The following is a 137,750-nucleotide window of genomic DNA, read 5'->3' as shown; positions in this document are numbered from 1 at the left end:
CCATGACTTCGGGAAAGATAAACCCAGAAGCTTAAATATTAATAGATGATCTGTTAATTAAAATTGCAAATTTTAAAGAAATCTTAAGTAATCCCGGGGTGGGAGAGGGCGGGATGAGCATCGGCTTCCTCCGCAGTTCTGTCTTCAAGGCGGCCTGAGCCACGCCTGCACTGTGCTCCAGTCTCTCTTATCTACGTGGAGTGTTGACCTGTCCCTTGGGTAACACAGCAGCTCTGGAAACGTAATGAGGTGACAGTGGCTTTACCGCAGCTCCTCCGGGAGCGCACAGGGGGACACTGCTGTCAGCAGACACGTCACTGAAGCTCTCCCACAGAGGTTGTGCTGTTGCCGGGGGCTGTGGTTTCGTTGAGGGGAAACTGAGGCCAGCACCAGGTCACTGTGGTAGATTCCTGGAGCTGCGGTGACACAGCACCCCCTCTCTGTGTCCTCCTCTCCCCCTCCTCTGGGCAGGGCAGTCGGTCTCCAATCTCCCTTTATAAGAACCCCGGTCACGCTGCCCCATGACTTCGCTTTAATTTTATCACCCCCCTAAGGACCCTAATTCCAAATAAGGTCCCCTTCTAAGGTACCTGGGATCAGGACTCCATATCCCTTTTGGTGGGCACAGGGCTTACACTGCAAGACCCCCCATTGGGTGCCTGAAGTGGGGGTCATGCCAAGCGCTGGTGACACGCGGCTTTCTGTGTGTACACGACCAAATATAATTTGCATGTTAGGCTGGACGAGATTAGCGAAGGCTGACAAGATCGGGTGGCCCTGAAATGTACTGCAATGACACTGGCGTGAAAGTGGTCTCTCTCAGATAAGGCAGATATGAATCCTCTCCACCTAAGGCTTCCCACGGATAACAGGAACTTCCCGGAGCAAAACAGTGGAACAGGAGGCTCCCAAGTGTGGCTCGACCTCGACAGCGTCCCTGTCCCCACCTCCCTGTCCCTGTCCCCTCTCCTCTACCTCGGGTGAGCAATAAAGCAGCGTCCCATAAAAGCAAGCCCTTCCCAGCCCTTGAGGCTCCATCCAGTCCTGGTGCCAAGGGGACGCAGCCTGGCCCAGAGACAACCGCCTCCCGTCCTCCTCACTGTGCAGAGGCTGTGGGAGGAGGCAGGATGGGAAACACGGTTCTTGGTGTCAGACTGTGCGTTCAATCCCCGCTCTGCCCTTTCCTGCCTCTGCAGCCCTGGGCCTGCTACTCGGCTCCTTCCCCACCTAAGCCCCTGCTCCTTCCCCATCTCCTTGCTTAGTTACTGTGAGAATAAAGGAGATAAAGCCACAGGTGCCTTGCACATAGTAGATGATCAGGAAACATTAGTCCCTTCTCCCACTCTACGTTTCCCACACTTCTTGCATTGTCCTGGGAGCTGCAGGGTGGCCTGGCCTTGTTGTGTGGGCTGTTCTGCAACAAGTCTATGGGCTTCAGCTCATGGACCAGAGGAAGCCTTTCCAGTGTCTGGGTTTTCAGGATCCACCGAGGAGAACCAAGCCAACTGATGCGCTGCCTTCTTTGAAAAGGACGCAGACCGAATGCCACGCCTGGAATGATCGCCTGGCACAGTGTCTCTCCAGGCCCCATGTCGCGCGGGACTTTTTGTCTGCCACACAGAAATCAATTGCCTGTTCCCAGGAGCCCGTGCCCTGAGGGGCAGCATCGTCGGCAGACAGCTCTCCCGGGCGGGCGGGCCTCTGTCTGCCTGCTCCTGTGTCCCTGCCTCCATGCAGTGAGGCTGCAGCCTGCTTCAAAATGACACTTGTGCAAGGGCTGCCCCTCGTGGGGTACCCGCCACCCCAATTTTGTGGCTCTGAAACACTGGCTTTATGAGCAATTCCAGAGGTGCTCAAGCCCCCGGGAGGGGACCGTAAGCCCAAATCGAAGAGGTTGTTCCACAGCCAGAGTTTGTCTTGGCACCAGCTTGCAAGCGTCCATCCGCATCAGACACCCACAGAGGACCCGGCAGCCCCCACTTTGCCAGGTCAACTCAGTCCTAGAGACAATCCTGGATCTGCCATTACCCCCACTCCTGCAGGTAGGGAAGCCGAGGTGGGAAGGATGAGCGATTTTCCCAGCTGCCTCTGCTGCGGGAGGCACAGGCCAGAGGCAGGGACCCAGAGGGAAAAGGGATGCGGCTGAAGGGAGGGGCTGGCCAGTGCTGGGAACTGTGCCAGGGCCGCGCAGGCCTGGCACGAGCTGTCCCCCGCTGAGCGGCACCCAGCACCACAGGGCTCTCAAACTGGCAGTGGTTGCTTCCATCCTATTTCCATGGTCAAAGGGAACCACGTGGCTGAGCCAGCTGTCACTGGAGCAGGGTCCCAGGGACTCCTTCAAGTCAAGACAGCCAATAATTGGCAATAATAATACGATCGACTACCACAGATGTCTCCATTTCTGGTGTCCACTTTGTATGTAACAATATGGAAAAAAAAACTGCAGTCCCCTCTTAATGTATCTCATTTAAAGATCACGTGGTGGGCTGGGAATGTAGCTCAGGGGCAGAGTGAATGCTTGGTGTGCTCATGGTGCTGAGCTTGATCCCCAGCTCCCCAAAAAGATTAAATGAGAGGCCACCTTCAGCACAGCGCTCTGTCAATCGGCTGCCGATTCTGTGATCGTGGCTCACAGCAGCTGCTCGGTCGATGTGTGCAGAACTTTATTCTTCGGTAAACATTTACTGAGCACCTACTCTGTGCCAGCCTCGACTCCAGGTGACTCTAGGGGAAAACAAGATGGGTAAGATCTCTGTTCCCAGGACCTTCCATTCCAGTTACTCGAGCACAGACAGCAAACAATCAAATAGAAATTTCCAAGAGTAGAAAGGGTTAGAAGGAAATAAGAGAGAACCGATAGAAACAGGATAGTGAGTTCGACTAATCAAAGGAGACCCCTCTACAGAGGCGGCTGAGCCAAGATCATATGCTGGGATGGAGACAGTCGTGAAAAGATATAAGGAAATATCATCCTGGGCCTAAAGGGTAGCACGTACAAAGGCCCTGAGGCAGGGGCAAGCTAAGAAGGCTGGTCAGATGTGGTGCCCTGTGTACAGGGAATACCAAGCAGAAGGGGGTCAGAGAGATAGGCAGAACCCATCCCTGTTCTAGCCTCTTGCTTTTGAAGAAGGTAAGTCCCTGAGGCCAGGGTCCGAAGAACCTAGTGCAATGCTGGGACACTGCAGAAGCCTAGGGGACATCTGTTGAGACAGAAAGAACCACAGGGAAGGAACACTGAGACAACTCCTGTCCCACTGGAGGTGGCTTCAGCAGCTCTGACCTGGTCTCTTAGATTTTCTTTCTTGATTCCTCATTGACTTCTAGAAACTTCTCTCAGTGCAGCATCACTCCATGACACGTACAATTTCCAAAATTACAGCTGATTTTATATTACATTTCACGGTGGCTGCTTTCCCACGACCTAGAGATGTACTTCATTCGTATAAATAAGCTCTCTCCAAATTGCTGCGTGGGGGGGCTCCGATGAGCCCCAGCCTCCTTGCAATGCTGTCCGCTCAGCTCCGCGCTGCGGCAGCCATCGACCTTGGCCAGGGTTTCAGGGTGACTTTCACCTTGGAGACCTGTGTCTCGCTCCCTACAAACACTGGAGCCCCTAATGCACACGTCTGGCTCCATGTGCACTCCTGACCTGCTGGCAGGGAGAGGGGAGGCCTCTAACAACTCCAGGAGGCCGAGCCTCGGCAGGACCCCAGCTGGGAGGGGGACCCAGAGCTGCGCAGGGCCCTGGTGCTCGCGGGCCAGCGTCTCCTGCTGTGCTCACCCTTGTTCTGAGGTTAGCTTTACTGACTCCTGCTCCCGCCCGTTGTGGTATGAAGGGTGGCTGCAGAGGCGGGCATGGGGGTGGCCTGTTGTGGGGACAGGTGAGCTGCAGGAGAGCGCTCTGGGGACTGCACAGTGGGGAGGCCACCTCTGGGTCCAAGGAGCCCCTCTCCACAGACCAGGGAGAACAGGGCCACCAGGAAGGAGCGGGCCTGCCCCAGCTGCCTTCAGGGGCTGCGCCTGAGCCTCCCCAGGGACCTCCCCGGGCTGGCCAGGCCGCGGCAGCCCCCCTCTAGGCCCTGGGGCTTCTGCTCAGTCCCGTCCTAGAGACTGAGCGGGAGGGCCTGGGCAGCCCTGGGACCGCAGGCAGGGCCAGGCCCCGTGGCATTGATCGGAAAGTGTCTCAAGGGGGATGGCGGGGGGGGGCCTCTGCCAGCCTCAGGGGAGGCCAGGGAGGCAGAGCAGGTCGGAGTGCACCCTGCAGAGGTGTGAGGTGGCCAGGGACTGTCCAGAAGCTCCCGCAGGGCTCAGGGAAAGCCGCCCCGGAGACGCTGCGAAGGCCGGAGCCTGGAGGGCGGCAGGGCCCAGGGCGCTCGGGGCCCAGGGAAGGGACTTGGCCGACGTGACTGCGATGCCCAGCAGACAGGGCCCTTGGGAGGGGAGTGGCGCTCCTGAGCGCCCAGCGGACGGCGCGGACTGGACTCCAGGCGGTTGAGTGGGAGCAGAGGGGCGCGGCCCTCCTCGCCGCTGCTCCGCCCCGACCCCAGCTCCTCACCCACCTGGACTCCAGCCCATCCTCTTGCTCCCTTTGCACTGAGCAGAGGTACCTGGCACCCCAAAGAGGGAGACTGCGGGGCAAAGTCATCTGTGCCATCGCCACAGCAGCTCCTGGGCAGGGGATGCAAGGGGACTGGGGGAGCCCAGAGGAGGGGGCACCGGCTGGAGCCAGGGCTGCCGCTGGAGAAGGGGGCAGAGTGCAGAGTTGAAGCAGTCACACACCAGGCCCTTGCAAACTGTCCCCGGGGAGCTGCCTTCCCATGCTATGATGAGGAAAGCAGGCTCAGAGAGGTTAAGGAATGACCCCAGAGCACACAGCCAGCAAGAGTCAGGAGCTGAACTCGGGGCTGCCTGAGACCAAAGGTGTGTTCCTAGAATTACGCGGCACCTCCTGTCAGAGGAGAGGTGCAGAAAGAAGCTAGGGTGTGGGAGAGAGACAGAGAGAGACAGAGTCAGACAGAGACAGACAGAGAGAGCTGGGGCTGGGAGAGCAATGAGGAATATTAGAAGATATCAGAAAGCAAGGAAAAAAGGTGCCAAGGGAAGGGGAAACGGCTGGGAGACACTTTGGGAAGTATAAACTCAGTGACAGCCATTTGGAGACTTTCAGAGGTTGTAACAATCTTATAGGATGAATTTTCCTTTTTTCTTTTTTTTTTTTTAAAGAAGTCCTGGTATCCAAGCTCTGACAACCTTGGGACAGGCCCAGGGACAGCAAAATGGAACCAAGTAGGTGGGCACCCATGGCTGCGTGTTTTCCCAAGTCACCTAGTCACCTAGTCACCTCAGCAGGGTTCTAGGTCCCACAGAACAGTTTCAAAATTTCAGTGTTCATGTTCCAGCTTAAAGACCCAGAACTTTCCATCTGTAGCTGTGCATCATAATGTGTTGATAGCAGGCTCTGGGGCCCAAATCTATTAAAATTCTGATGCTTCTGTGGCTTCGGGGTTGGATAATGATAGAAGCTTCAGCAGAGGGAGGGAAAAATCTAATGGCCGTCGGCACACAGAAATCAAAAGCAAAGAGGGTGGCCGCAGGGAGGGGTCAGCCCTGAGTCCTCTATCCTGGCAGGAAGGGGACACCACCCAGGACTTTGGGCTGACGGAGGGCCACAGCTGACTCTTGGAGTGATGTGAGAGACAGGAAGGATTATTAGTCTCAGTAGCAACAATGATAATGCATCAGGGTTTTGCGGTTGTGTCTTACATGTGTAATTTACATCTGTACAGGGCTTGATGTTTTTCAAAGGCGCCATCCACAGTTCACTCTGCATCCTGACGACAACCTAGAGGCAAGCAGAGACACTCCCAGGTGGGCGGGAGAACTCTTACCAAATACACCTGGATACCCTCCTCCCAGGACCACAGCAAAGCAGCGCTTCCCACCCTTGGACTCTAGCTGTGGCCAAGCCACTCAATACATATGAATAAAGCCTCTCCAGTATAAGTCACTGCCCCCTGCCCTGGGTCCCCAAAGGAGGAGACATGAATCAGGGTCCCCAGTTAGCCAGCACTGAATGTAGCATGAATGCTTATTTGTTACTGCAGCAAAACCCAGCCATACTGACTGAAATTATACCCATTTTCACAAGACCCAAGGCCTCCTAGATATAAACTTGGAATAGAATCCAAGCTTTGGCTCCCTAGACAAGGGGCAGGCGCCATTATATAGGAATCAGGCAGAGCAAGCACCGAATCCATCCAGGCTTTTCCTGTTACCGCCGAAGAGCTTGAGTGCACTTCTTCAGCCTCCCAAGCCCTGTGTTGCTCATGTGGATGGTACCAACCCCCAGAGGGGTTGGGAGAGCGTCGTCAGATGACAGCACACTGAGCTCTACCAGGGCTCCGAGCTGGGGCTCCATCCTGCCTTCCTCCCCGCCTGTGCGCTGTCAGCTGACGCTCATCTCCATATCTCCATACAGCTCGGGAAGTTCGAAGGTGATTGTGGACTTGTGGACCGGGTGGGGGTGGGGGGTGAGGCTCCCTTCCTGGAAGCTCTTCCCCTGCCCTCAGCTAAGCAGCGCCTTGATTCCCCTCTGGGCTTAGAATCAGAAAGGTGTCTCCTTTGTGTCCAGCTGGAACATTTTTCATTTCAAAGCCCATTGTTGTCTGGGACAATGGCACAAAGCAGCACTTAGCCAGCTCCTGAGAATAGAAGGGACAGTGAAAGACCTTCTGAGAACAGTGGCACCTTTGAGCATGACTGGCCCTCCCGGCTCTGCACCAACGAGCTGGCACCCGGGTGTCATAGGAGAGACCTTGTAATTAATTTTTAAATTGCCATTATCATGCATTTAGGCTGCGGGCTGAACTTCCCGTTGGTTTTGACCTTTCAAAATGTTACAAGCAATATCGGCTCTTCGTGAAGGACACTGACCCAGAGGCTGGAGCCTCCCTTGAAACTTCTCCCTCCCCTTGATTTTACTTGTCACCTATACAGAGGACACACGCACCCTTTTATATGTGTCCATCCCTTGTTTTCCCTTCCCAAATGGCCATCACACATTTTTTAATTGTGATAAAATGTACATAACAGAAATTTACCATCTCAACCATTTTATTTATTTATTGTGTGGGGGGGTACTGAGGATTGAACTCAGGGGCACTCGACCACTAAGCCACATCCCCAGCCCTATTTTGTTTTTATTTATTTATTTATTTAGAGACAGAATCTCACTGAGCTGCTTAGGGCCTCACCGTTGCTCAGGCTGGCTTTGAACTCGCGATCCTCCTGCCTCAGCCTCCCAAGCTGCTGGGCTTACAGGTGCGCACCACTGCACCTGGCTCATCTCAACCACTTTTTAAGCATCCAGGTCAGTGGTGTTGGGTACATTCCCAGTGTGGGCCAACCAAGCCCACCATCCACCTACTAGAACTTTCTCAGCCTCCCATATTAGCTGTTAGTCCCTGTCCTGGCCCCTGGCTGGCTCAGTGATTCTGACTCCTCCAGCACCTCCCGAAGCAGAGCCACATGGTATGTGTCATCACCTGCCAATTTCACTCAGCACAGTGTCTTCAGGCGGCCACATTCCCAGCTCCCTTCCCCTACGGCCCAGGGGGGCTGGGCCGCTGTTGGTGCAGTGCCTCTGGTTGCTGTGTGGAAGATGCCGCTGGCCTGGTCTCCACGTAGACAGTGTTTTCTCCACACGTTGTTTCACGGGGTCCCCCAGGAAGTCTCCACCAGGAACTGAGTCTCTGAGAAGCTTCCCGATGGCCCCCAACTGGCCTTGCCTGGAGCCCAGCTCTCGCCAGCACCCCCACGACACCCCAACCTCCTGTGGCTGCCCTCTGTTGGTGGACGTGGGGCGTCCTAGGAGTCCTGAACCCCGGATGTCATCCCACCCATCTCTGCCAAAAAGACGTTAGTGACGGTGGCTGTCTCTCCAACGGATCTCGGTGACCTGTGCCCAGCTCTCAGTCCCCTCTGCCGCAGGCCAGGCTCAAGTAGGCATCAAGACAGCAAGATGCAGCAGAACTTCCTGTGGCCTTGAGGAGCTGACTGCGGACAAGGCCACACTGCTGCCCCACAGAGACTGTTCCAGGGACAGCCACCCGAACCAGGGACTTGTCCTGCAGGCAGGCGGGAGGCAGCAGCCCTGGGCAGCCTCTGCCAGAGGCTGATTGGCAGGCGCAGTGGCGAGTTGAAGAGACGCTGTTGGAGCGGGTCCTCAGGGAGCTCTCCAGGCAGGGAGACAGGGCCGTGCCACCGTCACACACGGATGAGCACGTGCAGGGAAGGGCCAGCAGGCAGCTGGCGGGAGGGTTCTGGGGAGCGGGCAGGTGCAGGACCCTAGAGGAGACAAACTTGGATTTTCTCCTGAGGCCACGAGAGCAAGGGCATCTGCAAGAGGGCAGGAGGGCACGTCCACACCCTGGCAGCCCTGGGAAGCTGGGGAGGTAGAGCCACGGGCAGCAGCTGTGAAGCCCTGGGGACCCTAAGTTCCCCCGCAGGGGCAGAGGGAAACTGGCGGGAACTGCTTCTTGGGAACAGATGTGTCCTGGGGGCTTCCGATTTGTGACCCATCACAGCAGGAGGGACAGACAGTGTTAAGCTCGAATTCAGGACCCCCAAAAGACCACCAGAGACCAAGATCGATGTAAGCAGCAAAGAGGTGTTTATTGCGAGCTAGCTTGGTCCTCCACACGCACACACAGCAACTGGTGACGCTGAGAGGCCCCGAACCCAGGGTTTGCAGCATTTTTATACATTTTTTGGAGAAGGCAGGGACTTCACATACATCACAGCATCTCTTAGCAAATCATCACACACCGCGGGAAAATCAAATAACAACTCTAAATCATGATTAGCACATTCACTGGCCGGAACAAGTTGTCTAGGGGTGATTGGTCAGTACAAAGGGGGTATTCTTTTGAACTGATTGGTTTAAGCCAAGAGGGGTGTACGTGCTGAACTACATGGTTTCCCAACATCATAAACTACCGGGAGGATCATCTGGCATCCCAGGTATTTCCCTGTCTCATGCTGATTGGTGGCTGCTAGGGGGCTGCTATGGGTCCCCACCTAGCCAGACTGAGTCAGGGACACCTGGCACAGCAGATCTCTCCTGTAGATAAACAACTTAGCAGGGTGGGAATGTGCCTAGCTCTGTGGGTTTTTCCAAGGACAAAGGTGATGTCCCTTCCTTGGACAGGCTTTGCTCTGAGGTAGAGGCTGGTTTTTCAACAGGAGGCCCCACAGTACACAGCTCCTCACAGAGGGGCTGGCCGCTCGCTGCCCATAGAATCCCAGGGTGGAGACCCAGGGCACTTGTGAATGAAGCAGAGAGGCCTGGTGGCTGGCCTGGCTCTGCTGAGCAAGGTCTGGGGTGTCACTTTTCCTCCCCACCATCAATAGAGGCCCAGGCCTCTGACATTAGGTGTCTCTTTTCTGAGCGCCACAGGCTAAGGTAGCGTTTACCTTGGCCTCCTCTCGTTGGCTGAGTGATCTAAGGCAGGCCCTTAAGCTCCCTGAGCCTGGGTTTCCATAGAGAAATTACTAATTTCCTCAACGATGGGAAGGCCTGAATCCAAGGTTGGCAGAAGAGGGACACTTCCGGCGGGGTGGGGCAGCTCCACTCCACGCTCACCCTGGGGGTCTCCCTATCCCTACTGCCCTGGCCACGCTGCCTCAGAAGTACATGTCCCCTTTCAATGCCCTTTGGCCCAAAGACGGCTGTGGTGACAACAGGAAAGTAAATATAAAGTGTGCCATGAAAAAAATAAGCCCTGGTACAGCGCACGCCTTACCTGTGGGATCAAGGGACATAGACCCATAGCCATCTTCCGGTGCTCCCCCGGGCACATACTGACTGTGTGTGTCTGGGCTCAGTGGCAGCCATGGTGGCATTATCTGTGCCATGGACCATGCCACCCAGAGACCTGGCAGCCCCACCCCAGTACATACCCCAGAGGGGAGTCCCCAGGTGCCCCCAAGACGATCACAAAGCTGACTGAAGCAGCTGTCCTGGGAACAATGAGCAGAAAGAGCCAATGGCCTTGGCCGAGGGGCTGGGTAGGGACAGGACACTCCGGGGTAAGGGGCTGATACCACCTGGGGCTGTTGCTCCTGGTGAGTTGGGAGGAGGTGGCACGAGTGGGTAATGGAGGCATCCACGGAGACGAGCTCACTCTGCACTCGGCATTCCAGGCTACGGACGTCACCCACTCAGTTAAAGAGTGAAGACGTGTCCCTGTGGGGTCCCTCTGCCTGTCCCCGGGAAGTTCTTTCCTCCCTCCCAGCTCCCGGCTGACCCAGCACCATCTCCAGCAGCCACACCTCCCTCCCCTTTCCCAAGGAAGACAAGTCCTGAGCTCTGGCTCTCAGAGGCCACATCCTGCCCCGGGCAGCGTCCCCTCTCCACTTCAGGAAGCCGGTTCTCCCTGCCCTCTGCCCCAGGGGAATGCTGGAGGGGATCCCTCAGGAGGAGAGGCCTGTGGGAACAAAGGGCCCCGGTGGAAGGGCGGGCAGGGCTGGCCCCTGGAGGAAGCCCATAGATGTTCCTCCACAGCCGAGCCCCACCTCAGGTTGGGAAGGGCAGGAAGGGCCAGCGCTGGGGGGCGAGCCCAGGGGTCCTGCTCTTCGTCACAGGCACAGAAGACGACGTTGTGGAAATGGGCCATAAAGGATTGTGAGAAGGCCTGGGTTGGGTGGGCAGGAGCTCCCCGAACCAGTGGCCCGCTGTGACAGGGAGCTGTCCCCACTGTGGCACAGAGTGGCCCACTGGGACTTGCCCCCAGTGAGCCTTGGAGCCCGCAAGGCAGCCACGGTGGCCTCTGCAGCAGGAGCCAGGCCTGGGAGCCAGGACAGCTGCAGCCACAGAGGGAGCGGGAGAAGGGCCCCCTGAGCCTCGGGTTCAAGTCCCAGTGCGCTCTGCCCCAGAGGCAGGGGAGGCGGGGGAGGGGTCTCCAGGGTTTTCAGCCTCCTTCGAGGAAACACTCCCCCTGCACAACCTATCCAGAGTCACACGACAGAGACCCCAGCCGGGGAGGGGGTCCAACCCCTTTCCAAAGGCCAAAATGAATGAGCGTCCACCACACTGTCCCTGCTTCTGAACCTGAGGGGGCAGAGCTGAGGTGCCCGGCTGTGAGTAGGTAGGTGCTGTCCGCTTCCAACAGGAAGGTCTCACCTTGTGCTCACAGCCCCCCAGCTTTGGCTTGGTCAGTGGAACAAGGACATGCTGTCCAATCAGAGAGCTGCCACTGACTGATTCCGAACCCTGAAGCCGGTCCCCCCGACCCATGCAAGGGTCCCCAGCATGACCGACAGCCAGGCTGGTTCACAGTGGGCCAGTGGGAGGGGCACAGCTTCCAAAGCCACAGGATACAGAACCAGGGGCTGGTGGGGGTGGGGATGGCAGCATCCTGGTGTGGCACCCTGAGGGCTTGGCACTGGGTAGAATAGGGAAGGAGGCTGTGGGGACTAGGGCTGGGTCTAAGAGGTTGGTCCCGTGTCACCACACATCCTGGGGTCAGGAGCAGGCGATGCCCGTCCTCTCTGCCTCCTGGGGACCTGGTTCACAGGCTGCCCAGCTCCCTAGCTCCAGCCCAGGGAAGAGGCCTAGAGGAGTCGGGCGGCAACAAGGCCGTCTGGTCACTAAGCACTTCCAGGGTGCTGGGCACCCCGCCAGGCTCTTTAACTGCATCGTTTCATTCTTTCAGTGATCGTCTTGCCCACATTTGACAGGTGAGGAAACTGAGGCTCAGAGGAGAGAAGCCACTTTCCCCAGGTTCCTGCGGCCAGGAAGCCCAGACTCAGGATTGGAGCTCATTTCTCCCTCCCTGGAGCTGGGAGGCTCTGGGAAGGCAGGTCTGGGGCTGTAGCAGAGATCTGCGTGACCCTGGGAGAGCAGCAGTGCTGGGGCACAAGGAGAGGAGCTCCAGGAGAAGGACTGGCCTCAGACTTCCCCGGGGCATTCTTGTCTAGATTGGTCACAGAGAAGTCATAACTTGGGACAGACGTGACACATGGCAGAAGAAGGGAGGTCTAACAGCGTGCTCTTGTCCCTGGCTCCTCGTGAGCTGTGGCTGAGATGGCTTCTGGGCTGGGAGAACCAGACTGGGCAGCATCCCAGCCGGGCAGTACCCTAGATGAGACCTTGCCTGGTCACCTCCATGTCCTCATTGTCAGGTGGGGATAATGACCTCCCAGGCTTCATGGTGGGCCTCAGAGAAGTGATATATACAAAACTCTAGGCATTTTAGGATATATGAGATTGCAATAGCTACTCAAGCAATGTTCATTAAATATGTTAAATCCAACCAAATCCATCAAAAAAAACCAAAACTGAATACTAAGCATTCTGCTTGCCCTACTTGAGCATCTCTGGGGGGGCACCTGAACAGAGGAAGGGGGGCACTGTCCCCGAGTGCTGGCAGAGGAGCTTGCTGACACCCTGAAGAATGAGACAAACCCAGGCTTGTCTTGCTTTTCAGTTACTGTTATTAAAAACCACGAATTCACCCGATTCTTCAAAATCCACCCCCGCCCTGCCAGCCCAGCCCTGAACCCATCCCAGCGAAGGCCCAGCTACAGAGAGTGGTGCCCAGCTCTGCCTCCAACCAGCCTTTGCAAGCCCTGCTCGGTGATCTCAGCTGCTGCACAGGAAGGGAAACATCTGCAGTCACCGCCAGAGAGAACAGCAGCCCCCTCCTTTGCTTCCTCAGACCCCTCTGTTCTCCAACACAGAGGTCAAGTTCACCAGAACCCTTTAGAGGAAACAGCAAATCTTTCTACAGAGCCCACCCTCCAGGCCACTGTGCAGGCAGGACCTTCTCTTAGAGCTCAGGCCAGCGGGCCTCGGCGGGGAGTCACCATGGCCATCTCCAGCCAGAGCCGGTGTCCGGGCTCAGTCCTGCTCTGGGTTCCCAGGGATGAGGCAGGCGCAAGCTCTTTGTGGCAGCCCCCTTCCCTCGCCAAGCCCTGTGCCACCCGCCCAGGCCCAGAACCAGGGAGAGGCCCTGCTGTTTCCTGATCCTGGTGCTCCCCACCAGCCCGGAGAGCAGCGTGGACAGAACTACCCCACAGCCCCCCTCTTCTACGTGCCAGGCGTGACACTGGGACAAGCCACTCCACGTGCCTGAACTCGGCTTCAGTCAGATGGGATCCTGCAGTGCTGCTGGCACCGTCTTCAGAGGGAAGGTTCAGTGAGATGAGGCAGGAGGGGCCTGGCCAGGAGGAGCGCCACGGACGCCTGCGTCCTTACATTATTAACATTATTAACCTCTGGCTGTTGGTGCTGCTGCAGGTCTTTCCGTTGCCGTATGGGGTCTGGGCGCCCCGCATCCCAGTGAGCTCACCGTGGCCCTGACCCTGCCTGGCCCTCCCTCCCGCTCTCAGCCTGGGCCTGTGTCACCCTGGCTGGGCCTGCTGCCCCTGGTGCTGGAGGCCAAGCCCCAGGCCTGCCAGTGTAGCCAACCCCCGCCTGAGCCTCAGCCTGGGCCCTGATCTACACCAAGGTCACCTGCCTCTGTGTTTGGGGACAATGGGTTTGCGATTAAGACTTCTCACGTCACTCACAAGCAGCCTGTTCCTTCCTGCCAGGAAGGTGCGGATCACTCCTTGTTGTTGTTAGTTTCCGTTTTTAAGACCTGCTTCTTAAACAGAGGAATACAGAGGTCAAAACAAAAGGCTTACAAGCCGGCTTTCCTGCCTTGCCCCCCAGCTCGGCCCTGCAGGGTGTTCTTGCCCCCCCCCCCCGGCTTTTTTGGCACACACACGGCCTCTCAGACTTTTCCCACCAGGCCCCGTAGACAGCCTCTGCTCTCTACCGCTTCCTGGCCTCACTGGGGAAATGCCCCCTGGTTATAATGCTTTAATCCCACTTACTCCCCGCTGGACTAAATATCTTTGTGTGTTTGGGCAGGTCATTTCTTGGAAGAAATTCCCAGAAGTGGAATTGCTGATCAAAGGGCCCAAGGTCTCCCTGGTTGCCTGCCCCAGGCCCTGTCCACCCCACCTTCCCACCGAGTCCAGCGCAGGCCTCACAACCAAGCCATCATTCACACGCTGGTTCACTCCATCTGTCCTAACCTCCCCGGGCCAGGTCCTGGGCCAGGTGCTCAGGATTCATACAAGTCCTCGCCAGGCTTCAGAAGCCCATGACCTTGGGCTGAATCCTCTTCGTGAAATTTCCTGGGACCCACAAAGGGCCTCCGCCCCTTGTGGGCTTCTGCAGCTGCAGTCAACAAATAGTTGGCGCATCTTCTCTTCTGTGGTGGAGACGCACACAGGCACCGTCCAGAGCGGCCTTGTTCTGTAGCCAGTGACACAAGGTCTCCTCCCTTCTCCCATCCCAGAGACCACCACAGATCAGACCAGGGCTACTGGGATTCCTGTCCTGGGAATTTGGAAAGGCTGAGGTGTCAGGTGGACAGTGCTGAGCTTGGGAAGTTGGAGGCCCAACTGAGGGACAACCTAAGGCACACACAGGACAAGGCCATGGGACAAAGGAACAGCACTGCTCAGGAAGTCAGCCTGCAGTGTGGAGAGCGAGGCTGCACACAGGGAAGGACAGGCCTGCAGGCACCACCCCGCAGAAAGGCCCAGAGATGCCTCCCCTGCAGCGAAGTCCTGGGAGGCCCCTGGGGTCTACCACAACCTCCTCTCATGTGAACTGACTGATCAAAAACCCTGGCCTCCTCATCAGCCGGAGTCCTCTGATCCTCTCTGCCACCTCTACACCCAAACTGGGCTCCAGAGGGAAGGGGCGGGAAGCTGCAGAGAGCAGCTGCCCAGCACCTGTCCACCAGGCCAGATGCGGTGCTGCGTGTGTCACCCAGGCTGAGCCACGAAGTCCCCACCAGGCCACAGGGAAGCACCACAACACTGCAACAGCCTCCTGTGTCACCTCTGCTTCTAGCAAGTGTCCTGTGGCCCAGGTCCCCCTGATCTTAAATCCCTGTTTCTCAAGTCTGTGGAGAGGGTTGGATTTGCGCAGGTAGCATGTCTGAGAACTGGAGGGGACACGGCGACAGGCAACTGCACCGGCTCTGCCACTGGCAGAGGACCAGGCTGCACGGCCCAGTGGCACCCCAGGACGGCTGAGCACCGACTCTGCAGAGCCCCCAGGGCTGTGAGCACCCCCAGGGCTGTGAGCGCCCCCGCTGCCGGGCCTTGAGGCCAAGGGTAACGAGGAGACGCCACAGAGCAGCCTCACTCCAGAAGGAGCACGTGTCCTGCCTTCCCCGCTCCTGCCGCGTGGGAACAGGGAACGCGGTGTCTCCAAGGAACACATGGCTGAGGCTTATGTAAGGTAAGAAGTAGAAAAGTTTCCCCAGCATGACATTTCATAACCAGCCCACTCCCCGCCCTGCCCGTCATCATGAGGAGAAGGGACACCGTCAGGGAAGAGGGTAGTGTTCAGGGCATGGGTGACCCTTGTCCTCACCCTGACGAGAGCCAGCTGGTCTCTGTCATCTCCACCTCACAGACTCTGGGGTTCACTTGCCCAAGCACTTGAGAGGATTCCAGAGGGATCCTCACCCTGGCCCTGTGGGGTCCTCCCTGGGCTCCGGAGGACACACACCACAGAACCCACGTGATAGGCCTTTCCGGCAGGTGAACAGTGTGGGAGAAAGGGCTGCCAGCTGCACAGTTAGGCCTCAGCCCTCACTGCCCTGAGCAGACAGCCCAGCGTGGCTCTTTCATGACCTCCAGGCAGGACAGCTGGTCCCTGAGGAGGGAGACAGCAGATCAGGTCCCAGGAGCCAAGGGGCATAGCATCTGAGAGGCCCCCAGGCTGGCCACCTGGCTTCAGGGCCCCAGCTGGCACCAGCATGGCCACACCAGTCATTTCTGGACGGATGTCTGATGTTTGGGGGACTCCATACAGATAGAGTCAGCTTCTGTCCTGCAACAAGGGCCGCAGGGAGGACAGGGTCGGCCAGTTCCATGGGCCAGGATTTGGGGCAGTGCTTGTTGCATTCCAGGGAAACAGGACATTAGGAGCAGACGGTCCCAAACAAGCAAAGACATTATGGGGGGGGGGACAATTTGCTGCTCAGGGAGGGCTTCCTGGAGGAGGAAATGCCATGGTGCCTCTTAGAAAATGAGTAGGGGTCATCTGAGAAGGCTCAGGGAACGTGGAAGGGTGAGGGCATCCATTTTCTTTCTTCCTCCAGGTGGGGGACAGGGGACAACAGCCCCCACCCCAGGTACTGTGGCAGCCTAGCATTTGTAGAGAAGCCTGGCAGAGTGGGCCGAGGGCTGGAGGGGTCCAGTCTTGCCCTGGCACTTGCCGTAGAGCCTGGGGTGTCGACTTGGGGCATTGGGGCCAGGAGAGGTGCTGTCCAACTTACAGTGACAGAAACAGTTAACAGGCAAAGTTCTCAGGTCCTGAGCACTCAGCAGAGCCCAGGTGGGCTTCTGCCTGCAGGTGGCACTGAGTGGCATTGAAAGTCAAGAGAAAGAGGCCCAGGGCCACAGGCGACTGGGAGCGCAGGACAGGGAGAGGCCTCGTGTCACTAATTTAGGAGCCCGTAGGCCTTTCCTAATGACAGCCTCGGTGGTCCCCAGGGGACCCACATCTGGAAGGCAGGTGCTCCTGCCAGCCAGGTGATGGAAATGCCACTAGCACGTTGTACCTCAGCTCAGGAATCTTCTGTTATGTTCAGAAGACAGGGACAACTGGCCCCTTTAGTCCCGTGCGGCCGCTGAGGCTGCATGTGAAGGATCTGAGCAACTTCAGTGCCTTGTGTCTTCTGTGTTTCAGGGTCTTAATCCAGGAAGAAGTTCCCAAGCTGAGCAATTGCTCCGCCCACCTCAGAGCTGGATGGCACCCTCTGGGAAAGCTAGTGGTCATGCTCCCTCCTCCAGGAGATGACCATCCTGGGCTCAGATGGCCAGGACTGCCTCTCTCATCAGATGACCAGGTCAGGCACTGCAGGAGCAGGGGTCCCAGGGCCTGCCAGGAGAGCCCCCCCAGCTCACACTGAGCATCCTGGGAGTTGCTCTATGCAGGATGATGATGGCCACCTAAAATCAGGACCCAAGGTCCCCAGAAACAAAGACACCAACCAGTTCAAGGCCGCTGCCACCACAGGAGCAGACCCAAGCCCCTCCAACCAGGGTCCCCGCTCTCACTGTCCTTCGGCCCAGCCGGGGCATGGAGGGGTGTGGAGGCCCAAAGGCTGACTGGGCAGCCCTGGCCTTGCTGGGGGAGGCTGGCCGGGAATTCTAAAGTGGCCCAGACTGGGCAGAACCTCTGTGAAGGTCAGAACGGAGGCCGGCAGCAGGCCTCTGAGTCCGACTACTTAATCAGGACTCAATCCATTTCCTTCCTTCAGTCCAGGCTCCTAGGCCATCTTTCAAACTAATGAGAAACTTGTTTGGCGGCAGGCCACTGCCGCCCTCCCCTGGTTTTTTATTACTTCACCCAAAGCCTCCTTCCCTGAATAGGAACCGAGAGGCTGAGCTGTGCTCCCCGCTCTGCGGCCAAGGGCTTCAGCCCAGGTCTGCTCAGAGCCCTGGGGAGCCGAGGTTGCCCCAGGACTCTAGGGCCAGGACCGGGGGCTGCTCACACAGGTGAGCAGGGGCTGGCCAGGGGGGTTGGTACTTGTGCCTCATCTCCTGCTGCTCCCTCCTGACCATCAGGCACCAAGCTCAAGAGAAATAAAACCCCCACAAGTGGATAGCTGACGTTTCTGAGGCTGCCCTCTGCCAGGGAAAGATACCAACAGCCCAGCGAGGCCCAGGCAAAGTGGGGAAGACGGGGAGGGACAGGCCCAGGGGCAGGGCCTCCTGGACATCAAGCCCAGGGCGACCACAGCACAGCGGCCCAGGAGACAGAGACCAGAGCAGCTGCTGCGAGCTTGTCCCCAACTACTTAATCAGGATGATGATGATTCTGGGCCATTCTGTGGCCCACGCTCCCAGGGTCCCCCATCCTCCAGGGAGGCAGCCCCACCCCCACAGCCGGTGCCCGTGGGCTGGGCGCTGACTCAGAGCCTGAGTCACAGGTGGCTTCCTCCGGCAGAAGCTTGCCCAGGCAATTGTCCTCTGATCACTCAGCAGGTGGACAGGCCCCAAGGGGGTGGCATCTGCAGCCTGGGGGAAAGAAACTGCACGCTGAGCAGCTGGTCATTAGTTGAGGAAAGTTCAAGCTCCCACTCAGGTGGCTGTGAGCAGGTTCCACGGTGCAGCTCGCCCCCTGAGAGCCGCATGACTGGCCAGCTCTGGAGTGCGTCTCGGGAATCTCACGAAATGTCTTCCCAACATAGGGAGGTGGCCAGGGCAGCCCTCCCGGGCCTCAATACTTCTCTAAGTTGTTCAGCACAGGACGCAGAGCCCCCCATCATAATTTGCTTTGGGGTTCTCCAAAGAAATGGAATTTGCTTCAGCAATCCTAAGCAGAAAGCTGGGCCCTGGAACCTGCCCGCTTGGTGGCCACACCCCTGCCCCGCCAGGGACCTGTGGCCTGGGGGCCCTGTCAAGTGGGCATTGGTATCTTTTGGTTCCTGCCCACCACACACAGCCTAAGGACAGTCACTGGGCAGAGCCGGGGCCCTCTCCACAGATGGCTTTCCTCTTCAGACCACTGTCACTCCCAGCTGGCCTGGCCCTCGGGCAGCCTGCAGATGCTCCTGCAGGTTGGGGCCACAGGCTGGGCCTCACCTGCCTCTGGACCAGGTGGCCCCGAGAGAAGGGGAAGATTGTTCAGTCAGTGTGGTGCGGACTAATGGTCTTGGGCTGAGTCCCACCCCACCTCCCACGTGGGCCTCCCACACCTGTCCGTCAGACTCCATGATTCAGGGGAGCAGGCCCCAGCTCCCCCAGCTGGGCCAGCTTCCAGCACCGGCAGGTTGACAGTCAGGAGCTCTCTCCTGGCATCCGGCCCTGTTTCACCCCCCGATTCCTCATTGCTCTCCTGGGCCACTCTTCACCGAGCTTCTCTCCTCTGCCTTCGTGCCCTTCAAAGGTTTGTAGCAGAACTCGTTTCTTGGCTGAAGGACGGGCCATCAGTCTCCTTAATCTGACTTCATAAATCAGCCACCTGAGTCCCCCCAGGTGCCCCCTGAACTCCTGAGCCCTCTAGCTACTCTTGGGCAGTCCCAGGCCCCAGCTCCCTCCTGGAAGGGCGGGTGTCCCCCCAACACACCCAGCAGTGTCCCCTACCCCTCCCAAGGCCCCCATGTGGTGGGGGCTCGGCAGCAGCGCCTGCGGGAATCTCGCCAGGGGCCGCGCAGCTGCCTCTCCTGTCAGCGGGGCCTTCTCCTGGAACGGATGTCTTAAGCTTGCTGGGATCAATTGCCCGTGGTGTCCCACTTAATTCCCCTGCCAGGAGGCTGACAGCTTCAGCAGAGCAGGGTACAAGAAGGACTTTGTCAGGACGCTGAATCAATCCCTAAGGGACGTGGCCTTTGGGGCAGAGAGTGGAGGAGGGCAGGCTGGGGTCTGGAGAGGGTCTCCAGGACCCATGATCCCACCTTTAGAAAAAACCAGGGGAGCCCTGCTTACCCAGGACAAAGGGCGGAGCACAGCCCGAGTCCTGCACCCAGCCTGGACCCAGCCGGCACTCAAGCCCTCTCGCTAAAAGGCCAGGTGAAGTTTCCACCAAAGCCGAGGAAAGGAAGGTGAGAGGAAGAGGGCATGCGTGTGCGCTATGTACGACTTCTTGTTGGGGAGAAGACCCCAAGGTGTCTTTAACCTCCCCTCCCCCAAGATCCTTTAAGATTATTGGAGTCAGCCCCTCCCTGCTGGAGCGGCTGCTCTGCTCTGGGCAGGAACTGGTGAAATGCAGAGGGGAGGGGGACACAGCCCTGGTGGGGAGGGCTGCCAGCTTCCTGGAGGAGGGCAGTCACCTCGCAGCCGAGGGCAGGGCCTGGCGTGGCCTGCTGCAGCACTGACTCTCACACTGTGGTCCAAGACCAGCCACCGCCGCAGAGTCTCAGGTGAATCAGACGCTCTGGTGGGGGGAGCCCACCTGTAGGTGATCCAGGTGAGAACCACTGGGCTGGGGCGTGGGAAGACCTGGCCGAGGGAACCCATCCTGGGAATTCTCCCCTGCGGCAGAGTTCAGGGCCTGGTGGTGTGTTCAGGGCTCCAGGGGCAGAGCCTGATGGTCCCGTAGGCAAAGCAGAAAGCATTTCTGAAAGAACCCGTGATTTAGGGTTTCCCTAAATAGCATTAAAGTGACCACCAAGGGGACACAGCATCCTGGAGGCTTGCTCTATTTTGTCCCCAATCAGGCATTAGTATAATTGCTGTATAAAGTAAACGTGAGCTTAGAGCTTCCCATACCTGGAGCCCTTTCCTTGCTCTCCTGGACTGGCCTCTTGGACCTTCCTTCCAGAATCATTTTCCTATAGAAATGGCCCCAGTGAGGGTCTCCACTCCCTGAGCTCTGTCTGAAGATGTCTTCATCTTCTTGAAAGGTAGAGACCTTGGGTGGACAGTTACTGACTGTATATTTTCATACCCGATGCTGTTGCACTTCTAAGCTTCTGGCCTGTGTTCTCACTGCTGAGACATTTGCCTTCAGTCTAATATGCGTGCATTTGTAGTAGATTTGTCTCTTCTCTCTGGCTTCTTTTAAAACCTTCCTTTTCCTATTCTACATCACCATAATGGGTCCAATTATGGCTTTTTAAAATAAATAAATAAATAAAGTTTCTTGTTTGTGCTGTCTGAACTGAAATTCATGTCTTCTAGCAATTCTAGAAATTTCTCAGCCATCATCTCTTTGAATAACGACTCTCACCCCATGCTCTCTTCCAGCTTCAGGAACTCCAAGTGGATTTGTGTTCTTTCTTCTCACGCCAACCTCCTCCTCTCTCTCACCTCCACTCCATATTTTTCTTCTGTCCTGTGTTATATATCCCAGGAATAGCTTCAGCTTCATTATTCAGTCTGCCAATTGCCCTCCAAAATGAATCTCTGGCTGTCTAACACATCCATTGAATTTCCCATTTCGGTTCGTATATTTTTCATTTCTAGGAGTTGAACTGGACTTTTTTTCCTATCTCTCTGTCCACTTTCAGAATATATTTTTCTGTGTCTACATTCTCATTTTTAAAATTTAACAATTGTTTAACTTCTTTTTATTTCTGACCATTCAGACATCTGAAATCATTTGATCCAGTTTTGTGTGTGAGGTTTCTGCAGATGCTGACTCACCATGGATGACCTCCCATACCCCGCCCCCCAGAAGATCTGGCCACGGCCCAGCACAGCAGGTCTCTCTTCCGCCCAACCCAGTTCTTCCCTCATGAGGCTCACGGTTGAATCACGTTCCCAGTTTCCCATGCAGCTGAATGTGGCCGTGTGCCTGCATCCAATCCAATAGGACCCAGTGGAAATGGTAGGTACCATTTCCAGATCTGAACCATACAACACTCCATGCTCTTCCCCTTCCTCAGTGACCTTGAAAGCTTCAAGGTGGAGATGGCAGAGCCATAAGAAAGATGCACCTGGGTCACTACTTAACAGAGAATTGCCACCACATCTGTTGTCACTCAAGCAGGAAACACTGCAGGAACTCAAGGCTGTACCTGCCACAGCAGCCAGCGCACCTTAGCTACTTCCCAGTCCACGTGCTGCTGAATTAACCTCTCATTACAGTGATACTATGAATTAGGTCTTCGCAGAACCTTGGCCGGGCTTAGCTAAGTCAAGGGTGTTTACCTGGGTCACAGAGCCCGAGTGACCCACTGTAAAAGGTCCCCTCCCTGCCATGTGTCTCTTAGCTCTGGACCAGGTCCTATTCTGGCCACTGAGATTCCAGACAGCGCTGACAGCTCTCGAGGAGTTCGCAGGTAACTGGGGACTCGGATGCACACAGGTAACCCTGAGACAAAAGAATCATGGCCACTGTGCATCTGAGGGTGGGGACTGTCACTCAGGAGGTGATGCTACAGGCTGAGGTTCCAGGGCCGGGGTGGGTCTCTGCCTGGAGGGGGATCCTGTGGTCCAGAGCATTGGAGACCAAAGAATCGGCAGGACTCGCCCCAGGTTGGAGCAGGCCGGGTCCCAAGGACAGCCCAGGGAGTGTTCTGGAGGAGCTGGTGGACATCACGGTTCGTCCCTGCTAGCAAGCCTCACCTTAGAGCTCTTAGTGACACCCTGCCTGGCACGCTTGGCACCCTCTGTGCAGACAGGTCAAGAGGCCACGATCCTCTCCTGGCTGCAGAGGTCCCTCTAGGCTGGAGGACCTCTTTCTTACAGTGGTGACATTCCCAAGACAGGTCTGCAGAGACGCGGCAGGCTGGAGGACCCAGCCAAGACCCTGACGCTCACCCGCTCCTCTAACCTTCTCAGCAGCCTCAGGGGAAGTCACGGCCCCCGCTGATGAGACCAAGCGCAGGAACAGGCTCTGCTGGGACGCGACGGTGTGTCCTGTGTCCGCCTGGCTGGGCTGCGGCACGTGTTCAAACACTGGTCTAGATGTTCTTAACCCTCAGCAAGTTGATGGTCGGCAAAGGGACTGAGCTGGATAACATGGGGGCCCATCCATGGCTTGAAGGCCCTGTCTGCGAAGACTGGAGCTCTCTGGAGAATCGGGATTCTGCCTCAAGCCTGGGACGTGCAGTCCGGCCTGCCCCACCCTCCCCGCCCACCTAATACCCTCGCTCCCTCCCTCTCTCTAATGTTTCTGTAAAATCATTGTTGCTCAATGATAAGGATACATTCTGATAAGGCTTCATTTAGGCAACTTTGTCATGGTGCAAACATCATGGCGTGCCCTGATGCAAACCTACACATTCAGGCTGTATCGTCCAGTCACTGACATACTTGTTGCTATGTGGCTCGCGGCCCTATGTGCCCTGTCTCTGTGGTGACCCCCTCAGTGATGCATCAGCCAAACCAGGCTTCTGAGAGGCCCCCGAGCAGACCCTGGGCCCGTCTTCAGGAGCCCCTGTGGGTCTCTGCTTGGCTGGGTGTGTCCCCAGCCCCCCGTCCTGTGCCAAGAATAGGAAGAGACCAGAGCTCATTCTCTCTCTTCTTGGGCTCAAAAAAGAAGGCCTGTGAGGACACAGAGAGAAGGCACCACCTCGGGCAGGAAGAGAACTTACCAAGAACCCCATCAAGAGCCAAAGCTGCTGGACGTCCCTCCTCCAGGACCCTGGGTAGCCGTGGCATTCTGTCATGGCAGCTGGAGCTGATGGACATAGCCGGGGGCTTCCAACTCAGGCCCACTCTGGGGGTCCCAGAGGAGGGTGGAGGGACAGCGTGAGGTCAGGAGAAGGGACAGCCGACTCCACCTGGGGCTCAGGGAAGGCTCCCAGGAGCTGGGTCTCCAGGACAGTAAGGTGCTGGGGGTCATGCAGGCTGGGAGCATGGCCAGGGCCCAGGCCTGGAGGTGTGACAGTCCAGGGCACAGCTTCCTGCAACAGAGAGGAGCAGGGGCCATGTCACTGAGGGAGGTTCAGCCAGCTTAGGACTATCCTTGAATGACAGGCTACGACATCTGTGCTTTCTTCTGCAATGGTGCCTCCCCCACCCACCCCAAGCCTGTCACCGCCCACCCCCAGAATGAAATGCCCAAGCCGATAGGAGCTGCAGGAATAGGGGGTGTGGGTACGCAGTGGCCACCTGGCCCAACCTGAGCCTCTCTCCAGGAAGCACTCAGTAAGAGAAGAGCCCGGAAACTGCACCTCGGTGGGCACTGCCCCAAAGCTGCCAGTGGAGGGGGAGAGTCGCTGTGTTCTGCCTGCTTCACATTCAGGCCACAGCTGCCCGGAGGCCAGGCCTCGGGAAAAAAGTCCACGTAGGAGCCCATCATCTCCTGCTCCTTCCTGCCCCACACTCCTCAGGACATACATCCCAGGGCAAAGAGAAGGCCTGGTGGGTCCTGAGGCTTCTCCCACCCAGGAGGGCTCTGTTATGGTTTGGGCATGGTGTCCCCCAAAAGCTCTCATGTGAGCAAGAAGGTTTAGAGGAGAAATGATGGGTTACAGCCCTAACCTAGTCAGTGAATGGATCCCTGATGGCAGTAACTGAACGGTAACTGGGGCAGGTGGGGTGTGGCTGGAGGAGGGGGGCATTGGGGGTGCGGCTTTGGGGGACATATCTTTCCTGGTGAGCGGAGTCTCTCTGCTTCCTGATCATCCTGTGAGCTGCTTCCCTCCACCACACTCTCCCACCATGAGGAATGGAGCCAGCCTTCTATGGACCAAGATCTCTGAAGCCATGAGCCCTCAAATAAACTTTCCCTCCTCTGCAGTTGTCTTAGGCGGGTCCTTCAGTCACAGCAGTGAAGAGAGCTGACTAAACAGCCCCAGGCCGTCCAGAGCCGGGCAGTGAGCCCCCAGAAACAGGCCAATGGCGCCCATTCCACCCACCTGGCCGTCTGCATCCTGCTCCAGAGATGAGGAAGTAAGGCCCAGGCAGAGACGGCCCCCAGGCCGAGGCAGCTCCACCCTGGGCCCTGAGGAGGCAGAAACCCCAGCTCTGCCCTTGACCGACTGATTCCCCCAGCCTCAGTTTCCCCAAATGCAAATGGAAACCATCACTGCTTCCCTCCAGGGAGGAAGGAAATGAAGTCACACACCGAAAGAAACAGCCTCGGCCTTGACCAGTTACTATCCAGCAGGGTTCCGACTTCTCCCCCTTAAATATGCTGTGAGTATTTGGGAGGGAGAATTTCTACAAGATCTTATTATGAAATCTCCAGCCTGCCCCCAGCTGGCGGCCACTCGCGGGGCGCTCCAGGGTCTCAGCGCAGACCTGGTGGCCCTCCAGCCCTCTGTCCCCGGGGGGCTACAGCCTATTTCTCGGTGCATTTCACAGCAAATTGAAGACATCGCGCACCTTCTCCGAATGCTTCAGCACTCGCTGTTTCTGACGTAAAAGTCACAGACAGTGAGAGGCACGGGCCTTGAAAGCTCTGGCTGCGTTTTGACAAAAGCTTACACCTGAGAACTATCAGAATAAAAGTGCTACCCGAGTCAAAGCGCTATCAGAATAAAAGGCATTACTAGCCAGGGGCGCACGCCTGTGATCCTAGCAGCTTGGGAGACTGAGGCAGGAGGATTGCGAGTTCAAAGCCAGCCTCAGCAACTTAGGCCCTAAGCAACTCAGCAAGACCCTGACTCAAAATAAAAAATTTTTAAAAGGGGCTGGGGATGTGGCTCGGTGGTTAAGTGCCCCGTGGGTTCAATCCCCAGTACCCAAAGAAGAGGAGGAAGAGGGGGGTGGGCATTTCTTACCAAACCTCTTCCCAGACAACTCTGCCCGGACACCAGGAGCCAACCACTGTTCTGAGGGGGCTTTTGTGTTACAGGTTAATTTTGCCCTTTCTAGATTGTCACGTGATACATAGGACATGATTTCAGAGAACAGAACAAAATGTCCTTGTATTAGTTCCCAGCTGTGTAGAAAATTGCCCCAAGTTCAGCAGCTAAAAATGACCACATTTGTAACTGCACAGTTCTGTGGGCCAGGAACCAGGGGAGGGTGAGCAGACCCTCCGGCTGCAGTTTCATCCGAGGCTCGACTGGGGGATCCGCTTCACAGCCGCTCAGGGAGCAAGGGCAGGATTCAGCATCTCGGGGACACTGGACTGGGGGCCTCAGGGCCCCTGGAGGTTGGCTGGAGGGAGGCATTTTTCAAGTCCCCCCTGCGTGGGCTTCTCCAGGGCAGCTGACTGCGCAGCCGCTGCTTCCACAGAGCAGGAGTGGGCGAGCAAGAAGGAAGCCGTCTCTGTCACCCACCATGACACCCATCACTTTGACATACTCTATGCTTTGGAAGGAAGTCAGCGGATCCAGCTGGCAGGCTGGGGGGTGGGACACAGGCAGGACACAGGTTCCCGGAGGTGGTGTCACGGTGAGCCAACTGAGAAGCCACCAAGGACCCTTGGGTGGGGCATCTCGGACCCCCTATTCATCACCAGCTGGGAACACCACCCTAGAGCCCCCTTTCTGCACCCATCTGGACAGATGGAAGGGACCACTGTGACAGGTATTGGGCCATGTCCCTCATGTGGCCTGGTGGAAAGATGCAGCCTGGACCCTCACCCAAAGCTGACTGAGACCCCGAGGGCCAACGTAGCCCCTCCCACCCCCAGGAAGTCCTGTGCCCCTCAGCAGCACGTGGAGGGAGGCACATGGGGGGGCAAGAAGCCCCAGCCTGGCGCTCTCTAGATCTGGGAGGGCCCCCCTGTTCTCAGCACCAGCACAGCACATGGTTCCCGACTGTCCCAGCGAGGGCCACCCTGGGCTGTGAACACCCAAGGGCCAGATGGCAGGAACCCAAGGAGCGTGTGAGAGATGGGGAGCCCCTTCCAGCCAGGTGAGGGCACCCTGCTGAGGTGCTAGCTGCCCGGCACCGGCACCGTGAGAAGGAGGTCAAGGAGCCTGGACAGACAGAAAGAGACAGACAGACCCCGGGCCTGGATGCAGAAGGATGCGAATAGACGCGCAAGGCTGCAGGGGGCCAAGAGGCTCCCACGAAGTGCACTGAACCCCCGGCCCCCAGGACTCCACGGCTGCAGGAGAAGCAACCGACCGGGGAGCAGAAAGGCCTCAGCCCCGCCTCAGGGCGCTCAGGTCTGGGCCCAAGGTAAGGAGACCTGCCCAGGGAGCAGGCCCAGGAGCTGACTGCAGCCAGCCAGACCCAGCCTGCCCGGAAGAGGGCACAGCCCGGAGCTGGAGCCATCTGCCCGGCCACAGGGAGGCCGGTGCCCCACTTCTGTGCCCCGTCAGTCAGCTGGGTGGTTCCCCAGGGCTGTCCCCCGCCCCAGGGTTTGCCTCATGCTGTGACCGGGCATCAGAAGCAGGGCCCTGCCCCGCCCAGCCCATGCCCTGGGGACTGTGGCTCCAGCTTCTTCCAGGCCTTGTGTGGCCCTGAGGACTTCGGCAGGCCCTCCCCCTCCCTGCTTCTCCCCTCCTTCCTCTGCAAGCCCTCCCAGTCCTCCTTTGGGCTTCTGGAAGTAAGTCAGGGAGGCCAGACGCAGTCTCCCCCCGCCCCCACAGGCAAGCAGACTAGAGCAAGCTAAAGAGAGGAGGGGAAGAAAAGAGAGAAACACAAAGTACAGGAGGCCAGGAATTTACACCTAATCCATCCCAGCACCTGAGGTGGGAGCGTGGGACAGTCAGTGGAAAGCGGCATGGTGTCCCTCAGGAAATGAACCTAGCACCTGCCCTTAGCCCAGCAGTGCCACTTGGGGAATGCACACTAAGGAAGAGAAAGCAGGGACGTGAGCAGATTTGCACACCCAAGTGCACAGCAGCACTGCTCACAACAGCCAAAAGGTGGAAGCAAGCCAGGTGCCCATCAACAAACAGAAAAACAATATGGCACACATCATGGAATGTTACTCAGCCTTAAAAACGAAGGACGAACCTCAAGGACATTGTGCAGAGTGAAACTCTCCCATCACAAAAGGACAAATACTCAGATTCCACTCTATGAAGTACTTGGAATTGACAGAGAAAGAAGAATGGCAACTGCCAGGGGCTGGGAGGCAGATGGGGGATGAGGGTGCTGGTGTTTAGAGGCTGCAATTTCAGTCCAGGGAGAGGAAGAGGTTTTGCACACGGGTGGTGGCGATGGCATCATTACACTGTGAATATACTCAATGCAGCAGAACTTAAAAATGGTTAAGAGGAGAAACTCTGTTATGTATACTTTATATAATAAAATTTATAGCCAGTGCAATGGTGCTCATCTGTAACCCCAGCCATTCAGGAAGCTGAGGCAGGAGGGTTGCAAGTTCAAGATCAGTCTCAGCAACTTAGGAGGTTCTCGGCAACCTAGCAAGACCCTGTCTCAAAATAAAAAATAAAAACAAAAGAACTGGAAACATAGTTCAGTGGCTAAAGTCCCCCTGGGTTAAATCCCAAGTACCATAAATTAATTAATTAAAAATTTTAAATATGCATGGCTAATTTTCAGACAGTGAAGTGCCGAGCGTCTGCACAGGCTGGGACCAAGCGGAAGGTGCACAGAAGTTTCTCTGGACAGTAAGCCGGGTAGGGGCCTTGAAGGGTGGCGCAGGAGGGTGGGGATGAAGAAGCAGGCAGGAGCGGTGAAGTCACTGGACAGCAGATGAGGACCCGTGCCCCAGGGCCCTGCAGACCTCACGCAGCCCCAGAGCTTGCGGGGGAAACAGGCTGGGGACCTGTGAGCCACCCTCCAGGGGGACAGCGCAGGGTGTGGGGTGAGTGGGCGGCAGCTCTGCTCTCTGTCGGGCTGGCTGAATGTAGCAAAGACCAATACAGGAGGCCAGGTACCTGTGGATTTCAGATGGCAACAAACGACCTGTTAGGGTTAGCCTGTCTGGGTGATGCCTGGCGCAGGCTCGCACTAGGAATCATTGGTGATTCATCAGAAATTCAATTCTGTGTCCCGTGTCTCCTCGGCCTACCCCGCTCTCTTCTCTGAAAGGGTCACCACTGCCTTTGCCAGATTCTCTTCTTGCTGTCCTGCGGGCCTCCCCAGCTAGGCCTCCCCTGGCCTCGCGGGCAGAAGGACCCCTTCCAGGCACTCCCGGTCACTTCAGCTTCCGTGCCTTCTTGGCCCTTTGCAGGCAGAGATGACCCGGCTCCTATATCTGTCTGCTTTCTCTTCTGTCCCCCCCCCCCCCCCAGCTGTGGGCTCAGCACATCCAGGGACCTGCCACTGCTCTATCCCCCGTACCTAGCAGGTGCCCAACTAATATTTACCGAAAGACGACAGCACTGTGTCCCACAGGGCCGGCCCATTGCCTGGTAAGGGATGAGGTCAGCAGGGGCCCCTGGGCACTGGCCATTTCTGCCACCCCAGCCTCTTGCTCTGACTAAGGCTCGGGGCTGAGGAGGGACCTCTGTCCTGCACCTCCCCACAAGACCAGCCTCCTGTCCACAGATTCCCACGCAGCCCCGCTGCCATGGCAACGGCAATCCGAGGTCACAGCGCTGGAAACCAGAGGAGTCCTCCCTCCTGGAAGCCACCGCCGAGCCGGAATCTAATTGTCATTACAGCCATAATAGTGGTCGTGCATAATCGCAGGCATTAGAGCTCCGCGCCTGTGATTATTTGGTTAACATTCATGAGTTCGGGTCTAGGTAAAAAGTGCTGATGGCCGACGGTTTTCACTCTTACAATGTGCTTGAGCTGTTTCTTAAGAGCCAGTCTCTCTCCTTGGCAGGAACTTGCTTTAATCCCATCATTAATGGGTGACGGAGAGGAAAACACCACGGGCTCTGCCCCCGGGGCCCTGGCGGCCATGGGAGGGCTGGACACAGGCTCTCCACCTAGAGGTCTCCCCTGGCCTCCGCCTCACGGTGTGACCCAGAGCAACCGGGTGTCCACTGCTGTGACCCAAACACCCGACAACTGAAAGGAGGAAGCGCTCTGTGCTGGCTCCCGGGTCCAGAGACTTCGGTGCTCGCTCGGTCAACTGCACAACTCGGGCCTGAGGTGAGGCTCAGCACCTGGCAGAGGGGCCCGGGAGGAAGCAGGTCAGCTCATGGCAGCCGGGAAGCAGGCCAGGGCCCGGCCGGGCCTCCCCACATCACGCCACCCACCGCAGTCCACTCAGATCACACGCCCTCGGGGTGAGTCCGCTGCTGGGGACAGAACCTCGGGATCCGATCACTTCCCCAAGTCCCCACCTCGGTACCTGGCCGCACCGAGGACCAAGTCCTCGACACATCAGGCTTCGGGGAACCTTCCAGATCCAACCAGGTGCCTCCCTGGGCCTGTTTCCTCAGGTGGAGAAGTGACAGGGTTTTAAAGCAGCCACCGGCTGACATTCCTGAGGCTTTGGTCCTTGGCCGGACGGCCAGTGGGGACACAGACGCATCCCTGGGGAAGGGGGTGGGGAGAAAGGGGAGCCGGGGCAGAGGGGCAGCACCCACCCAAGCACAGTGGGGGCACCGGGCTGAGCCCGGGGAAGGCGGGCTGGGGTAGAGGTGGGTGGGCAGCAGCACCCACGAGGCCCTCTAGCCCGAGGGAGCCACCCAAGAAGGGCCGCCCGGGAGGGGCCTGGCCTCAGGTCTGCAGAGCAAGGCGGGAGGGAGGAGAGGCTGGAAGGAAGGCGCCGTCCTCCCGACAGTCATCTCCGTGGGCTGGGGGGGTGGGACAGCGTGGGGTGCAGCGGGGGTCAGCAGGAGGTGGGGAGGAGCCCAGGGAGTGACGGGCAGGAGGGTGGCTGCCTGCCTAGGCCCTGGGGAAGCCACCAGTCCCAGTGTCCCCTGCCCAGGGGAGCCTGCAGTCGGCCAGTCAGAGGTAGGGCAGAGCGGGCCGGGGCTGTGCCACCCTCCACGGGGCACTCTCCCCTCTGCTCCCCCCATCACGCCCCTGGACCTCTCAGGCTGGCCAGTCACATGCCTCTGGTCCAGCCACACGGTCACCTTGGCCTGGAGCACCCGACCTGAGCTGGGTGGTCATGGTGGGCAGTGCTGGGGCCATTTTCCAGAAGAGCCTGCAGCCTCCTCAGCCCAGAGAGCAGCAGGCCCGGCCCCGTGGTCCTCGACGGTCCTGCGTCCGGGCCTCCTCCGTCCAGGGTTGTGGGCTGTGCCCAGCCCGGCCCACAGAGGGCCAGGAAGTCTGTGCTCGGGAGAGCGCCGGGAACAGGGCCTGGCCCTGGCAGGACACATGGGAGGTGGCATGACAACCCAGGGCCGCACAGGGTGATAGGGTCTGAGGGGACAGTAGCAAGAAGAGAGCAGGGAGGGGCCCATGTCCAAGGAGGCAAGGGGCAGTCAAGGCCAGACCAGGTCTCCAGGGACATGCCTTCTGAAGCCCGGGGCCCAGGAGGGACAGGGGATTAGCAGAAGTGATAACTGGATTGGACACTGAGCCCGAGACCCCTCGCCTGTAGAACACCCCAGAGGAGGAGTCCAGCAGGCCTGCCTCAGGGGACCGGAGAGAGGCCACTGGAGGTGTGGGCTTGCCAGGCACCTGTCAGCCTGGGCACTCAGCTCCGCAGGCAGCGGGCTCAGGACACAGAGCTGCTGGCCCGAATGCCACGCCAGGGGCCTGCTCTCACACTCAGGGCCGCGGCCTGCTCTGCAGAGGGGCCTGCTTGGCCATCTGAGGGTAAGATGCCCCTCTGGACCCAGCCAGGCCGCCAGGGCTGGGCCAGGCCTGTTCTCAGACCCACAGCAGAGCCGCCGTTGGTGTCTGCACACACACGAGCATGCAGACCCTCACACAGGAAGCACATCCGTGTTCAGGCCCCTGGACTGCGCCCACAGTGAGGCAGGTGCCCGAGGTGGACAAGGCCAGGCCAGGAGCACAGGTATCTGCACTCCGGCATCGAAGTTGCCGGGTCTCTTGGCCTCTTGCTGAAGGGCAGGGAAGAGACCCACATCATCCAGGGGACGTGACCGGAGGAAAGGAATTCTGGGTCTTGCTGCCCGGTGCACACCCCCATTTCCTTGGCCTTTTCTCCCTTCCCTGCTCTCAGGCTGTGGCACAGAGGTCACCCATCCCTGGATCCCAGAGTAGCCTGGTGACTTGGGACTGGCCAATCTGAGCAATATCCCCACAGCCTGGAGCCCAGTGAAGCTGAGTGAGAGGCCTCCCCAAGGACATGCCAGGCTGTCTGGACAGACTCATATTCACCTGGCGTGGGTGGACAGGCCCAGGCCGCTGGTGGCCTCATGGAGACAAGGGAAGCAAATGTAGAAGCCAAGCAACAGAGAGGGACTGCATCCTAGTGGCACATTAGAATCCTTGATCCAGCCGAACCTGAAGCCAGTCCTATCTCTGTGCTTTTTCATAACTCGAGCCACTATTTTTTTCCTTTTTCTTTCCCCCCTTCCTTTCCCCTTCTCTTCCTCCTTTTGTGTGTCCCTTTTCATTCTTAAGCCTGTATGAGTTGGGTTTCCATCTTTTGCAGCCAAGAAAGTCTAATGCTAATATGAATTCAGAAAACAGAGCCAAAGGTGACGAGATTGTCTTCCCATGTGACCCCCTCGCCCTTGATCTCAGCCACACCACCAGAGAGTGAAAGCCACTCCGACTCCTCCCCTGCCCCGTGGTCCCCACTCACACCCCAGCCAGGAGAGGAACCTGCCTTAGGGCGTCTCTAGGTCCCCACCCCCCAGGCCACACACCTTTCCCTGGGAAACACCCAGCTTGACGCACACCCGTCTGAGGAAAGAAGAGCCAAGACCCTGGAGAAAGTCCTAAACAGGTATCTGGGTTTTATTCAAAACAACACTGGTGGGGTGGCCACTTGGTCTCTCTACGCCTGGGCCAACTGGGCCCGCAGGGACCAGCGCCATCAGCAACTAGGAGGTAAGTTCATTCACACCATAGAAACTGTACAGTGATGGGGTGGGGGTGTGCTGCAGCCACAGCGGCCGAGCCAGCCGAGGGCTTCCTGGAGGTGACCTCTGCCTCCTCCGCAGGCCCCAGCTTGGCTCTGGCTCTGCCAGAAACATTGATTATTGCACAAAGACAGAAATATTTATGTGTGTATGGGCTAAACAGTGGCTTCTAAGACCCCAAGCCCTTACACAGCGCAGCAAAGGGAGCTGGAGCGGCAGGCTCCCAGGGAGGGATAGGGACAGGGACAGGCAGACAGGCTGATACTGTGCGCTTTGTCCTCCTTCAACGGGCTGCCTGGGGCAGAGGACATTGCAGGGAAAGGAGGGAGCGTGGCCAGGGGCAGGACGCGGCCCGTCTTGTCCCGAGGCCCTCTCTGCAGATGCCAAGGTGCCCACCAGTCTCCACTCCACAGAGCCTGGCAAACAAACAGCCTTAGGGGAGTTGGCGCGGGATCCCCATCCTCCCCACAGCCAGGCCCAAGTGGATTAGGGTAAGTTTGTGCTTTTGTGATGGACACAGCCCAGGCCACAGAGTTGGAGGGGGAGGAGGGACCGTTTGCCCAACCCACATTCATCTCATCGTTCAGGCCGGTGCCTCTCGGCTTCCTGGTCCCTGACACCCACAGGAACAAGGGCAAATGCCTGGAATCAGCATTTGGCACTTTGCAGGAGCCAGCCGCGGGGGCCCAGCTTCTCTGCTTCCAGGTCCAGCTGTTCCCACCTCCTCGCGTGCCCTGCTCGGCTGGTCCCTTTGCCTAGAATGTCCTCCTCACGTGCCTGCTTATTGCAGGGTCACACAGTTCAGGGTGAAGGGACGTAATGCCTGCCAGCCACTGAGGATCAAGTGACACTGGAAAGTCGGCTTGGAGCAGCACCCCCACCCCCCACAGGGCCGCCCTGCAGATTAAACAAGATGGCAGAGGCTGGGCCCAGAAAAACAGAGGCTGTCAGACAGTGTCAGTACTTGTCCCTGTGAGGGTGACGGGCACACCAGCCCTACGCCAGTCTGGACGCTCCAAATCGCCCACCTTTAAGATCCGGGATGCTCTTACACTGTCCAGGTGTGAGGTCCTGGCCCTCCACTGGCTATTCACAGGTGCCCCAGCTTTTTCGCTGCCAGGCCCTGCAGGACCCCAGGGCCACTTCCCCTCTGAGCCTGGGTCTCCTCAGGTGCACAGTGGGCCTGAGGACACTTCCCCCGCCACCCCTCAGCTCTGAGAAGGGCCTCCAGGCAGTGAAGCCCATCACCCCCCTCCTCTCCACTCTGCTACAGCACCCAGGCCCCAAGGGTCCCCGGGGCAGCCTAGAATTCCCCCAGAGCCTGTCCACACAGCCCTCTGGAAGCCAAGGTCTTTGAAGTCAGGGTTTGGGAGCAAGGACTTCCCCCACAGCTGGGCAGGCGTCAGCAGAGGCCAAGGCCCCCAACGGCCAAAGCATGGCATTTGCCAACCCTGCTGCATTTCTGCTGAATCTGCAGACACTGCTGTCAACGCATTCCAAGCTCCTTCCTTAGACTGACTTTAGATCGACTTGCTTTTTAGAACTCAGCCTTGACCTAAGCACTACGCCTGTGAAATCACAGGTTCAACACGTTATGTTTTTTCTAATAAATAATGGAAAAATGCATAACTATCCAAATAAAAACACCCGTCCAGAACCCGTTTGAAAAGCACTCCTACAGAGAGATCTGACCTTAGGGACAGTGAGACAGAGACCCAGGGATGGGCCACCAGGGGGTCGGAGGACCTGGGTCTCCAGGTGACCCCCTAGAGGGTGAAGGAGCTGAGGAGAGGGAGGGGGCTGGTCCCTAGGCCTGGGCAGGTGGCCCCCTGCTTAGAACCCCGTGGGACCTGCTGTACCCTGAACTCCACTAGGGAAGGAGAGGAGCTGCTGTGGGGGGTGAGCACAAGCCCAGAAACAGCTGCAGCCTGGGCTTATGCCGCAGCCACAGCAGTAAGTCCCACACAACTGACTGCCGAGTCCAGGGGCACCTGCACGGACTAGGTGGGTACCCTTGACCCTTGAAATCTGCCCAGTCCCCTTCATGTGTCCTCTATCCTATATAAGCAGCTATCCCAGCTCATGGCCTTCCAGGGGGCAGAAACCCACCCAGCAGAGTGCTCACTGAGGACAGGACTTCATTTGGCACTAGGGCCCCCTGCCAGCCTTGGAGCTGCCCGCTCCCTGACCCCTGCCCTTAGAAAATAGGACTACTCGCCCCTGATTTTCTAAAGAAAACATCTAACCGGTTGACTAAGGGAGTTTGTGTGCTCTGAGGTGTCTACAAAAGACTTCACAACAAGACAGAGGACAAGACAGACACCCCGACACTTGGGTGGAGGGGGATCTTAGCAGCGTCTCTCTTTAAAGGGAAAAAAAAGTGCACCCTGAATTGCACCTCTTCGGGGCCTGTCTCGGGGCTGCGGGCCTCTGAGCCCTGAGAATCCCTCCAGCTGCTCCCAACCCGGGAGCCACCCAAAATGCGGCTGCCCCGCGCGGGCAGGGCCATCCACCCTGGGAGGCCTGGCCCTAAGCAGCAGAGCGAGCCCCTGTCCAGGGCTCGGCCTTGCCCCCAACTCTAGCACTTTCTAGAAGTCATAAGCTCTCAGTAGAAAAAATAAATATATGCGTCTGTCTACGTGGATCTATGCTGCGTACAGATGCGTCTATGCGCCGAGGGGCCGGCCGCGCGAGCCCCGCTGGCCGACCCTCCTCAATCCCGGGCGCCAGGGCCCGGGCGGCCCCGCTCCGGGGTGGGGACCGAGTATTGCTGTCTGCTCCCTGGCTCCTGAGGTAAAAGAAGGTGAGACGGGGCGGGCGGGCGACAGTGGCGTCCGGCGCGGCCCCTGCGGCCCTCATCTCTTCCTCTTGCTCGCGGCGTCCGCCGCCTCCAGATCCCCGGGCGGCGGCTGCGGTTCGGGCGCCGCGGGGCCCAGGCCCGGGGCGGGCTGCGCCCGGCGCGGCGGGTCCTTGCTGCGGTCCGCGGCCCACGAGGGGCTGCGCGCCAGGCCGCGGGCGAGCGCGGCGCGGGGCGCGGGGCGCGCGGCCAGGCTGCTGGTGCTGCTGAACTTGCGCGCGGGCGTGAGGCCGGGCGGCGGCGGCGCGGGCGGCGGGCAGAAGAGCGACGTGAGCGACAGGCTGCTGAGCGTCTCCGAGTGCTCGCTGCCCGCGCCGCCGCCGCCCGCGCCGCCGCGGCCCTCCTCGTCCGACGGGTCCATGGAGTCGTGCAGGGTGCAGCCCGGGCTGGTGGACCCGCCGCTGCTGTGGCTGCGCTGGTGCGCGCGCAGCCCGCGCAGGCTGAACAGGCCGCGGCCCCGCAGGCTCAGCCGGCGGCGCGTGGCCGGCGACAGGCCAGCCCGCGGCCCGGCGGCCGGAACGGGCGGCCCCAGGGCGCGCCGCGGACTGTCGCTCAGGGTCAGGCTGTCCTCCAGCGTGGTCTGCAGGCTGCCCGCAGAGCTGCTGGGGCTGGCGTCCAGCGACGTGTCACTCACGGTGGCCTGCAGGAGGGAGGAGGGGCTGGGGCCTTCGGAGTCCCTAAGCTGGAAGGGGCCATCCTTCTGGGGTGGGCGCAGCCCCTCCAACCCTTCAGGAACTCCCAGGTCTCACAGCTTTGCCCTCTACCACACCTGAGCTTATGGGGGCTCGTGGCAGTCACTGCATGGGGCACCCGGTCCCTCTGCTCACTCAGTGGGCAGCCAGAGTCATCTTCTCAGACCCAAGTCAGAACCCAGCCCTGCCTTTCACAGGGGGCCCAGCCCAGTCCAGACATCTGATGTTGGGCCGAGGAGGTGGAGGCCCGCAGCAGGAGCTCACACCCACAGGGCCCCTGTCCTCCAGGCCCACCCTTCCACCAGCACCTCCCCACCTTCCTCAGGAAGGCCTCCAGCCCCCCACGCCCAGCCCCTCCTGTGCCCACTCTCCCAGCAGGCATCACTTCCCAATACACTGCACTGTGTAGACAGTTGTCTTCTCTGCGCCCACCGGGCTGCACACACTCCAAACAGGAGCTATCAGCCCTGGGGCAGGGAAACTGTGCCTGCTGCCTGCTGGGGCACACCACCTGGCACCCCAGGCACCCCAGGACACAGCCAGGGTCAGCCATCCCTGAATGGATAAATGAGGCAGGAGTGCCTGCCAGCCCCACCTCCACCACCACAAATGGTCTGCTGGCCTCTGCACTATGTGCTGTGGTCCTTCTGCACTATGTGCTGTGGTCCTTCTGTGTGCATGAAGACATGGGGGCTCTAGCTCCAGGCAGTCCAATACCCAGCAGCCCCACCTTCCACCTTTGCTCCCATCAAGCCCCTGCCACACCCACCCAGAGCCCCACCCCCCACAAAACCCCCTTCTGATGAACTCAGGGGGTGCCCATACCTGCCGGAGGAGCGTGCAGTTGACACTCGGGGACCGCAGGGATGCCCAGGAGCCCTGCAGGGCGATCTTGGGGAGGGTCCCAGGGCCAGCGCCCTTATCCTGCGCTTTCTGGCTGGCAGACACAGCCGGGTGGAAGAACTCGGCAGGCATGGTCAGCAGTGGGCTGGAGGCATCTGGGGAATAGGGGGTGGGGGGCGCTGCCGAGGAGAAAAGAGACAGAGCTGGGGCAGGCTCGGGCTGCAGGTGGCCCTGAAGGCTGGGCGCTGAGCAGGCTCTGACGGGGTTGCCAGGGAAGGGCCACAGAGAGTCCTGCTCTCTGAGCCTCAGTCAGCCAACTGTGACAGCAGGAAGCACTGAGCCAGCCAGAGTGACTCCTGGAGGACAGGTACTGAGCAGAGCCACAGCTTTAGGAGCCAAGCAGACCAGGTTTAAAGCCTGACCATGTCTCTTCCTGTGAAAACCAGACCAGATGCTACCTGGAGGCATCCAGCAGGCCCTGAATAAGCAGCAGCGGCAGAGTCTCCACCCAGAACCAAGTATTCTTAAGTGCTGACTCCCTAGCAATAGCTACCCTCAGGCCTGACACCCCAGGGGCCTGGCCCTCTAGGACAACAGTCAGGGCTGACCTTCCCAGCTCTGGGCAGGGGCCTGCACTGGCTGAGCCCAGCAGACAGAAGCTGCAGGGTCTGGCAGTCGGCTGTGCTGGGGATGGACAGAGAGGCACAGGTTGGTGAGCCTGAGGCCAGGGCAGGGCTTGGGTGTGCTGGGGAGGACAAGCAGCAGCAGCCTCCCCACAGTCCCCTCCACACCTTTCAGGATGGGGTGGGCACAGGATTTGGAAATATATAAGTAGGCACCCCAGATGGCCACACAGCCTGAATGTCCCCAGGTGGGATCCCTAGTCTACACGGCTTTATTGTTTAAGGAAAAAGGCAACAGAAACGGTTCACTAAGGGGATGAGATTCCATTCAATCAAAAAGGCTCTTGGGTCCGACCCTATGCCCAGATTTTTACTTCAAGAAGTCTGGTGGGGGCTGGGGCTCAGGGGTAGAGCGCTTGCCTAGCAAACCCAAGGCACTGGGTTCGATCCTCAGCACCATGTAAAAATAAAATAAAGATATGGTGTCCACCTACAACTAAAAAGTAAGTATTAAAAAAAGAAGTCTGGTGGTCTCGGCACCTCAGCCACCATGTCCAGCAGAGATGCTATTAGCTTTAGTGAGGGTCCTTGGAGAAGCACCTACCTACCCCAGTACCTCAGAGGCACCCAGGGCAGACATTTCAAAAGAGGCCTTGGGGTGGGCTCAGAGTCTGGGGTCTCTCTTCTGCTGGATTTCTTTTCTCTGCTCTGTTCCCCAGAAAGTGTTGTGAACCTGTCACCCTCCAAGACGACTACAGGCAAAGGTGAGCCCAAGGGACAGGCAAGCTCAGTCCCCTACCTCTACAAAACAACTCAATAATCAGGCAGCTTTCCTTCTGCTTAACAAAGAGAGCTGTGTGAACAACCTGCTTCCCTTTTCACCACAGCTCCCAGGAACCTCAGCATTAGCTTAGCCCAGCTTCTATTATAATTATTATCTCATCTCTGGAGCATTTGGCTCTTGATATTTTATCATAATTATATCAAACCTCAGAGTCTATCTCATTGTCAGATATCCATCTGGTTCTTTCTGGAATAAATATAACAGTCTGGGCAAAAATACCAAGGAAAAACTCAACCACCTCGGTCTGAAGCAGATGCCCAAGATCAGGCTCGGGGGGCTGGGGGCCCCATCCCTCACCTTGGCTGCTCTCGTGTTTCAGCCAGGACCGGACAGGGTTGAACGGGATTGCCTCCATCTCACACAGGAAGTTCTCTGCACCCGTGGACATGGCCATGTTGGACAAGGGGAAGAAACACTCGCCCAGGTCCCCCACCCGTGTGAGCTCAGGCGGGTCCAGCTCACCCTGCAGGAAAGGAGGTGGACAGGTCAGGAAGGTGGAGGGGGGACAGAGGCTGGGCCTGCCGCAGCCACCTCATGGCCCTGCTGCTCTGTCCCTGGTTCCGTCTGCCCTGGATGCCTGGAAGGCCCACCTCCCCTCCCTCACCCTCAATACCGCCACCTTCCCATCTCTCAGCGGAAGGGCCCCTCCTCCAGGCAGCCCCCTCCAACACCCCAACCAGTGGTTCCCCATTTTCTCTCCTCTTGACTCTTAGATCCTTGAGGGCAGCAGATCCCCCTCATCCTCTGGAACCAAGAGCCTGTGCAGACCCTGGCCCAGGGCAGAAGCCAAGCCAAGGGCAGTGGAGGCAAGGGCACAGGAGGAGAGGCCACAGCAGCCTCCCTGTCGCATGCCGTGGGTGGCCCTTCCCTCTGCTGAGCCTCTGTCTGTACATCTGTAAATGGGGGCATGACCCTCTCTGGCCACAGCACTGAGCTCTGGCATTCCTCAGCCCCGCAGCCCAAGGTGGCCCTGCCTAGCAGTTCCTCCAGAGCTACCTGGATGCCCCTCAAGACAGGTGGACTCGGACCCCCAGATTTCCACGACTTGTTCTCAGAGTCAAGGGCGACTAACTAGGCTGCACCCTGCCTGAGCCCAGCCACTGCGCACCCCAAATCCTGCCGGAGGGCAGCAGAGGGTGCAGGGGCCCTGGGGGCTGCTCACCTTGCTGTCCTTGGGGCCAGGCGGGCAGACCGCGGGCTCCTCGAGGCTCAGGTCGTCACCTAGCAGGATGGACGAGGACCTGTCCGAGTTCAGGGAGAAGGCCTCCGTCTCGGCCAGCTGCACCTGGGAGAGAGACGGCGCCTGGTCACCTGTGGCGGGGGCAGCAGGCCTGGGAAGCAGAGCACCCGGTGACGGGACTCAGGGAGGACAGAGGGCAGTGTTCAGAGAGGTCGAGGGGCCTGTTGGGCACAGTGACCACGATGTGACACGGGGTCACCTCTGAGGGGAACCAGGCCTGGCAGCCCACCTCCAAGTGCCCGTGGAGGCTGGGCCAGGTCGGCTCCTGTCGCCTGGGTGGACTTCCTGCTCAGTGTGTCACAGGCAGGGCCCAGAGACCCTGGGAACTTGTGGCCACTGATCTCACCTGATCTGATCTCTGAGGCTGGGGCTCCCCAGCGAGAGCCCTGTGCCCCCCACCCCAGAGAGACAGGGAGCTGTGGGGACGGGGGCAGAGGCCACCTGCCCAGCCTCCAGGACCACGTGGCTCTGGGGCCCAGAGCAGGACCCCTACAGGCCTCACGGCACCCACACGAGGACCAGCCTCCTCCCTGGCTGCTGCTACCTCCTGTTGGTCATGGTGACACTTCTCGCAGCCGGCAGGCGAGGCGTAGTGGTGGAAGATGGAGCCAGACAGGTTGTCGATGATGGTCAGCTCCCCCTCCAAGGAGTCCTTGATGATTAAAGAGACGCTGTCCAGCCACAGGTTCTCCTAGGCGGACGGGGACGGGGTGGGGACAGGTGGGATTATCGACCGGGTCCCGGGACTGCGGGTGGGTGGGGCAGAGCTGCCCTCCCGGTCTCTGCGCCCGTGGCCTGGACCCTGTCCCCTCGTCACAGGGTCACCCCTTTTGGAGCTGAGCATGATGGGGCCCCAAAAGACAGAGGTCTCTGTAGGAGGCCTCCCCAGCCCCACTGTCCCCCAGCCCACAGTGCCCGCCTCCTGGGGACCCTGGCGCCCTCGGAGGCGGCCACCCACCTGGGCTGGGGAGTAGCAGCGCCGGCACAGGCGGCCCTCGGCGTCACCCCCGCCGCCCGCCCCCCCTGGCCCTCGGCCCGGGGCCCCCGGGGAGCTGGGGGGCGGCCGAGGGCTGGGGCCCAGGCCATGTGCCATCTCCAGCTCGATCTCGGCGTCCATCTCGGCGTCCTCCTGCGCCTCCTTGTTGCTGTCGTCCAGGTGTTTCATGAGCACGGCCACCACCACGTTGATGAGCACGAACTGCGCAGTGAGCACGAAGCTGACGAAGTACAGCGGCGACACGAACTGCAGGCTGCTCAGGCAGCTGTGCTCCTCCTGCGTGCAGTCCCGCAGCGTGTCCTGCGGGCGGGAGCCGTGAGGTGACAGCCCGGGGTCCGACCCCCCCAGGTCCTCACGGCCCCCACCCCACCTGGCTTGTGGTGGCATCTGCCTGCCTCGGCTTCAGCTGGGTCCCTGGTGGCCCTGCCACCTCCCGGCTCACTCCACCCACTTCACCCCCTGCTTCCCAGGGCCACCATCAGGCCCAACCAGGACATCCAGGGGTCTTCTAAGGGGTCTGTCCCTGCCGTCTGGCTCTTAGGTCACCTCAACCCCCAACCAACAAAGCAGGGGAGGTCTCGCCACCTGCCGGCGCCCCTGTGAGGGGGCTGCTCCTCCCGCCTCCTCCCAGCCGCCCTGATGTCCCCTCACTTGCTGGGGTCATTCTAGAGAGGCCCATGTGGGATGTGGAAAGGGACACTCGGCTGCCAGTCTCCACCCAAGGAGGCCAGCGGGTGACAAATGGTGCCTCCCCATGTTCCACCCTCCCGCCCCCCTCTTGCAGAGGCCCTAGAGGACGGCACTCCCTATCCTGGCCTCAGAGCCACCTTGCTGGGCCGCAGGGCCCCAGGCAGGTTCCTCTGCTCCTCTCCTGTGTGCAAGAGGATGCTGGGTGTGCAAGAGGGCGCGGCGACCAGCAGGAGTGGCACCTGCACTCAGTTCAGAACACCCCCCCAGCCTCCCTCCCCAGCCCGCCCACAAGCACCTTCATGATCCCGTTCCAGTTGTCGCCTGTGGAGACCTGGAAGAGCGTGAGGAAGGCCATGCCGAAGTTCTCAAAGGTGGCGTGCCGGCTCATGCCCTCGCAAGGGTTCTCGTCATTGCAGACTGAAAGCAGAGAGGGGCTCAGCCCGTCCCGCAGACAGAGCCCCCTGCACGGCCCAACCTGAGGGGGCCCCCAGCTTCCTCCCAGATTCCCCACCGTGACCCCCAGTGCGTGCAGACTGCCCACAGCTAGAGACACCAGGCTAGGGAGGTGCTACGCAGGCTGGGGCTCAGGTTCAGGAGCATCCAGCTTCTCCTCCAACCCGAGAATCAGGGGCTGAAAGAGGATGGGGTGGGGTAGGGGCCAGCCCCTCAGGGAACCCACTTTCTGGAGCTAACCTTGGGGCTGATCCAAGGGCTGAGCTCAGTGCCACGCTGCCCTCTGCCCTGCCTGGGCCCCTCTGCCTGCTGGGGAGGTCCTGGCTGAAGTTGGACACTGGCCCAGGAGCAGGGGATGACAGGGTCCCTGGGGACCAGACAGCTGGGGCCTAGGGGACCACCACCGGCCAGGAGCACAGGTGGGCCAGGGGCCACCCATAGAAGCTCAGGCTCCGCCCACCGGGGCATCTCCCAGTACAGTGACAGAGTGGAGGGGTGGTTCAGGCTCCCCCAGGCTGCCAGGGCCTCAGGGGTCACTCACCCAGCTTCCCAAAGAGCTCCACCCCCAGGGCGGCGTAGATGAAGAAGAGCAGCATAAAGAGGAGGCCCAGGTTGCCCACCTGCAGGGAGAGGCAGGCGGGGCCAGTGGTCAGCGGCAGAGGGGCTGGGGGGGCAGAGGGCAGGGGAGGGCAGGGGCGGCGGCCCTGGCCAGGGAGGGCCCAGCTGTGTGCCCATGGCTGCCCCCGCGACCTCCTGGAGGGTGGGCAGGACAGCAAGGGCACAGAATAATGAAACGCTAGCCAAGTCTTCACCTGTTTCCACACCCGGCTGGCTCATTCCATCCCTGAACCATCCTCCCAGGCCACGCCCACCCACGCCCCTCGGCCACGGGGAGTCTGCAGCAGTGCCACCTTTTTGCGAAGCCCGCCTGGATTCCCCTGGTGGAATGAACACACCCCGACAGCACCACTGTAACAGGTGTGCCCTGGCACTGTCCTCTGCAGGTCTGGGAAGACCCTGCTCCTAAGGACTGGGTGAAGTCCGCTGTGGCTCCTCAGGCCAGCGCGGGGCCGCAGTGAGGAACAGACAACCCTCACGGCCCGCAGCCCGTGGGCACAGAACACTAGAGACAGACGCAGCCAGCGTGGCGACCCACGGCTCCCGCGGGAGGACAAGCCCCAGATTCCAAACCCAGTTCCATCCGCCCGCCTGAGACCGCCTAAGGCCCATCTGTCCCTGCCCTGGAAATGCCATCCCTCCCGGGCCCTCCGAAGGCGCTGTGAGTGGGATCAGGCGCGTTCCTGCTAATTGCTGAAAGCGAGCCCCTGATCACGAAGGCTCCAGAGCAGCTTCCTTCCCAGCCGCTCTCCAAGCCGGTGTCTGGCTCATTAAATCACGTTCAGTTCACTAATGAGACAAGCACTCAGTGAGCACCTCCGAGGCCAAGCTGGAGGCCCAGCTGGAGGCCCTGGGAGCTGAGAAGGATCCGGCTTGGCAGAGGCCCTCGCAGCTCAGCTTGTCGCCCTGCTCAGGCCCAGGGTTGGGGGCTCCTTAACCAGGGTCCCTTCACCTTCCCATCAGTCTTCTCCCTCCACCCCAGCACCCCAAGGCCTGGATGGCCCGGGCAGCCTCCTCCCTAGCCTCCCTGCCTCCACTCTCCCCTCCATTCTCCTCACAGTCATCAGGGCAACTTTCTAAAAGGCCTCCCTTGCCCAGACCCTCCTGTGGCACCCCGTCCCTGCAGGATAACGTCCAAGTTTACTGCCTCAGAACCCAGGTCTTCTGTCCTGGCCTGGGGTTCCCCTCCCAGCCTGATCTTGAACCTGGGACTTCAGTCCTGTGGAAAAGGACCCCGTGGTACCTTTGTACACCCTGTTCCCTCTGTCTTTGCTCAATGACTCGTCCTCGCGCCTCAAAGCCCAACTCCTGGGTCACCTCCTCTGAGGAGCCTTCCCTGAGGCCTCCTCCCTCTGCACGGAAAGGGTCAAGGTCTCCTTTCCACCAGGCTTCACGTACCACTGAGGAAATGTCCACTGTCCACACGGCAGATGTCGTGGGCAAGCTCTGCCCCCGACCCTTGGACACACTATACTTGTCATGTGCTCTCCTAAAGTGCTGACGTGACTGTGATGACCACCGTCTGCCTCCTACGGAAAGCTGGATCCTCCTGGACCTCCACGTGCCCCGCGCCAGCACAGCACTGGGGGCCAGGACAGGGTGCTCAGGGTCAGAGCTCAGGAGAGGGGCGCAGCAGGGAGCCAGGAGGCTGGGCACCCACCACCACACCGGCTCCCACCTCCGGCTGCTCAGCCGGCACCGCGTGGAGCAGGCTCTGCTCGTGCAAAGCTGCCCCGGCCTCACTGCCAGCACCCCGCTCCACGGGCAAGGAGACCGAGACAGGAGGTCAGACGCATGCCTTGATCCCAGGCCTGGAGGCTCCAGCTCACTTCCTGCTGCACACCCCCAAGCTCTGCACCCCACCCCTGCCATCTCCCATGGGTGAGGGGGAAGCCCATCTCTGAGCGAATGCCCTTCCTCTCCCACCAGACAGGAGGAGAGCCCGTCACCCTCCCTCTGTAGCCGGGCTGCCAGGAAGCTCACACTAAACTTGAGAAGAGAACCCACAGGCGTCTCCAGCAAGGCCCCCACCTCCCTGGGCCGTCTTCATTCTTATTCTGAGTGTGCTGTGTCTACACCGCTGGTCTTAAGACCCCAAAGGCCCTTGAGACTGGGTAAGTCCTAATGAATCAGTGAGTGCCCAGGGGGCTCAGCGCCCAGGCCACCTAAACGGAGCCCCGGGCACTGGGGAGAGGGTGGCAGTGGGGCCTGGCACAGATCAAGGGACTTTTCTGACTGCTCAAGGTCCCCCTCCCAGGCCAGGGTCTCATTCTGACCCCTCCCTCCACACCACGGGCCATGCCTTCCAGGTGAGCCTCAGAGTCCCCTCCCCTGCGTGGCCTCCCACAGGTTCCTCCTGGAGCAACTCTTACCTGGGGCAGAGCCTGCACCACGGTGTCCAGCAGGGCCCGCATCCCCGTGGCCATCTTCAACAGCTTCAGCACTGTGGGTGACACGCAGCCCGCTGGCTCAGCCCAGCCCCAAGGGACCGACTGTGCACAGCACGTGCAGGTGTGTGCGCCGGGGACGGGTGGGACGTGGGGGAGCGTGCAAGCTGAGGCTTCCCTGCCCGTGGCTGCCCCTGGATGCCATGTCTGGGGTGTGCACAGCCCGAGGTGGGGACGTGGGTGTGAAGAAGCCATAGGGAGTGGGTCCACGCAGGTGGGAAGGAGCGTGTCATTATCCCCGAGGAGGCAAAGGCAGCCATCGTGAGCACCCAGGTCCCCTCATCCCCTCCGGCGGAGGAGGACTCCAGTCTCTCCTGAGTCTCTGCGCGCCCTCCCCACCTCTGGGGTCAGAGGAAGTGCTGAGGACTGAGTGTCCCCAGCCCAGCTTGGCAGAAATGCCAGGCAGCCACCAGAGCTCTGTCAGTCTGAGGCTAGACACAGGGACCATGGTGTGACGAGGTGGCAGAGGGTGGGCACAGGTGCGAGGGGGTGGGCGCTTCCCGACTCCTGCTCTGCTCGAAAGGGATCCCTCATGTCACCCCGCCGTGTAGACTCCCCCTGGGAATGGGGTGTCTCATCCTGCCCCTACTTGCCCCCCCCCCCGCCGTTCCCTGCCCTGGCAGCCCCTGCCCCTCACCCCGGGCAATGCGCAGAACCCGCATGATGCGGATGATGGTGGGGTTGATGGGCAGGGCGGCGTTGATCTCAATCTCCTCCAGCGTGATGCCCATGACGGACAGCAGCACGATGGCCAGGTCCAGCTGGTTCCACCTGCTCGACAGGCAGGGGGCAGGAGTGGGTGTCAGGGGAGGAGCGCTCTGGTCCAGACTCACGGTAGCTGGGGAGCCTCCAGGGTTCTACCCTCCTATTGTGGCCCTCTGGGATCTGTGGCCACCTTCCCAATTAGCCTCCAAATGCACTGAGTCCAGTCCCCTCTCTATGCCCCCATGACCTCTGCTCCCCAAGCAAGGGGTCAACCAAGCTAAATAAACATCTCTGGCCTCCTTCAGGGTAAGAGGCATAGAGCTCCAACTTCTAAATCTCAATCTTATTTTATTTTTTTGGTCCTGGGGATTGAACTCAGGGGCACTCGACCACTGAGCCCCATCCCCAGGCCTACTCTGTATTTTATTTAGAGACAGAGGCCTCACTGAGCTGCTTAGTGCCTCACCATTGCTGATGCTGGCTTTGAACTCGAGATTCCCCTGTCTCTGCCTTCGGAGCCGCTGGGATTACAGGTGTGTGTCACCGCGCCCCGCCTAAATCTCAATCTTGAGCCCACCTTTTCCCTTGGACCCACTAATCATCTCTCTGAGCCTCACTTGTTCCCTCTGGAAAGGAAGACTAGCATGCGGGCTTGGAGGCTGAGGGGAGCCTGGTGGAATGCCCTGCACCCTAAGGTGAGACCTAAGCACTTCCTACTCAGGGATATAGGCAGCCACTGGGAGCCCCTGGCCATCAATGTCTAGGTGCTTATTGGTTCCCCTCTGGCTTCTCCAGGTCTCTCAAAAGGCCAGGACTGCTTCCCCACCCTGCTGCACCCACCCAGCCCAGTCACTCACCGGTCCTTAAAGAAACGTCTCAGGCCAAATGCCACCAGCTTCAGCACAGCCTCCAGTACAAAGACTGTGGTAAACATGTAGTTGCAGTACTTGAGGGCTGTCTCCAGGGACTACCAGGGAACAAAGAGAAGCATGATCCAGAGCCCAAACCTTGCCCCAACAACCTTTTGCCAGTCAGAAAATCTCTGCCTTTTAGGAAAGAATTTAGCCCATTCATGTTTAGTACAAATATATGCATATATACATGGGCACCTTTCCAATGGGCGCACACACACACACAATCTGTATGTGTGTGTGTGTGTATATATATGTTTATATGTATGACTACATATATTTGCTTTATTCCTTCCATCTTCTTTAATGTAGATTATTCATTTTTTTCATTGTTGTTCCCTATTCCTTACTGTGTTGGCCTGGTGCAGCTGGTCCTCTTTGGAGGCAGTCTGGGTAAGCAGTTAAGGACTTCCTAACTGGACTGCATAGATTTGAATCCTGGCTTAACATTTACTCCTTATTCACTGTGTGACCTTAGGTGAGTTCTTGGTCCCTATGACAATTTCTTAACCTGATTGTGGAAAATAACAGCACCTGTCTTGGGAAATTACTGTGAAAATTAAATGAGCTAATGTTCAGTGCTGGGTACAGCATGAATCCCTGGTGAATGTGAGCTGTGGTTATTCCGTTTCTTCGTGTCAGTTTGGAAGTTCTCCGTGTCTGTTCTGTCCTACAGGGTCTCCTTCCTTTCCCTTCATCCATAACAGTGCTACCACTCGGAATTCCTCCCCTGGAGGCTCTTCCCCCTTTTCCTCCCAACTCATTAAGTTGAGGTTTTCAGAATGCACTTGCTCCTCACATTCTCCTCATGCACCCTGTCTGCAATTCTAGGAACCGGTCACGCTGTCCCAAATGTCACCTCCCCCACCCACCAGGCACACGTGGCCTTTCCCTCTGACAATTCCATTGCAGGCATCTGCCCTACCAAGCTGTGAGCTCCCTGGGGCGAGGCTGTCTGGAGCCTCCTCCCCCTGCAGTGCCCAGCACAGGGCCCCACATGGAGGGGTGACTCAGATCCTGCTATCAGCTGACCCCATGTCCACACTGTCCCTGTGGTGGGGTCCTGCTAAGGCCCCATTCTCACCCTGTGACTGTGAGCTGGGAGCAACCCTGGGCTCACCGTGGGCTGGTTGTAGTGCTCCAGGGACATGGTGACCACATTGAGGCAGATGATGAAGGTGATGAAGATGTCCAGGTAGTGGCTGGTGCACATGGAGTGGATGAGCAGCCGCGTGTGACAGTAGGTGGCGTAGTAGGGCAACCTCTGGGCCTCTGCAGTGGGGAGAATGGCCCCAGACCACAGTTGGAACCAAGGGGAAGGGGACAGAGCACAGAGGGGCCGGTGCTGGGGGTGGGAAACCCCCTGGTCACCCAGGCCCTGGAGCAGAGTGAGGCCCCCCAGCCAAGGTGCCAGGAGGGGAAGAGTGAGAAGTGGTGGAGGGCGGCCAAGGGGGCAGGACACAGATTCTCACCAAACACCCCAAACATGGCCTCAGCAGGGACTCTGGCTCTGCTGCCAGATGTGGGTGGACAGGGGGCCCATGGCTCAGGGCCAGGCATCCAGGTGTTGGGTTTTTTGTTTTTGTTTTTGCTGTTGTTGTTGTTGTTGTTGTTGTTGTTTGTCACTGGGGATTGAACTCAGGGGCACTGGACCACTGAGCCACATTCCCAGCCCTAGTTTGTATTTTATTTAGAGACAGGGTCTCGCTGAGTTGCTTAGCTCCTTGCTTTTGCTGAGGCTGGCTTTGAACTCTGGAACCTCCTGCCTCAGCCTCCGGAGCCACTGGGATTACAGGCGTGCACCACCAGGCCTGGCCAGATTTTTTTGGTTTTGCCCTCTGCCTGGACTGAACCACCTCCAGCCCTGTCCTTGTTGATGGTGGGATCACCCATCCAACCCTAGTGGACTCGAGCCACCTGGTCAGGCAGAAGCAGGGACAAAGGGCCGCGTCCCACCACCGGGATCACATTCTTTGTTCCTTCCAGCTCCATGGAGGCTGGAGTTAGGCCCAAGCCTCGGTTCCAGAGGAGCATCAGCTGGGGTCATGGGGCCTGGTTGGGCGACAGCACACACCCCGGCCCTCGCGCTGCCCACTCACTGCGCCGCTTCTTCTCCAGGCGCCGCAGCCGCTTCTCCTCGCGCCGCCGCGCCTCCTCCGCCTCCTGGTGCTGTCGGCACTTGTGGAAGTTCTCCACCACCACGCCCACGAACATGTTGAGCACGAAGAAGCTGACGATGAGCAGGAAGGAGATGAAGTACAGCAGCATCCAGGGGTTGTGGTTGGTCACAGGCTGCGGGGAGCAGAGCCAGGGCTGAGAGCTGAACGCACACCACGGGGCCACGCGGGCACCGACCTCGCCCGGCCTGGGCGTAAAGGGGGACTGAAGCAGCGGCTTCCAGGGCAGCTGTGAGGTTTGAGCGAGGCTGTGGGCAGAGCGTGCGCACCCCTGGCCCAGGAAGGGACTCAGCACAGAGAACCCTTCTCCTTCCCGAATCTAAATGCTGGCTCCTGGGCACATCCACCTGCCCTCTCACTCACCTAGCCATCCACTTACCTCGGCAAGCATCCAGCCTCCACCCACCCACTTATCCATCCATCCATTCACCCATTCATTCATCCACTTATCTATCACCCACCCCTTCACTTATCCATCCATCCATCCACCCATCCACTTATCTGTCCGTCCATCTATCTATCTGTCCATACACCCACCCACTTATCCATCCATATACCTATCAACTGATCCATCATTCATCCACCCACCCTTCAGTTATCCAACTATCCAACTATCCATTCATCCACTTATCCATCCACCCATCCATCCATCCATCCACTCACCCATCTGTCCATCCACTTATCTGTACGTCCATCCATGCACTTGTCCATCCACCCACCCACCCTTCACTTATCCAACCATCCAGTTATCCACCCCTCCCCAGCCCCACTCCACTCACACATACGCACACATATAAACACACCTATACACACATTTACCCATTCAACCAGAAACAAGGCAGCCAGCAGAGGGGCGGGCACTGCCTGGCAGTCTGCTCGTGCCCATGTACTGCTGGGGTGGGGGACAGAGCACACAGCAGGTGCAGGAAGGTGCCTCCAAGTGTCCTCCCCCCCCCAGGTAGGACATAAGGATAAGAGCCAGAGGCCACTTACAGGCCTGGAATCCCTGCAGCCCGACTCCTCCAGAGTGGGCCTGTCCTGACCTAGACGCTGGCCCTGCTCCCCCCAGCCAGCCCCTCAAGCTCCCTAGGTCTGGACACAGCCAACCCTGGTCAGCGTGTGTCTTGCCTGAAGTCACTACCTAGACGCAGAGGGGACCTCTGGAGCCAAGGCCCAGGCTTTCTCTCAGGCCCAGACTTCTCCCCGACCCTTTCCACCCTGTCCCTATCCCCAGGCCCACCCTCACCCCACAGCCCAGGAGGGGCCCCCGGCATCCTGAGCAGCAGGACACGCCACTCTCCATGGCTCCCTGTGCCCTCAGGACGAACTCCTGCCCCTTGCCATGGCCAGGGGGTCTCATGGACACTCAGCTCTCCTGGCCTCCTGCCTCCCCGTGACTCTTGCCTGGGACCTGCTCTCCCTCAGCAGGCTGGTCAGCCCTCCCTTCTGCACTTGGCCTCCTCCCCCAGAGTCTGTGCCCCTCTGGGCAGGAGCCAGCTGGGATTCCTCTGTGCAGAGCAGGGGGTTCTAGAAGGGAAGGGAACCATGGCGTACACTAACACTGGGTGAGGATCAGCCAGGACCTGAGGGTGTGCTGGGGCTGACCACGGGGAGACACCAGAGCCACTGGCACAGGCTGCAGACCACTCAGACCCCAACAGTGACCTGCCCCTCCCTGCTGTTCAGCCCCACCCTGCCCCACAATGCCCACCTGCTGGTCCACAGCCACGGCATCCAGTCCGTTGTACATGATGTTCACCCAGCCGTCCTTGGAGGCCAGGACAAAGAGGGACATCAGAGCCTGGAAGACAGGGGAGGGAGGGCACGGGGTGAGGGACAAGGGGGCTCAGGCCACACCTGCATCTCCAGCTCTCCATTGTTATGCCTTTGGGAGACGGAGGGACAAAGAGGGCTTCCCTGTGTGGCAGAGCTATGCTCTCAATCCACAAACCTTCCTGAGGACCTACTGTGTGCTCGCCATGTGCCCTATAGCTACTGTTGCAGGAAGAAGAGCCCAGGGTCTGAGTTCCAGCTGCAGTCCTGAGATTAACCAGTCATGTGATCACAAACACAAAAACTTGTGTGCTCCTGTTCCTCACCCACCAATGGGAACCAGTAAATGCCGCTGGGAGGAGCCACTGAGATTTTAAATGAGAAGCTTTCTGACAACTCCGGGGGTGCTCCCTAGGCCGCCCTCGGCATCTTGAAGTCAGGATCTCATGAGAGAGAAGCCAGGATCCCTGGCTTACCGCCCGGCCTTTGCCACTCACTGGCTGGGCGACCTGGGGCAAATTCCTTAAGGTCTCTGGGTCTGTAAAATATGAAAAGGGGATGGTCCACGGGAGACAGCCAGCCAGGGCTCCCACATGGATGTCAGGCCAGAGTCCTCGTGTCCTTCAACTGGGTCACAGGCTGGTCCCAAAGCACCCAGCACACAACCTTGCACACAGCAGGTGCTTAACCAAGGTTTTCTGCACTGAACTGGAGTGAGGGCTCCTGTGCTGTCCTTGGAGAGCAGAGCACAGGGGGGTTAGGGGCCACAAGGCCCCCACATAACCAGGGCTGCCCGGGAAGCCCCCTCCCCAGGGCAGAGGGTCACACCTTCCCTTGTGCTCCAGCCACCCTGGGCCACGAAGCCAGGCCCTGCCCGGCCCACCCTTCCACCCTCTAGGGCACAGCTCCCATCCTCTTCCCTGCCAGGTGGGGAGTGGTGCCCCCAAAGTGCTCAGGCCGAGTGGCAGGCAGGCAGGGGACAGCGAGGAAGTACAGGAGGCCCCTAGATGCCAAGGCCCCCACCGCTGTGCCCACTGAGAGTTGAGGATGCAGGACAGACAGGATCTAGAACTTCCTGAGGGAACACAGGAAGTGCCCCCCAGGGAGTCAACCAAGACTCAGCGCTGAGCACACCCGCTCAGGGCTCCGGGGAGTCAGCCTGGGGTCAAGTGCAACCAGATTGGAAAGACCAGGTCCTTCCAAAGGAGGCAGGAGCCGGCGCTAGGTGGGGACCTGGGACCAGGAGCAAGCTCACAAAGCCCCCCACCACCCCCACCCCCCACCCCCGGCTTCCTTCAGCGCCCTTCCCTGTTCACCAAACACTGAGTTATTAAACACTCCATGGCTGCTCCTGGAGAAGGGGTGGGGCGAGCTGACGGCAGTCAGTTTCTGACATGGTCTCCTGGCCACCACAGCCCCTCAAGGTCCATTGGCTCCCCCGATAGCTGGTGTGGGGGTGCCCAGTCCTGTGAATGAGAGCTCGGGCGACCCAGCCAGGGGCTGCCCAGAGACGGTGTGGGAGAGGGCAGCCCAGATCCTGCTCCGTCCTTGGGAGCCCCAGGGCCAGGCACTCTCTGCCTGGGCCGCTGGACCTGGCTCCTGAAGGGCCCTCAGAGGGACTGGTTGTGGGGAGGGGCCCTTTGGAGGCAGCTAGCTGAGGACTCTCCTCTGGGGCACTGCCCCTGGGTCAGGCCTGGCAGGTCTCCAGGAGAAGAGACCAGGGGCACAGGGGCTCTGGGTGAGGCCTGCCAGCCTGGATGGGGTACAGACAGGATGGGTGATGGTAAGGGCACCCACCCTGATAGCTCCCACAGCTGCTGCCCCTTTCTACAGATGAGAAACCAAGTTTCAAAGAGGTCACGCCCCACTCCACAGCAGAGCTGGAATGCACAACCAGGTGTGGCTGACTCTACAACTCGGGTCAGGACCCCCTGGGTGGGGCCAAAGGCCAGGACCAAAGTTCAGTGAAGAACTTATTGCGGGCCAGGCACGGAGGGGGGGACCTGCATTGGGAATCTCAGCCTCAGACTACCTGTGAGGGCCAGTTCCTCTACCCGTTTTGCAGAGTAGGAAACCTGGGCTTGGAGAGAAGTCACAGTCCTGGCAGGGCAGGACTGGAGCCAGCTCTGAGATCTCAGGGCCATAGGCATTGAAGAGCTGTCACCCCCAGGGGGCAGGACAGCACGCCCCAGGGGGCGTGGCCAGCACGCACCTGGCCCAGGTTATCGAAGTTGTACTTGTGATGGACCCAGCGGTAGTTGGCAGCCACGCAGTCAGAGCGGTTGGTGATGTTGCGGGTGTCCACACCCAGGCAGTGGTAGAACTTGCCCTTGAAGAGCTGGGGATAAGGAGGGCAAGGTCAGTGCTCCCAGGAGGAGGGGGCATTGCAAATCACAAGAGGAACCCAGGCCTCAGAAGCCCACCCTGTACTCAGGCAAGGACCACGGCCCCTCCACCGGGTTCCCCTGAGCCCCAAGGTCAGCCAGCACAGGTGGGGCCTCTGCCCTGGCTGTGCCCTTACACAGCCTCAGAACCCTCCCACCCCCCTCACCTGCACCCCCAAGATGCCAAAGATGATGAAGAAGGCACAGCAGATCAGGACGATGTTCCCAATGGGCTTGAGGGAGGAGATGAGCGTCTCCACCACCAGCTTCAGGCCAGGGGCCCGGCTGATGACCCTGCGGGCAAGGAGGGCGGGGAGCTGTGAGCCCATGGCTGTGGGGAGGCAGCCAGTGCTGAGTCCCAGGACTGAGCCCACCAGGGCATGAGGAAGACAGCATGGAACCAAGAGAAAGTAGGTGCCCAGATGTCAGCAGACCAGGGGGTGAGCCAGGCTGCAGCCCAGATCTACAGGGAGAAGGGCACCTGCCCTCCCGTCACTGTGTCTAGTCCCAGAGATAGCAGAGAGCCACCCAGAGACGGAAACAGGTAACCAGGCGGTGGCGGCGGGGGGTGGTACTGAGGAAGGATGATAGGAGTACCAAGCCAGCCTCACATCAACTCAGCCAGGCCTGTCTCTAAATAAATACATACACATTTTATGTGTATATTAAACGTATATTATATATTCACATAAATGCACACGTGTGTGTGTATGGGGGGGGGCTGGGGGGCTGGGGATGTGGCCCGATGTTTCATTGCCCCTGGGTTCAATCCCTAGTACCAAGAAACAAAGAAAGACGTGCGATATCGGAGGACAAAATGAGTCACATGTCACAAGGGCAGGAGTAAGGGGCCCGCTTAGACCTGGGTGATTTGCACCGGGGAAGGGTCCTCACCGCAAAGGGCGTAGGGTGCGCAGGAGCCGCAGGACCCGGAGGACCCCCAAGATCTTGGCTCCCCCAGCCGAGGCCAAGGACACCACGATGTCGATGATGGACACGAAGACGAGGAAGCCGTCCAGCACGTTCCAGCTGCTGCGCAGATACGCCTGCTCCCCGAAGTACAGGCCCAGCGATACCACCTGGGGGCGGGGCGGGGTCAGGCCCAAGGCGCCGTACGAGGGGAGGGCGAGGGGAGGACGAGGTCAGGGGGCGTCTTCGGGAAAGGGGACACGGGGACAGATGGGCTGGGCAGACAGGTGGCGAGGACGAGTGGGCAGGGGACGGCTCCACGCAGACCCTGGGATGGGCGGGCAGTAGGCGGGGACGGGGCGGAGTCAGGACCCCGGGCGCCTCCCGCTAAGGTTCTCCTAGGACTTCTGCAAACCCAAGGCGAAGCCACCGCGCTGGGAAGCGTCCTAGAGGAAACCTTTCCCTGCTCCCCGCAGCTCTAGCAGCTCCCCCGTTACATGGTCACTGTTTCTCCCTGCATTCGCCTTTCTGGCGAGGTTGTGACTCCCGGAGAGGGGGCATGCCTCTGACCCACTTCAGGTCCCAGGAGCCCAACCCAGGGGCGGGCGCTGACAGGCCAGTGACAATCTGCGGGAGGGGTGGGGCCTGGGCCAGGGGCCCCGAGCTGGGAGTGGTCCAGGTGAAGGCCAGAGCAACCTTCAGTGTCATTTCGCCCACGAAGATGGCCGTGAAGATGTAGTTGGACACCGTGAGGAAGATGCGTTCCTGAAAGAGCGGGGAGATGCGGTGGGCCCAGGGGCTCAAACCTCCCAGCCACCGGCTCACGCTCTCCATCAGCCAAGAGGCAGCCAGAGAGGCCAACACTTCTCAGTTCAAGGTGGCCTGTCCCTCCAGAGGCAAGCTCCCTGCCACATCTCCCTCCCTCCACGTGCCAGGAGTCGGGCCCTGCTGAGCTCTCCCTTGGTCTGGCTCACTGTCCCAGGGCAGGCCTGGTGCTGCATCTCTCTGCCTGGCCTCTCTGAGGGCTGTGGCTACTCACAGTGCTGCCGGCCTCTATCTGGGGCCTCTCCAGGGCGATGGTGATGCAGTTAAGGAAGATGAAGGCCAGGACCACATAGTCAAAGAGCTTGTGGGCGATGATGGTCTGACACAGGACCCGGAACCTAGGCAGAGGCAGGGCACCACGCGTGTCAGTTTGCTTCCCATCCTGACCAGAGGGGAGGCAGAGGATGCAGACACACACACACAAGGGGCAGGATGGCCTAGAGGAAGTGATCCCTCTCCTCCTCTGGACACACAACAGGTGCCGACCACACACCCACACAGCAAAGGGTACCCACCTTGCCTGGCACTTAAGGCTCTCTGAACACCGGCCCAAATCCCAGACTCCAGTCCTCCGGAGACAAGGACACCACATTGCCTAACACCCAGGTGGTCCCTCAGGCTGCTCCCTCCTCCTGGACCAGCTTCCTCTTTCCAAAATCCTCCTCCCCCTCCCCCTCCCTCCTGCACCCACTGGACTGTTATCTGCCTACAAAGCCCAGCCTCCTCCTCCAGGAAGCCTTCTGATGCTCCCTTCATGTGTGTACCCCGGACCTTTAGAGAATCTGCCCAACTGGGTGCCAACACAGAACTGGCCTGGGCTACAGGAAATGCCCAGGAAACCCCCTGTCCTGCCGCCCCGGCCTCTGGGGTATGGCCTTGCCCGGCTTGGCAGAGAGCTTTCCCCCCACACCTTACCCCTACTCTAACTCCCACCCCAGGCCGGGCCCGCCCACCTGTTCTCCGGGGAGAAGAGGTAGACCGACCAGTCCTCGCGGACCTCGCACCAGTCAGGCTTGTAGACATCGATCATCTTACGGACGCGGAAACACAGAGTCTGGAAACGGGAGGACCAGGCGCGGGAAGGTCAGCACCGCGCAGAGCGACCTATCTCGGCCCACCCGGTCATCGGGCCAACTGAGCACTGGGCGATCTCCGATCTCGGAACGCCGCCCCACCCCAGGCAGCGGGGGGGGGGGCGCCTCCCCGGGGGAGCCCCCCCAGCCCCCCTCATTTCTGGCCCCGCCCCTCGGGCCACAGTTTTAAGCCCCACCGCTCTGGCCACGCCTCGACGCCACGCCCCCGGGCCCGCCCCCTCGAGCCCCACCTCTGCTTGCACAGCGCTCTCCCTGGTTCCCGGAGGGATCCCCACTTACGTAGTCGATCTCCTCCTCGTCCTCCCCGCGATCCCGGCGGTCGTCCATCTTGGTGAAGACGTCCTTGGCGATATTGGGCATCCTGCCGTTGCAGTCCTCGTGCCCGGGGGCCATGCCCGCCGCCCTCCAGGCGGCCCTGGGGTGGACGCCCATGGCGGGCACGAGCTCCGTCAGGTCCACCGAGTCCCGGGTGTCGAGAGACAGCGTCCGGCGGTGGTGGCGATGACGGTGCGCCAGATGGGGCCCATGGTGCACGTGGTGGGCGTGTGGGGCATGCAGCGGCGCAGCGCGCGGAGGCCCCTCCTCCCGGACGCCCTCGCAGGCCCGAGCGCCGCTGCGCTCCGCCGAGAGCAGGGACTCGTGCTCAGCCGAGGGCGGCTTGTGCTTGAGGCTGTTCCAGCTGGAGCGACGGCTGGCCCAGGCCCCGCTGCGGCCCCAAGGTCCATAGTAGGAGCTCCGGGTGCTGGACTGCGGGGGAGCCAGGGCTCGGGTCAGCGTCCTCGCGCACACCCGTGGTGTGAGGCCTCCTGCAAGCCCTGCTGTGGCTCTAAGAGGGTCCCGGCCTGGCTAGCAGGCGACCAATGTGTTAGGGGTTCCTCTCCCTGCTCTGCCTCTCATCTCACCCACGTGGACAAGTCCCCCTGGAGGTCTAATCCCTCCCTGCTACCTCGTTTCCCTTGAGGAACTAGAGCAAGTTAGGGCGACCTTCCTATTTTACAGGAAAGGAAACCAGGGCTGAGAAGAGGGGTAATTTGCTCAAGGTCACACAGCTCAGAGGTGACAGAGGCCAGATTCCAGCTCTAGTCTGCCTGACCCCAAATTCTTGACCCTACACATTTGCTACCAAGATGAAACCCAGTTCTGTGTGCCTGACCCCAGTCATTCCTGTTGCCAAGTCCTGCTCTGGCACTGGGCACCCAGGAATGTGACAGACATGGTCCTGCCTGGCTTGGGGAAATCCCTGTCCTAAGCCTGTGCACCCGAGTATGAGGCTGAGGTTGCAGGCACCCGGCTCTGGGGTCCTTCAAACCACATCCCAGTCGGGGAGGCCCTCTGGACAGAGCCCCCACCCACAGGACTCACCAGGGAACGCTGGTCATAGCTCATCCGCCCCAGGGACATGACGCTGCTCTTGCGGGAGTCCAGGGCCACCAGCATGGGGTCTGGCTGCAGCGAGAGGCGGGACGCAGGGCCCACAGCCCCAGCAGGACCTAGGTGTCCGCCCAGTGGGAGACTAGGGTCCAGGTGCCCATTGGGGGTCAAGGGGATTGGGCAGAGCTTGGGATCTGGAGAAGCAAGAGGGCGACAGAGAGAGGGACAAGTGGAAGACAGAACAGAACAAGAGCAAAGGCAACAAGACAAAGGAAAGGGTGTGGACATAACAGAAGTGGAGTACTTTATGAGGAGACTCCTCTACCAGGAAGCCTTCCGGGTTGCACCTCATCCCATGTGCCTCCCCTGCACCCTGCCTCCAGGGCTCTGGGATCAGACCAGCCTGGACCTTCGCCCAGTACGAAGGGAAGGGAGCCTGGCTCCCTGGCCCACTGCAGGAAGCTGGCAGTCTGCCGGGGAGACCCAGAAGCCAGGGCCTGGGTTGGAGTGGCTTGGCCCAAGCTGCCTCATGTTACCAGCCAGGACCACAGCCCAGGCCACATCGGAAGGCCCCACAGCTCTACCCAAGAGACTGTGGGAAGGGAAGCGGGTGGGCTGCAGTTGGCCCTTTGGTGGGACCCCAGAGGTCCACGAATGTCCTCTTTTGGAGAGTCAGCATTTCTTTCAGTTAGTAACACAAAAAACAAACACAGAGCATTAGCACTCTCTGAGCCTGGGGTCCAGGGGAGCAGATGCTGTGCCCTGGGCCCACCTGGGTCTCCAGTGAAGGCTCCTGGCCCCCAGGTGACGAGTGGAGGCCTGTTTACCTCCGCTGCTGTCCAGGGCCTCCTGGAACTTGTCATACTCTTCCATGTTGGATGAGCTCTGGTCCTCATCTGAGTAGGAGCGGTTGGCGTCCCCCTGGGAGGCGGGCGCCGGTCAGCATGCAGGGCAACTCCCCTCCTTCCCGCCCTCCTTCCCTCTTGGGTTTGCCAATGGGTGTTTCCACTCTCATTTTACAGATGGGAAAAGTGAGGCTCAGAAAGGGGAAGTAGAAGCTAAGGAGGATCTAGGCCACAATCCCCGTCTGCCCGACTGCACGTATCCCAAAGCCTTGGAAAATGGAGGGAGCAGGATCCAGAATTCCAGGTCTCAGGGCTTTAAAACCTCAGAGATGGGAAGACCTAGTCCTTCATCCTTGGGGGAGAAACAGGAATCCCAGACGCAGGCCCCAGCTGCGTCCCTCCTGGGACGGAGGCTCCCTGCCTCGTGGGCAGCCCTCCTTTGAGGACATGACACAGCCCCCCACCACCCAGGCTCCCTCTCCCCTGCCTAGAGTCTTGCAGGCCCTGCTGGGGGCGCTTCCTCCCCCAGGGCTGTGGTCACCTCGGCCTGGAAACCCTCCACCAGGATGGCCACCAGCAAGTTGAAGAGGACATAGTTGCCGAAGGTCATGAGAGCGACAAAGTAAAGGGAGGCCCAGGGGGAGGTGGAGGCCATGCCATTGTAGAGGACGACATTCCAGTCCTCCTGGGTGAGGATCTGTTGAGGGAGAGACAAGTCAGTCCTGAGGTCCCTCAGAGCCACCTCTGTCTACCAGAAGGGATGGGCACTGTCAACCTCAGCCCCACCCCATCCCAGGTGGTCTGCTGCCCAGGATCCCCTCCCCTGAAATGCACCCACCTGGAACACTGTGACAATGGCCCAGAGCAGGGAGTCAAAGTTCTTCCTGTCAGGAACCGTGTCTCCCGTATCCGTGCGGAGGCTGAATTTGCAGCCAAAGATGTGCATCCCGAGGATGCTGGGGGAGGAAGGGAGGAAGGGGGCGGCTCGAGGGTTCCCATCCACCACGCTCTGCCTTCCCACCTGGTTTGGTCTCAGGCAACACAGTAAGGCGGGGAGGTGGGGGCGGGTGACAGTGTTGGTCCCATTTTCCAAAGGAGAACACTGAGGCTCCCTGGGAAGAACCTGCCCAGAGCCACAGGAATGTACTCCCCCATGCTCCTGCCCACAGCCCTGGCTGGCCCTGTAGGTGGGGTCCCCGGGTGGGCAGGGCTCACCTGAAGATGAAGATGAAGAGCATGAGCAGCATGCAGAAGGTGGCCACGTTGTCCATGGTCTTCATGAGCACCACGAGCTGGCGCCGCAGCGCGGGCATGAAGCGCACCAGCTTCAGCACCCGCAGCAGCCGGAAGGTGCGCAGCACTGACAGCCCGCCGTCCGCCTGCCCCACGATCTCCCAGATGCTGTGGCCAGCCAGCAGGGGCCCAGAGCCAGAGGGAGGCCGAGAGAGGAGGAAGGAGAGGCCAGGCCGGGAGGACAAAGAGACAGAGAGCTTCCACTCATCCACTAATTCATCCACCCAAAGGTAATGTGCCAGCTGCGGCTCCAGGGACCCCCCACCAGGAAGTCATGGCTAAAATCTAAAAACTCCATAAACGTCACTGTCCTCTCCGGAGGTTTAATGCTTCCTCTGATTACAGACATAAACGGCAAATCACAGAGAATTAGCAGTCCCAAGGACTTTCTGGGCAATCAAAATAACAGATATCTTTATGTTACATGACAGTGGGTGGAATATTTCTGTTTGTTACGTGCATCCCTCCTTTAGAGTGATGGTAGTCACGGGCCTGCCGCTATGTCTTGTTATTTACTGCATTAATCCAGAAGCATATATATTGCTAAATCAAGAATTAAAAAAAAAAAAAAATATTTGGATGATGGCCTCCGAGTGGTTGGCTTCCTTCATCACTTGTGCACTGGCTAGATCCACGCACTGTCCCCTGCCCTGCTGCAGAGCAGGAGGTGGGGGAGGGGTACCTGATGATGACGATGATGCTGTCAAAGATGTTGTAGGGGTTCCGCAGGTAATCAAAGAGCCCGAAGGCGGCCAGCTTCAGGATCATCTCCAGGGCGAACATGCTGGTGAAGACCACGTTGCAGATCTCCAAGATGTTGGTCAGCTCCTCAGGCTGTGGGGGCACAGCGGTGGGGGATGCATGACCCCAGCAGGCCAGACACAGCCCTATACAGAACCACCATCATGGAGGCTTCCAGCCCATACACCCACTCTCAGAGAAGGACACTAAGACCCAAGGAGGTCAAGGAACTGGCCAAATGGACACCAGCTTCCCATGACCCCCTCCAGCCACAGACCTCCTCCTGCCCCTGGATCTTTGGCCTCATGCTTGTTAGCAGCAGGTGATAACTAGAAAATGGCACCATTGAAAGAGACCCTGCTGTCGGCCATGACTTGGGGCAAGGGACGGGTTCCCTTGGTTGGACGCTAAGTGGCTGTGCAGTCCACTTCTGAGCCTTCGTTTCCCTGTCTGTAAACCAGGGGTTAGGCCGGCTGCGGTGGCACACATCTGTCATCCCAGCAGCTCGGGAGGCTGGGGCAGGAGGATGGCGAGTTCAAAGCCAGCCACAGCAATGCAGTGAGGCCCTAAGCAACTCAGTGAGTCTGTAAATAAAATATATAATAGGGCTGGGGATGTGGCTCAGTGGTTGAGGGCCCCTGAGTTCAGTCAGCAATGCATAACCTCATTCATTTCAAGCCCCTTGATAAAGGCCTTGCAAGGCCCAGGTCCCTCTCTCCCCTCCATGGTCCCCCTGGGACCCAGCGAAAGGTCTGGTTTGTGCTCACCATGGCACCAGATGGTTCCTGCCTGGATTCTGGAGAAGGGAGGGACCATTTGTTTGGCCCTGATCATGGGCCCCTTGCTGAGCTCAACCCCAGCCCAACTACTGACTCCCCGGACAGCTGACGCTTCTGTTTTATAACGAGAAACTGAGGTTGGGCAACGTGGACTGACTTGCTCAGAGCCACCCAGCGAGGACGTGGCAAGGCCGGGCACTGGTCCAAGTCAGACTTGAAGCTACTGTCACATCACAGCACACCACCCGATCCCCTTGTTCCTTCCTACAGCATTCTGTACTGAGGGCCCCTAACGTGCTGGCCTCGTACTACGGCAGCGGACACGCTCACACGCAAGTGCAAATCCCTACACACCACAAGCCAACCAGCTCCCGCGAAAACCAGGGAGCTGAGTGCAGTTTGGGGGAACAAGAGTCAGTGGGGCCGGGAGGGTTTCTGGAGCAAGTGACATCTCGCAGAGACCTAAAAGCTGAGAGGAGAGCCCGGGACAGGGAGAAAAGAAGGTGCCCAAGGCAAGGTCAGCGGGGACGGGGAGCCGAGGACCACGGCAGGCCATCTCTGTCCACCAGTCCAGCCCCTCCACGGAGCAACAGGGACCCTCAGAGGCCCGGCTTTGTTCCATGTGGGTTAAAAAGAGAAGGAAACCAAAAAAAGAAAGAAAGAAAGAAAGAAAAGCAGCCTGGCAGCCCCCGCACAGGCCTGGGATCCAGTAGAACTGCCGGCTCCTCTCAGCCCAGGCAAAAGGAGAGGCCCCGTCCATCTGTGATCACATCTGACTCACAAAAAACGGTCCCACAGGTGAGAGAGGCCCAAAGACGGGCCTCTGGGAGGGCTCGGATGCCGGCGTGAGCCCAGACCACGACCTGGAGACGGAAAGCCAGGACGCAGACAGCCCAGGGCCACCATCACGGTTCCGGCCACACAAGCTTCTGCAATCCCTGCGAGGAGCGCGGCTCCCGGAAAGGTCACCCGCTCCCCTCCCTCCGCCCCGGCAGCAGCTGTTTCTCGGGCGGCGCACACCTGTGAATCTGTCTAATGGACCATCCATCACTGTGGAGCACACTCATCCGGGAGAGGCAGGCTGGAGGGAGACAGACAGATGACTAGACACCCAGCGGGGAGATGTCAAGGGGGTGGTGTGGGAAGGGAGGCAGAGATGGACAGAGAGAGACTCAGGAGAGAGGCGGACAGTGGACGTTCCACTGGAGATGGCTCCGCCCACCCAGTGGAAGAGCTGATAGAGGTTCAGGGTGGGGGCAGGGGCCAGCACCTCCTGCTTGGATGCCAGGCTTGGTGGCCCCAGGCTGCCCCACCCCTGGTCACTTCTGCAGAGTAGATATAAGTGTGGGCAGAGGTCTCTCAGCTGGCCCAGGAGCCCCTGCAGCCCAGCGCAGCCCCTTGATGATAACAGCAACTGCAATCTGTGCAGCTTCCCGCGGGGCCAGGTTGCATCCTCTTGTCTAAACTGAACCACCTTATATTGCCCCCATTTTACAGGCAGGAAACCTGAGGCTCAAAGAGGAGAAGTGACCGCCAGGGTCACGGCCAGGCAGTGGTGGAGTCAGATCTTGAAGCTTCCTCTCCCTTAGCCCCACCCCAGCCCAGGGGCCTTCACCTGCCCACTTCTCTGACAGGCTCCAGCTCAGCCTGGACACATCACTCCCAGGCCAAGGAGCCGTCCATGGCTCCCCACTGCTCCAAAGATAAAGCTGGCTTCGAGGCCCTTTGTGGGTGAGCGCCACCCTGGCCCCTGGGCCGTCTGCCCTGTACCTTGTGCTCATCTTTTCAAGGACTCAGGGCCCTTTGGGGGATGCCTGTGCTCCTGGTCCCTGTGCCTGTGTCTGCCTGGCTGGACTCACAGTCATCCCTCAGAATCCACCTCCATTCCCCCGACCCGGACCCTTTCCTGTCTGCAGCCCATGCTGGTACCTCTCTCTCAGGCCCCCATAGGGCCAGACTGCCAGTCACTGAGCCACCCTATCCTCCTCCTCCCAGAGTCGCCCTCGACCTGGGTTGGCAGTGACTTCACAGGAGGTGCAGCAGGAGGCCAGAGCAGGACTTGAGCCACTGCTGACTCAGAGCCGTGAGTGCGGCGCCCTGGCCAGGGTCAGCCGAAGCCCAGGGAGGCTCCCTGCTCCCTGCCCTTTCAGCACAATCCTCTGTTTCTTCTCCATCTTCAGACCCTAGGGCCAGCCGAGGCTGCAGGGGGCAGCCTTGCCCAGCTTGGGAAGAATTATGGCCCTGGTGTTCCAGCAGAGAGGGAAGCTGAGACACACTGTCCTGGGAGCAGCAGTTCCTGACCCATGACCCGTCTCCAATGTGACTGTCCACCACTGTCCTCAGCACCTCAGGCCCAGCTCTGCCCACTGCCGCCAGGCCACAGGAGTCAGCCACTTCCTTCTCCCCCATCTGCTCAGTGGGTCTGCCCCACAGGACTGCTCGTCACACGAGGAAGAGTTGTGACACTGTCACATCAGATGATGGGGAAGGAATCCAGCTGCCTGACTCTCCTGCCCACGGTCACAGCCACAGAATGCGCCAGGTCCGCCTTCCTCCCAGGGCTCTCCAGGGGCTGCACCACCTCCCACTTCCTGAGACACATGCTGACCGCTGTCCCCTCCAGCCCAGTCCCTGCAAGGAGCAGCCTCCGCGGCCAGGAGAACCTGAACCAGCAAGCCCTTCCCTGGGGACAGCAGGGGAGGCCGGGCCAGGTATGCACAGTAGCCGCCCTCCTCCTCCTCCTCCTCCTCCTCCTCCTCCTCCTCCTCCTCCTCCTCCTCCTCCTCAGCCCTGGGCCACCTCTTTCTACAGGCGCCACCTCAGCGGGGACTGCTCAAAATAAACTTGGGGGCGGATTATTTCCCGCCAAGCACTGTCTGGGAGCCAAGGGAGAGGAGCAAAAATACCAGCGGCCGGGGCAGGCCCTGCATGGAGCAGCCGAACAATGGCTGCCACTCTGAGCGGCTTTAAAAAGAACGTTTTAAAAATGCTTCCTCCCCCTCGCTTTTTCTTTAGCTAATTAACTTTCTGAGGCTCCAGACAGCGGGTGGTGCGCTCACCCAGGCTGCGGTGCAGGGCTCCCTGCAAGACTCCGGGCCTGTGGGACTCAAGCACCTGGCTTCGTAATGTAGTCACCCACATAAGGGGCCATGCGCCACCAAGATGGAGGCTCCAGCTGTGGGGTGCTGTGGCTCACCCAGGGCCACTCTGCAGAGCCAGGGTTGGAACCCAAGCCCTGCCTAAGGGACTTAGCCTTTCTGAGCACCGCCTTCCAAGTGTGGGGGGGGCGGGGCAGGACCCCTACTTGGAGGGCAGCTGTGAGGACTCAGGGACACCAGGCTGGCTCAGAGGTTGGCACTTAGCAGAGGCTGAGTAGCTGGCCTCCCTTTGACGGAGAGGATATGCAGCCAGGGCGCCTGCTTCCCGCGTGGACCCTACACCTGAGCACAGCCTCCCCCACCTCTTGACCTGGGCAGAGCGGTGACGGCTTCAGACACCTGTTGTCCGAGGAACAAGGCAGCGCCCGCGTCGGGCTAAGAACCTTGCTCAGCAGGATGTGGCAGAAGGAGCAGGGGTGGGGTGGGGGCAGGTCAGACAAGAAGACCCTGAGGAAACTGGTCAGGGACCATGACTGAGCCCAAGGCTGAGGCTCGGGGGCAGAGGGAGCCGTGGTGTCACCGAGGAGGGCACAGGCACACCAAGCCCACCTCCAACAACAGCCCTGCCTTGTGTCACCGCTTCCTCCCTGGCCAGTTCCAAGGATGAACTGTTCGCCAAATTCCAAGGATGAACTCGTGGGCCTCTCCGGCCGACTGCAGTGGGCCACGGGCAGGGATGTGGCCCAGGGACGGTGCAGAGGGGTGCAGACACTCGGCCCCACCCTCGCGGGCAGCTGCCCCGGTGGGGCCTTCCCCAGGAGCACTGCCCCCACCCCAGCCTCTGGGCCAGGGAGGCTGGGCTGGACAGGGGAGGCGCTGCCTGTCACTCGAGCTGCGTGGCCCTCCCTGGAGACCTTCTTAATTAAGCTGGAAAACCTGGCAACCAGCAGCTCAAGGCAGCTCGTCGGCAGCCCCAGGGGCCGCATTTAAGTAAATTGAATGGAGCCTGTGCTCAGGGAGCTGGTGATGGGGTGCAGCCACTGAGCAGGGCGCAGGTCTTCCAGAAGGAAGGGGAGGCCAAGGGGGCTCGATCTTGCCCCAGGAGGTGGCCTCAGACTGGGCCTCTGGCTGGCTGGGGGACCTCAGGTCAGTGACTCCCCTTCCTGGGCCTCAGCATTCTCAGCTGCCAAGTGGGTGCCCTCGCCAGACTGGGGTGCGGGCTCAGGGACCTGTCCCCCAGAGGTCTGCCAGACAGCAAGAGCCAAAAATTGGTGTTTTTCCAAATGGAGCCAGGACTTCTCCGGGCTGTCACCCCAGAGGTGGCCTGTGGACAGGGGCATGGGTGCAGAGCACAGTCCTGTCCTTTAAAGTGTCACTCACCTTGGGACCGCAGACACCAGCGTCCCCCTCCCTTGGGGGTGAACCAAAGCCAGCTCCAGCTAGGAGCAGGAGACAGGCACAGACGGGGCGGCCCACCTGGGTCCCCGCTGGGCACCTTCTGCCCTCCCCACCTGCCACCCATACCCGGCACCCCCACTGGCCTGCTCATGGTGCTCGATGCCCATGCTGACGGTGTTGACCAGGATGGCCATCATGATGCCCCGGTTGAAGTACTTGCTGTCCACAATGCCCCGCAGCTTGGCCCGCGTCTCCCGCCACACGTCCCCACACAGCCGGACTGCCCCCACCTGCTCGTCCTCGTCCTCTTTGCCTAGGCCCGAGGAGCCCCCGTCCTCGCTGCTCTGGGGCCCGTCCCCATCGGCTTCAGCCTCCCCGCCACCGGAGCCACTGGAGCCCGAGCCCTCCTGGCCCGAGTCGGTGCTGCCGGGACCCGAGGACCGCCGGCCCGCCTCGTGCTGGCAGTGCGGGCAGCTGGTGGGGTCGGAGGCCAGCATGGCAGAGATGGGCTGCACCAGCGTGTGGGGCGTGGGGTCCAGGGCGCTGTGTCTCGGGCACAGCTCTGCAAAGCAAACGAGGCAGTGTCAGTGCCGACCCCAGGCCTGGCCACCAGGGCACAGGGTCCACGTGGAGCAAGCCTGTCCCACCTGGGGGTGACGGTTCCCCTCTCTGGGCTCTGTCTGGAGCCAGGTGGAAGCAGAGACCGGCAGGCCAGGGGAGTCCCTGCACTGACACACGATGGGCCTGGGGCAGGTGTCCCTGCTGTTGGTCACTTCTGCCCTTGGTGCTGGGCCAGTCACTTAACAGACCCTCCCAGGTCCTGGTCACAGAGCCTGGGGGACTGGGTGTGACTATGAAAGAGTCTGTGTGGAGAGGGGACAACCTAGGTGGCCGAGGTGTTCCCGGTGTCTCCCGGGGAGGGAGGAGACGGAGCCTGGGGCGGGGCAGGCTCACTCTGCAAGCCCCCGGACACCCACACAGGAGAGTCAGGGCTGGGTGGGGACAGGCAGGAAGGGCCGCAGGGGCCACAGCTCACGTGCCCTTCATGCCCCAGGAGAACCTGAGCAGCCTGGGGCTTGGACTGGAGGCTGTGGCTGTGCCCAGGTCTGAGGAGAGGTGGCACAGAGGCCTCCCTCTGGCTGGTTGGGCGCTCCATTAAGTTTTTCTGGAATAATCATGTTTTGCTCATGTAAGAAAAAAAGGCAACAATGAAGGGAAAGCGAAGCCTGTGACAGGGGACAGCTGCCCTTCGTCTCCACACTTGCCTCCAAGTGCTTCCCAGCCCTGGACAGAGCCCTGGGTCAGCTTCCTGGCTCTGGAGCCAGGGGCCCAGCACCACCCATCCCAGCTCCAGAGGGCAGGCCAAAGCCCTTCCCAGCCCCGGACACCCTGGGGGGAGGTCTGCAGGCCCGGGCCCCTCTGGAAGGACTCCCCGCCGAAAGCTCAGGGGGAGGGCGGCAGCGGCAGGAAGGCCTCAAGGTAAACGCCCTCCCCGTGTCCTCCAGCAGGCGGGTGCCAGCCTTGCCCAGACCCCAGCTCCCCTGTCTGCAGGCTGGGCCAGCCCACAGGCCACCTGGAGCCTCCTCCAAGGCCACACCCGGACGGCTGGCATCCCAGGGTGGTGGGCCACAGCTCCGAGGGGGCATTTTCCTGCCCGCCTCCGGCCTCCCAGGGCGGGGCCTGGGTGCTGACCTCATGGCCACCAGGAGCCGAGGCCGGCTAACCCCACCCCACCCCATGGTCGGGGTCACACAGGGAACAGCACATGGCACGCTCCTCCCCAGCTGCTCCGGTGACAGTTCCAGGGCCTGCCAACTGCTCAGCACCCAGCTAGGAGGAAAGGGGACAGAGCTGGGCCCTCCCCTCCCTGCCAGCCTCCTCCTGGGACTGGGGTGTTCGCTAACTAACATTCCATGTGACTGGGAGACACCTAGGGCCACTGAAGTGACTCCCTCATCTCCTTGGACTTTATTTTTCCCATCTGAAAACCAGGGTACTATTTCCCAGCCTGCCGCCTTCTGGGGACCGTGTCCGCTCTCAGGATTCAGGTGAGGGGCCCCTTTCCCTTGGCATGAGACAGGGCCCCAGCAGGGGCAGAACAGGGTGGCCCATGTCCCTGCCTTGCCAGACCTTGGTGCTCGGTGCCAGAACTCACAGCTCAGCCACAATGGTAGCTGGGGACAGCTACAGGAGGCTGGTGGGTGGGGACCTACAAGACTGAGGTCAGATCACGTTCCCCTCTGCCCAGCAAGGCTCCAGGGGCAGGGCCCAGGGGCAGGGCCCAGGGGAGTCCCCCAGGGCTGGGGCTGAGCCCTGGGGTGAGCAAGGGAGGCCCGGGCAGGTGCGCCTGGAGCTCCTGGCCGCAGGGGAAATGCCTGATCCTGAAATGAAGACCTGGCCCCAAGCCTTGGGACACCTCTCTCGGGCTGGGGAGGCGGGACCCAGCAGCAGCAGGGAGTCCCCAGGTGGCGGCATACCCACCGCCGCGTGTCAGGGCCACTTACTGCAGTGCCTGGGGTCCTTGGCGTGGGGCCCGGGCCTGGCAGGGGCAGGTGCCCCTGGGCCCAGGGCCTGGCGCCGGCTCTGCAGGGCCTGGTAGAGGCCCAGGGTGCGACGCTTGGCCTTGCGCAGGATGTGGCAGACGTACTGGAAGATCTCCTCGTAGCAGTCGCCGGGCTCGGCATAGCTGGCCACCGTGCTGGAGGACAGGTAGCGCTGCCGCTGCTCCAGCATCAGCCGGTGCTCCCGCTGCTTGGTCTCCGAGAACTGGGTCGCTATGACAACGAGGCACAGGTTGATCATGAAGAAGGAGCCCACCTGTGACCAACGGGAGGAGAGGACAGGGACAGGGACAGAGGGGACGGTGGGGGAGGGGAGGTGGAGGTGGAGAAGGGGCCAGCAGGAAGACACAGGGAGAGAGACAGAGAGAGGGAGAGAGAGAGTCAGGGAGACCCCAAGACAGAGATGGAGACGGGGAGACAGGAGCCAGAGTGGAGAGAGGAAGAGGACAGGGACAGACCAGAGACACCCACAGAGGGAGGAGGACAGCAGGGGGGCAGCAGAGCGCAAGGACAAGGGGGACGGGGACACAGGAGAGAGTGACACAGGCTCAGGAGGATTTGGGGCATGGGTGACACCGAGTTGGGGGAAGAGACAGGGACAGAGAGGAGCAGGGGAGGGTGGAGGGTCCCAGAGAGACAGAGGCACAGACACAGATGGGGACAGGAAAAGACGGCTGAGGCCTTGCTCCAGGCGAAGGCGTGGTCCAGGCTGCTCTCCAGGCCCCAGGGGCCCACTCCAAGCCAGGCCATGCTCAGGCCCCAGGCCCCGGCCACACCCCACACTGGCATTGAGGCCAGGGAGGGAGGCTGCGGCCCATCTTGGACCACTTGGGCCCTGAGTCCTACTCTCCAGCCTGGACTTTGGCTTTCTTTGTGCCTGAAGGGACAGTTGGGGAGAGGCTGCCCAGCTAGCACTAAGGCCCTGCCCCTCAGGGGCCATCCTGGGCACAAGAGGTGTCCCTGTGCTTTTGGGGTGCAGCCCCCCTCGACATTGCAAACTTCTGAATGAGCTCAGCTGCCACTGGCCAGAAGGGCCAGTCCCTGGCCTGTGCTCTCCTCCACCTTCAGCATGACGGGGACTGTCTGGGGGCTGAGGACCCCTCTCCAGCTGTGCGGCCCAGGCCAGGGATTCAGAATCGAAGCTCATGCCCCTGCATGGCCAGGCACGAGGGTGAACGTCGGTGTCTGTCCAGCTCTGCCCTCTGCACCCTCCACGTGCCTCAGAACACTCAGCCCCAGCCAGGTTGCTCTACCCTGGGACGGGACCACCTGGGGCTCCTCCACAGCAGCAGCAAGAGCAGCAGGGCACACTTATTGAGCACCTGCTGTGTGCGGGGTTTGCAGGTTTGGGGCTCTGCCTTCCCAGACCCAGGAGCTAAGTGCTGTCACATGCCGACTTCATAAAGTGGCTCCAGGGCCACCCTGGCTCCCCCGGAGGAGCAGAGGGCAGCTTCTCCAGCCCCTCGGGAACTCTGGCTCCTCTACCACCATGAGCTCCATGGCGCTCCTCCCGCAGGGCTCCCATCCAGAAGGCTCTCCCCTGCTCGACACCCAAGGCCTTTAAGGCTCAATTCTGGCATCTCCTTCAGGGACCCTCCCACGTCCCCGGCCTCCTCTGGGTGGGGGAGGGCCCCAGGGCTTCCCTCCACCACGGCACCTAAGAGATAGGCCAGGAGACTCCCCCCAGACTGGCTGAACCGCCCCTCCCTTCCCAGCACTGGGCTCCGGCCTGGTGTGGGGTGGGCCTTCCTGATTGTTCTGGTGAGTGGACAGCAGAGCTGACCAGGCCGGGTCCCTTTCTCTTGTGTGTCTTGTCTCCTGGGTCCAAGGCCCCGGCCTCCCCAGGATAGCACTGCAGCTAAGCCAGGAGCAGGTGCATCTTGGGTCACTTGCCAGTGCCCTGACCCCCAGCTCAGGATGGGGGTGCCCCAGCAGGCCAAGCATGCCCCCTCCCACCACCAAGAGGCCAGAGGATGGGCCCCACAGTGGCGGGGAGTGAGCAGCACCTCCCGGGAGTGATATCACCTTGACATTTTGGGGACTGTGCCGTGGTTGAAGCTACAGTCAGGCATGACAAGGTGGACGAGCCTGCTCTGGGGACACTGTGGGGACAGCCTTCAAGGGCCGACAGAGCCTCGTCTCCTGGTCAGCCCAGGGGGCAGAGCTGCCTGAGAGGCGGAGGGACCTCCCCACCAGGTCACCAGGATCATGCGCCTCTTTCCAAACCTTGCTCTGCTAGTGGCCCCACACTTTGGTTTCGGAGATTGTGTCCTCCTGTCCCAGGAAAACAGGGACAAGCCGGGGCCCTTGAAAAGCACCATCCTGGGGCCACACCTACAGCTAAGGTCATGAGAAGGATGTGTTCCCAGAGACACATGGCGGAGAAGCCAAGCAGGAGCCACGGGTGGATCCAACGCCCAGGAGTGAGAAACAAAGGCCCTCAGAAGTGACAGATGCTTCCAGCACCGCCCCTGACGCGCCTGTCAATCACCCCAGACAGCCGCGTTTAAAAATAGCCCCTCCTGCTGCCTCCCTGTCCTCCAGTCCCCTTCCCCTGGTCCATGCGTCCTGAGCCAGCCCAGCAGCCCCGGCTCCCGACACTTACTATGATCAGCAGAATAAAGTAGATGAAGTTGTAGAAGGAGTGGGCGTCCATCACGTAGTACATGATCTCCACCCAGCCTTCCAGGGTGATCACCTGCAGCCGGCACCGAGGGCGAGAGGGGAGAGCCTGATGTGCACCAGGACGTGGACACGCCGCCCTCATAGGGCAGCCTCTCCATCCACGCGATACAGACCGGGAAACGGTGGTTCAGAGAGGTGAGGACACTTGCCTAACGTCAAACAGCCAGGCAGTACTAGAGCCGGGACTTCAATCCTGGTCCCACTCACTCTAGACCTCACCCATTTTCTGGCCACCGTGCCAGGGCAGGCGGGCTGGGAAGCAGGAGCCCAGGGCTCCCAGCTCTACCTCTTCACTGGGCTACTGGCCCACGCGGGGCCTCAGCTGCTTCTTCGTACGCGGGGATGGCAGAGGCCCCGGGGCGCGGTTGGGGTGAGGCTCACTGGAGCCCAAGTGTGTGCACTGGACGAGGCTGGTGGGACTGTCTCCCCTGCCCCACCCGACGTCTTCCCAGAGAGGGAGAGGGGCAGCCTCAAGAAAGACCAGCTCTGGGGCGTGTCTGTCCCTGGCAAAGCCCAGACGGCCCCAAAACACGGCCCGCAGCTCTGAATTCCCAGCCCCGTGCTCCTGCTCCTCATGGCTGCAGGCCTCCCTGCTCTGCCTGCACCAGCCACATCCCTCCTGAGGACAGCGGGAGCTGAGTCTTGACTGAGCGCCCACCGAGCATGGGCTGCCTGCTGCCCGTCACCCGGCCTATTCCCAGTACCCAGCATGAGGGGCCTGGGGTCACACCCATAAAGACAAGGAAACCGAGGCACAGAGAGGTTGAGCAGCTGTCCAAGGTCCTTCAGCCCCATTCCGCAAACAAACCCCGCAGCACCCTCTGCAGAGGACGGGTACAGGGTCAGTCAGGGCCAACCGTGCCACCCAGGCAGGCTACCGTGGCTCTGAGGGGGCAGGTGTGTGCACTGGGTCACAAGATGGGACATGGCTTCCACTGACATGGGACAAGCTGATCTCTGCTGTCACCCCACCAGGAATGTCCTTCCTCCCACCCACCCCAGGGGACACTGTGTGCCTTGGACGTGTGTCCTGCCTGTCCTCTGTGGGGACCTCCCGGCTGGCACAGACTCTGCAGGCGGCCGGGACAGTCCCCATCTGGCCATTTGTCAGTCTGTCTGCCTGTGAGACGGGCACAACGGCACCTGAGGTGCCCGCAGCTGGGCAGGTTCCAGGGAGACCGGGTGGCAAACACCTGCTGGGTGCAGTGGCTCCCGGTGGCCCCGGGCCTGAGGACCTCACCTGGAAGATGACGATCCAGGCGTAACCGATGTTGTCAAAGTTGATGGCGCCCTTGTGGGGGTTGGCGCTGCCCGTGCGGCACACGTTGTAGTAGCGGTTCCAGTTGACGCAGAGACCGCTGGCGTTGAGGTCCGGGCGCCCCGCCCCGAAGTCGTAGACGTCGTCCTTGGACAGGCAGCACTCGCGGCCCTGCTCCTTGAGCGGGGGGATCTCGTGGCAGCCCATGATGCCATTGTCCCCCGACAGGGAGCAGATGAAGGGCATCTCGTCATCTTCCTCTGGCTGGTAGTAGGGGGGCAGGGCCACGTCCCCTTGTCTGCCCACGTGAGGGCGGGTCAAAGAAGGGAAGGGAGGGGTCACTGCCAGGAGGACAGGAGAGGGAAGGCCACACCGGGGCAGGCTGGCCCTTAGTCCCACTGTAATCCTCTGAGAGCGTCCCCTCCCCTGGGGAACTGTCCCCGACTCCCTGGGACCTCACGTGCCTAGTGCCTAGCACAGACCTCTGTTAGGGCTGCTGGGGCAGCTAAGCCCAGCTCCCCAGGGAGGCCTTCAGGCCCTGGGCCCCTAGGCTGTTTGGTCGGCACATAGTAGGTGCTCAATAAGCACACGCTGAATTCACCAGCCCAGCAGCAAGGGTAGTTCACCTATGTGCCCCTGCACCAGCCCCTCCTCTGCTCTGGATTCGGGGACTAAAGATGACACAGAGCCCATGGGGCTAAGGCCTAGGTCTCCCCAAGCCCGTGGGGTCCTGGCCTGCTCTTCTCCATGGACCTGCCAGGCAGCTCGGGGTCACCCAGTGGGAGCACACCAAGGCCGGGTTGGCAGGACGATGGAGGGAAACCGTCCTAAGACAGCAATGAACTCCACCTCCACACTGTGAGTCCTGACGGGACCAGAGGACCGCAGAGCCAAGAAGAACCACGTCAAAATCACCGCACCCACCGCACGGCCCGTCAGGACCGAGGATGCTGCCAAGTGTGAGCACACACGCGTGTGCACTGTCAGTGGTGTGCAGACCACACGACCCTGGCGGGGCCATTTGGCAACAGTCAACAGATGACACTCCACCCACTGCATCCTGTCACCGACTCTAATAAGGCATCGCTGGGGACAGCTGGACCTTTCAGTGATCGGTCCTAGGACAACCGAAGGCCCATTAAGTGCATCAGCACATCTTGATGTCCCCCCAGCCACCCAGGGGACACAAAGCCACTGGAGACGGAAGATTTAAAGGGCAGCTTCTAAAAGCCAGCCAGGGAGAATGGGCTTTGTGACCTTGGGCTAGGACACAGGGCAAGGCTAAAGAATGCCGGAGAACTGGATGTCACTCTTGAACAAAGAGACTCTGCCCGTGGAGAGACACGGCCAGAGAGTGGGAAGCAGTGCCTCGTCCTTGTTTCTGGGAGTGAATCCACTGAGTGACTGTGCGGCCACTAATTTATGCAACTCTGCATTTGGGTTGCTCCTGGGTTTGGGGCTCTTGTGCCTTATAAATATTCCTGCCCACGTCCTTGGGTGGATCTAAGCCGCCCTTTCTTTTGAGCAAATGCTCAGGGGCGGAGTTGCCGGCTGAGGCTGCACCGGGCTCTGCCCTTCCGCAGAGCTGCACAGAGTCTCCACCAGCAGAGGGTGGGCGTCCAGGGCGCCGACGGCCGGTGGCACTGGGCACCGTCAGCCCTGAGCTTAGCCGTCTAGCGGCGGGTCACGGGATCTGTGGCTTGAGTATGCGTTGTCCCTGAAGGACAGCAGTGGTGAACGCCCTTCCAGAGTCCAGTGTGCCTGCCCCTTGTGAAGTTTCTGCTGCGCTCTCTGGGGCCATTTTTAGACCTGATCATTGGCAGCGTCATGACTCCATAGATTCTGCAGAGTTGAGCCCCTGGTGGACACACGTACTGCAGATATTTTATTCCAGCCTGGGTTTTCCTTCTGAGAATTAGTCACTCTTGAAAACCTGTCAGCAGAGGTCTGAGAGTCACAGCCACCATGGATCCACCCAGAAGGCAGAGTCCCTGGGCCTGAGTGCCCACTAGAACTGGACACAGGGTCCTGCCCTCCCTGGCCCCCGACGCTCACCTGACGGCATCCCCTCAGAGCTCTCTGCCAGCACCACTGCCTCAGTCCAGGGAAGCTGGGGCAGCTGCGCCTGTGTCCAGACCCCAGCTCAGATGACCAACCTCTCACACATGGCCAGTCAGCAGCACCAGGCAGCCCATGCCTGTCCCCGTGGCCACCATCCAGCCCTCCTTCTCCCACTGCAGCTCAGCCATGCCTCCCACCTCTCCTCTGAGGTTACCCACAGCCTCTGCTGGCTGACTGCAACTTAAATGCTGTGTGCCCTCGGACAAGTGACCTCACCCCTCTGAGCCAAGTGTGAAATGGAGATGATAACCTACTTCCCTCACACACCCTGCTGAGAGTAGTGCCCAGCATGTACTGAGGCCTCTGTAAATACCAGATGTCTCAACCTGCGTCACCCCAGGGTCACCCTCTGGGCCCACCCTGCCATTCCATGAATAAGTGCTACGGAGCATCAGCCCCAAGCCGGCCCTAGATGCCCACAACAGGTTCCTGCGCCCCTGGGATTCCAGGTGCCATCTCAGCGCCTGCCCTACGAGTGACAACACCCACCCCCAGGAACTTCCAGGCAAGTGGGGGACACAAGGACACCCCCAGCTGCCCAGGCAACACTCAGCTGCTCACAGTGCTGCCCGGGGCCAAGCCCTTTCCCAGGGCCCGGTGCCCTGTGGCTTGGTCACCCTCACAGCACCCCACGGTGGGGAAACTGAGGCACGGAAGTTTGGCCACTTGCTCCCAAAGTCACAAGGCTAGCAAGTGGCCTTGGCAGAATTTGACCCCAAAGGCCAGGCGTCATGCGCCTCGCCCAACACCACCCCAGCCCCCCACCTGCCAGGAGACACCCCCGTCTTTCCAGGAGCCACTCGGCCTCCCGTCCTCAGACTGGAGAAGCCTGCCCTGCGCTGGCCTCGGACCCGGCTCCCTCTGCCACAGCCCAGAGCCCAGCTGCTGGCCGCGCACTCGCCCAGAATGGAGGCCGGGTGAAGTCCTCCGCAGCCTGAGCCCCCGCACAGGGCCTGGCCGCTGGAAGGGGCTGATGGTGGGCCACGTCTGGACACCCACACAGGGGCCGGTGCTTGGAGGGAGCCTTGCTGTGTGGCCCTGGCCACGTCCCTCCCCTCTCCAGGCCTCAGTGTAACCTGCACAGTGGGAACTGGCCGGAGGCTCCCGAAGGCCAAGCAGATGATGAGCGCCCGGCCCCCTGTCCACAGCAACCTCCCCCGCCCCCCCCCCAAGTCATGGCAGCTAGCTCAGGGCTGGGGCCACCCCACAGGGCCAGGCCTGATAATGGGGAGGGGACGTGCAGGGACCAGGCGGGGAGACCACATGGCAGGAGGAGCCGCCGTCCTTGTCCCCACGGTCCTCACTGTCCTCCTCCCAGCCTGTCCTGCCGTCAGCTGGGTGCACCCCCAAGCAGCCCCAGGCCCCAGGAGGAGAGGAAACAGCAGAAGCCCCTGGTCTCCTAGAGAGCGTCCTCCGAGGCCTCCCCTGCCCAGACCAAGAAAGGGAGCCAGCCCAGGAGGAGGCCCCACCAGGCGGAGCCTGGATAACGGGATGACCAGGAACAGTCCACGTGGGGCAGAGGGACAGAGGAGCTGGGTTCACCCTGAACCCCCAAAGCCCAAGCTCCTGCCCGCCACTCTCTGTCCTTGAAGGCCAGGCCAGGAGAAGCGGCTGCCACCCCGTCCCCTCCCCGACGGCCCCAGCCCCAGCTCAGTCGACATTCGTGTAACCCCCAGCCCCACGCAGGACCCTTCCCCACGAGGCGGCCCCTCCCTGCCTACCCTGGGGGCCCAGCGCTCCCTGCAGCGACACTGGCCTCCGGATCCACGGGACAGGGACAGAGAGAAGAAACTCAGCCACCCCCGCGCTGGGTCCCCAACCCCCAACAGGCCCTTGGCCCCGGGAGCGTCACTCAGGAGAGACGTTCAGGATCCGCGCCCAGCCTGGTGCTCCCAAGGACAGGACCCATCTCAGCAGGACAAAGAGCCACCGCTGGGCCGTGTCCAGGGAGAGAAGGGATGAGAGGCTTTCCTGCTCTGGGCTCCCGCGTCTAGCGCACAGTAGGAGCGACACAATTGTTTTTTCTGACTGACTGGCTGCAGCCTGGGAGCTGCGTTCTGGGGCCCCACCCTGATGGCGCTGCTTCTGCGCCCGTCCTGCCCTCCCTCCTCCTGCCCGGGGACCTGTGGCGCAGCGAGGTCCCCAACTCACATGGTGAAGTTCTCCTCCAGGAAGCAGCGGTTGCGCAGCAGCCCCGCCCACAGCTGCACCCCGATGATGCCGAAGATAAAGAAGACGAAGAAGCAGAGCAGGAGGACGTTCCCCAGCATGGGCAGCGTGTCCAGCAGCAGGTTCACCAGGATCCGCATGCCTGGAAGGAAGGGCAGGCGGGGGGTGCGTCAGCGGGAGCCGAGGTCCAGGAAGGACAGGAGCAGGGGACGGGGATGGGGACACACTGCCCAGGCACCCAGGGCACCCGGCCTTCACCTGTACCCCTCTACCCAGAAAGCCAGGAGAACGGCTCCGGGCCCTGCCACACTCACGCAAGATGTGGACACACTGTGTGCAACACCCAGGGCTGGCCCAAGCGGGATCTCCAGTCTCCATGACCCTGAGCGGTGGACAATCCCGCCTCCACTTCACGCGGGAAGCCAAGGCGAGGGTCAGAGACCTGGAGTCATTGCCTGGGCCACTCAGCTAACAGCAGGGTCTGATGGACACCAGGTCCCGCCCTCCTTCCAGAACCCACTGTCTCACCCACGCTATGTCCTCTTCCTGGGACACCCCGGCAGACTCCATTCAACCACCACAGCCCCAAAATGCCCTTTCTGGCAGCTTCCCTGGCCCTTTCTCACCCCGTCCCAGGTAGAGCTCATCCCTCTCTCTTCTGCTCTAGGCAACCTCAGCACCTGTCACCTCACCCCAGCTGCCATGCACATCTACATCTGTGCAGGTTGCACGCTGCACAAGCTGGGCCTCTCCATGGGCACCCACACCCTCACGGCCTGGCATAGCTTCCTTTTCACCATCCAGTCTCATCTACTGAGCTGTGAGCTCCTAAGGGACAGAGCCTGTGTCTGAGCCACCTCAGTGTTCCTAGAGCCAGCAGGTCCTGGCCCAGGAGACGGTCTCAGCTCACATTTGTTGAGTGCTGTTGAATCACAGAGGCCGAGCAGCATCACGGGAAGAGTGTGGAGGGCTGGGAGACCGCCGTGGGGGCAGCAGCTCTGCCGGGGTCTGTGTATTCCAGGGCTGGTGCCGAGGTAGTTATTAACGAGGATAATTATTTGGGATTTGCATCACAAACTGTGTGTGGAGCGATTTCTAATCAATAATTAATGCCCACCCCCACCTTGCCTCCCCACAAAACTAGGTCAGCCTCCTCTCAGGAAAGGCAGGGGCTCCCCAGCAGCGGCTTCATCGACCGAGGGCACCAGGGGGTCCCAACGCCCCACCTCCCTGTGGCCCCCAAACCAGAGCAAGAAAACAGGCCCCCGCGGGACCCCGCAGATGGGCCGGCTGCCCTAGAGAAGCCAATGGCCGGCCCTCTGGTGCCTCACTGGCTCACTCATGCCCACGGTCACTCACCAAGCACCTAGTTAGTGCCAGATGAGAGTCAGGCACAGGGCTGGGCCCAGGGAGCCCACAGCTGATCACAAAGCCCATCTTGAACCCACCTCAGCGATCCAGCCTGGCATCAGGGGACCAGGGACCCAAGTGCTGGGCAAGGCCCAGACCCGAGGACGCATGCGTGCAGAGGCTGGACACTGGAGGAGCCTGCCACGCTGAGGGACAGGGTGGTCAAGGCCTGGCCGTGTGGCCCTGAGGACCAAGCAGGAGATCGCTGGGGCCGCGGCGGAGGGCTCTGAGGAGGCTGGACCCGCGGGTGACGGGCAGGAGGCCAAGTCGGTCATGGCTGTCCTCAGAGGCCCAGCCCTTGGTCGGCTCTGGGCGAGGCAAGGGCAATGCTGGAGGCCTGGCAGAGGCCGGCACAACGGAGGAGAGGCTGGACCAGTGACACGGGGAGCCGCAGCTCAGCGCAATCTCTGCCTGGCTGCCCCCTGGGTTGGCCTTTGTTGCTCAATTAATCTCAGCTCCCTGTCGCCCAGGATGCGGACCTCTGAAAGGCTCCCGAACACGCGCCCAGGGAGTCCCGGGGCCACAGGGCAGAGGCATAGTTAGCTCATCAGGGCCCCGGCAGGAGCTGGGAGAGGGGGCCGGGGAAGAGCCCGAGGGACCCAGGTTCTCGTTCTCTATGTCCTGGGTCAAGCAATCAGGCAGGGCAGGCCAGCCGGCTCCACTCTGCCCTCCGCTCCCCTGACCCTGGGCACACGAGGCAGCGCGGGCAGGAGAGAGGGGAGAGGGGAACAGAGGAGAGAGAGAGAGAGACAGTGGACCCAGAGGGACGGGAAAATGGGCACAAAGAACAGAGGGGGACAGCGCAGGGAGAGGCAGGACAGGACCAGAGCCCACAGACGGGGAGAGCACGGATCCACAGGGACACGGGAGCCCAGCACAGGCAAACCACCTGGATGTCACCCCCTCAGGCCGTCCTTCCTAACTCCCTCCACCTTCCCAGGCAAACCCTCCTCCTCCAGGCAGTCTTCCAGGTGCCCACCCCGGGCTGGTCAGGAAGGCCTCCAGTCCCCTCTAGTCCTGTCTCCCTCTCAGCAGGGGCTTAGCAGGGATCAGGCAATCTGGAAGGCCAGGCTGCAGGCCACCAGGAGAGTGACCGGGAGAGCCACCAGGAGAGCGTGGGGAGGGCCTGCTCCCAGCCAAGAAGGCGGGGGGCCTGGGCACTGGTGCAGCCCCTGTCCTGCTGGGCACCCAGGCACAGACCTAGCACACGAGTTCTGAGTCCCAGTCCAGACCTGGTGGCCCCAAGACAAGAACTCGCCCTCTCTGGGCCCAAAAGGCTTCATCGACAGATGGGGACAGTGGCATGTGCGATCCAGCCGGCCTCTCGGGAGCATTGCCCAGCTGGGCACCTCTGATGGAAGAGCCCCTAAAGCCAGCAGGTCACCCCAGGAAAGTTCAAAGCCTTATCCCACCAGCCCCGCCCTGCTCACAGCCCATCGCACAGCCTCACAGCCACCATGGTTCCGGCTGGACACCAGCCCCCGGCCTCCCCTGGGCCACCGGCCACTCTACCGACAAGACCTTGCTCTACTCTGCCCACAGCGGGGGTCCTGTGGCTGCCATGCCGCTGCCCACGCAGGGGCTAGTCCAGGCTGGGGTGGCCCTCTGGGAAGCCGAGTCTTGGGGTCACCTCCAGGCCCAGCACTGCAGAGTCGGGGGCACCTGGCATCGCTTCATTAGACCTCAGGGCCTGGGGGAATCGGCCCAAGTCTGGGGTGGGGCCAGTGGACTGTCCTCTGCAGCGTGGGAGTTGGGGCAGATGACAGCGGCAAATGCATGAGATGCGCCCCTCCCCACCCGGGGAAGGACCCCAGACCAGACCTCTGCTCCGGGGACCCCGGCAAGCAGGGCCGCCCCTCGGGGGAACGGGTGGCGGTGACAGGTGACAGGTGTCTTCCTGACAGCACCTCCCCTCCAGGCCAGCCCAGATGAGCACGGCCACCCTGCCAGGCCAGCTCAAGTAGAACTCGTGGGCATGTGCCAACCAGGGGCACAGCCTGTGGCTGGGGAGGGAACACAGAGGAGGGGACGCCTGTGCCGTGGCCTCCAGGCCTGGTCTGGCCGGGTCAGTGGAGGGCGCTGAGCAGGCAGGAGAGGCCGTCTGCCGCGCCTGCCACTGCCAACGCCAACTAATCAGGGGCACAGCGGGTGCCGGGGAGGCTGGGCCAAGCAGCAGACGGCCAGGCTGCCGAGGTCACAGCTGCTGGCCCTGGCCCAGCTGGAGAGAGCCCGTGGGCTGGCGGGGGGCCTCTGAACCCACCCAGCCAGGGAACCCCCATCTGTCCACCCAGGAGGCCTCAGGTCCCCAGAGCTGGAGGACCTGGCACCTGGGGGTCGGGCCCACCGGTCCCACTGAAGGTCCCTGTCCGCTGCGACCCAGCAATCCCTATCCATCCTGCCAACGTCCTGCCCACCCCTCTGTATCCTCTCTGGGTATGCGTTGGTGCCCTCCCCCGACCCATGGCAGCTCGTCCCAGCCCCATGGCCCCCAGGTCAGGTGCCACCTGCGGGGAGGGGCTGTGGCTGAGGTTCTTTTTGACCCCACACTTGGCCCAGGACCACACCTGGTGGCCCCTTGGATCAACCAGAGGTCCTGGCGTCCCTCCAGGTGTCCTGCCCTCAGGATTTGTGGAAACCACTTAGAACCTGACCCGGGCTGGCTCCCTTTGCCCCGCCCACTCTAAGCACTTCCAGGGTCCTGGCTGCATCTCATTTCCTGTTCCCAAGTCAGGCTCTCCCCAGGTATCTGGCCAGATGCTCCCCGCCACACGCCCTGCCCCGTCCACTCCAGGAAAGCAACAGCCCAGGAAGCCAGCCCTTGTCCCCTCCCCCTTCGCCCCAGCCTCCCTCTCTTCTTTCCCTATGGAGGCTGCGGCCTTTGGGAGCCTGGGGTGCGGGGGCAGACGCCCTAAAGCCCAAGGTGTGGCAGGGCTTAGTGCCCAGAGCCTTCAAGCAAAGGCGCGTCTCCATAATGAGATGTGCCGCTCCTCTTCCTCCCAGATCCTGCCAAGATCAAGCTCCCCCAGAAGGAATCCTGGGCCCTCCTTGTCCCTCCCTAGGATGGCTGGCCTGACGTGACCCCTCTAGGCATGTGCCTGGGCATGAGGACACGGGCCTCCTGCCCTAACCACTGCACTCTCCTGCCTCCTGCATGGCCCTGACTCAGCCCCAAGGGCCCTGCAGCGTGGCAACCCTGCACCTGGCAGGGAGAGGCCGCAGAGGTCTGCAGCAGAGCAAGCTACAGGCAGATGGGAGGTCCTGGCGTCCCCTCCAGTTGTCCCTACACAGGGACAGGGGCCCTTAACTCTGTGTCTCCTGTGGCGCTTGTCAGTCAAGAGGGCACCGAGTGCCTATGACAGAAAGAAGGTCAGGAGCCCTGGGATCTTGTAAAGGCAGGCTCAGATCCCAGCTCTGCCCTGCCCTCTGCCTCGGGGTCCCCGTCCATAAACTGGGCATCACCATGTTTTGAAGGAAAAGTGATTCAGCCCCTGTTAGACACTGTGACAGGTTTGTCCCAAGCACTTATGATGGTTATCAAATTCCCAGATGCGAACAACCTCCTCCTGCCTCCCCTGACATGTGTCCCCCGCCCAGCCACACTGCTCCCAGGGGACACCTGCACCCCACCTGTGCACATGTCACCTGCCAGGGACACTCTCTGGGACCTTCTGTGCACTTGGTCAGCTTCTTCTAAAACCAGCCGTGGGAAGACATCCCTGATGCCCCCCACCCCCCCACACACACCCAACGCTCCCCAGAGCCTTCCTCCACGTGGCCACCCAGGGCCCTGCACCAGCCAAGGTGCGGAACAGACTTGCAGCTCCCGCCACACACAGCATGGTCAGCACCCTGCCCGGCCCCAGGCCTGGAGTGCCTTCACACCCTTGGAGGGTCTGCCCCAGGAGAGACCACATTTAGAGATAATACAGCCCCCTCATGCCCAGGCCAGAGAAAGGTCACACAGTGAGGAAGCAGAAGCCAGTCTCCTGCCTCAAAGTTCACCCCTCCTCCCCCTCCAGCCTTCTCCTCTGCGTCTCCTTCCCTTTATCCTTCAGGGCTGGCCCAGGACAGAAGCTGCAGAGGCAGACCCGGGGGACTGGCTTTACACGATGGATTCGGTAAAGAGGACCCTGACTTCCAGCTCCCTGCTCATCCTGCACAGGCTGGAAACATGCAGGTAACCCGGTGCCTTCTGCCCCGTGCAAGGAGCGAAACTGAGGCCCAGGTGGCACCCCAGGCTTATGGCAGAGCACAGGCCAGAACTCGCATCCCCTGACCCCTACCAAGGACCTCAGTCGATCACGCTGGGGCTCTGGAGCCTCTGCTGAGATTTTACAGAGCAGGCAGCCACCCCACTCTCCACGGCTTTGCAATTAACAACCTGTCACTCAATTTGCCTGATACCAGCTCTCTAGCCTGCCATCTAGTGGCAAAACCGAGGACTACAGGCTACTGTGGGAAAGAACGTGTCCCAGGGCCAATGCCACCCTAGAGACAGATGGCAGGACTTGAGATGTTCCTGGGAATTTCACATTTAGGAGAAAGGGAGAGAAAGAGAGAGAGGGGGGGGGAGGGAAAGGGAGAGGGAGAGGGGGAGGGAGGTGGAGGAAACCCACAAAATCCTTCCAAGAAGCACATGTAAGGAGCCCATGCCCCCTCCCCAGGTCACTCACTCCCTGGTGACTGTGGGCAAGGGACAGGAACCTGGGGACAGGGGTCTCTCCGGGAGAATGAGAGCTGCACCAGAGGCCTCCAGAGACCCCACGTGCTCTATGAGCTGCGGGCTCCACTGTTAAATGACGAATATGGATTCTCCTTCAAGTCCCTTGGCACTGGCCCCTGGGTGCTTCTCAAACCTGCTCCCGCTTTGGACACGGAGGGTCGCACCTACCCAGCTCCCAGTGCAGGGCGCTCAGCTGAGGCAGAATTCAAGGGCCTCCCGGGGGCGGGGGTGGGGCATTAGCAGGAAGGAGACCCTGGGGACAGGCTGGGTCCCTCTCGGGCTTTCTTGGCGCAGAGCCTCTGTAATTGGCGCCCTCTGGGAGCACAGGGACGCTGGGCTCAGGACCCGTCCCTGCCCTTCTCCAGGAAATGGCAGGCTAACGCTGGGACTCGGAGTGACATCCACAGTCCAGGAGCCACTTAATGAGCTATGCACATGGCGAGAGGGGGCGGGGGCCCAGGAAGGACGGGCACAGGTGCCCACCCGTGGTCCTCTCACACCCAGGGACACGTGCACACGCGCCTTCATGGCCACCCCCACGTGCACACACGCACCCTCACAGGCACACGGGTGCACGTGTCCTCCCATGGACACACGCAGGTCCTCACACCCACACACAAACAGAAACACCAGCAAGCGTGAGAGCTGCCTCGGCGGGTCGGTACCCCCCCCCCAGGCCTTCCACTAGGAAACGTCCCCCGGTCACTTGGCCACGCCTGCCCGCCCCGGAGACCTGCGGGAGGTGTAGGTTCAAGATCTTGCAAAGCCACTGGCGTATGAGCCCTGCTATGAGCACAGGCACCTCCGCCAGGTGACCACAACTGTGGCCTCCCTGGCCAGGGGCAGGACAGTGGCAGGACGTGGCCGCCTCTGCCTCCCTCAGAAGTGGGGAGCTCTGGGGTGGAGCCCAGGAGAGATGTGGCCCCTGCTGGGGTGCCCCCCCAGTGCCCAGGCCAGGCGCACCTCCCCCTCCTCAACCCCCGCCAGCCCCAGCCGCCCCTCCGGGTGCTGAGCAGCCCGTGTTCAGCTGACCCACACCTCCTGCCAGGGGCATCTCTGAAACGACCTCCCTGACCCTCCTGTGGCTCCATCACCCTGGGCACCAAGGCTGCCACACCGTCCCCCAGCTCCCTGGCCACCTGGCTGATCCCTGGCTGCTCCCTACCAGCTTCCAGCAGGGACAGATGCTCCACGTTTGTGGAGTACGTGCATTTTACATGTGTTTTGGGGGTTCCCTTGAGCCACCAGGCACAGGTCTGGGTGCCAGGATGATGAAGTCGGCCCTTTAGCCTGTTTCCCATCACAGGCAGGTGGGGAACACAGGACAAGAGCACATGCTGTTGAGGAACAGCACTGCTTAGAAACTGGTGCCAGCCATGCATCTGCTGTGTGACCCCAGCGGATCACAGCCGTCTCTGGGCCTTTCCTTGTTTGGTAAGTGGGATAAAGATGGATTTGAACTGGGGGCTCTTTAAAGAGCTTTCTAGTGTTGGTCAGGGGTAAGAGGATGGAGTGAAGCTGGCCACCACAGCTCCCTGCCCCCAGCAGCTGTCCGATGTCCCTCCCCTGCCTCCCCAGAACAACAGGAGGTGGCTGAACCACTCCTCTCCCCAGGCCACCTCCAGGCCCAGCCAGCTCCAGTCCCCTCCTGGTCACCTTGCTCTACAAGCTTCCTGGAGCATGGCCTCCACTGCCGCCAGCCTGCCTGGGCTGACCGCCACCTCCACAGGCCTCGAGTCAGACCAGGGCCTCAGGGGACAGATGGACCAAAGATGTGGGTAGACACCTGAGGTGGGGGACAACACTGACCAGAGGAGGATAAGGAAGAGTTGGGGAAACGGAGGGTCAGGCAGGGAAGAGAAGCAAAGATCCAGACAGAGCCAGGAAAAGAGCCAGGCTCAGGGTGGACAGAGCTCGTCGAGATCCCCATCCGACACTGAATTGCTGTGTGACCTTGTGGAAGCCACTAATGCTCTCTGAGCCTCCACACAAGTTGCTGAAAAAATCAGCCTCTTGCCTAAACCACAGGACGTGGGTAGGGCTTACAAAAGTCCCCGTCCTGTCCCCTCAGGACTGAAGCACTATGAGCCCCTTCTCCAGATTTCCAGCCCACGCCTAACACAGGGCAGCTGCGGAGTCAGGGACCTAACTGGCTCTGGGGCAGCCTCACTGGCAACGCTGCCAGGGACAGGGGGTCCACAGTCCCGCCCTTTTCACCTCTAAAGGGAGGACAGTCCACCCCCCTCACAGGGTGGATGGTAAGCCTCAGAAAAGATCTGGCGCAGGGCACAGTGGCGCGAACCTGTGAACCCAGCAACTCAGGAGGCTGAGGCAGGAGGATGGCAAGTTCAAGGCCAGCCTCAGGAACCTAGCAAGACCCTGTCTCAAAATAAAAAATAAAAAGGGCTGGGGTGTAGCTCAGCGGTTAAGCACCATGGGTTCAATCCCTAGTATCACAAAAGAAAAAGAGACCAAGATCACGGAGGTGCCGTTGGACGGTGCCAGACAGCCACCAAGACTCGTGGTTACAAGATGGTATCTCTTAATGTGAGGTGGGTGTACGGACGGAGGGATGGATGGACGGGAGGATGGTCAGACAGATGGCGGGTGGCTGGATGGACCTCTGGGTGAGGACATGAGGGAGTTTAAGCTCTGCGTCTGTGAGCACAGGTCGGGGGGTTGGGATCGTGCCCCAGTGAAAGGCTGCAGAGCTCCCCTCAAACTCAGCAGCCTCTGTCCACACAGCCTGAGAAGACCACCCACAAGGGACCTCCTGTCCCTGAGCAGTCAGCCTCCCCAGGGTGGTGCCATCCAAGTTATTTTGGGACATCAGAGGTATCAGAGCCACCCTCCAGTGTCCCTGGGCCCAAACACTGTCCCAGGAGGCAGGGCCCATCTGTCTGGGCACTGCAGGCTCAGGCCTGGCCCGGGAAGGAGCTGGCCACCCTTCTCTGAGTGAATGAATGAGCTGGCTGGGTGGGCCAGGGCTGGGCAGGCAGGCCAGGGCCAACTCACTTGGCACGCGGTTGATGGCTTTGAGGGGCCTCAGGACACGCACGGTGCGGATGGCCGACAGTTGATGTTCTGGAGGTCCAGCGAGTACTCCACCATCCTGGAGAGAGAGGGGAGAGGATGAGGGAGGGAGGACGGACGCAGGAGAGATGGGGCCAGGGCCTGGCCCCAGGGGTCCCCGCCACCCGGCCCACCCCCCCACACCTTGAAGGGGTGAGAAGAGGGCTCAGAGTCCCAGCTTGCCTCAGCCTGGCTGTTCCTCTGCAAACAGGGCTGGTGCCAGCTTCTCCTGGCCCGTAGTGAGAGTAGAGGCAGGGGAGGAGACAGACCTCAGCCACCGTAGGCGAGCGCAGCGCCAGGTGTCCCTGGCCTGGAGGCCTGTGCACTACCCCTGACCTGTCAGCCCCTGCAGATAGAACTGCCTCCAAGCGGACCTCCCCACCCTGCAGGCGGCTCCTGCAGACCCACCTCGGAGGAGGGCCGAGGTGCAGAGGCATGGCCAGTCTGGCCAGGTGGAGACCGGGCATCACAGCCACATGAGAAACCGGGGGTGAGGTTAAGGAAAGTGGACCCCTTCTCCTTGGGAGCCCCCGTCCAGCAGCCAAAGCCCCATGCCCCCGAGGAGAGGGGCCAAGAGGTGATACCATGGGCTCTGGGTCACCAGGCGAATGGTGCCTCTGGAGCAGGGAGGCCCACCTGGTCTGGGCCTCCCTCCCTCCCTGCCTCATGGCCCAGGCAGCCCAGGCTGCATCTCCAGGACACCGCGGGTCTGCTGCCCTTGGTGGGTCCCCAGGGGACCTGCCCAGCCTGGTGCCAGCCTGGGGCTCACTGAGCTTCCAACCTGGGGGCCTCCCCCCCTCTGTCCAGGAAACCTGGCTCTTGCTGGAAGGTCCCTGCAGACGCCCAGATCTGCAGATGCTACCCCAAGTCCGCGAGGAACCAGGCCACTCTGGGTGCACCCAGTCAGGCAGGGGGCACTCGAAGGTGAAGAAGCCCCAGTCCCCACCCCAGCCCACCCTTCTGAGCCACACCAAGGGGCTGCTCCCCAGCCAGCCTTCCCAGATCCCCTGGGACGCCCACCTCTGGGGACGTTCAAGTTCCCAGAGCTTCCACCAGATGCAACCCCCTCCCCTGCTGGCTGCCCCGTCCCCAGGAGGCCTGGGGACCCTCCCCCACCCAGCCGGGGCTCCAGGGCCACTGCCAGCTCCACCCGCCACACGCCAGCAGGCAGGCTTTCGGCACCGCAGAGGCAGACCTGCGGCTGCCGGAGCCGCCCCCTCCTGCGGCTGCGAGAGTAACTGAGGGAGAGCTGCGTCTCCCCAGATGCCCCAGCCCCCCCCCCCCCCGCGGCCCCGCCGAGTGAGATCGCACACGCAGGCGCTCACACACCTGCACACCCTCGCACGTGCACACTCCCGCTCCAGCCCAAATCAGATGGGGAGTGACCTGAAAAAGTGAGACTAGAACTAGAGCCAGAGGCCCGGGGGACCCGAGGGGGAAGGGAGGGGGAAGGGAGAGAGGGGGAGGATGGAGATGGAGGGGGAGGGAGAGGAGGGAGAGAAAAGCGGGGAGGGAAAGGAGGGAGGAGGAGGATAGAGATGAAGGGGGATGAAGGGGAGGGGAAAGGGGGAAAGAGGGGAGTGGGGGAGGGAGGGGAGAAGGGGAGGATGAAGATGGAGGGGGAGGAAGTGGAGGGAGAGGGGAGGGAGAGGAGGGAGGGGGAGTATAGAGATGGAGGGGGAGGGAGAGGAGGGGGAGGGGAGGGGGAAGGGAGAGGAGGGAGGGGAGGATAGAGATGGAGGGGGGAGGGGAGGGGGAGGATGGAGAAGGAAGGGGGAGGGGAGGGCCAGGCAGAGCCTCAGGGTGGAGGCCTGGCAGTGGGGGAGGGCAGCGAACCCCTGGGGTGCGGGAGCGGGGCGCGCGAGGATCCCACGTGGGCGAGCCGAGCTGTCACTTTTGCGGAGCGCTCCCGGGCAGCCGGGCTGTGTGTGGTGGCGGCGCTGCGGGGGCGACCGCGGTGCGCACAGGGCTCACTCTGCGGTCCTCGCTCCTAGGCCCAGGGACCCCGCCCTGCCCGGGCAGCCAGGCCCCCTCCCGCTGCCCTCTCCGGAGGCCACGGCCCTGGCTGGAGCCGAGCCCACCGTCACCCGCCCAGTGTGCACTTTGCTGGGGACTGGGAGGGGCTCCCCAACCCCAAGGGCCAAGTCCCCCAGTCCTGTGTCCCAGAGTCTCAGAGCACACCTGCGCAGCCCTGGGCTTGCTCCCTGCCCCACAAAATCTTAGGAAAAAAAATACCTGGAGGCTTGGTCAGGGGTGGTGGATTGAAAAGCAAGTGCCCTGCCTGGGTCACACCATGCCACCCTGGACCAGGAAGGGGCCCGGCTACAACACAGCCAGACTCTACCCAGGCAACCAGGACTCCTACACACGTCCGCCCCACACGCCAGGGACAGTGGACTGTCCGTTAAACTCAGCTGCAGACCACTCCAGGTCCCAGGTAGGTGAGGGACCAGGAGGCCCGGCGCCATTCAGGCCTCTCTGAGAACTCCTGTTCTCTGGCTTTCCCAGCTTCTCCAAATCAAGGGACAGTGAGAAGAGCCTGGCCCTAAGCTCCTGAGGTCAACTGCCCAGTTTTAACTTTGGGGTCTGAACTCACACTTGGAGGAAACCTAGGGGCGCTCATGAGACTCAGGAGCTCTTGGCCACAGTCTGGGCAACCCCCTGCATCACCCCCACCCCCAAGGGGAACTGAAGCAGTCACCCTTTAGGAGGGCACTGCAGCCGCCCAAAGCCTGAGTCTGCACAGGTGTGGGGGGCAGCCCTGGAGCTACAGAGTGGCCCCGCCCCCTCCCTGCACCGGGTCTGCAGGTGGGGGACTTTCCATGCTCCCCTCAGACTACATCCGTGCAGCCCTCAGGGTCCCCCAGGAAAGGCCACCAAGGGAAATTTCTTTAGAATTCAGTGTGGAGATCTTAGCGCTGAGCTTCCCAGTGGCCACACCAAAAGGGGAAATGTGAGGTCACAGAGGTCTTGGCAGCATGAAGGACCTCGACACTGGATCCTTCCAGGGGATCCATTTGCCTAGACCTCTCTCCTGGGTCCTGTCTCCTGACTGGGGCTGGGCTGCAGTGTGTCCTGCCGGGAGTGAGACAGGGCACAAATGCGCTCAGTGACCAAGAAGCAGCAGTGGGCGCACCGCGTGGCGCACTATGGTTCTCGTTCTCGGAGGGGAAGAGGACAGGGAGAGACCGTTGGACAAGGGTGGCAAGAGAGAAGCAGACAGTGCTGCCCCCCTATTCTGAATGGCCCCTCACTGCCCTCGGAACAGTCCTGGGTGCTGACCACGGCCCTCCAGACCTCCTTCCACCTCCCCAACCCTGCTCCTGCCCCAGGCTCTGGGTGCTGGGCAGACCCAGCCAAGCATCCCCCATAGCCTCCTCCAGCCCCATCCAAGGGACCGGGCCTTTCCCCTGGCCCCCAACCTCCTCCAGGGCTGCCTCCTCCATGGGGGAGGGGGGACAACCGTGAGCAGGTCACCAGGGTGTGAGCAGCCCAGCACCATCCAGTCCAGGAGCCTCGGAGGCAGAGGCCAGGGCCACATCCACTGGCTGGAGGGACAGGACAGGGGACAGCTCTAATAGAGCTGGAGAAAGTCCTCAGGACTGAGGCAGGAGGTGGGCACCATCCTGGGGCATGGGGTGAGGGGACATGGCACAGCTGCCCCTGGGCTCCCTGCATGTCTGCCACCTGCAGACCTGACCACCTGGTGCCGGGCACCCAGTAGGCCTCAGGGAATCAGTTCATCCAGCACAGATTACACCTCCCATGTTTTGCAAAGGCCCCGGGGCTGGGGGGAAGCACTCCTCTCCCCCCACAGTGCCCTGAGGACAGTAGGAGCACCGTGGGCGCTGGAGACCAGGGGAGGAAGGGCCACGGGGGTGAGTAACCAGCAGGCTGACTCCCCTCAGGCCCGGAGAAGACATCAGTTTCGGGAGTGAGAAATTAATCCCTAATTACACAGTTACTTTATCACGCAGCTTCGGTGCTAAAAGTCTAGAAAAAAAAAAAAATCAACAAAACCCCTACCACCTCCTGCCAGTTCCCTGGCGCCTAATTAGGTAAGTAATTTTGCCTTAAAGTGAGCACTTCTGTCCTGAAATCACCCAGGGGAAGAGTGGCTGTCACGGAGGGTGTGGCCCTGCTGGGGTCCAGGACCATGACATCAGTTCCTAGGTCACCCTCCCCCAGCCCCCAGCCCTGGCTCCCAGGAGGCCCAGCGACCAGCAGATGACATCCCTCTGGTCCCGCCACCAGGATGGGCCCAGGATGGGCAGGTGGCCCCAGGTGGCCCTGAGAGCAGCCCAGCCCTTGAGGGAGGCTCAGGAAGCGGCGCCCCACCTGACCATGCCACCCTCGGGAGCTGGGGGGCTCCAAGGCCGCCTTGTCTCAGTGGTAGCCTGAGCCGTGTCCCAGCACAACAGAAGTCTGAGGAGGAGCCCAGGAGAGGCCTGGCCCCGTGGCCAGCAGCCCCACCCCCACCCAGCTCGGCCCAGATATGGGAGTCAGGGTCCCTTGGAGCCCAGGTTTCTATCCCTTGCAGCTCGGTTCTGGTGGGTTTAGGAGGTTTCCTGAGCACTCACTATCTGGCAGGCGCTCCGCACGCCTTGCCTTGGGCCATCCCCCCACAGTCCAACGGTGGCCTCCCGTGCAGGTGGGGAAACTGAGGCTCAGAAAGAGCCCAGGTGGGGAGGTGGGGAACCTGGGTCCCAGGAGCAGGCCAGCTGCTCTCTGGCTCATGAGCACCCCCAGGGCTGGTGGGGGGTGGGGGGGAGCAGAACACACAGCAGCACCCAGAACAGTCCTGGTCCTGGAGGCAGTGCCGTGCAGTGGTTAGGGCCCAGAGCCGGCTCCGATCACAGCTGGCTGCTGGTACACCTGTGACCCTGGGCAAGTCACTCAGGACGGGGCCTAGCACGAGGAGAGCAAGAGTGTGTGTGAGTAAACGAAGTCTGGTGTGTCGCACAGCCCACACTTGCCCACAGACCACTGCTTAAGGCCTCTCGGGGTCCCACCACCTGCTGAGGAAAGCCCAGGCAGTATTCTGACCTCGTCCCAGCACTGCCCACCCCGTGCCCTGCATTCCAGGGACACCAGGCCGTCTCAGTGGCAGACACTCCAGAGTCGCTGGCCCCTCTCCCTGGGCGCTCCAGACCCTGCCCCCGGCACACCTGAGCTCTGCCCTGGGTCCCTCTGTACCTCCGCTGGGGCACCTGGGCTCCAAGGTGTGTTCTGCACACGTCCCTGTTCCTTGGGACACCTCAGAGTTCCAGCCGTGTCCCCAGCGCTGAGCCCAGGGAGCGTCCCTGTGTGAGCTTGTCAAATAACTTGAGGACAAGATCAGCAAAAAAAAAAAAAAAAATCCAGGCTCTGACGAGCAGCGACAGGAGATGACTGAGATCCAGCATCTTTCCAGGAAAAAACCCCTCCCCTCCCCGGGGAGGATTTCTGTGTGTTGCCGATAAAAATAGGGTGCTTCCTCTATTTTCCAAGGGCCCACGGGGGCTTTCTTAAGATGTCACTGAAGCTGTAGCTGAGGGAGAGCTGAGGGCCTGGAAACTGCGGATCATCTGTCAGGAGGCGATGACTCAGACCTGTGCCGGCTGACAACTACGCCACGGCCTGGGATGGCATCTTGGCAGCCAGCACATAGTAGGTGCTCAGTGCAGAGAGGAAGAAAGGACACGATGAAGGGAATTAGGGAGCAGGCCCTAACCCTTGACCTTGACCAGCACCTTAGCACTCACAGGGGCCGTCTCACCCATCGTGATGGTCTCCAGCCACCAGACTCATATGTGGCAATCCTGACCCCCAAGGGCATGACCTTAGACAGTGGGGGCTTCATGAGTGACACTGGCAGCCAAAGGAAGCTGGTTTGCCAGCTCCTCCAGCGACTCAGCAAGAAGATGTGTCTGTGAGGCAGTGGGCCCTCACTGGACACCAAACCCGCCTGCACCCTGACCCTGGACTTCTGAGGCTCCAGAACCGTGAGAAATACGTTTCTGCTGTTTATAAGCCGCCCCGTTTATGGTGTTTTGTTATAGCAGCGTGACGGGACCAGCACACTCCTACACCCACACGAATCCTATGAGGCCAGTTCAGAGGTTATTAAGTTCTCTTGATAAGGAAGCTCTTGCTCTGAAACCAAGTTAGAGCAGGTTCAGAGTTGAGAGGGCACATGGAAGAGAGCCTTCAGCTGGCCACAGGTCTCAGGGAGCCACTCAGCTCCAGGAACCCCAGGGGCAGGAGAGCCTGGACCCCCACCCCCACCCCAAGCCTCTGCAAGTGCTATACTCCAGTAACTTAGCTCTGAGTGGAGCTGCCCAGTTAAATCTGAACTTCATATAAACAGTGAGTTTTTTTTATGCATGTCCCCAGTAAGCCCCATGATGTGTGTCCCCATGGAAGTTAGCCTCAGGGCCCCCCCACACCATTCTTGACACCATAGCAGGTGGGCTCAGCCTCTGGGAATCTAACAGCAGGGGTGGGGGCACCTGAGGCTCTCCCACAGCTTGGGGACTTTCCTCACAACTGTCTGAGGTTTGGTGAGGTTTCCTATGTCCTCAGAGGCTGACCAACTAGAATCCCAGATCTGGCCCAAATGGGCTGGGTGACCCGAGGCAGGCTACTAACCTCTCTGAGCTCACTCCACTTCATTGGCAAAATGGGTTGAACAACCCTGACCTCTAGGGGTCATGAGACTGTCCTGCTCCCATGGCTACAGAAAACCCAGCCCAGTCAGTCAAGTCAGCTCCTGCCAAACCAGGCAAGCACCGCGCCCCCGTTCTGCCCTGGGAAGGGACAGGGCCTGGGATTTCCCAGCTCCCTCCTGGCTCTCAGGCCACTTGGCATGGGTGGGGCTGACCCCACACCCTGTGGGAGATGGGCCTTGACCTAAGCCTGGCCAATCAGAGCTCGCCTGCACCCCAGCCCAACCTGATTGGCTCAGGGATGAGCACGTGCCAGGCCCTCAATCGGCGCCAAGGAGGCGCGGTTCCAGGCCCCATGGAATGGCTGGGAAATGGAAAGTGTCTTTCTGAACCACGGGGAGTAGGCTGTGAGCCCAGAGCCACCTGCCCTCACGCTGCCTTGGAGGAAGAAGCTGCAGCAGTGGCAGTCAGAATGGGACGGGCACAGAGGTGGGAGGGGGCGCAGGGTTGGCACACCCTTCAGGATTCTGGAGCAAGCCGGTCCTGAAGCCAGAGACTTTGTGACTTTCTCCTGCATCCCCCACGGAGGCTTCCATCCTGTTTCCATGGAAACAGGCCTGCACAGTGACCATCACCCTCTCCAGCCTTGCCCTCCATGCAAATGAGAAAACACTTGCACTCAGATTCCCACTGGAACCTTCCAAGATCCACGCCCACCCAACGCAGCTCAGCCTAACAACAACGGCCCGGTTGGGACACCTGGTGGCTCTGGACACCTGCCACTGTTCAATCCCAGACACAACTGACAGGTAGGAAACCAAAGTGGCCTGGAGCTGCCCCCATCCTCCTGGACCTGGGCTAGGCCCTGGGACCCCAAGACCATAGTTAGCCTCAGCCCCACCCTCAGAGGGTAGGCATGGCTGGGAAGTCCGGGAAAGATCAGGGCGCAAAGTTATGCCGGGGCCAGCAGGGTGCCTGTGCCTTTGACACCCGGGTGCTTCCCAGACCCAGGGGTAGGGCACACAGAGCCACAATGGAGGTGGGCCAGCACCAGAAGCTTCTGGAAACAGCCCATGAGGACCCTCTTTCCCCTGACCACGACTGGTCTCCAGAAAGCTTGCACTCATTGGTATCTGGCCCTGGATTTCCCCGCAGAGCTCCAGCAGCTCGGCTGACCAGAGTGGGCATGAAGAAACCGGGCCTGGAGAGGCACCTGGATGCTGGGAGTTGCGCGTTCTCCCCTCCTCCCATCTGGCCCGACCCCAGGGAACAGTGCTTGGTTGATTTAGCCAAGTCCGGTGATGCGTCCTGCTTGCCCAGCTCCCTGCAGCTCCGGATGGCCATGAGACCCAGTTCTGGCCAAGTGTGCTGGGAGCGGGGGTGGGGGGCTCCGGGAAGGAAAATGCTTTTCCTGATCCAAGTGGACAGGCCCGGCTGGCGTAGCCCTGACTCTCTCCCTGCCTCCAGCTCAGACCTGACACCCACGGCTTCAGCCACTGCCTTGTGACCCTGAAAGAGAGGTCTGGGAAGCCACAGGGATGTCAGGCCCCACATCACTGAGCCATGCCAGTAACCGCCAACCCCAGCACTTGGAGCTGTGTCAGAAAAGTAACAGGATGTGCTTGAGTGTGCTGGTGGGTCTTCTATTACTTGCAGCCAAACGCATCCCTGAAGGATGCTCCCAGCAAATTACACGTCCCAGGACCCGTCCCACAGCGGAGCCCAGCTCCCCAGGCTCATGGCCTAGCTCTGCCCCTTACCAGTCTGTGTCCTTGGGCAAGATACTCCCTGTCAGGTGCCTCATCGGTAAAGTGGGGAGGGCCACAGCCCCTCCCTCACAGAGCCCATCTGCCATTCAAGGATGGTGCAGGGCATCGCCCGAGAGCCCTCAGCAAACAGGGGATGTGCTTCGTCTTAGTCACACCCTGGACCATGCCTAAGAGGATTCCATTTCCTTTGCTTTTTCAAGTCCCACTGAGGGACACTCTGGACAAAGGGAACTCTCAGCAGCAACCGCAGAGGGGACGGAGGGGACACGCCTGCCTGCTCTTTTCAGAAAGCTCTAGTGGGGGGCTGGAGAATGATTCTTATTGACTTTCTGCTTCCCACAAGCCTGTCAGGGTCAGACTGGGAGGCGGAGAAGATGCTTCCGGAGCAGAACTGAGCGACTGATGTCACTGCCGTCTTCATTAACGTTACTCACGGCCACGGGAGGCCCCGCTCTGCCGCTCACAGAGTGCTGGCCCTGAGGGTTACTCAGACCCTGGACGCAGAGGCAGAGGTGAGCCCTCCCCACCCGCCTTTCCCTCCCCATGGTTCCCAGAAGTCAGCACCCAGCCCTCCTGAAGGAGGGCTAACGGGAGGGTCAAACAAGACCTCGCTGTGGACTTCACCCACGGCTGCAGAGGCCGGGCCACATTTTGGCTTTCTTTGTTTGTTTTTATTTTGTGGTTGTTGGTACTGGGGATCGAACCCAGGGTTGCTTGACCACAGAGCCACATCCCCAACCCTTCTTATTTTTTTTATTTTGAGACACAGTTTCTCTAAGTTGTTAAGGATCTTGCTAAGTTGCTGAGGCTGGCCTCAAACTTGCCATCCTCCTGCCTCAGCCTCCCGAGACACTGGAATCACAAATGTGTGCCACCATACCTGGCCCGTGTCATGTTTTTGGTAGGAGAGGAGGAAGAATGGCCAGCATGATGCACCAGAGGAGGCATGTAGACAGAGAGTATCTCAAGTTCAACAAGAACACGATTGAATCTTTCATGATCTACTAATGTACCAAGGCAGGGAAGTGCAGCTGAAGGCTGAACCAGCAAGGGGTTCAGCTGCCCCTGAAGAGCAGTGAGCCGGGGCTCTGCCGTGCCCTGGGTGAGGGCGAGGAGTCCAGGGCTCGCTGTCCTGGGCTGGACGGGGGGCTCTGGAGGTCATCGTGAGATAGAAATAACAGCCGCAAATGCAAAGTTCGCTTTCAGGTTTTTTAAAGATCACCTGCTTGGGGCTGGGGCTGGGGCTGGGGCTGGGGCTCAGCGGTAGAGCGCTCGCCTTGTATGTGCGAGACCCTGGGTTCCATCCTCAGCACCACATAAAAAAATAAATGAATAAAATAAAGGTACAAAAAAAAGCTTTAAAAATATTTTTAAAGGGCTGGGGATGTGGCTCAAGCGGTAGCACGCTCTCCTGGCATGCGTGTGGCCCAGGCTCGATCCTCAGCACCACATACAAACAAAGATGCTGTGTCCGCTGATAACTAAAAAATAAATATTAAAAAAATTCTCTCTCTCTCTCTCTCCTCTCTCACTCTCTCTCTAAATATATATATATATATATATATTTTTTTTTTTTTTTTTTAAATCACCTGCTTTTAGTCCCAGGGTGGGAGAGACCTGGCACGGAGGGGGCAGGGGCACGGCCACCCACACGTCACCACAGTCCTACAGTCTCTGGGGCGGGGAAGCCCACTGTCTATCCCAGGAGGGGCCACTGCCCTGGGAGGTTGGGGTGCTGCTCCCCAGCCAGGGGCGAGACCCTGAGGCCCGTCCAGCAGGAGAGGCCTCTGGGAGGCTGACCTGGGCAGGTGGCGGGAGAGCTGGGGACACTTCATCTGGAAGGGAGGACGGGGGGCACAGGAACCACCTTCAACTTCTGAAGGACAGCAGGGGCCCTCAGTGACACCCCTCCCTGCAGCCACCCGCCTCTGGCCTCCAACATCCTGTGCTTCCTCAGCACCCCTCAGACCTCTCGCATGCTGCCCCTGGGCCTGAGAGGCCATCTTCACCCCCTGCCACCTCGGGCTCCTCCCTCTCTGTCCTGCTGTGCGCCTCGTGGCCCTCTAAGTCTCTCTGCAACCACGGGCCGAGGTCAGCACCTGCCTGGGAGCTGCTTTCACCAGGTTTCTAACCCTGAGCTCACCCAGGGGGTCTGCAGGTCCCCGCTGCCCAGCTCAAGACTGGCACCTAGTAAGTGCTCACAAAACGCCGACCTCCTGAGCAACGGGCACCATGGGCGGGAGCCACAGGAGGAGGAACGTTCTAGCACATTGGCCGTCCTGCCTGGAGACTGGCAGCGTGCACTGACGAGGGGCTGGCCTCTGGACACCTGCTGGGCAGACACAGTGGACTACGGGGAGCCTGTGACCCCTGAGGAAATTTCCAGCCCAGAAGTCCTTGTCACCTGCCATAGCCCAAAGCAGGAGCCAGTCATTTGGGGGAGGGGAGGGGCAGGAAGGGAGGGACACCCTTGGGATGTCAAGCCTGTTACTCTGGAAACGGAACATTTATAGCACCAAGGACTTTGGGGGCTGGGCGGGCAGCTCTGGGGACGTGGGAACAGGTGGAGCAGGACAGGGCTGGGCTCTGGAGTGACGGGTGTGACTCCTCTCTGGGGACAGGGGTGGTTCTGGTTGGCCTGAGTCCCCGGTATCCAGCCCAGGCCCAGGCCCACTCCACTCTAGGAGAAGCCTCTGCTGCACCCGGTGCCAGCCAGGAACAGCTTCGCCATCTATGGGGACCGAGGCAGAGTGAAAACCCAGGGCCCTGGCCATAAAGTAAGAATCTGAACGCAAGCCAGCCCCCCAGCCTCCCTGGCCCCTGCAGTCGGGGACCCCACCCCAGCCTTAGGAACAGGCAGCAGGGAATCACTAAGCAACAGCAGAGAAGTCCAAGTTCAAGGGCAGCGGGCAGAGCTTGTGGGGGATCAAGGATGGAGCCAGCAACACAGACGACTTCCAGGATGGGGGGTGAGGGAAACTGTCCTCAACTGGACGGAAGGCGAAGGGAGGGCGGTCCCTCTGTGATGTCATTTTGGAGTGGACCTCACCAGACCCATCTGCGGACTATTTAATTATCCAGGGAACATACCTGTGATTCACTGTTTCCTGTTAATTAAAGGTCTCAGTGCTGTGAGGTCACACGCTCACTTGTAGATTGTCACCCGGCACGGTTCCTGCCCAACATGAAAGACCTCTGTGGTGACCACAGGTCGCGGTTCGCTCCGGGCAGGTCCTTAGCTGCCTTTGATTCTCCGCCCGCCCTGGGCCGGGTTCTCTCTTGTGATGTCTGCTTTTCTGTTTCTGGGGGTGACCGGCCAGCCACGTCCCTCCCTAACGAGCGGAATCTGTTTGTCAGGGGCGTGCACGTTAAGATCTGGTGGGGGGGTCATTTCTTTTAACTTTTGGAAATGATGCTTTGACACAAAGCTACTTTCAGAATCAGGACAGACGCAGGAGCCTCGTGAGGGCCCGAGAGAAGACCTGGGTGGACATCGCATCCTCAGAACAGGGACAGACACAAGCTGTTCTGGAAACACAGAACCCAGGGACAGAAGGCTCCTGGGGAGTGACAGGGAGGAGTCCCTGGGGGTGGCGGCCGGGGGAGAGGAAGAGCCTCGTCCTCCAAGATGGGAGAGAGGAGGGGAGAAGGCGGAGAGGGACACGTCCAGCTGGTGGGGATCAGAGAAGGAAAGCGAGAGAACCCGGCAATGGCCAAAGGAGAAGTGCGGGCACTTCGTTCTGAGCTGAAGGAGCAAAGGCCTGACTCCCCGAGATGGAGCCAGGACCCCGCGGGCCCCAGGGGGGGGGAAGCCCGTCATCCTCCAAGAAAGAGGCTCGGCACCCCCGGCTCACCCACTGAGCCCTGGTGGCCACGGCACGGCGGCGGGTGCCCACCCGAGGGACAAAACCCGCACTCGGACTGAGCAGACTCACAAACCGCCCTCCCACTCGGGACCAGAGGGACAGACGGACGGGCAAGACTGCAAAATGACACTCCAATCCCCGTTTCTTTGAAGAACTAGTTAGGGATGTCCTCCAGGCAGACCAAAATGAGAGCCAGCAGGGAGCTGGCCAAGGGTGACAGGGAGAGCCCTGTCCATCCTCCAGAGCGTCACATCCCAGCCCGTCCCAGGTGGGCAGGGCCTCCATGCCCTTCCTCCCGCAGCGCAGGAGGTGGCAGTGAGCTCGCCCATGGCCCCTCGCCCCCACCGTCCCCACTGTCCCCACCGTCCCCATGTCCCCACGTCCCCCCCTGCCACGCTGACCCAGGACTGGGCATGGTGGGCCTGCTCGTCCTTCAGCCTGGGGCGTCCCCTCGTCAGGGGAGCACGCGACCTGAGTCCCCCGCGGGCTCCGTCGGGCTCCCTGTCCTGGTGGGAGGACACAGCAGCTGGAGCCTGTCCCTCACCCCAGCGTCTGGCCCAGGAAGGCCCTCTGCACCCCAGCTCCTGTGCTTCTGTGGATGGACAGGCCCCGAGAGCAGGACGGCCCCAGCTGGCTCCGGGACACTCGGACCGGCCACGCTGTGACCTGGCCTCTCTAACTGTGGCCCGGGCTGGCCTCGAACTCCCTGCCTCCTGCCTGTGGAAGTGACCAGAGTTGGGGGCAGACGGCACCTGAGTCTGCCCTCCGCCTAGACTCACAAGGACGAGGACAACAATGACAACGGTGACAATGGCGGTGCTCACTGGAGCTCGTTGGGCAGCTGCTGCTTTACCCCATTTCACAGAGGAGCAAAGTGAGGCTGGCAAGTGACTTCAACAGGCCCGTCCCTGCGGCGACGCAGGGGGACACAGGACCTGCCCAGGTCCTCCCACCCAGGCCAACGAGCCTCCGCTCTGCCAGCCCGGCCCCGGGCCCCTGCCCCCAGCCTCACCGTGGGCCCCGAGGGCGTCCGAGTGACCCCTGGCTGCCCTGCTCACAACCTACCCTGCCATGACGATGAAGAAATCCAGGCGGTTCCAGGTGTCCCCGAGGTAGCACTTCTTGCCGAAAATGCCCAGGGCCACCATCTTGAGCACCATCTCCATGGCGAAGAAGATGAAGATGAAGTCATCAAAGACCTGTGGCAGGAGAGGGACACCAAGGACAGGGTGGGCTTCAGAGCCAGGCTGCAGGGCTGGGGTGGGGACGAGGTGTGGAACCGCCCTGGCCCAGTGGAGTCATCCCCCAGACAGGAGGCCCAGAGAGGGGAGTGGACTTGCCCAAGGTCACACAGCCCATCCTTGGTCCCCTTGGCCTGGGGTGATGACGAGGAGGGGTTAGGGGGGAGGGCAAGGGTCTCTCCCATATTCTCCCCAAAATTGCCAAGTGCTGGGTAGACACTGGCCGTGATGGCCCCCAGCGGCCTGTTTTGCAGGGGAGGCAGCTAACTCGGAGAAGGCCGGACGGCGGGCGGGCTCACCTGCAGGATCTTGCAGCGGTCCGACAGGCAGTCCATGTCGTCGCAGGGCTGGTACATGCCCAGGGTCACGCAGTTGAGCAGGATCACCAGCATGCTCACGCACTCGAACCACGCGCACAGCGGTCAAGGTCAAGGTCAGGGGGGCAGCCTCAGCAGAGCTGCGCCCGCGTGCCGCGGCCCATCCGCCCGCCTGTGCCCATCCCACGTGGTCTGCCCCACCGCAGCCCGAGCACCACCCCGCTGCCCTGCAGGGGCCCCTGCCTGCCTCACCCCCTCCCTGACCCCCCTGGTCTGCCCTGAGCCCAGACCAGCTGGACGCCCACCCCTGCGCCAAGCCAGGGCCAACAGCACCTAGAGACCCTCTCTCAACTGAGCCCCCAGAGGGGACAGGGCCTGGGGGCCCAGCTCTGCCCACCCCCGCTCCGCCTTACACAGTCCACTGTGTCCAGTCCCACACTCTCAAACCACCTAGTCACAGAAGCAGGGAAGGCAGAGCTCAGAGGGACCTCAGGGCCTGTGTCTTTACGATCCCCCATCTGTCATGACACAGAGGAGAAGGCTCAGATCTCAGTCTCCCAACCTGGACTCTCCTGTCTTGACCCAGCCCTAGTTGAAAAAGGGTAACTCAAGGTAACATGGACTCGAGCCACAGACTGCATGAATGACTGCAGTCAGACTCACAGATGAACTTCCAGAACAGAAAGCCTGACTGCCCTTAGAGGCTACATCTCTCCTTGTCTGCGACAGACCCCACTGCGTGCTGTCTACACAACCCCGACTCCTGCCCCAGAACCGAGCTGCAGAGGAAGACCTTGGTGGTCAGCTGGACCAGGGACAAGGGGACCTGATTTGAACTTCAGCCCTGGCGCTGAGTGACTCTGGGGCCTCAGGCAAGCCCCTTACCATCCCTGGTCCTCTTAGGCTCCCACTGAGGCCCCAAGACTGCCCACAGGGCTGCTCTGGCCCCTCCTCGCAGCGAGGGTAAGGGGTCAAAATACCAGGGAGCTTTTTACTTTGGTACCTGGAATTGAACCCAGAGGCGCTGAACCAGGAGGACACAGAAAAGTCGCGCTCTCTAAGCGTGACAGGAATCGGGATGCATCTGCCGCCAAATATGACGAGTCAGCCGCCTCGCGCCTGCTCAGACCCCCGCTGTCTCCCCCCACGCGCCTCTGACCCCACCAGCCCCCTGCCGCACCTCAGGGCCTCTGCACACAGTGTCCCCGCCCAAGACCCCAAGGCTGACTCTCTAACTTCACGTCACCTGCCCTGAGAAGTCCCACCCCTCCTTCAAGTGCCTGCCACACCCCTTCCTCTTTCCTTCCCTCCAAGCACTCACCACCCAACTGTGACAGAACCCACGTCCCAGGGGACAGGGACTTTGCTTTCACAGCTGTGACAGTAACAGGCATCTAGGGGCAGCCCCTGTCGCCCTGCGCAACTCCAGTGGAGCCAGTGGGACCCTCAGCCAGACCCCGGCCCCTTGGGGGAGTGACCTGGTTTCCTTGGGACTTGGCCTTCTCTGCCGCCTCCCTCCCTGGGGGTCTCTGCCCTGCTCCTTCCTGTCCCCCCTCCCACTGCCATCCTCCCACCCAGCTGTAATCAACGCAGCCGCTGCCAGGCCCCTCGGGCCTGAGCCTCCCTGGTGGCTTCCTCATTAATCAACTTTCTGAAGTTCAAACGCTCTGATTACCAGCAGCTCCCCTGGCTCTGCCCCGCGCCTGGCGCTCCTGTCCCCCGCCTCTGTCCTCCTGAGCAGCGTCTCCTAGGGCCCGGGGCCCAGCCCTCCCTACAGGGTCACAGGCGGGAAGCCAGGGCCTCTCCAGGTCACCAGCGGGACCCCGCAGCCAGGGCTCTCCTCCGTGGTCCTCCCCGCGGCCCGAGCGCCTCACCTGGACCCAGCACCAGCCTTCTCCCCGGCCTCCACTGGGCCTCTGCCCTCCAGTGTCCCCCACGATACCCAGCACCTGCTGTGTCCCCAACACAAAGAGCGTGTGCTAGTGTCACATCATCAGATCCTCAGGGTCCTGTGAAAAGCCCCACTTACAAACCAGGAAACTAAGAGGGGACCCACCTGCCCGAGGTCACCGCTGGAAGGAGGGGGGCGGAGGCCCAAAGCCAGAGGCTGCTTCTCCCACCCAGGGCGCCCCCCATCACCCGCCTGCACCCCGACCCGACCTCGCCCCACAGATCCCGTCCGCGGCCCCGTCGCCCCACTTGGCCCAATGCCCGGGGCTCTGACCTCATGGGCGCCTCCGGGTCCATCTCTCCCGCCGCCGGGCAGCCCTAGCGCCTCGCTGTCCCTGGCCCTCGGCACACTCTCCCGCCCCAGCGACTCCCACTCACCCCCAACCCTAGCCCCATCCCTGGCCCCTCTGCCCCGCCCGAGCTGGAGCTCCCCACCCGCCAGGCCCCTCAGTACCACGACACCCACGGGCCGGGCACCCCAGGGACGTGACCTTAGCCGCCACCACAAGTCACTGGGGACAGATGAGGAACCGGGCCTGGAGGTCTGGTGTGACTTGATCAAGGTCACACAGCAGCCCAGACCGTCACTCAAGCCTGTGGCCACCACGCAGAGCTGCCCGGCTGCTTGTCCAACTCGCCCTGCGCTGGGTCCCGGGCCGGGGAGGAGGCCCCGGCTGCAGATGCACGGCCCCTGCCAGGCACCCAGGGCATCCCAGGTGGCAGAGCCTGGGTCCTGGCCGGGAGTCAGGCAGAGCCCGCCTCACTGCCCGCAGCTCCCGACACGCACCCCCACACCCCGCGGCCTGCAGATCAAAGGCAGCGGCCCTCCTGGAGGAGGAACCAAACCAAGCAGCGAGGGGTGGAGGTTGTCAGGGGAGTCCAGGGCTCCCGCCCGGCCCAGCGAGGGGTGGAGGCTGTCAGGGGAGTCCAGGGCTCCCGCCCGGCCCAGCGAGGGGTGGAGGCTGTCAGGGGAGTCCAGGGCTCCCGCCCGGCCCAGCGCCTGCCATGCCCACTGTTAATCCTCAGCCCTGAGGAGTGAGCGCCCGCAGGCCAGGGCCAGAGTTCCAGGACCAAGCAAAGGAGGCTGGGGTCCCAGAGGGCGGGAAGGGTCTGGGTAACAGAGCAGCTGCGAGCCGGCTCCACGGGGCAGGGAGTCCTCAATGGTGCCCAGGGCCTCTGGCGGCGAGGCTCAAAGGCCCTGACTGAGGTCTGAGGCTGTCCACCTGGAGTCCGACCACCCGCTGCGTCCCGCCCAGGGCCTCGTTCCTGTCAGTGGCACCATGCCACACGGCAGGGACACTGAGGTCCTCGGGAAGCAACTGACCCAACCCCGGGGACTCCGACAACAGGGAGCAGGCAGAGAGGCAGAAGTGACCATCGCCACCCCCGCCTGGGGGCCGACCCCGCGAGGCCCGCGTGTCCAGGCGCAGTGTCCAGGCCGCCTCTCGTGCAGTCACTCGGGCTGATTAGCTCCCTGACAGGCGGCCTTGGAGGAGCCCAGATGGAGGAGCAGATCAATGGCAGCCAATCAATACGGTTTCCTTGGCAGGAAAAGCCACCCCAGGTGCCGCGAGGCTCGGAGAAAACAGCCCCAGGGTCCATGAGCCGCCAGGCCCTCTGGGCACCAAAGCCACACCAGCAGCCAGCGGGACCCAGTGGCCTGGACACTCACCCACCTCCCAGCCCCACCATTGTGCCTCCCTAAGGCATAAGAACTGGGGCCTAGACCAGAGCAGGGTATATATTGAGTGCCTGCTGTGTGCCGGGCGCCCGGCTAACAAGAGTAACAAGGTAACAATCGCAAACATTTCTTAAGTGCCCGTGAGGGCTTGTTTGCTAGGGGCTTCCCATCAAACCCCATGCACTATCTCATTTAAACCCAACAGAAAGCACAGGTCACAAGAGGCCAAAGGCCCCAGCACACAGGGAGTGCTATGCACACTCGGGTCCCAGGGCCAGGGCTCTCCTGCTTTAAAATGAATAAATTAATAAAGCCAGGAGCAGTGGTGCACACCTGTTGATCACAGTGGCTCGGGAGGCTGAGGCAGGAGGATTGCAAGTTCGAGGCCAGCCTCAACAACTTAGCAAGGCCCTAAGCAACATAGTGAGACCCGTCTCAAAATGAAAAATAAAAGAGCTGGGGATGTGGGTCAGTGGTCAAGGGCCCCTGAGTTCAATCCCTGGTACGAAAAAAAAAAAAAGAATCAGTCAAACAATTCGTGCCTGAGACGGAGCCTGGGACCAAAGTTTCCCGACTGGCAGACACGCCCACTTCACAGATAAGGCAACCAGGACATGGCGACCACCCCCTCTGCCACCACTGACCGACAGGGGCCAGGCAGGAGGCACGCGGTCGGCAGGGTCAGCAGGGCCCTCGCTGGCCGCAGAGTGCATTTCTAACCACGTACCGTGGGCTCAGCACCCGGGAAGGCCGACCCTCGGCTGCCGAGGGCCAGAGGGGCGTCTGCTGTTTCTTCTCACCCACCGGCGCCTCCCGGGGCCGAGCCAGGCGAGTCGAGGCTGGGCCTGGGTCAGCAGGGGGCTCAGCCCTCAGTCCATCAGCCTGGTGGACGTCCAGTCCTGATGGCACCCAGAGGGGTCAGAAGAGGCAGATTCACCTGCAGGAGGCAGCCGTGGGTGGGGAGGCAGCCAGGAAGAGGCCACAGAGGCCGAGAGGACCAGCCCGAGCCCTCGGACGGCCAGAGCAAGGGGCAGGGTCACCAGGCAGCCCCCAGGCCAGGGCCCCTCACACTGCAGGCCCCAAGCAGAAGGGTGACGGGGTGGAGGGGCAGCGCCCAGCCCCAGCAGGCCCCTCAAGGCGGTCTCCTCTCCAGGAGCAGCCAGCGGCCTGCACGGTTACCATGGCGACCACCCCCCTCTGGCCACCGCTGGCCAACAGGCAGGGCTTCTGTAATTCGGGGGGCTCTGGAACAGGGTGGGGGCGGCGCTGTTTTGGCGGGGGCGGCCAAGTGTGTTTTTATTTTTGTCAAATCTGAAATCGAGTCCGTTTCCCAGGGTGCCCCTCGGCTGTCTGAGTCAATCAGGCCGGAGGAGGAGGCTGGGCTCATGTCCACCCGGGGGCAGAGGCCCGGGCCACCTGGCTTCTCCGAGGCCAGATCCTCAGCCCCTGTGGAGAGCCTGCGTCCACCTGGTGTGCGCTGTGGGCCACCGGGATGAACCTGGCCTGGCTCCTGCCCCTGTGGTACCTGGGGTGTGTCCCTGTCCAGGACCCAGCAGCCTCGGTGGCCGTTCCTCACATGCTGCTGAAGTGGGTGCCATTTCTGAGCCCACTCTGTCCTGGGCCTGGAGCCCCATCTTCAAGGGCAACAGCCACTCTGGGAAGTCCAGCACTGCCTCCTGCCCCCACCACGGGCCCACACTAGGACCCTGGTAGTGTCCACAAGCACTGTCCCCTAAGTCCCCCAAGAGGCACATCCTGCAATGCTCATGGAGGCGCTATCAGTCACACCCCCAACCCAGGAACAACCCGACGGCCCATCAGCAGAACAGCAGCTTTCAACCAGGGCTGGCTTATCCCCTGGGGACATGTGACCATGTCATTCTTGGTTGTCACCTGGGAGGGTTGGGCACTAGTGGGTAGAGACCAGGGAACTGCTGACAGCCTGCAATGCCCAGGACAGCAGCTTCAGCAAAGGATCATCCACCCAAAGTGTCAACAGGGTCAAGGCTGAGAAACCCCATGGGACACGCTGAGGGTGGAATACTATAGAGCCCTGAAAAGACAAGTGACGGACCGCATGGATGAATCTCTATCGGGTGACAGAGCCAGACAACAGAGCAAATAATGTGTGAATGCAATTCCGTGAAGTTAAAAATGAGGCCAAGTGAACCGACAGCGAAGGTCAGGGAGAGGGGACTTGAGGGAGCAGCCCAGGGTGGGGAGGGGATGCGGGGGCTTCCAGGAGCGGAGATGCTCTTGGCCTGAGTGGCGGTCACGGGAGAGGAGTTCCAGGGCAACGCCTTGGGCTCACTCAGATCTGTGAGCTCCACTTCATGCATATTTTACCTCGATTAAAAAAATAGGGGAGACAAAGATAACAAGAAGCATCAGCCCTAAGTGAAAACAGACGCAGCCATTAAGGAAACACAAGCAGCGTGCGGGGCGCCTGCTGTCTCTGACCCACGGAGACCTTCCCGGCAACTGCAGGCCGACACGCCTGTCCCTGGACTTGCCAGGACCTCAGCTCAGGCCGGACCTGAACTCTGGCCGTCCACCTTCTACGTTTGTCTTAGGGTTTGTTCCCATGGCAACCGGCTGATGGCACCCACTTTACAGATGGGAAAATGGAGGTCCAGAGACGGCAGCCCCTGCCCAGGATGACACCGCGGTTGAGCGAGGACCGCAAGCTGCTGGGCAGGTGGCCCTGTACCCCAGGCCTCTGGCATGTGTGTCCCTCTGGGGGCAGGGAGTGTCCCACAGGACTGACGGCCCTGCCAGGCCGGGTTCTCTGGTCCCCAGATGCACAGTGTGCAGACAGCAGGGAGGGCCGTGGACCCGAGGAGGACCCGTCGGAGAGGCCTCAGAATGGAGGCTGTGGCCATGGACGCTCGTCAGACACCCCTGCTTTGGCCACTACCCAAGAGAAGGGTCAGGCAGGCCCCGGGGGACCAGGGTCCCACTGCCTGTGGCTGACCTGACCTCCGAAGCCCGGCCACAAGGTAGTGCACCTGTGGGGAGGCCTCTGTGACTGGGGCAGGAGCCGGGGGACAGACGCCTGCTCTGAGCTGTCACAGTGCCATAGGTGTCCCCCTCCCCAACAGGCGAGCTGGTCAAGGGCAGAGCGAGGCCATCTAGACTGCAGAGCCCCACCGGGAGCCCTACATAGAATCCCCTGCAGCCTCAGAAGGTGGTGAGATCCCCGTCGCCGGGAGGCACCAAGGCAGCACGTCTGCCCAGGACAGGGTTCTGCTGGCCGTCAACGCCCCACCCTGACCACTGACTCCCCTCACCCCTCCCTCTGTGCCTGGCTCTGGGAACCCAAATGAGGGAGATGCAGGCCTGACCTGGAAACCACAGATGGACACTCGGGGGAGACACAGAGAGGGTGAGGGCAAGACAAGGGATGGGTGACGTGCCCCCTTGACCTGTCCACTCCCCCAAACGACCACCTGAGCATCCAGAGGGAGCCTGCAGCCCGCGCCTCCTGGGCCCTCGCGCGCACACACACACACACACACACGGGCACAGCAGGCCACACTCCTCGCGCCTGCCCTCGGCCTGCAGCAGTGGACACGCTGACCCTCTCCTGGATCACGGTCCTCAGCCTTCTCGGGGCCTCAGGTGTGAACCCTACGAGCCCCTCCCCAGAATAACGCTTTCAAATCAAGTCCTTTAGAGCTCAGGAGCCGCCCACAGTCACCAGAGCCCCCTCAAGGCTGCGTGCCAACATGCTGAGCCTCGGGGCCGGCCGGGCCCTGGCCTGTCGGCGGGTGGACATTCTAAGCTCTACAACCACCACGAAGAGCTCGGTGACTTTACAGTGACCGTCACAGAGCTGCACAGGACCTGCAGGGGGCTTCACTGCTTGACGGAAAGAAATGCTGAATTTCCTCCAAAAGCCTCCCCACCTGAGCCCGGCCCCAGGGCCAGGGGCCACCGCAAGCCCTGGGCTGGCCCTCCTCCCCGTCCCTTAAATGCCGGGTCTCAGGGCCACCCCTCCTCTCCCTGACCCCACGCCCACTCCTCAGGTGACAACGGCCTTCTGTGGGGAGGCCAGGTCCCCAGTCTCTGTCCCAGGCCCCATCACCCTCCTGGAAGCTGTCCAGAGTCCCTGTCACCCGGGGACCCTGCCTGATCACCTCTCGCCCGCGGCCGGCCACACCCTCCCTCCCTTCCTCCTGGACAGCCTCCACCCAGCCTGGCCTCCTCCCCGACCTCCGCTCGGCAGCCCTCGCCCTGCGGCCCTCGCTCCTCCCCAGCCAGCTCCAGAGCCCTGGGCCAGGGGCGTCCTCGGCCACCGGCCACCTCACCTCTGTCCTCCAAGCCCCGCCGCCTCAGCTGTGCCTGGGGGGACTGGGTCCAGTGCACGCTCTGCTGCACCCCTACTGTGCGCAAGGCCACGGGGCTTGTCCTCCAGGAGCTCCCAGCCCGGCAGGGAGGACAGTTGGCTGAGGGAAGAGGGTGTCCAGCACGGGGCTGGACTGGGCACAGGGCAGATGGCCCTGTGAGAAACAGAGGGACTGGTGATCGGCCAGCCCTTGCCAAGCCAGTGAATGGGCGATGGACGGAGGGATGGTGGGGGGCTGGACGGGAGGGTGGGCGCCACGGGTGATGGGCAGGTGGACGCAGGAGGTGAGGGTAAGGGCTGGTGGCCGGGTGGGGGCGCACGGGTGACTGGGCGAAGGGATGGAAAGACGTCAAGGGGTGGGCGGGTGGCTGGGTGTCCCATGGACGGGGACCGTCGGGCAGAGGGGCTCATGGGGACATAGTTAGTATGTGGCGCTGTACTAAGTGGCTCCCCCAGGACTGAAGCTCATGCCATGTGGCCCCAGGAAACCCTTCAGGATGGGACAGCACCGTCCCCGCCTCCTTCACAGACCCTCGCTCTGAAGCCGGGCGCTTCTCCTGACCGTGCTCTCCGCCTCCACCCCACTGGGTAGCCGCTCCCTGGGGGCTGGGAGGCGCCCAGAGAGGGCAAGTTCTGCTCAGCACCACACACAGCCGTCCAGCCCGGGGGAGGTTGAAGGGCGACCCACGGGAAGCTGCTGGGGATCAGCCGGAAGACCCCGGCGACTAGACTATCGGTCTCTCCCGGGGATCCCCACAGGTCCCCGTGGGGTCTCAGGGAGTCAGGGCACAGTCAGCTTGACACCGGCAGGACCGGGAATGACTCCAGCGGGGGGCTCCTCACCAACCGTCCTCTGCCTCCCGTCAACTACCAGGGGCCCCTCCGTCACCCATCACTGCCACCTCCAGGCCCGGGGGCCCTGCAGGGCGCTCGCCTCTCTGGCCCTCATCGTCGACCCACACACAGTAGGTCTGCCTTCTGCCCCAGCACCCCCCCGTCCCGTCCTCGCCCAGGCCATCGGCGTCCCTGGACCCTGAACGTGGCTCGGAGCCCTGGGTCGGGACATGTCCTCAGCTGGACCCCCATCACCAACCTCCTGCCCCGGCCACAGGAGGGCAACTCCAGTGTGGGGTCACCTCTGGGTGCCCAGGCCTGCAGGGTGGCCCTTCCGACGTGACAGAGCAGCCCTTGGGGACCGTCCACAGGTTCAGCAAGTGTCAGACTCCTGCCCGGTGAACGCGCGAGCAGAGGGCCCTGCAAGCCCCGCCCGGCCTCAGGCCTCGGTCTCCCCTCGGGCACCCTGTCCTCCGCCCCAAGAGCGACAGCCCTACTAGGCGCATCTGACTGTGTCGGTCCCTGCTGGACGCCCATCAGTGTCCCTCCCAGTGTCACGAGTGCAAGCTCTAGCCTGGCACCTCACACCCTGCTCGCCAGCCCATGCCAACCAACGTCTCCCGACTCCCTCTGCCCGCAACTCCCTCCCTAACTGTTCTGGAAAACTCCTATTCATGCAGCGAGACCCAGACGGAAAGACCCCTTCCTGCAGACGGACTTCGCCAGGCTAGATCAGGGGCGGCCTCGGCCCTGCAGTTCTGTTACCCAGGAATCTCCACGCCACGGTACCTGAGGCTGCCCTCCGGAATCTCCTGTGACCCTGGGGCTCCTCCGATTGGCCATCCGGCCCACCTGCTGCCCAGAGAGAGCACAGCGTCCACTCTGGCCTCAGGAGCCTCCTGGGGGTGGGAACTTTGAAGCTGACTTTTATTTCTGAGGAAAACAACCTTCTCCACACCAGACGGAGGGAAGTGGACGGATGCCCAGACACGGGCTGCCACTTCCGGCACAGCCTGCGGGTCTGGGCTTCCCACCAGGCCCGCTGCGGAGGACGCTGCGGAGGAGGCCACCGCCTCTGGACAAGGCTGGGCTGGGGCAGCCCTGGCCTGAGGGCTGGGCTCTGGGGACCCGCCTGCCCTGGCTTCAGCACCACTCAACGTGTGACCTTGGGCAAGTAAGCTCCCTCCTGGGCCTGGGTCTCCCCAGGCTCCGGAGGCAGAGCAGGGACACTCGCTGCCCCACTGCCCCGCTGCCCCTAAGAGGTGCCGAGAAGACCCGCGGCCACGGCAGGCAGCCAAGCGCCTGGGGAAGGGGGAAGTGACCAAGAGGCCCATGAACACGGGTCCAGGCCCCGCCCGGCACCAGAACCCAGGCCACAGGCCCTGCCCCCAGGGTCTCGCCTGGAAGCTGGGCCTTGGGGGACAGGTGGGACCTGGAACGAAGGACAGAGGAAGCGGAGTGGGCATGGCAGGCGGCAGGCCCGGGGGAGCCTGGGCGGGGAGCTGGGGACTCATAAGGAGCATCCATGTGAGTCTGGGCTTCAGGGGACTCGAGGGGAGTCCCCAGAATGGGGTGAAGGACAACCAGGGGACAACCAGGTGGACAGGGAGCCGCAGACCCAGGCTGAGTTCAGTTCTGGTCCCAGCGGGGAGGAGGGAGGGACAACAGCCCCACCCGGGCATCTGTCCAGGATGACAGGCAGCCTCACACAGGGAGCCCGGGGTCCCCGAGGGCGCGGTGGCCCAGGGGAGGGCTTGGTGGCCCAGGGGAGGGCACGGTGGTCCAGGGGAGGGCGGGCTGAGCCTGCACAGCCTGGGGCTCCTGGCCTTGCTCTTCCCTGCGGGGAGGAGGGGAGAGGAGGACGCTGGCTGTGGACGGATGTCACGTGCGCAGGAGGGGAGGGCCAGGAGCTGCCTGCTCCCAGTACCCGGCAGAGAGAAAGGGCTCGGGGCAGGATGGAGGTTAGATTAAGGAGGACTTCCTGATGGCGCAGAGCTGCCACAGAGGTCCTCAAAGCCTAAGTTGGTGGCCCTGATCCTGTCTGGTACAGCGGAACTGAGAGGTAGCCAGGAGGCAGGGATGGACTAAGTGACGGGGGCAGGTGGCCAGCGCGGGGTCTTCTTCAAAGAAGGCCTGCTCCTGGCCCGCACCTTCCCACTCCAGGGGACAGCACGTTCTCAGGCCATTGCCAGGACACCGGGCCCAGCTGCCCACGTGCTTTGGGACCCACGGCTCCACCATCAGCTCCAAGGTGCACAGAGGAGCCGCCAGCGCTGAGTCTGCCCAGGGCTCACCTGGAGCCCTCGTTTGACCCCCAGGGTTCCCAACCAGGGTCTCTGTGGCCCCAATTCACAGAAGCAGAGGCTCAGCAAGGGCCTTGCCCAGGGCCACCCAGCACGGGTCTCCACTCCCTCGGCAACAGGGGGCACACCCTGGGGCAGCCTCTGCGTCAGGGTCCCCTCCTCCCTGCCGGCCCCGAGGGCCGCCAGGCCTGTCCAGTCCCACCCTGGGCCCCCTCACTCCTCACCACGACCCCAGAGCCATCTCATGACGGTCACCCAGCTGTCCTCCCTCCCAGGAGCCAGAGCAACGTCCCAGCCACAGGACGTCACACAGCGACAAAGACTCAGTGATGCTGAGGGACTGGCCCCGGGAAGGGAGGTGGGGGGTCCTCGTCCCTGGGCAACCCGCCAGCTGCGTGGGACGCGAGACTTGGCTCCCGGGGCCCTGGACACGCCACGGGCCCTGCCCCTCCCAGAGATGGGCCAGGTCAGTGAGTCCGAGGCGGGGTTCTCGGCCACCAGCCCGTGGACCACGGCCCCAGGAGGCGGCAGTGGAGATGGGGGAGAACGGCGGCCAGGAGCAGGCAGAGGGCAAGGTGGGAACCAGAGCGGGCAGCCCTTCCCAGGAGGGCGGCAGGGGGACTCGGCCCTCCCAGACCCCGCAGCCGCTGGGCCCCTCCGCAGGCCCCGAGCCCAGGCACCAGGGGGAGTGACTTGGCCAAGGTCACTGGGCAGCGGGGCTCAGGCCCAGGCTGCACCCTCCCTGGTCAGCTGGTCAGAGCCGGAGGAGGTGTCACAGCTGGCTGGCGTCCCCACCACGCGAGGCTGGCTCGCTGCAGCAGAGCTCTGCAGGGCCGTCACTCAGGAGGCCGGCCAGCAGCACGCGGGGTCGGGGACCGCGAACCCCAGGGACAGACCCCGGCACATGCGCGCTGGGGGCCTGGGGACCCCATCACATCCTGGCAGTGCGACCTCTCGGAGCCTCACTTTTCTCAGGTGTAAAATGGGGTGAGGTCCAGGGGGGGACCGTGGGGGCTAAAAGGGACGGTGCAGGCAGGGTCGGGTCAGCCTCCTCAGCCTCCCGCGGACCCTGCAACGGAGGCTCCCGGAGACCACATGGAACTGCAGCTCGTTCTGCTCCTGAGAAAGGCCCTGAGATCTAAGGGAGGGTGGGAAATGGGTCCCTAGCTGGTCAGTCCTGGCTGCCAGGGCCGCCCGCTGCCGGTGCCAGGATCGATTAGCAATGTCTGCACTGACCGGCCAGCACCAGCAGCAAAGCTCCCACCAATCCCCCTAGATAACAGGTCGATCCGATTTTCCTTGGAGACAATGTCCTTGGAAGGTGTCGGGTTCCTGTCGCCCAGAGTCTTATTGAATCTACCCAAGCACAGTGTCTACTCAGCAGAGCGTGAGGGCGCTGATCCCCCTCGGGCTCTTCCGACAGTGAAAGCCACATGTATGCGCTGCTGGTCTCATCTACAAAGCTCCGTGGTCACAGTCCCCTCATACTGCTTCAGTCTTCAGTGCAGGCCCGGAGACCGTCCTCTGTGGACAGGCAGGGAAACTGGGACTCAGAGAGGTTAAGAAACTAACCCAGGGTCACAGAGCAACTGGAGGCAGAACCGGCCCCGGGGTCTGTCTGACTCGAGTGCCCAGCACTTTTCACAGTGCCACATGCCACCTGCCGTGAGTCAAACTGTGCTGTCTAGCCCCTGGCATTTCAAACCCGGGGGCCTCCCAGCTGAATCCCCAGCCCATGGCACAAGCCAAGGCCCAGGCCAGGCAGGGAGTGGTGCTGACATTTGGGCGAGTGAAGCTTTCCCTTCCGGCTCGCAAGCTCGGAGGCTCCTAGTGGCCAGCTCCCGTGAGTCAGGTGGTGACTCAGGGCCCAGCTCGGGCCGGGCAAGGAGCTGAGTCAGGGAGCACCAAGCTCCAAAGGGCAGCTGGCCCTGGGCCAGGCCCCTGAGCACCGGGGACACAAGCTCAGGATCAGCTGTGGGGGCGGATGCCCCACTGCCCTGTCCCCGCCCCGACCTAGGATCAAGGGAGGTGTCCACTGCTGGTCTCTCTCCTGCCTGTCTGCCATTCCTCTGGGCTCGCCTCAGCGGGAGCCGAAGCTTCCTCTGCAGGGTCTGGACATGTGACCTGTCAGCTACGGTGGTCACCATGACTGAGGACACTACTAATACTTAGTGCCCAGGGGCCAAGAGATCCTGGGAGGGACCACAAAGCAGTGCCACAGCGAGTCACCCAGAAGCCCCAGCTGAGCCCCGCCCTGACGCCCTCCCAAGCGGGCACTTTGGAATGCCCACTTCCCTGGTCTGAAGTTCTGGTTGGGGCCTGAGCTACCCCCATCCTCCAGCCCAGGGGGGCCAGCAGCCTCTGACCGTGGGGATTCTGGGGCACCCCTCCCTTCCCCCTTCCAGGGCAGCCCCTTTGTGGTCCCCAACCCCAGTCACCCTCCTCTGCCTGGCTCAGAGGGTGGAGGAGATAGGGAGAGTGACCCAAAGGCTCTGTTGGCCCAGGAGGTCAGAAAGGTAGGAAACTGAGGATGGCCCTGGGCGGGCCAGGCTGCCTGAGGTCAAGGGCACGGGCACCCTCCTCCTTGTGAGCATGGCAGCAAGCAGAGGGCACCTCGTCTGGCCCCTCCATCGTAGGCAGAGAGGCCGGGGCTCAGAGAGAGGGCCCTGCCCAAAGCCACACACGGCACACAGAATGTGACAATGCACCTCGAGGGGCCACCTGGGCCAGCTCTGTGCTGCTCCAGCCCTGCAGTCAGACTCCCAGGCCAAGGCCATCTACAGCCCACAGCAGTATAATCATACTGACCAGAGAGGTGAAAGACATACTCAAGGTCACACAGCACCCAAGGGGCACAGTCGAAATCCACTCTTGTCATCCTGCCCAGCCCTGGCCACTGTGACATTGTCCCACCATCTCCCTGGTCCTCCAACCAGCCTTCTCTTCCTTGAAGGCCCAAACCCGCTGCAGTCACCCCTCTGCTGCAGTTACCCCTCCTCTGCCCGGCCGACCCCTGCTTACGCTCTACACGCCCCAAGTCTCCCCAACACTTTGTAGTAAAACCTCTCACATGGGTGGCACCTGCCTCTACCACTCCCAGGAGTCCCTGGGACACGGTTCTTTGTCTCTGAGTCCCCAGGGACTGGTGGACTAATACTTAGTGTCCAGGGGCCAAGAGATCCTGGGATGGCCCAGGCAGCCTGGACCACGAGGCCCCAGCTGAGCCCTGCCAGGCCTCACCTCGTCCCGAGACCCCTGACCGTCCCCAGGGAGCGTCGAGGCCTGTGGCCCCAAGAGCCACCGTCACCCACTCTGCATTCCTCTCCCCGACATTGGACCCTCTGGCCTCCAGGAGCTGGGGGTCCAGGGCCCATCATCACCTCCGCCTCTATGGACAGGGAGGCCGGCAGACCTGGGCAGACCTGGGCCGGGCACAGCGGCCTCCTTTCCGGGATCAGCCTCGACACCTGCCTGCCTCCCGGGCATCCGGAGCCTAGCGCAGGGCTCACCCTGCAGCCTACCTTCCCTGGGTGGCCTCCAGCGCCAGCAGGAGGCCACCAACAGCCCCAGTCTCAAGCCCCACGCCCAAGCTCAGGTCCCAGCGCAAACTGCCCGCGGCCCCCGCTGCTCTCAGGGTCCAGGTGGCGCCTCCAGCGGCTGCCAGGGCCCCCCGTCCTCCCGCCACCTCCCTCTCCAGCAGGGGTGCCACCACCACAGCACCCCCTCTCCACCTGGCCACCTCCCTCTCAGCGAGGCCCAGCTCCGACTCTGTCCACGCACCCAGAGAGCACACGGAGGACGCCACCATGTGCCCGGCCCCAAAGTGTCCAGCGGTGGACAAGAGGGTTCCGGCCCTGCCCGCCATCTGGCACCACCCAGGAGGAGGATGCTGCGATCCACAGCTAGCTGACACCACGGAGGCCTGAGGGGAGTCCCTGAGGGCCTCCCGGAGGAGGTGACACTGAAGCTCTCAGTTGAAGGGCGCTGGCCAAGGAGGAGGGGCGGGAAAAGCATCTCAGACCAGGGAAGAGCACTGGGGAAGGCTCTGAGGCCCGAGGACCCAAGGAAAGCAGAGCGGAGAGAGCAAGGCCCATAGGCAGGCGCAGGGCCTGGCAGGAGGGTTAGGACTGTGCTCCGGCCAAGGGAGTGGGAAACTGGAGGTGGGGGTCTTAATGTGTCCCCAAAACTCATGAGTCGGAAATTTAATCCCCAAGGCAGCGGGGTTGAAAGGTGGGACTTCAAAGAGGGGATCCTGCAAGAGGGCTCTGGCCTCACGGGTGGGCCGGTGCCACTGCCCGGGGAGTTGGCTGGTCATCGAGTGAGCGGGTCATTACAAAGCAGGCCGGGTCCCCCTCGCTCTCTGCTGCCCGAGGATGACGCTGCACCAAGGCCTTGTGCCGGTCCCTCCGCCTCAGACTCCCCAGACCCACAACAGTAAGCGCTGAATCTCACTCTAACTGTCCAGCCCCAGGCATTCCGCCACCGCAGCGCAAAACCCTGAGGACAGGTCTCAAGCCAGGAGTGGCATGAGTTCACCAGAGGCCGCAGCAGGGGACTCGCAAAGGGATCCATCGTCCCCAGCCCACCCCTCAGCAGCCCTGGTTACAGCTCCCGCCATCTCTGTGGTCACCACCCACCATGGATGGCTCATGGCCAGGGGCTGGGCCAGGGGCTGATGGATCTGCGTCCCCAGCCCCTCACACAAAGCACTGGCTGAGCCACCGGCAACTTCCAGAACCTTCCTATCAGCAAGACCCCACGTCCTCATCTGTCCAGGCCCAAGCCCCGAGCCCCCCTGCCGACCATCTGAGCCGCCTGCCACCACCAAGGCCCCGTGGCCTAGCCCAGGCCTCAGGCCTTCTAGCAGGGGGCGAGGACTTGTGTGGGCAGGCTCACTGGAAAGGACTCTCTTATCTCCCCTGTCCCCACCCCCGGCCCCCGGGCAGGTGGAACAGCCCAGCCCGCAAAGGATATGGGTTGCACACCATCTTGATGCACCAGTTCCGGGGACTGGTGGTCTGTCGCAGGCAGAAGAAGGCCACTGGCGCCAGGTCCGGGTGGGGGACTTCAGGATCGGCTCCATCCAGGGGCTCCTCCAGGCCGGGAGGGGACGGCGGGGGGCTCTGGGGCCCCGGCTGCGCGGTTATTCCCAGCTCAGGGGCTGGAGCTGCTGCCGAGGAGGAGGCTGGCGGGTTGCTCTCAGCCATGTCAGCGCTGGGGGGTGCGCCCTGGGGGAGAGAGAGGGTGGCCCGTGGGGGGCAGGCCTGGCACCCGCCCCCAGCTGCCTCCCCCCAGAGGGAACACTGCTCAGCCTCCCTCGGGCCCTCGCTCCGGCTGTGAGGTGAGGGAAGAGTAGACCGCCCCGCTGTGCCCACTCTGCTTCCAAGCTGGGCGGTCCCAGGGCACGTCTGCTCACGTGCCAGGCCTGAGTCTTCCTTCCAGCCCACTCCGGCCCCCATGCCGAGGACAGAACCCAGGGCCTCGCACATGCAAGGCAAGAGCTCTACCCCAAGATGTCCCCCAGCCAGGACTCGGGGTGTGGCTGGGTGGTGGGGTGTGTGTTTAGCACAGAGCCCTGGTTCCAGCCCCAGCACCAAAATGCAAATAAAAATAAAAGACTAGAGTGGTGCACTTATCGCAACAAGGAGAGGAAAGGGCATTTGCAAGAAAAAGGAGGAAATTATTGTAAACGTGGACATGACCCCAGGACAACGTGTGCTACAAAGAAGCAGCCGGGGAGTTGTGGCATCAGACACTGGGGGGACCCCAGCAGACCAGGAGGGACTCCCGGGCGGCTCCCCAAGGAAGGGGCACCTCAGGGAGACCTGCAGGGAGCCCAAGACCCGGGGACCTCCCACTGCCTCACAAGGCTGAGAACCCAGGACGGTCTAGACCAACCGCTCTGGTTTACGGATGGAGGCCGTATGGAGGCCAGGAGGGGACAGGACAGACACTCCAGTCAGGGGCGGTGTCCCGGGGCTGTGACCTGGGCAGCTGTACTTGCTGTAACGTTACCAACTTGAAATCGTTACTGCTCCTTGAGGCACGCAGTCGCCTCGTGCTGGGCCTTGCCAACCACACAGCTGGTCTGACCAAGCCAGCCTCTGCCACCTGGGCTCCCCTGACCCTCCCAGCCACCTCAGGAGGTCACTGTGCTCATGGGGCAGGTGGGGAAGCCAAGGCTCAGAGCAGAGAGTGGCTTCCAAGGCCACACCTGAGCCAGGCACAGAGCCTCCAGACCCACTTGGTGACAACTCCCAGGGGCCTGGCCGGGTTTCCATGGCTGGGGGGAAGGGACAGCTTCCCCAGGACCTGCCCCTTAACACCTCACTCAGGAGGTTTCCAGGCCCTAAAATCTTGTCCTCCAGGGTCCCTGGGGCTCCAGAGCCCTGGCAGTGCCCAGCTGGGCAGAGAGAGTGAGCAAAGAGGCCCCACGCCTGCCACCACCCTGCACTCCCGGCAGCTGCAGGCCACCACTGAGCCCCTGCAGCTGATGCGTCTGGACACTTGGATCCCAGGGGCAATGGCAGGGAGCTGGCACTTCCTGCCACGCCGCCCGGCTGGTCAGGGAGGAGAGTTTTTCTCCTGAGCTCAGGGCTTCACTCTTGGCTCCAGACAAATAGCCAGGGGCCTTGCATAAGCTCCCAGGCAGCTTGGTCAGCCGCATGTCAACCACCCGGGCACAGTGACATCCTCAGAGCCCTCCACCTCCCCCACGGGCCTCTCACTCTGGCCAGACTGGGCCTCTTCCACCCCAAGGGTGGGCTGCCTCCTCGCTCCATCCCTCCTGCTGAAACAGGTGGCCTCCCGCCATCTGTGTCCTGCTCTTCTGGGCCCTGCTGGATCACTCATCTGTCCAAAAAGTATTTCCTGTGCACCTACTGTGTGCAGGTTCTGCTGGTGAACAAGCCCCCAGTCAGCCCACGGTCCAGAGAAGCAGCCAGACCCCGCCGTCCCACCCCTCTCTCTGGTCTTCCGTAGCTCTTATCGCCATCGAGCAAACCACGCAACGCTTGCTTTGGTCTCCGTTACCTGGTGTCGGCCTCCCCACCCTGAAATAGGGCTGTGAGAGGGCAGGGGCTGCCGTCTGTCAGCTTCGCTGCCATGTCCCCCAGCACCTGGACTGGTGCCTGGAGCATACTAGGTGCTCAGTAAGTATTTTTGAAGAAATGAACAATGAGAAATAAATTAACAAGGGAGAAAAGTGGGAAGGAGTCGGAGTCACCTCGCCCTCTCTAAAGGAAGAGACTTTAAGGGAAAACGAGAACCAGGTCCCCGCCATGGGTGCTGTGCGGGAAGGGCACTTCAGGTGGAAGGAACAGCACATGCAAAGGCCGGGAGACTGGAGCCGGCTCAGAGCACTTGAGAAACAGAAATGCAGCCAGCGGGGCTGAGCCTGGGGCAGGAAAGGGGTGGGCTGGAGGGTCTGGTGGCCCACCATGCAAACCCACAGAGGAGGCTCTCAAGCGCAAGGGAAGTCACGGGTTTGAGGCAGGAGAGTGGGGGCCCAGGGCTGTGTTTTTAACCAACCTCTGGGGGCTGAAGGGAGGGTGGAGGGGCAGGGGTAGAGCAGGGAGGACCAGGAGGCTGCAGGCCAGCTGGCCTGGGTGGACGCCAGGTCTCTCTGAGATGTGGAAACACCTGGCCTCGTGGGGCCCCAGTGGCAGCCCCAGCCCAGCACCACCTGCAGCTTCCTACAGCCGCACGGCTCCTGGGGCCCATTTGGCTCCCCCCTCTGCAGACAGAGCCTCGCGGAGACACGAAGGCTCATTTTAGGTGACAGCGTCGATGGGTTCAAACTCGGGTCCATCGGACCCCAGAGTCAGAGCTGCCTCCACGTCCCAGAGTCCCCTTCCTCTTGGTGGGCCCACCCTGACGCTCTGTCCCCCATGGGCCCACCAAGCAGTGGTGCCTCCACGACAGGGGCAGGACAGAGGCCCCTGGGCCTGGAACACACACACTCCTGAGTGCTGGCCCCCTGGGCCTCAGTTCCTCTCTCCGTGAAGTGCAGAGAGACTTTGCTCATCACCATCAAGAAACCACACGGCATTTGTTTTATGTCTGTTACCTAGTGTCTGCCTCCCCACCCAGAAATAAGGCTGTGAGAGAACAGGGGCTGCCGTCTGTCACCTCCACTGCCATGTCCCCTGCTCGCTCCAGCAGGCCTTGTGAAGAGACCATGTGACATGGGGAGAAGGCGCTCTGGAACCCAGGAAGGCAGGAGCCTGAGCACGCAGAGCCCAGCTGAGCCACCCAGGGCCGAAGCCCCAGACCTCCCTCTGCCACTACTGCCACCACCATACCCCTGTCACCACCACGTCACCACCATCACCATTATCATCACCACTACCACCACCACTGTCACCTGTCACTGTCATTACCATCATCACTGTCACCATCACCTTGTCACCACCACCACCATCATCATCATCACCACCACCACCACCACCATTACCATCATCACTGTCACCACCATGTCACCACCATCACCACCATCATCACTGTCACCACCATGTCACTACCATCACCATCATCACTGTCACCACCATGTCACCACCATCACCACCATCATCACTGTCACCACCATGTCACCACCATCACCACCATCATCACTGTCACCACCATGTCACTAACCATCACCATTATTATCACCACCATCACCCTGTCACTGTCATCACCATCACCACCACCATCACCATGTCACCACCATCACCACCAGTACTGTCACTATATCCCCATCACCATCATCATCATCACCATCACCGTCACCACCACACAGTCACCATCACTATCACCACCATCACAATCACCGTCACCACCACCATCACCGTCACCACCACCATCACTGTCACCACCACCACCACCATCATCACCATCACTGTCACCACCATGTCACCACCACACAATCACCATCACTATCACCACCATCACAATCACCGTCACCACCACCATCACCGTCACCACCACCATCACTGTCACCACCACCACCACCATCATCACCATCACTGTCACCACCACCACCATCACCATCACCATTACCATCACCACCATCGGCATCACCATTTCCATCATCATCATCACCATCACCACCATCACCATCACCATCACCATTTCTATCACCACCATCATCATCACCACCATCTCCATCACCACTATCACTATCACCACCACTACAATCACCATCACTATCACCACCATCACAATCACCATCACCACCACCATCTCCATCAACGTCACCACCACCATCTCCATCAACGTCACCACCACCATCACTGTCACCACCACCACCACCATCATCACCATCACCATTGTCACCACCACCATCACTGTCACCACCACCACCACCACCACCACCATCACCATCACCACCATCTCCATCACCGTCACCACCATCATCACAACCACCACCATCACCATCACCACCATTGGCATCACCATCACCACCATCATCATCACCATCACCACCATCACCATCATCACCACCATTGGCATCACCATTTCCATCATCATCATCACCATCACCACCATCGCCATCATCACCACCATCAGGCAATGACACAAGGGCTCTAGGAGTCATCTGTGTCACTTCTCACCACAGCCCCATGACATTCTCCTTTGTGGAGGAGACACCGGACCCAGGGAGTCCAGCAGTGCCCAGGTCACCGGGCTGACTTGGGGCACGGGTGCAGAGGTGGGTCCCAGCTCAGCTCTGCCCACTCCAAGCCAAACGCTGAGCCATCACAGGCACGTGGCAGGTCACATGTGTGTGTCTGTGTGAGTGGGGTGTGTGTGTGTATGGTATGGTGTGTGTAGGTGTGGTGTACCTGTGAGAGACCCAGCTGCTGGCCCGGACATCACCCCAAAATCTTCCCAGGGCAGAGAGAAACCTGCCTTCTAGAATCTTCCAGCCAGCACTCGAGAGCCCCTGGTGTACTGTGTCTGATGGAGGAGACGTGAGGCCTGCCTGGTGACCAGACCCCGTGTGTGTGTGTGTGTTATGGGTGAAAGTGTGTGTGTGTGGCGTGTGTGGCGTGTTCTGTGTGTGGTATATGGTGTGTATAGTGTGGTGTCTGTGAGTGTAGTGTTTGTGTGGTGTGTGAGTGTATGTGTCGTATATGCATGTGTAGTGTGTGTGGTGTATGAGTGTGTTGAGTGTGTCGTGTGTGTGATGTGTGAGTGTGTGGTGTGTGAATGTATTGTGTGGTGTGTGATATATATGGTGTGTGTGTCTGTGAGTGTAGTGTTTGTGTGGTGTGTGAGTGTATGTGTCGTATATGCATGTGTAGTGTGTGTGGTATATGTGTGTGTTGAGTGTGGCATGTGTATGATGTGTGAGTGTGTGGTGTGTGAATGTATTGTGTGGTGTGTGATATATATGGTGTGTGTGTCTGTGAGTGTATGTCTGTGTGTGTGTGGTGTGTGTATAAGTGTGTATAGTGTGGTGTGTATGAGTTTTCATGTGGTATGGGTCTCTGTGTGTGTGGTGTGTGAGTGTGTGGTGTGTGAATGTATTGTAAATGGTGTGCAAGTGTGTGTGCTGTATGTGTGTGTGGTGTGTGTGTGGTGAGTGTATGTGGTATATGTGAATGCGTGTGTTGTGTGTGTAGCATGAGGTTATGTGAGAGTGTGTGTTTAGTGTGCAACTGTGTGGTGTATGTGATGTGTGTGGTGTGTGTGTCTGTGAGTGTATGTCTCTGTGTGGGTGGTGTATGTGTGTACAGTGTGGTATGTGTGAGTTTGCATGTGGTGTGTGTCGGTGAGTATGTGAACGGTATATGTGTGTGGTGAGTGTATGTTTGTATGTGGTGTGTGTATGGTATGGTGTGTGTATGTGTGGTGTATCTGTGAGTGTGTGGTGTGTGTGGTATGGTTTATGTGTCTGTGGTGTGTGTGAGTGTGTGGTGTGTATGATGTGTTTGTGTGAGTGTGTGTGGGTCTGTGGTGTGTGTGTGTATGGTGTGGTGTCTGTGTGTGTGTCTGTGTGGTGTGTGTGTATGTGTGTGTGGTGTGGGGTGTGTGGTGTGGGGTGTGTGTGTATGGTGTGGTGTGTGTGTTTGTGTGTGTGGTGTGTGTGTCTGTGTGTGTGGTGTATGAGTATGTATAGTGTGGTGTCTATGTTTGTGTGTCTGTGTGGATGGTGTGTGTGTAAGTGTGTGGTGTGTGGGGGTGTGTATGATGTGGTGTGTGTGTGGTACGTGTGTGTATGGTATGGTGTCTGTGTGTGTCTGTGTGCGTGGTGTGTGTGGTGAGTGTGAGTGTGAGGTATGTCTATGTGGTGTGGTGTGTCTGTATCTGTGTTTGTGTGTGTGGTGTGTATGGTGTGGCGTGTGTGAGTGTGTGGTGTCTGTGTGAGTTTGTATGAGTGTGGTGTGTGTGTCTGTGTGTATGGTGTGTTATCTGTGTGTGTGTCTGTGTGTGGTGTTGTATGTGCCTGTGTGCGTGGTCTGTGTGTGAGTGTATGGTGTAGTTTGTGTGTGTGGTGTGTGTGTCTACGTGCGTGGTGTGTGTGTGGTGTGTGTGTCTGTGTGCGTGGTGTGTGTGTGGTATGTGTGTGTCTGTGTGCATGGTGTGTGTGGTGTGTGTGTGTCTGTGTGCGTGGTGTGTGTGGTGTGTGTCTGTGTGTGTGTCTGTGTGTATGGTGTGGTGTGTGTATGTATGGTGTGGTATCTGTATGTGTGTCTGTGTGCATGGTGTGTGTGTGTGGTGTGTGTGTGTATGGAGTGTTGTGTGTGTGTGTATGGTGTGGTATCTGTGTGTGTGTCTATGTGTGTGGTGTTGGGTGAGTCTGTGTTCGTGGTGTGTGTTTGAGTGAATGGTGTGGTGTGTGTGTGTGTGGTGTTGTGTGTGTCTGTGTGTGGTGTGTGTGTGGTGTGTGTGTCTGTGTGTATGGTGTGGTATGTGTGTGTATGGTGTGGTATCTATGTGTCTGTGTGCGTGGTGTGTGTGTCTGTGTGGTGTATGTGTGAGTGTGTGGTATGTGTATCTGTGTGTATGGTGTGGAGTGTGTGTGTGTGTATGGTGTGGTATCTGTGTGTGTGTCTGTGTGCGTGGTGTGTGTGTCTGTGTGGTGTATGTGTGAGTGTGTGGTATGTGTATCTGTGTGTATGGTGTGGAGTGTGTGTGTGTGTATGGTGTGGTATCTGTGTGTGTGTGTCTGTGTGCGTGGTGTGTGTCTGTGTGTGTGCACGTGCTCCCGCGGCCTGGCGTGAGTTCACCGGTGGTCCCCAGCCCCATGGGGGCAGTGGAGCCCAGGGATGCAGACTCCCAGGATCTTAGAGGCAGGACTTACAAAGGCCCGAGTCACCAGGACGGTGGGCGGGGGGAGGCTGCACCCCAGGCCAGTGCTCTGCGTCTGCCCACAGGCAGCAGGTGGCCTGAGGTGCCCTCGGCCAGCTGCCTGCACAGTGGGGCGCCAGGGCTGCCTTGAGCAGGGGCGGCGTCCCCGGGCTGGGCGCTCCCCTCTGCCAACTCCACAGTTCTGCAGGTTAGATCTTCGCAGAGGGGACCTCGCAGGCCAAGGGAACCCTGAAGCAGCCCAATCCATGCCACACATACCCAAGCACAAAGACCACGCAGTGACATCACCCACTGTCACTTTCACGTGGACACACACAACACAATCACAACACACAGGAACTCACAATTACACCAAGACACATCCTCACATACACACGCACACTCACACAGACAGCACACACATACACCCACACAGCTACACACAGACACACAATCACAGACAAACACACACACACTCACACACAGACACACTCACCCCTCACACAGGCAAACGGAGCACAGCCGGCCTCTGGTGGTCTGCAGGAAAGTCTGTGCCAGGCTGCGGGGAACCCGCCTCCCAGATCCTTCCAGGGCCGGCATCCCAGAGCCGGAACCCGGCTGCCCCTCTTCCGCATGACAGCCCTGCAGATGCACGCCGACAGCCTGCCCACCCCGGGCCTCGTCTGCCCCAGGCCTCTTGTCACCAGCTCCCTCAACCATTCCTCAGATGACAATTTCCACACCATCTGCCTCCCTGGGACCCCTCCCCGGTTATGCTGCAGCTGCCTGATTTCCTCTGCATGGGCAGGAGCGGACTCACACCAAACCACCCAGAGAGCAGAGAGGTCGCCTGCCTGGCTCTGCAGGTAGGGCCTCCCCTGATGCAGACTGGAGCCCCTGGCCTGACTGGTCAGACTGCAGCACCTGTAGGGAGTGTGGTCCACCAAACCCCTCAGATCTTCTTCAGAGAAGCTGAGCCATTCCACACACCTCCAGCTTAAAGAGGAGTGGCTGAAGCATGGCCCCAAGTGGACCACCATCAGAGGAGCTTGTCCACATCTTAAATCTTGGCCTTGTCACAAATCAACAGCCAGCCCTCCCAGCTCTGCAGCACATTCAGCGACCCTCCAGGACAGCTGGGAGTACCAGCCAACCTTTTTTATAACACAGGCACCTTGGGACAGCTCAAATAAGGCAGCTTACCAACGGGTGGGGGGAACACCGAGGCACAGGGGGAGAGGGCTCCCCAGAGTCCAGAGCCACTCAGAGAACGAGCCGGGATCTGGATCTAGGTCCAATGCCAGGCCACCAGATCAAGGGCTGTCCGGACAGGAGGTGGCAGGCCCCTGGTTATCGAAGGACCTGGCCCGTGTTTGTCCCCAGGCCTTGATGTATGTCTGTTTTCAGGGTCTCCTCTGATGAGCGTGGCCAGCCAGGCTGTGTCTGAGCCCCCCCTCAGAGTCTGAACACCTCCCAGTGGGCGCCTCTGCTGGTCACTCTGTACTCTCCTTGCTGTACCCAGGGCCTTGGGTCCTGCCTCAGCTAACAAATCAAGGTACAGGTGGCCCGGGGGGGGGGGGCGGGGGGGCTTCCAGCAGGAAAAGCAATGGACCCAGAGTCCAGGGCCCACTCGGCCTCACCAGGCCTCCTCCCATGTGTACAAAACTCGCCGGACGGTGCCTGCTCCCCCTTGCAACGCAGAGACCAACAGAAAGAAATTTGGAAAGTACCTTAATGAAAACAGGAGGCCCCCGCTGAGCGCTCCAGAGACACCTCCAAACCTCAGAAAAAACATTTTTTTTTTTTTCTGGTGTTATGCAAGAGCAATGAGCTCCCTCCATCCCCCACCCACAAAGATATCATCCCAGTTGTACAACAAGCCAGTGCTCCCGTGGTGCCGGGGGACCGCCCCTCTGGGTCATGGCCACGGATGTGTTCATCTCTCTCCTGGCTGGAATAAGAGCTGAGCAGTCCAGAGAGGACGCTTCAGTCCCTGGCCAGAGAAGGGCAGGATGTGGCCCTGATTGCTCAGTAGGGCAGAGCAGGGAGTGGGGGCAGAGGCAAGAGCCAAATGCCCTTCTTGGGATGCATCATTAGCCAGATAGCTCTGATCAAATCCAGGGGAAGGAGACAGCTGGGGGGGGGGGAGGTGCTGGCACACGCCCGTCATCCCAGCAGCTCAGGAGGCGAAGGCAGGAGGATCACAAGTTCGAGGCCAGCCTCAGCAACTTAGTGAAGTCCCAAGCAACTTATTGAGACCCTGTCTCTAAATGAAACATAAATATGGCTGGGGATGTGGCTCAGTGGTAAGGTGCCCCAGTACCAAAGAGAGAGAAAGAGAAGGGACCAGCAGGCAGAGGCTGGACCTGGAAGATGGAGGGACGAGGTCCAGGAGGCAGGACCAGATCTCCCCAAAGGAGACTGTGGCCTCCAGAGGCCTCCGCCCCCCACCCCCACCCCACTCCAGCTCCGCAGGGTTGGCACTCCCCAAGTTTCCCACAGGCCTGGGTCTCCCTCAGAGCACAGAGGGAATCCAGAATCCGTGGCTTTGTCCCCACAGGCACCTGGCAGGGAGGTCGGACCCTCCCCCACGGGAACGGAAGCCCCTAGAAGGCAGGTCTGGTTTGTGTGCTCAGTGCTCACTGCTCAGTGGCCAGAACAGGGCTTGGCACACAGTAGGCGCCTGGTGAATGTAACAGGGAAAGAAAGAGAAAAAAGAAAATCATCCAATCAGACCTGTTTTTTTCCCCCTTTGGACTGGCAGCCGAGAGAGGGAGACTCAGCCCTCACCTCCTGGACCTCAGGACCAAGGCCAAGGTGGGGAGGACCCAGAGGTCCCCAGCCCTCAGGCAGGTCACAGACACAGACACCCCTGGGCCACAGACTGCCCCCTAAGGACCACCCTCTCTGGGCTCCAGATTCCCGGAACACAAGGGTTGGTGGAGGACATTAAGCAGGGGACAGCCTGGGAACATGTGGGAAGAAAGTGTTCTGCAGAAGAGAGGAGGAAGGGGTCAGAGGTGGAGGGAAAGGAGGGAAGGGAAGGGGGAGGGCAGGGAGGGGAGCGCGGGGGTGGGAAGGGCCGGTTCCCTGCAGCTGGTGGGGTGCCCCTGGACCCCCACGCCCATCTCTGGGTCCCCTCTTTCCAGACATAGTTTCCGAGCAACCCTCATGCGGGGCTGGGGCATCAGAGAACAAGGCAGCCGTGGGGAGACCGTCCGGGATCCAGGACCCCCACGGGAGCCCGTTCCTTTACCTTGGAAAGCTCGGGGCGCTGGGGGCGGGCGCCCGCCGCGGTGGGGGAGGGGCGAGGGGACCCAGGGACGACCGCCCTGGGAGCGGAGCCCAGGAGCCACACTTGGCTTGCAGGGTGAAGGTGGCACAGAGAGTAGGAGAGGGGCCTGACGAAGGGGACCTGGTAGGGGAGTGGAGGGGCCACCGCCGGCTCGGCCAGGGTGGGGCGCTGGGCCCCAAACCACAAAGAGCCTGCGACTGGCCGGGCGGTTCCTGGAAGCCTCTGGGCTTGGCCGGCTCCTGGAGGCTGGAGCGGTGGATGCGGAGGGGCTTCTCAGCAATCTCCGCCCCCACCTGCCCACCCAAGGTCAAGGGGAGTCAGCCCAGGATGCAGGACTGCCTGGCGCCCCCTGGTGGGACCGCGAGATGCCCTCTCAGTCCCAAGCCTGCGGAAACGGAGGGGGAGAGCAAGAGGCAGGAACTGGGGAGTGGGGTCCGGAGGCCCCTGGTCCAAGGAAAGGGCTGAGGCTTCCTGCAGCTTGCAGCCCCTCCCCCAAGCTGCCCATCCTGTGCCCCGGCGGCAGGAGATGCTCGGAGCAGCCGGGAGGCCAGGGCTGGGACATGTATGGTGCCAGGCTTCCCGCGGGTGTGGGAGGTTTACCAGCTCCTGCCAGGCGACCTGGCTCGCCTCAGGATACCCTCTTCCCCTCTCCCCATCCCCTAGACTGCCTGGCCCCTGCTCAGTGTCACCCTGTCCTGTCATGGCCTGTCACCCATGCGTCCCCTCCCAGGACTCAGAGGTGATGGCTGAGGCAGAGGGGAAAGGGAGGTCCCTAGACTCCTGCCCAGTGCCCAGCCCAGTCCTGGTACCTGGAGCCTAAAGAGAAAGTTTGTCCTGAGGAGAAGAGTTTCTGGAGCCAGAGGTCCTGGGGGCTGAGGGAGGCTTGACCCAAGAGGTGGCTTCGCAGTGGAGGTAGGGCCTGAGGACCGGGCGAAGGGGATGCAGCCGAACTCCTCCTCCAAGCCCTGTCCCCGCACCAGCCCAGGGACCCACACTTCTGTCTGCCCAGCATCCTGTCCCTAGGCAGTGCTGGGGTCTGTGGGTCGAATCCCCCAGGCAGTGAGGGATCCGCAGGCTGGCCGCCTGCTCAGGCCGGCCTGAGCTCTCCAGCCCAGGACACTCGCAAACATCCAGACCCCACCACACCAGAGACACGCAGCCTCTCTCACCCTCTCTCTCTCGCCCTCTTACACACACACACACACACACACACACACACACCTGACCCCAAGAACACAGATTCCCAAGACCAGATTATAGTTCAGGAGTCGCCCCAGATCCCCAGTCTTCTCCACCACTCTGAAGCCCCCAGGATCCTGACCAAGAAGAGGGACAGACAGCAGGACTGGCAGATGCCTCGCCCTGGCCCATCCAAAGCCCCCTCCCCCAGGTATCATGACCTCCCCCAAAAGAGGCCTTCCCAGCCCCTGCCGAGCCCTCTTGCCCCCCAGCCCCCTACACACACCGCCCAGCTGACAATTAAAACCTAATCATCATAAACACTCATTATATAACCATCCCCAGCGCCGCTGAGGATCCCTGTAGCCCCTGGAGTCCCAGCTCCGACCCTGGCCTGGCTCCATGCGGTGCAGCCTGGGCCGCCGCCTGGGGACCAGCCTCGCGGGGGGCCCTGCGCCACCCGAGCCCGGAGGAAAGTTAAACCCTGCCGGGGCTCCCCCACTCCGCCGGGCTGCACTCTCCCGCGGCCAGCACTCCCGGCTCAGCCCTGCCGGACCCCGGCACCCGCTCTGGTCCGGCTGGTCGCAGAACTGCAGCAGCGGAGGGGCCGCGGGACGGACAGACAGACAGCCGGGCCACCGGCGGCAGCCTGACTTGTTGAATAAATTCCTGCAGCGCCGACTCGGCCGGCTTGGGGCTTCGGGGTTGGCACCAAGAGAACTTTCGTGGCCTTGGAGAGGGGCCCGGTCAAAGTTCCCGTCCTTCTCCCAAGGCAGAGGCCCGGGGCACGCGACGGGGGCCCACCTGATGGGCACGCGCGGGTGGGGACACTGCTCTCCCGAAATAAAGAAATCCATCCGTCCACGGCCAACGCGCCAAGAACCGGCGGCGCCGGGAGCCCTCGCCCGGGTCCCCCGCCCCCGCCCCACCGCCACCTACCTGGGCATGGACGTGGCCGGCAGCCGGGTGGTCCGGGCTGGAGGCGCGGGGTGCCGCCACCCCCGAAGCGGGCGATCGAGAGGGACCCCCGCCCCGCGGCCCCGGCCCTCGGATGCCGGCTCAGCGGAGCCCCCGGGGCGCGGGGGGCGGCGGGCGCGGGGCGGCGGGCCCGGGTCTCCGGGCCATGGCGGGGCGCGGCGGCGGGGCCGGGGGCGCGGGCCGAGCGGAGTTGGCGCGCGGCGGCGGCGGGCGGCGCTCCGGGCCGGGGGCGGGGGCGCGGGGCCCGGCCGAGCGGTGGCAAGTGCCGGGAGGGGCGGCGCGCGGGCCGGGGTCGGCCGCGTCCCTGGCGCCCCTGCGCGGACGGCGCCCCCGGCCCGGGCTCGAGGCGCGGGGTCTGCGCGGCGGGGGCTGCGGAGGAGCCCGAGCGCCCGGCGGTGCGGGGACGTGCGGCGGCGGCGAGACCGAGCCGCGCCGCGTGCGAGGAAAACCGTCCTTATACTGACACCAAATGTCTTCGGGGAAAGCTGCAGGCGCGGGACGCTGGAGGGGGGAGGCGTGGAGGCGACAGACTGAATGACGGCGGCGGCCGGTGAGCACCCCTCCCCGCAGGCCAGGAGGCCCCCGCCCCGCGGCCACCTCCTGAAAATTCAGGGTCGTGCCCAGGGGAGGGTCCAGGCCCCTCAGTCTGGGACTGCGTCATGCGTAAAAGGGGAACCCTATCGGTGACCCAGCCGAGTGCCAGCGCTTGATTGGGCTCCCACACTCCAGAGGTCTCTGAGAAGGAGGTGGGGGGTGTGCCCTCCTCTGGGACCACCCGCTCGAGTCCGCCCGCTCCTAACCTCGGCGCTGGGCAACCCCTCCAGAGGTCGCCAGCCACCCCCCACCCCCCCCACCCCCCCACCCCCGTTGCCTGCCCACTTCTCATTCGCTCCTTTCTTCCAGCCTCGGTTTAGGAAAGCCGCCTCCTTCAGGAAGGCTTCCTGGAGGGCCCCCAGGTGAGACAGATGCGCCTTCTCCAGCTGCAAGGACCTCACTCAGCCTCTCCACTCCCAGGGGGCAGTCCTTCGCATGGCCAGTTCCTAAATCCCATGCCCTAGCCATGTCTCCCTTCCCCTCTCCCTCAGGGCTACCATTTGGGGACAGGGGAGTGTTCAAGATTAACATCCCCTTTTATTGATTCATTTGTGCCCAAACAAATGAGAGGCATCAAGAGCCTCCCACAGACATGTCAAATTGCTCACGTTTCTGCAGCTCTCCAAGCATTTAATGAGAAGCTATTATGTGCCCAGCACCTCCTGGAAGTCCACCCTTTGCCACCATTTTACTGATGATAAACCTGAGTCCAGAGGTGAGCCACCCAGCCAAGGTTACTCTGCAGGGAAGCAGGACCCCCGAGTGATCCGGTATTCCCCAAGCACCACCCAGGTGTCTCTCCACACTGGGTCACCAGCTCAGCCCTTCCCACTTCCTTGGAGAACAGAATATGTGGTGGTGGGGACATCCCACTGGTCTGGGTCCTGGGGGAGGAAGCTGGGGCTGCCCTGGGGCTGCTGTTCTGCAGACAAGCCTTGGGAAAGTTGGTTGGTCCTCACTCTGCCATTTCCTGACTGGGGGGGGGGGGGAATGGGCAAGCCCCAGAACATCTGGATCCCAGGTCGTCCCCCCCCCCATGGAATGGAGATAAAAGTTTACATTCCCAAGGTGCAAACAGTTTCTAAAGGACCTAACACGGTGCCTGGAGTATAGTAGTTGCTCAACAAACCTTTATCCCTTGCTATCTTTAATTCTGTCCAGGGAGACAAGATAATCCTTTGTCACTGAGAAAACCCTTCATAAACAGATCACAATGCAAGGTCTTGAAAGTACACACTAGGCCACAAGACGCCCTGTAGGTGTGACTCCAACAGGTCAGCGTCCCCAGCTGGATAAGTGGATTTCAGATCAGAGGGGCTTCAGTAGCGGTCTCATCAAAGGTGAAATACTTGAGCTGAGCCTTATGGGAGTGGACAGGGTTGAGACCTGAGAGGAGGAAGGTGGCCCCACGGCATCAGGAGAATCACGGAGGCAGACACTGAGGGGCCTAGCAGGCCTCCAAGCCCCCAGCTGGGGTGCAGTTGAAGGGCCCGAGGGCGGAAGAAATCTGGTTTGAGGGCCAGGCTCCCCTCTCCCCATCCTCCTCCATACGTTTCACCAAGTTCGGAGGCTCCCAGGACCTCGAGACCCATCAGGTGGTGAATTCTGGGGTCTGGGTTCCTTCAGCTGCAGCCCCCCAACGTGGCCGCGGTGACACAGTCGCACACCTCTTGGGACAGTTCCTTTGCTCTCTGAGCAACTCTGAACAAAGTTCTCTATTTCTGTATTTGAGCAGAAATGATCCTCCTGTCCCTCTCCCAGCGAGACCCCCCCCCCAGCCTCCTATAAGCACCCACGCCTGCAGAAGTCCTGCTTTATATCTAACCTGAATGCTTTATGCTTCAAGTAAAGCCGTGGTTGTCCACTAGTCCATCCACACACCCCCCCCGCAGGACAGTGAGTGGGTCCTGTGGACACTAAAAGCCAAGAAGGAAGTAGGAGGAGAGAGGATCCTCCACCCCTGGAGGAGGGGAGTGTGGCTCCCGCCCAGGCTGCAGGAAGGCTGGGCAGTCCCTCCCCAGCCTCTGGCCGCTGCCGGAGCTTCATTTATTCATTATTGCTATTTATACTGAGGCTGGTGTTTGCAAAGGCCGCATCAGCTGCAGGCACACCAGCCCCTCCAGGCCTGCAGGGTGTCCGCCAGGAGGAGGGTGACGTGGACCTCAGCCTGGACCCCCCAACGCACCCCCTGACAGTGGGGACTCCCTCTCACCCCTTTGACGCCCACCCCCACCTTCTCCAGTGGCACCTCCACTGGGGAAGCTGGGTCAGGCTTCCTGCCCTAGAACATGAGATGAGGCTCCTTCTAGATCTACAGATCCTATGAGGACAAAGATAAAGATCCCACATCCTCAGAACGCACGCGGACTGGTTTCTTAAATGCTGGCAGATCAGTTATCTGTGCCTGGCCCTGGTGAAAGCCCTTGACAAACATTAACACTCTTAATCCTGAACACATCTTACGAAATTGCTGCTGCTGTTTTACAGATGAGGCACCTTTGGTACAGAGAGGTTAGGTAACTCACTCAAGGTCACACAGCTAATAAGCAGCAGAGCTGGGATCTGAATTCTGGGGGTGTGCGCACTAAACTAGGATTCTGGATTCTAAGACTCAAAAGCTCTACACTTCAAGGTTTCCGGGATTCCAAACTGAGAATGTGGTAAGGCACCCTCATACCCAGTTCCCTGAGAGAGCACACTCCTCTGGGACACGGGAGGGATGGGCTCATGAGCCGGGCCCAGTTCTCCAACTGCCTCCCAAGCCCCAAGAACCCGTGTGTCAGAGCTCTGGGGCCCAGGGGACCCTGCGCCAGGACTGGAGAATCCAGGAACAGAACGGGAACTCCAGGGTGGGGGAGGGGTCCCGGGCACACTGCCTGGCCTGCTCAGGGCCTGTGTCCCCTCCCCAACGCCCCCAGGCGGTGCCAGGCTGGGGACGCTCCCGGGTGGGAAAGCCTGGGACTGCTGAGGGGACACAGGAGGAGACGGAGACGCCCAGCCGGGGGCTGGGCACGGGGCTTCTCGCATGGGACAGGCCAGGCTGCACCTGACACCTGTGGGCACCAATGAGTTCAGAGGGGCCAAGGGGGACCAGAGCCTGTCTGGAGGGCAAGCGGGTGTTCCTCAGTGACCACGAGGAAGGCGGGAGCTCGGGAAGCATGGAGGGAAGGACAGCGGGGAGACGGAGGGCCGGCACCCGGGGCACGCCTCAGAGTCCCCGGGAGGGCAGGACTGGACTTTAGGTCCCTGCCTGACAGCAGCCTCAGTCCCCCCACCCCGTGTGGGTGTCGAAAGGAGCTGGAAGCGGAGACGCACACCTGGGTCCCCAGCAGCCCCAGAGGCTGAGGCGGGTGGAGGACGGCAAGGGCAGGCAGCCTCTGCAGCTCAGGGAGGCCCTGTCTCCGGTTAAAACGAAAGAGGACAAGAGGACGGGGTGCTGCTCTGTGTCCCTGGACCAAGAAGAAAGGACAAGGGTGAGAACAGCCCTGGGCAGGGCAGGCCTCCACCCACCAACTGGGCCAAGTCAAAGCCAGAGGATCCCAGAGGACACTGGCCTCCCCCATGATGCCTGCACCCCCAGGAACCCCATCCAGGCAGGGGTGGGCTGCTGCGCTGCCCCTCCATGACCGGCAGGAGTCCACCCACTTCGTGAGTCCACGTAACCCCCAGAGCCACGAGAGGCCAGATTCAGAGATGGCGCCAACTGCCCAGGGTGACAGAGCTGATGAGCTGCAGAAATAGGCTCTGTGCCAGGGTGAGTGTGCGAGAGAGAGAGAGAGAGAGAGAGAGAGTGTGTGTGTGTGTGTGTGTGAGAGAGAGAGAGAGAGAGAGAGAGAGAGAGAGAGTGTGTGTGTGTGTGTGTGTGGGAGAGAGAGAGAGAGAGAGAGAGAGAGAGAGAGAGAGAGAGTGTGTGTGTGTGTGGGAGAGAGAGAGAGAGAGAGAGAGAGAGAGAGAGAGAGAGTGTGTGTGTGTGTGTGTGTGTGTGTGGGAGAGAGAGAGAGAGAGAGATCCCTGTTGTCCCACCCACCAGACAGCAGGCTGGAGAGGGGACAGAGGGCAGATGGGGACAGATGTAGGGAAACTCAGGTCCCTGACTCAGCCAAAAGAGGTAGTTGACACCCTAGAAGCTTTCTGGAAGGGGCTCAGAAAATCAGCCCGGGCGCATCTGGAGAGGGCTGCGCAGGGCGACGTCTGCCGCTGGCGGGCAGAGGTGTCAATGTCAGGGGGCCACTGGCCAGAGCCCCGCCCAGCATACGCCAGGAGCCCCCCATGGTGCTTGGCAGCTGGCACAGTCCCTTTGTGCCTCATGACATCCTGGACTTCAGCACACAGTAGGTGCCCAATGTTTGCCAGGTTGTTTCTTGAATTCGGCTCCGGGGCAGTCATTTGAGGCCACGCCAGAGGTCGCTGCGGGGCCAGTGGTGCTCGTCCTTGACATCTTCTGTGTGGCAGGTGTAAATGCACGGAGCAGAGAGGCAAGGACCCCATCATAGGGGGAGACGCCCTGGGTGGAGCTCAGTAGAGAGGGGAGCCCCAGGAGCAGGAGGAGGGTCCCCTGTGGAGGCAGCCTGGAGGCCTGGGCTTTTCTGACCCAGTGTCCCAAGGTCAACCCAGGTGGCCAGCAAGTTTAAGGACTGGTGAGGACACAGGCCAAGGAGGAGGGGGGGAGCCTGGCCTGTGAGGCCTGGGAGCCAAGGAGCCAGAGGAGGAGCCACAGGGCAGCTGGGGGCCACTCTGACCCCTGCCTCCCCCCCTCTGTCTCCGTGCTGGGTCTCTGGTGTCTCTCTTTTCCTCGTTTCTCCTGCCCGACCCCCTTCCTCCCGGGCAGTTTCTCTGGCTTCTCTCTCTGCTGTCTCTGGGGCGTGTGCCCAGCTCTGCCTCTGTCCCCCACCCCCGTCCCTGTGTGTGTAAGCCCCTCGCACACACGTGCTTGCTCCTCCCCGTGGCATTCTCCCTGCGGCTCCTGCTGCTTGCAGAAGAAGAGCCGAGCGAGCGGCCACTGTCCTTTTTATCCTCAGCTGGACAAAGGCTGGCACCCGGCAGGCGGGCCTCGAGGAAGCTGCCTCCAATGTCACCACCAAGGAGAGACGTTTGGGGGCTGCGTGGGTGGGAGCAGCCCTCGGCTGGGGGGGCTGGCCCTATTCAGTTGGTCGCCCTATGGTGGCCACTGGGAGTCCTGGTGGCTGGCGGGGGACACTGCAGGGAGCAGCTAGCTTGGTGCAGAGCGCCTGGGCCGTTCCTCAGCCTCCCCGCGCCTCTGCAGGGGCTGCGGTGCCTTCCCCTGAGGCCTTGATCTCTGTCAACAGCGACCGTCCCCCAGGGCTCGGTGGGTTCCCACCCAGCACCCCAAGAACACTGGGTTCCCACCCAGCACCCCTGGAAAGGCTCCCCAGCCCAGTCCCCGGCTCTGCCTGCTCGGTGCCTGCGCTGGCTCTGGACTTGGGGAACAGCCCCACCCTGCCCTCTGGTTGGCCGTGGCCCTGGGTGGCACTGAGAGGTCAGAGGTCACCTTTCCAGGACCTCGCCAGGCTCACTCAGGGGCCCCTGGCTGTGTCCCCCACTGCACTCTGGCCTGTGGGTCTTCCAAGGCACGGTCTCGGCCTGGGGTCCAGCAGGGACAAAGCCAAGCCCTTGACCCAGCCAAGCTCACACCCTCATGGTGGGTCAGAAAGCACATAGCACATACGGGGGACAAGTCCCTTAAATAGTGACTGGCCTGGGCAGGACAGGAAGGCGGGGACAGGCAGTGGGGACAGCTGGTACTGTCACTCCTTTATTTTTTGAAGCTGGGGATTGGACAGCAAGGGTCTCTCACGTGCACAGCCATGCTGTACCCTGAGCTGCGGCTCCAGCCTGAGGGTTACCGTCCTGTGAAATGAGACGGTCAGGGGACAGCCCTGACGGCAGGGAGCAGCCTGTGAGGGCAGGGAGCCTCCCTCTGTCCCCCCTCACCCCCTTCTAGTGAAGGGCCAGCATCTGGGCCACCCACCCAGGTGAGCAGGGCCACCAACCCCCTCTCCCGCCATCCGCGCCTCTCCCCACCCCCACACTCAGGCCTGCCACAGAGCCTCCCAGGCGTCCCTTCCTGCAGGCACAGAGCCAGGAGGGGCTGCGTAACAGAGGCACCCCCGGATTGGAGGAGGCCAGGCCCAGCCTCAGCAGGGGCTTCCTGCAGAGAGAGCTGGTAGGATGTGCCAGGAGAGGGGGCGTGGCCACGTGTGGATTAGGAAGGAGGCGGCCTTCATGGGGAGGCCCAGCCTCCAACTCTGTTTGAAAGTCCACATAGATGATAATGGTAGCTGGGGCCGACCCCATGGGGGCAGAAAAGCAGGGACTCAGCCAAGAGAGAGCTCCAGTGTCCCTAGTGACCAGCGTGGCACGACCACCCAGCTGTCCCCACACTGTGAGTTCCCTGGCCCCTTCTCCCGCCTAGTCTGGGGGTGAGCAGGGTCTTCATGACCCTCTGGCAGATGCACAGAGTCCAGAGAGGCAAAGACACTGGCCCAAGATCACAGGACAGAGAGTGGCAGAGGCCAGAGCCACGCCTGCGTCCACCCCACACTCCCTCCCGCCCAGCAGGGTCCACAACCCGGAGCCTGCAGAGGGCTGTGGACCCCCCCACCCTCCCTCCTCCAGGAGAGTTAAGGGGTTCTTGACCCAGAGCGTTCACCTCCAGGGCACGAAGCTGCTGCTCCCGGAAGGAGACTCCCAGAGACGGTGACCCCAACCTCCGCACTCTGCCTGGGCACACAGACCCACAAGCATCCAGGCACCGCACCACACCCAGATGCCACTGCACCCAGAGCTCCCCCAGCGCGGAGCCGGTGCACACAGGCTCGGTGACCACTGAGTTCACACTCACACAGGACGAGTGCCAATGCGCCCGTCCCCAGGTGCCCCCGGGAAGGGGCCGCGCTGTCAGAGTCAGAGGAGGAAGACGGGGAGCAGGAGAGGCCAGGGACCGGCTGAGCTCAGAGCATCAGAGAGGAGCGGGGTGAAGGGCGAGGGGTGGGCGCTGGGGGGGATGCGCGATGGGGAGGGCGAGGGGCCGGAGGAGGGGGCGGAGCCTGTGCTTGAGCCTAACTTTAGCTGCAGCGCAGAGATGACTCACCGGGAGCAGCGGCTCGGCTCCCGGTTTATACACCTCGGGAGCTAAATATACAGGCCCAGGGGCTCCTCTGTCCCCGCCGGGTCCCCCTGCCCGCCCCACAGCCCGCCACTCCCCCCGCAGCCGCCCGCCAGACCGCCCTGGCCCTGCCCTGCCCTGCCCTGCCCTGGCCCTGCCCCTGCCCTGCCCTGCCCTGGCCGCAGCTCTTCACCAGGAGCTAACCACGGGGTCCGGCTCCAAGCTCAGAAATAACGCGGTCCCCACTGTCCCCTTCTGAAGCCAGGAGGTTGGGTGGGAGGGCACGAGGCCTGCCCAAGGTCACACTGCAGAGGAGATCAGCCAGGCCAAGGCCAGCGGCCGCTGGGCCTTCTCCTGGGGTGGCCGGAGTGGGGCTGAGCACCGAGAGGAGAGGGGCCATGCGCAAGCCCCGGCAGGGACATTCCGGTGGCCAGTGATCTCTGGACCCACCGGGAGCTCCTCCGACATCCCCCGCCTGCCCCGCCCCAGCCCGGCTCCCTGCGCCCCGCCCCGAGGTGGCTCTCAAGGTCCTCTGCCACCAGACCAGGGTGTCCAGAGCTGCCCAGCAGCTGCCGCCCCCCCCCCCCCCCCCCCGCAAGCTCCGTCGCTGTCCATGGTGCTGACACCCTGGTCAGGCCTGACCTCTGTCGCTCAGCAGGACCCAGGAGCAGGGCAGGAGAGGTGGGAAAGGAGGCCAGGAGGGCAGGAAGGCAGCCGGGACTCTCAGGGACAGGAGCACTTTCTTCTTTGACATCATTTTCTAATAACTACAGTGACCAAGAGAAACACCACAAGCAAACGTGGCTGAGGAATCAAGGAACCGATTGTAGGGAGACCCCCCTGAGCCCGACTCTAGGGAGACCTCGTGAGCCCGACTCCAGGTCGTGCACAGGGGGACCCAGGCCGGAGGTGGAACTGAGGCGTCTGGAGTGTCGGGCTCAGACCGGTGAACCGAAGCTGAACTGAGCTCCTAGTCATTTCCATGTTTTTGTTCCCCTTTGTTCCCCGTCTTGACGAAGAGGTTGTGAGTTTTCACACTGTCACAGAACAAGCAGAGCCGGGGCTTCTGTTTCCCAGGGTACGTGGCATTTCACGTACTCCCAACAGCTTCAAAGATTTGTTTTCCTCTGCAAACGTAGAGGAGTGCTAACCACTCCTTCCCCACACCAGCCGGCCCGGGCCTTTGCACATGCTGTGCAGCCAAGCTGAGCTGCCTCCCTTTCCCCCTTTCTCCTTCGGGGCTCTGCTCCTCCATCTTCCCCCACGGGACAGGGAGCTTCTGAAGAGCAGGAACCGCCACAGCTCATTCATTTCCTTTCCTTCCCTGTGAGAGAAATGCTGGGGCAGATGTCCTAGGACTCCGGTGGGGTGCCCATCGGGCCCTCGGTGGGAAGGGCAACAGGGGTGTCATGGGTTCTCTGGATTTTTGGAGACTTGCTGCCTCCCTAGTAGCCCTAGGGACAACTCTCAGGGCTCCTCCCCCTGCTGTCTCCCCTCTTCTAGCTTCGACTGATTGTGCAGATGAGCAAACTGAGGCTGAGGGAGGAAGAAGGTCCTGTGCCCAGCGCGAGTCTGTCCAGGAGGACCACAGCAGGGTTCTGAGAAGGCTGAGGAGGGACGAGGACCGGTGCTCTCCCCAGGCCCCCTGGGCCCAGGTCCCACCACATGGCCCCTCAGGAGAGAACCTCTGAGCTCAGAGAGGAAGATGGCCCCCTCAGGCCTCCCCTGCCCCCCAGAGGATCCTGGCCTACAAATAAGCATGGGTCCCTAATCTAATTACACCTCTAATTCACCAGGTCTCTAAAGACTTGTGGGTCCAGGAACAGGAGAGAGGGAGGGGAAGAGAGGGAGGGGAGGGGAAGGAGGGGAGGGGAGGGAGGGAGAGAGGGAGGGGAGGGGAGGGAGGGGAGGGGAGGGAGGGGAGGGGAGGGAGAGGAGGAGAGGGAGGGGAGGGGAGGGAGGGGAGGGAGGGGAGGGGAGGGAGGGAGGAGAGGGAGGGGAGGGGAGGGAGGGAGGAGAGGGAGGGGAGGGAAGGGAGGGGAGGGGAGGGAGGGGAGGAGAGGGAGGGGAGGGGAGGGAGGGAGGAGAGGGAGGGGAGGGGAGGGAGGGAGGAGAGGGAGGGGAGGGAAGGGAGGGGAGGGGAGGGAGGGGAGGAGAGGGAGGGGAGGGGAGGGAGGGGAGGGGTAGAGGGAGGGAGGAGAGGGAGGGGAGGGGAGGGAGGGGAGGGGAAGAGGGGAGGGGAGGGGAGGGAGGGGAGGGGAAGAGGGGAGGGGAGGGAGGGGAGGGGAAGAGAGGAGGGGAGGGAGGAGGGGAGGGAGGAGACATGGGGGCCCCTCGCCCTCTGGTACCCATGAGGACCCTGCTCACAAGCTCCGCCTATACCGGGGTCTCACACCACCCAGCCGTCCCTGGTGGACACTCCAGGGTTGAGCATCCACTGCCATGGACCCCCTGAAGGGTTCCCTGTTGGCAAGTTTCATCGAGT

At 61.1% G+C, this 137,750-nt stretch overlaps 1 protein-coding gene across 1 annotated transcript; it reads right to left on the bottom strand.

Moving 5' to 3' along the window:
* Positions 1 to 35,110: 35,110 nt before the first annotated feature.
* Cacna1i (calcium voltage-gated channel subunit alpha1 I) lies at positions 35,111 to 115,024 on the bottom strand. The gene is given in 37 exon segments (XM_076853328.2): positions 35,111 to 35,752; positions 36,630 to 36,826; positions 38,412 to 38,577; positions 39,277 to 39,399; positions 39,899 to 40,045; positions 40,313 to 40,651; positions 41,337 to 41,458; positions 42,036 to 42,114; positions 44,485 to 44,555; positions 45,197 to 45,330; positions 46,122 to 46,231; positions 47,296 to 47,447; positions 48,275 to 48,467; positions 50,064 to 50,153; positions 52,338 to 52,463; positions 52,677 to 52,803; positions 53,404 to 53,588; positions 54,115 to 54,183; positions 54,458 to 54,581; positions 55,197 to 55,297; positions 55,617 to 56,084; positions 56,700 to 56,902; positions 57,536 to 57,629; positions 58,095 to 58,250; positions 58,392 to 58,509; positions 58,769 to 58,954; positions 59,529 to 59,680; positions 65,006 to 65,424; positions 67,367 to 67,679; positions 70,029 to 70,121; positions 71,349 to 71,664; positions 75,639 to 75,798; positions 84,805 to 84,864; positions 84,867 to 84,901; positions 98,209 to 98,342; positions 98,684 to 98,796; positions 114,793 to 115,024. Coding segments are annotated over 37 exon segments (6,549 nt in total).
* Between the last annotated feature and the right edge of the window lie 22,726 nt (positions 115,025 to 137,750).

Source organism: Callospermophilus lateralis, chromosome 4 (assembly GCF_048772815.1).
Source record: "Callospermophilus lateralis isolate mCalLat2 chromosome 4, mCalLat2.hap1, whole genome shotgun sequence".
NCBI classification, from domain to species: Eukaryota; Metazoa; Chordata; class Mammalia; order Rodentia; family Sciuridae; genus Callospermophilus; species Callospermophilus lateralis.
This window is presented reverse-complemented; position numbering and strand designations above follow the sequence as displayed.